General features: G+C 42.3%; 3 protein-coding genes across 6 annotated transcripts; 2 read left to right on the top strand and 1 right to left on the bottom strand.

Moving 5' to 3' along the window:
- The first annotated feature begins 55,202 nt into the window (after positions 1-55,202).
- nsd1b (nuclear receptor binding SET domain protein 1b) lies at positions 55,203-102,298 on the top strand. 4 transcript variants are annotated; one of them, XM_060936476.1, is made up of 24 exons: positions 55,203-55,329; positions 56,209-56,405; positions 59,608-60,298; positions 68,800-68,941; positions 69,893-70,032; positions 70,147-72,058; positions 72,140-72,252; positions 72,348-72,624; positions 75,796-75,896; positions 75,995-76,040; positions 78,162-78,328; positions 78,556-78,663; positions 83,030-83,153; positions 83,257-83,457; positions 85,515-85,694; positions 85,798-85,954; positions 90,477-90,682; positions 94,575-94,687; positions 94,777-95,046; positions 95,134-95,250; positions 95,335-95,476; positions 95,564-95,670; positions 96,421-96,622; positions 99,980-102,298. In XM_060936476.1, exons 3-24 carry the CDS (start codon positions 59,915-59,917, stop codon positions 100,492-100,494), a joined length of 5,724 nt encoding a protein of 1,907 aa, XP_060792459.1. In that variant the 5' UTR covers positions 55,203-55,329; positions 56,209-56,405; positions 59,608-59,914; the 3' UTR covers positions 100,495-102,298. The 4 variants fall into 4 exon arrangements, with proteins under 4 accessions (XP_060792459.1, XP_060792461.1, XP_060792458.1 ...); XM_060936478.1 differs by lacking the exon at positions 55,203-55,329 and adding an exon at positions 55,811-56,070 and having other exon boundaries at positions 78,234-78,328; XM_060936475.1 differs by lacking the exon at positions 55,203-55,329 and adding an exon at positions 55,812-56,070.
- A 5,791-nt stretch (positions 102,299-108,089) lies between these two features.
- Positions 108,090-125,218, bottom strand: rab24 (RAB24, member RAS oncogene family). The gene is made up of 9 exons (XM_060936474.1): positions 124,792-125,218; positions 124,410-124,553; positions 118,525-118,593; positions 118,358-118,436; positions 118,059-118,126; positions 117,844-117,943; positions 117,671-117,721; positions 110,741-110,800; positions 108,090-110,655 (listed from the first exon to the last, which is right to left on the bottom strand). Exons 2-9 carry the CDS (start codon positions 124,524-124,526, stop codon positions 110,594-110,596), a joined length of 606 nt encoding a protein of 201 aa, XP_060792457.1. The 5' UTR covers positions 124,527-124,553; positions 124,792-125,218; the 3' UTR covers positions 108,090-110,593.
- A 65-nt stretch (positions 125,219-125,283) lies between these two features.
- On the top strand, positions 125,284-143,890 carry taf9 (TAF9 RNA polymerase II, TATA box binding protein (TBP)-associated factor). Its single transcript, XM_060936473.1, has 7 exons — positions 125,284-125,345; positions 133,911-133,992; positions 135,448-135,584; positions 135,661-135,795; positions 135,877-135,958; positions 143,028-143,138; positions 143,261-143,890. Exons 1-7 carry the CDS (start codon positions 125,310-125,312, stop codon positions 143,428-143,430), a joined length of 753 nt encoding a protein of 250 aa, XP_060792456.1. The 5' UTR covers positions 125,284-125,309; the 3' UTR covers positions 143,431-143,890.
- Positions 143,891-144,179: the final 289 nt, after the last annotated feature.

The raw sequence follows: 144,179 nt of genomic DNA, 5'->3' as shown, positions 1-144,179 counted from the left end.
TGTGCTTTTACCTCCATCAAATATACTCCTTCACCACTGACCGGTCTCCTCTCCTCTAGTCTCCTCTTCTCACCATTCCACGGGTTCTGCTTATCCCTCTTGCCTCCTCGGTCACCCCTTTCACCCCCCCGGCAGGAAAAATAAACTTGACCCCTCAGATAGCAGGAGGTTCCTGGGGAGAATTGACACTCCATTCTGCCTGGTCTCAACCTAAAGCCTTTGTCCACTCTTTGGGGTGACTCCCAGTTGGCCATGGCTGTTTACGCAGGTGGAGAGGTCACATATCTGCCGAGACTCGGGGGAGAGTGGAGACTGGGTCAGTCACTTGGTATCTCATATCCACTCTGCATCAATGAAACCATTCAGGTGCCCTGAAGTGACCCGGCCTTTATCTGGAGAAAGTCGTATATCAAGGAGATAATCGGTTTGTGGTTCACTGATTTTTATCTCACATTAGAGCTTTATTACTGCACAACCAACGTGATATTATTTAACACAACATTGCAAACCTATAGATGCAGTATACATATTATTCTTAAAGTGGGGTCTGCGTATATCCATGATTATTCTATCCACATTCACTGGATATGAGTAATCACGTGCTCTTATTGGCTACTCTACTACTAGGCTATCAGCTTATATACCGTGAGTAGAGAGAAACAAAATGGTGGAGCATCTTGCTGAACCAATCAAGGATGAAATAAAAACTCTACTCAAAAACAAAACCCCCCAAAAATACAAAAAAAAGACCAACAAAATATAGAATAAAAGTATTTGATGGTAAGAACGTATCTTTTTTTATTTTTCAAGAATTATCACATTTTTCACAAATTGCTACTGTCAGTTCACCAGTTTCTTTATCTTTAAGCATTAAAATTTGGTTCAAAAGCCCAAAGAAATTTGAAAAGTACAGAACTGAAATGTCTAAGGAAGAATTAAATAAATGTCTAAAGCTATTTTATACCTCGGCACGACAGCAAGACAGCACTTTAGACAAAAAAACAATACTAAAGTCAGTTCGTGCAGCCATCGATAGGTTTTTAAGAAGTTCACCTAAACGGAAATGATTTTGTCGGACATTTTCATTTATCGAATTTGCAAAGCATAAAAATAAAAATGCTGTTTCTCAAAATCCAGTGAATGTGGATAGAATAAAACAGTTATTCCACTCAATCTCGTCATAGACGGATTATAGACAACTCGGTGCTATGCACCTCGTCAGCTCTCAGCTCATGTATGACTTGATTGCGTGGAATAACTCATCTCATCTCATTATCTGTAGCCGCTTTATCCTGTTCTACAGGGTCACAGGCAAGCTGGAGCCTATCCCAGCTGACTATGGGTGAGAGGCGGGGTACACCCTGGACAAGTCGCCAGGTCATCACAGGGCTGACACATATGCCCCTTTTCCACCAAAGCAGTTCCAGGGCTGGTTCGGGGCCGGTGCTTAGTTTGGAACCGGGTTTTCTGTTTCCACTGACAAAGAACTGGCTCTGGGGCCAGAAAAACCGGTTCCAGGCTAGCACCAACTCTCTGCTGGGCCAGAGGAAAGAACCGCTTACGTCAGTGGGGGGGGCGGAGTTGTTAAGACCGACAACAATAACAAGACCGCAAAAGATTGCCATTTTTAAGCGACGAGAAGCAGCAGCTGTACAAACGCGAAGTCATCCATTATTATTATTGTTGTTGTTGCTGCTTCTTCCGTGTTGTTTTTGCTTCGATATTCGCGCCAAGGTTTATGCAAATGTAGCAACGTAACTGACGTATACAGCGACGTAATGACGTGGCTTCCCTTAGCACCGTGAGCTATGGAAAAGCAAACTGGTTCTCAGCTGGCTCGCAAATTGAACAAGTTGTGAACCAGCACCAGCCCCGAACCAGCCCTGGAACTGATTTGGTGGAAAAGGGGTAATAGACACAGACAACCATTCACACTCACACCTACAGTCAATTTAGAGCCACCAGTTAACCTAACCTGCATGTCTTTGGACTGTGGGGGAAACCGGAGCACCCGGAGGAAACCCACGCGGACACGGGGAGAACATGCAAACTCCACACAGAAAGGCCCTCGCCGGCCACGGGGCTCAAACCTGGACCTTCTTGCTGTGAGGCGACAGCGCTAACCACTACACCACCGTGCCGCCGCGTGGAATAACTGTTAAATAATTTTTGGTGTAAATTACTATCAACTATGATCAAGGATGTTATGGTATTTACTTACTTATTTATTCCTAATTGATCATTTCACTACAAAAAGTTAAGATATCTTAAATAAAGGAAACATTATGTAATATTTCCCATTGTGAGATTATTATTTAACAAATATAAAGCCATTAAACCTATTTCAAGACTTTCAAAATCTAGTTTTACTCATTTGAAGCTTGTTCTATTTGCAGATAATTTTGCTTCTTTCTAGAAATAAATGATTGAAATAAATTATCTTCAATAAAATAAGCTATATTCCAGATATCTTTTCTTACTTTTTTTTTTGTTTGCAAGGTTGGGAAGAAAAAGGTTAATCTAAAACAGGAAGTGCCTGCTAATATGATGAATGGCATTTCTGGGAATACTTACATCTGGGAATAAACAGCTCTCATGTCTCCAATAAAGTAACATGAAGATCCTTGAATGTTTTTTTGTTTTGTTTTTTTAACTTTGGAAATGGTCCCTTAATGCAAAAATTAAAGACCCGCTATTCTGTACAGTTCGAACCCACATTAGATTAAATGGTTATGTAAATAAAAATAAGCAAATGAATGAATTCTCAGCAGTCGTTCTGCTCTGGTATTAAACATATCGAGTTCATGTTTGTTTCACGAAGATGCTCAGGCTCTATTCCCATGTCAGAGTTATTTTCTTTACAGCTAAACAATGACTCCTTTTTCAGTCCATGCAGTTTTTCAGCCAGACAATCAAACAACACTAAATCCAAAAATTATACTTGATCCATTACCAAACAGTGTTTTTTTCCAAACCCAAGGCGGTCCTATTTTGGAGACTTAAACACTTAAACACTTTCTGTGTTATTGTTACGCAATGTTAACGCCATAACGAAACAAAGGAAAAGCATGTGATTTAGAAAGCATGTGAAAGCAGGACAGAGGCTGAGGGAAGAGTGGTACTGTGGAGGGCTGAGAGGTTAGAGGTTGAAAACCTTATCAATCCCACATGTGTGAATGAATATGAGTGTGAGTATTCTCTGGCCTGGGAACTCTGGGCCTTTCCACACTCCCCTAATCTTCCTTGTCTTGAGCAGAGGGAGACAAGGCAGTAAAAACCTCTAGACTGTGACTGAGGAGAAGGAATGACACTCCCCTCACCACTTCATTAACTCATCATATTGACACACTGACCCAGGAGATGCTGCAGCATTTAGTACTTACTATATACTGCATGATGGTACCAGTGGTTCTACCAATCTTCATCAGTAAAGTGTGTTAATCAGGGGTGTAAAAAGTACAGAGAAACTGTACTGAAGTAAACCAGGAGTATAGAGCTGAAACTCAAAAGTATCTACATTTAAACATGCTCAAGTATTCAAGAATCATTTTTGATTAACTGATCAAAAAAATTAAGAACTCAGGCTATATTTTTTATTTATTAAATATTTTACTAACTTTGCCGAACCTAGAATTTACCTTGCTGGTTCGCTAATATTTAACAAGACCATCAATGACGGCATAGCTACTCCGGCCCTGTCTAGCCCAGAAGGAACGATCTAAAGTGAGCCACCTTGCGCAATAAATGTTGCAAGCTATATACACTATATACAAGCTCTATATAGAAGCGATATCCACCCTAGGAATACCAACCTATTTACCAGAAAGAATCCAAAATGGCGAGGAATTGACCGGGAAGAAGCGATTTTGTTGTTGTTGCTAATGAGTCCAGAACTTCATTAATAATTGTAATGAAGCAAATCTGGGGAGAAGTTACAAGTTGTATATGCACCTTAGGTCCCCCTACCTTCATGCCAGAAAGAATGAAAATTGGTGAAGAATTGAGGGAGAAGAAGCGATTTGTGTGGAAACTGCTTGTTAGAGATTGATTAATTACTCCATATCTTCATTATTACTTGCAATTATGCAAATTAGGTTAGAAGCTATATACACCCCGGACAGACCTACCTTCCTGCCAAAGAGAATATAAATCGGTGAAGAATTGAAAGAGAAGAAGCGATTTTCGTGAAATGTGGACAACGCCAGACAGACATCCGGACAACACATGATGTCATAAACTCATCACCTGTCGGCTGGATGAGCTAATAACCATTTTGGAATGAGTGAGGTAGCATTAGCAAAGAAAACAAAACTAGCTAGCAAATTTGTATCAAACTAATGTACCTCGTGGTGGCACGGTGGTGTAGTGGTTAGCGCTGTTGCCTCACAGCAAGAAGGTCCGGGTTCGAGCCCCGTGGCTGGCGAGGGCCTTTCTGTGCAGAGTTTGCATGTTCTCCCCGTGTCCGCATGGGTTTCCTCCGGGTGCTCCGGTTTCCCCCACAGTCCAAAGACATGCAGGTTAGGTTAACTGGTGACTCTAAATTGAGCGTAGGTGTGAATGTGAGTGTGAATGGTTGTCTGTGTCTATGTGTCAGCCCTGTGATGACCTGGCGACTTGTCCAGGGTGTACCCCGCCTTTCGCCCGTAGTCAGCTGGGATAGGCTCCAGCTTGCCTGCGACCCTGTAGAACAGGATAAAGCGCCTACAGATAATGAGATGAGACTAATGCCGCTTTTCCACTACAAACGCGGCTGAGCCGTGCCGTGCCGAGTCGAGCTGAGTCGAGCTGAGCGGGGCTGTTGGAGTTGCATTTCGACTACAACCGCGCTGAACCGTGCTGGCTGGAAGTGGGTGGACACATTGGGTGGAGTTAGCGAAAGTGGGTGGACGTCATGTGATGTCGTTAAGCAGCGCAAACAGTGACATCAGTGACAGTGGCGGAACAAGTCAGAGCCGGGCCGGGGGCGGGGCAAATGACCGGGCCCTTTATTAAAGCTTATCATAACATCATTTTAGGCTACAAAATGTCCGCAACTGCGGTGTTTACCAATTTCAACACTACCGGGTGCAACTATGTTATTTAGTACATCAAGTCCTTCAAACGAACATGTAACTCAGAAACAAAAAACATTAGGATACTGTACATGGCTCATAATAAAACATCAATAGCCTATACTGCGCACATTATTTGAAGGGCATACGAATGAGCGCTCAGAGGTTGCAACAGTGACAGGAAGAGTCAGAAATAAAAGGAGGGCGGTGCAAACCTCACTGAATGCACTGTGTTTACCAATTTCAACACTCCGGGGTGCAACTATGTTATTTTGTACATTAAGTCCTTCAAACGAACATGTAACTCAGAAACAAAAAAACATTAGGCGACATACTGTACATGGCTCATAATAAAACATCAATAGCCTACTGCGCGCATTATTTGAAGGGCATACGGCGAGCCTTGCGCTCCGCGAACTCGTCCACGATGCTCTGTATGTCACTGATTCAGTGATCTTTTAAGCGGTAGTCTCACGACCCGGATAGTAAACAATAAACATGGAGGACATGGAGTCGTTAGTGTTGCTGGTCTTGGTGCTGTGGCTTGACAACGCCAACAGATACTGGCAAGAGCGTATAGATGAGGCGAGGCGCATAAGGCTTCAGAAATTCTCGTAATTCATAATTCTTCTTCTTCCGGGTTTGCGGTGTTTACAGATCCTAGCGCGCTCGCGGGGCGTGTGTGGGCATGTGAGGACACTCCTCCTCACCAATCAGTGCACAGGGGAGTGTCTGCTCACGCCCCCAACGTCAGTCAGCACGGTTTGGCTCGCTTCAGCCCCACCCCAAAACGGTGCGAGTTTTAGGGGCTAAGCAGGGCTGAAACGAGCTGAGTCGTGCTGGTTTTTGGTAGTCGAAACGCGAGCCGTGTCGGGCTGAAGTGAGCTGAAAAAGGGTAGTGGAAAAGGGCCATAATGTACCTCAGGTGGTGCTGTGGTTAGCACTATGGCCTCCCAGCACTGTGTGGAGTTTGCATGTTCTCTCCATGTCTGCGTGGGTTTCCCCTACAGTCCACTCATATGCAGTTAGGCTAACTGGCTACTCTAAATTGTCCATTGATCAAGCTTAGAGAGCGATGGGCTCCGCCAAGTTTAAATGCCCTAAACACACCAATGATGGTCTGTTAGATGTCATCAGTGGTGCACCTACAGCCTTTGCTGGCCATGGGAAGAAGAAGAATGCAATTCAACATACTTCTTTAGATTTGTTGGTGAATTTTTATTTGAGTTTTACACCTAAACCCAAGAAGAAAGGCAAAAGTTGTCATGTTGTGCAGAATGAATTGTCGGTAAATCCAGAAAAAGAGACTACTAGCTGGAAAAGACCAATTAGCACAGTTGACATTGATGTAAATTTGATTGGATGCCTTTTAAAAATAAACTAGCTTAAATAAGAGATTGGTGAAGCAACTGGGCAAGAAAATTATCTCATGGCTTTTTGTTTAAGATTTTGGAGGTCAAAGTGAAAAGGTAAAGAGTAAAATGTATGTTTTTACCTCCACCAACATTGTTGAAAGAGGTTGTTTTCACCTCTGTTTGTTTGTTTGTTCCCAAGATAACTCAAAAAGTAGTGAACGGATTTGGATGAAATTTGGTGGACAGCTTTAGTATTATCTGTGGTTGGTTGAAGAGAGCAACTGGACTTGCTTGAAGATTCCCGAAAACGTTTCGCCTCTCCTCCTAAAGGCTTCCTCAGTTCTGTCTGACTAATAGGGAGTATCCAGTATTTATCCTCTCATGGATCATCATAGAATCCGAATCAGAATGCTGATGGCTGCATTGTAGGTGGCTGGTAAAAGATGTCATAGACACCCACCTCTGTTCAATGATGGTCGTTCCAGGTTGACAAAAATGAACGATCCTCTCTGGCTAAGATGTCTGCCAGTTTTCTGGAAGTCCTCTCATACTCCCGCACCAGTCGAAGGGATCTCATCCCAAAGTGTGTAGAAACATATCTGTGACGAATCTCAGTCATCCAGGTACATAGTAATCTGTGGATGGTTGAAGAGAGCAACTGGACTTGCTTGAAGATTCGACTTCGACTGGTGCGGGAGTATGAGAGGACTTCCAGAAAACTGGCAGACATCTTAGCCAGAGAGGATCGTTCATTTTTGTCAACCTGGAACGACCATCATTGAACAGAGGTGGGTGTCTATGACATCTTTTATCAGCCACCTACACTGCAGCCATCAGCATTCTGATTCGGATTCTATGATGATCCATGAGAGGATAAATACTGGATACTCCCTATTAGTCAGATAGAACTGAGGAGGCCTTTAGGATGAGAGGCGAAACATTTTCGGGAATCTTCAAGCAAGTCCAGTTGCTCTCTTCAACCAACCACAGATTACTATGTACCTGGATGACTGAGATTCATCACAGATATCTTTAGTATTATCCTACATTCAAGAAATTTGATTTTGATGTTGATAACATGCAGCTTGATGGAGGTACGGTATGGACTCTACTGAGTGCCCTTCCAGTTCTCTTGTAAATAAACTTGAGTATGAGTAGAATTTGAACTAATACTGGATTAAAGTAGAAGGGCAGCATGGTGGTGCAGTAATTATCACTATCACCTCACAGCAAGAAGGTTCTGGGTTCAAACCCCATGGCTGATGGGGGCCTTTCCATGTAGACTTTGAATGTTCTCCCTGTATCTGCGTGGGTTTCCTCCGGCAGTCTAAAGACATGCAGATTAGGTAAATAGATAGTTTTCACATGACGTCACAGAGTCGGGGAGTCCCTAGTGGCGGCTATCTTGCGGGTCAAGCTTACCGTACGGGTAACTGAGCACACATTGTAACTCGCAAGTACAAAGTCTTCAAAAGAACCCAAGCAGGCTATTTAAAGCTAGCAATGGTGCACACCTGTTGTATTCACGGCTTTCGTAATAGGTCAAATGATGAAGTCAAGCAGAGCTTTTATGGAATTCCCACTGTACGGGAGCACGAAGGCGAGCAAACAAACTCAGCATACAAAGGAGAAATCTATGGCTTGCGAGAATCAACCGCAAGGATTATCAGCCTTCCAAACACAGCAAAGTCTGCTCCGATCATTTTATAAGTGGTAAGTTGTTTAAATAAACAATCAATTGTGTTTAAGTTTGTTTTTGGAAACCAAAACATCATGTGAACAATCTCTGGAGAATGCCTAACTGGAACCGCTGAGTGTACGTTTACATTGTAATGTACACTTAATATCGCTCGTTTGTCACGTTTCTATTTGAAACTTGTCACTTCACTCACGCAAGGGTCATTTTTGAAAAACATTTTAGGTCTATTCTGTATGATTTGATTTGTGTTTGGGATGCAAACAGCGCGCCTTTTGGCGGATGCTGCCTGAATCGCGCAGATCCGATTTTTTTTTTTAGGGGGGGCGTTGGAGTGTCTGATTATAATTTCAAAGTAAATTCTGTATTAAAATTACTAAATAAGCAAATCCGTTACAGTTCATGAAACAGGAAGTATAAGGATGAGAAAAAAACAGTTTAAATCGGAAAGCTGCGCACATTTGTGCAGCCCGAGCGGTGTGCAGGACTGTGCAAATGTGCGCAGCTTTCCGATTTAAACTGTTTTTTTCTCATCCTTATACTTCCTGTTTCATGAACTGTAACGGATTTGCTTATTTAGTGATTTTAATACAGAATTTACTTTGAAATTATAATCAGACACTCCAACGCCCCCCCTAAAAAAAATCGGATCTGCGCGATTCAGGCGGCATCCGCCAAAAGGCGCGCTGTGAATATATAAAGTTGTATATATCAGACAGCCTTTAAAGGATATGGGACATGGATTTTTACCTGGGCATAATTATGTATAAAGGACATAAGAAATGCCATCTAAATCACTGCAGGGCGTCAAAAATGTGAAAATCATCACATTATTCAAGTTTTTCTATACATCAGCGTAAAACAAGGATTTGTTAATGAGCTAGGTGGTCACATGACCCGTGACGTCACAAAAACTTTCCAAGGAGCCAGCGCTTGGGAATCTAATGTAAACAGGTTACCGAAATGGACACCATCGACAGTGACATTCCCGATGTTTCACAGAGATGTGAAGTTAGACCCTATCAATTCGAACCGATAGCTGGAAATTCACATGAACATGGATCTTGTCTTTACTCTGACGGGTCAGATGATTCTGAGAGTGAGAGTTCATTCAGTCCCCATGAAACTGAAAGCGGTCGGCTCGATAACACTTCCTGGTAAGTTAAAAACAATTCTGCTCAAAGGCTAATGATCTGTTGAAAGAAGTATTATTTTTGTATCATACATTGAAAGTTCATCATAGATCTAGCTAAAGTCCGTTGCAAGCTAGTTTTTTTTTTGCTGATATTTTTCTAGATTGATTGAGATACAATGCTTCCAGAGTCCGAGATAAAAACATTCAAAATGGCGAAACGAGTCAGAATTATGATAATCAATAATTGATACACCCAAAATTATAATACTAATCCTTACCTCGGCTTTCAGTCGCTTAGCGCAGAGGTCTTCAACAGGGGGGTCGCGAAATCGCCCCGGATCACTCATATCAACAAAAATATTCCTGCCCTGTCCCCTGGCCTCTGTGCAGGGATGCAAACAGCGCGCCTTTCAGCGGATGCCGCCTTTTTCACGGCTGAATCGCGCAGATCCGATTTAAAAAAAAATATATAGCAATGTTATTCATGGAGCATGAGGCATGAAGTGTAAGGATGAGAGAGAGGCGGTTTGGGTCGGGAAGCTGCGCGCATTTGTGCAGCCTGGCGCAGGTGTGCACGGCTTCCCGATTTGAACTGTTTTTTTTTTTCTCATCCTTATGCTTCCTGTTTCATGTTTCATGAATTAATATCGCTCAGTACCTGAGTATTAATGTTGAAAGAATCCTCAGTGAAATGGTCCAAATACAGTTTGTGGGAAACAGTAAGTGCAAAGTTTTTTTCAACAGGTGTTCTGTAAAGTTGTCCTACCAAGCCTACTGCGCATGCACAAAGCCTACTGCGCATGCGCAGGTGAGCCCACACTTTCCTCATCTTCGGGTCCTTGGGGAATGCAAAAAAACTTACTCCAGGGCATTTCCCATTGGAATTATTGCAACCATAAGCAGCACAATACACCATGATGTCCAATGTACTTTAAAGACTATAAAAACAATTTTCTTGTCATTCACTTCTCCATTCATCTACCCGCTTGTGCTGTGCCCGAAAGTTTTTGTGACATATGATCACGTGACAGCGGCTCTTCCGGTTGCAAAATATGCATATCGGAGCTCGAGCAGAAATGCCATATAATCATCACGAATATAACGATTTTGCTGAATTTAATAGATGATTTTGTATTTGTTGATGCAATTAATTCATATTTTTAATGGAAAGAAACTGATATAGCGTGCATTTATGTTTCATGTCCCATATCCTTTAAAGTTTAATGGAGTCAGTTTCAGGCTTTGGAGCAGGCTTTGGCAGTTTCAGGCTTTGGCAGTTTCAGGCTTTGGCAGCCCTGCATAGTCACTTGAAAATGCATCTTTGTCCACTTCGTAGGGGTCAATTCCCCCAATCAAGGCCAGTTTGGCTGCATACCGTTGTCGTGAGGTGTCGTCTAATGTATCTATATACTTCTGTTTGCTTTATTTTGCCGACATTGACCTTTATTTTAGAAAACTGACTGTATAACTTCATAAATTCGTCCGAGATAACGCAGCCGGTAGTGGCGATGGTCCGTTTTGTTTGCCCCCAAGATGGCGGCTGGGAGGCGTTCCCCGGAATGCCGTGACGTCAGTGAAAACTATCTATACCCAGTCAGTGGGGTTGTACAAGCTAGTGCATACTTAGTTCCGGTCCCAAGCCTGGATAGACTGGGGAGGGTTGCATCAGGAAGGGCATCCAGTGTAAAAAAAAAAAAAAAAAAGAGAAAAAAAACCCTATGCCCAATCAAATATGCAGATCATAAATTGGGAAGGATGATCTGCTGTGGTGACCCCTAATGGGAGCAGCTAAAAGTATAAAACTGGAATAAAGTAGAACTCTTCAAACTATTACTTCACTCCTTGTATTAATGTATTCATGAATTCCATAATCAGCTGAGGGGGTTTTGTTGGGTTTGAACAGACATACTGTATTATCTCAAATTTCTCGCTGGCTCATACAAGAATGTAGCTTGACATTAGTGAAATTCAATATCGAGCTTGTTATATTTGTATAGGTTCCAGTAATTTCCCAACTTCCATGATATGCATAAAAGAAAGGTTGATATATTGCTACAATTTTACGATTAGGGAGGACCATAAATTGTGATAAACATTTTCAAGAATAACTAAATGCAGTTCCACCCATACATAAATATAAGATCTCATCGACAAGAATGATAGATGTTCGCTGTCAGGCTCGCACTGTCATCCCTATAGACCATACGGTGACTCTGAGTGTGTGTGTGTGTGTTAGGTGGGTGAGTGAGTAGGGATGAGGGGGGCGGAACGTATTCTCCGGCCCACAGTTCCGGCAGGAGGAATGAGAAAGAAAAACAGCCCTGTGTCTTGTTGCCGGACTGGAACGCAGCACAAAACACATGGTCCCAATTTCACGGCTGTGGATGGAGAAGTGCGGGCGGATGTGGGGGCAGGAACAAACATGCAATCTGCAGACATTAATACCTCAGTAATAGTCACATTCACTTAAAACCAGGAAACATAAACACTCACGACTCTCTCACTACTTACTCACTTTAACACACATACTTCCAGTACTCTCTCTCTCTCTCTCTCACCCTCTCTCTCTCTCTCTCTGTTACAGTAAACTGCTTCCCTCTTGCCTGACCGGGTCCTATAGGGCAGGAAGCAGCTGTGGGACTCTTCAACCTCCACACACTCCGGATGCTCTCTGCAGTCTGATGGACCACTTGAGTTTCCAAACCAGGGTCTCATGGACCAGGGTGTAATTTGGACACCGATGTGTTTTTTCCTTTCTCTCTTTCCTCGTGTGTCTTTTTCTTCGCTAACCTAATTATGTAAATACAGTGGTTGTGATGACTGAATAACGTACGTAAAACTGCCTTTACAGGCATCAAATAACAGGTTACAATCAGACATTTAGGGTTCGTTTATAGTCTTTATGTTGTTCTATAAATTCCTTGTTACGGCTTTTAACTTTTATACATTTCGAAGCCATCGGTAAAAAGCCCCATCCTTGGGTTAACTGGAACATTCCTTAAAATGTGACTGATTCGACAGGAGTCATGTTGTTAGGTTTTGGTAGTTAAAGTATTATTATGTATGTGGCCCATTCTATAATCACAGGTACATTTCAAGTGCTGACTCTGTTAGTCATCGTCAACTCTGTTATCGCTAAACTGGGCAATCCATTAACAGATTGCACATTCCCTCCATTTTGTGTCTTAACTCCACATGCTAACCTCAAACTAGCGACCATACGGCATGTATTTAAAAAACAAACAAGCAATTTTATGGATTTTAATCATATTATTGTTTTTAAAAAAACAAGTCAGAGATTTGCTCCAATATCACAATAACAGCGTTGACGAATAATTAATCTATCGTTGGTGTAAAATCCTGAACGTTTTTGTTCAAATTAATGAGAGAAGAAACAGAAATGTACCTCACTGCCTTTCTGAAGTTTCCCACCAGAGGAAGTGACATCGCTCGGTGCAGGTGTCATGCGTATTATTAAGTCTTTATGGATTTTATGCGGTTTTTATAACAGAGTTGACAAGAACATTGGGATGGATAAAAAATATATATTTTTTATGACTGAAATTTCACATGTAATACAGAAAATAGACTTTCTATAAAATCAACTGATTTTTATAACAGTTAATAGAATAAGCCTCAAAAAACAGATTGTTAGACTGAATCACTTCCTGCTTATTCAAGTTGAATGGATGAATCAGGAGTCGAAGACAGCCAATAATGTGGGAGGAGGGGTGGGAGTCATTTAGTTAATGTTTTATGGATAAATTGGGTCTAAAATGTACATCAAGCATTGCTGTTGGTGAAAGCGTGTCATAATTGTTCAAAACTGATTCAGTAAAGATTTCTCATCTCATTATCTCTAGCCGCTTTATCCTGTTCTACAGGGTCGCAGGCAAGCTGGAGCCTATCCCAGCTGACTACGGGCGAAAGGCGGGGTACACCCTGGACAAGTCACCAGGTCTTCACAGGGCTGACACATAGACACAGACAACCATTCACACTCACATTCACACTCACGGTCAATTTAGAGTCACCAGTTAACCTAACCTGCATGTCTTTGGACTGTGGGGGAAACTGGAGCACCCGGAGGAAACCCACGCGGACAACATGCAAACTCCGCACAGAAAGGCCCTCGTCGGCCACGGGACTCGAACCCGGACCTGCTTGCTGTGAGGCGACAGCGCTAACCACTACACCACCGTGCCGCCCATTATTATATTATATTATAGTATTTAGTGGTGGCATGGTGGTGTAGTGGTTAGCGCTGTTGCCTCACAGCAAGAAGGTCCTGGGTTCGAGCCCCGTGGCCGGCGAGGGCCTTTCTGTGCGGAGTTTGCATGTTCTCCCCGTGTCCGCGTGGGTTTCCTCCAGGTGCTCCGGTTTCCCCCACAGTCCAAAGACATGCAGGTTAGGTTAACTGGTGACTCTAAAGTGAGTGTGAACATTTCAAATGTTATATTTAATTTCTTTCATAATTTCATTAAAATTATTCTCTTCTGATTCTAATTTGGCCTCATTTTCTATCAAATGTGCTTCAGAAATGAAAGGACAGAAATTACTGTCCTGAAAACATTAAAATTGAGTTCTCCAGTGAGATTTTTTTTTGTTTATTGTCTCTAGACTGAGAAGAGTTTAGAGCTGCTAACTCATTGGTTAGGACTTCATTGCCAGGACAGAAGACCATGGCAGTGTATGTTTATGTCGGAAGTGACAGATGAATTAATTAACCAATCAGATTTTGATTTATAGTGGGAGGGACCAAAAATTTATCACCCTCGGCCTTCTCAAAGGCCAATGCGAGCTTAACCGTGAGTCAGCACCATCAGCACAGCAGTGAAATCACCTTCCAGCCAGTGTAGCGTTCATCAGTAGTGTTAGCAAATGCTAATAAAGCAGTCAAGCCAGTGCTATCTATCAAGAGCAAGTAGCACAGGTTAACGACCGAGAAACTAAGGCCCTGTCCACACGGCAACGGATTCAGGTGACTCCGATACAATTGCTTATCGTTTAGGCCTGGCGTCCACACGGCACCAGCGTTTTGGGTGCCCAAAACGCAATCTTTTTGAGAACGGGTTCCAGAGTGGAAAGATCTGGCAACGTTGCCATTGTGAAGTCGTCTGGATGAGTAGAATGGATTTGTTTACGATGACGTCACAACCACATGACTGTGAGTGCTTCACGCCGGGTAGAAGTGTAACGAACTCGATGCGAGTTGTCAACAAATCCTATAACTTGGTTCATGAAACGCGCTTACAAAATATTTTCACTGTGAATATTTATTGTGTAATGGTGCAAAGTGAGAGAGAGAGAAAGAGAGAGAGAGAGACTCTGCCCTTAGGGCAGAGTCAATCCCGCCAGCAAAAATAGGGAAAAAAAGGAGCAATCTCACCTCTTCAGATGATGGTTTAAGTCCGACAATACATTCCTCAAAAAGGGCGTAGAAGAGCAAATTAATCCATCAACGTGTAGCATTCAATTTATTCCGGACCATTAAAGACGCCGCCTTCCACGTAGAATCATACGTCATCCTCGCCGCCATATTGGATAGGTCAAAGCGGAGAATAAAGATTAGCTGCGTTTAACTGTACCAACAGGTTTGCCGTCCAAACGAGATCACATGGGATTACCTTTCACAGGTGAGACTAGAAAAATACTTTTCATTGTATTTGGTCATTATAATGTAATTTTACGAACAGATTTTCCTGACTTTGTGGCTAATATGAAGTCTCGCGCATAATAGTTTATGCGCATGCGTCCTTACTTCTTCTATTGTTCTGGTGTCTCCGAAGGGACCGTCTTACAGCGCCCCTAGAGGTGTGGCATGTGTATTGCATCGTTTTCAGCAAGCGTTGCGTTGCCATATGGACCTGATATTTTACTGATCGTTGCCCATTTGGACGCGATATATTTTTAAATAACATCTCGTTGCCGTTGTCGTGTGGATGTAGCCTAAGATTTCTGTCTCCAGACTCCATGCATGCTTGCCACAGTATTTTTCACTCCTACTTAAGTATTCATTTCCCTGTGTAATTTACTTAGTTACTTTTTAAATCAACACTGACAGCTACATACAACTGAGCGACCTGGCAGCCTACCACTAATCCCTCGCAAAATCCTTTGCCCTGTTGCTTTTTTTGTGTCTGGCTAAGTTTTGGCTGAGCTCAAGTCCCAGCTTTAATAGTAACAGTTCACCACTGATATTTATCACTTCAAAGCAGAGAAATATATAGTCAGTGTTATAGATTTAATAGTGTGTAAGAAGTGCTACGCTGCAACCTCTTGCTGTGGAAGAGAAGTGAAGAAGAGAGTGTAAGCAGGTTGGAATGGATGGAGGAGAAGAGGATATCAGGAATGATTTGTGACAGAAGGTCGCCAGCAAGAGTGAAAGAGAAAGTGCAAAAGCCGGTAGTAAGAGCAGCAGTGTTGTACGGTTTGGAAACAAAAAGACAGGAGGCTGAACTGGAGGGAGCAGAGCTGAAGATGTTGAGATTCTCACTGGGAGTGACAAAGTTGGATAGGATTTGAAACAAGAATGTTAGAGGGACAGAGGGACATGTATTGTCCTGGAGACAAAGCAAGAGAGATGGGATTGAGATGGTTTGGAGACATACAGAGGAGAGATCCTGGGTGAATGGCTGAAGTACCCTTGAGCAAGGTACCTCACCCCCAACTGCTCCCCAGTTGGCTACTCTGGGTATGTTGTATGTCGCTCTGGATAAGAGCATCTGCTAAACACCTGTAATGTGACCTAATGTAGGCATCAGTAGTTCCGTTGCAGTATCACCACATCACCATTTACGTCACAGCCAGCAATGTCACGACCAGTCATGACACGTTAATCCAATGGTTCTAATTCCCACTGGAACCGTGGCAAAGTTTATTATTAATATTCCTAGGTCACCAGGAGATAGATTAATGTTTCGACACCAGCAATTCAACACCACATGACACCATTACAGCATAATAGTTATAAATAAACAGTTTTCAGTGTGAGTGTGAATGGGGTATCGGAGTTGAGGAGACCATCCTGAGTTTATGAGTAGGAATTCCCAGTTGAGGGGTCATTTTCTTTAGTTTTTCCTAGTTGGAGTGTGGAAATTCCAAGATATGACTTAAAAAATGCATTCATGTTGAGCAGCCCATATGTCAGCTGAATGAATGATGTTCAAATTAAAATTAAAGTGTAAAATAAGTTTTGCATTTATAAACCTGAAAGCACCATGTACTTTATATCTTTATTTACAGAGTCTAAATGTTAGCTAAATAAATAACTTACAGTCTCAACCTTCAGCAGTCAAGCCATTATGACAGGCTTGTAGTACTCGAGTTCAGGACTCGTGCCGTAATTTTAAGGACTTGTGACTTGACTTGGACTTGAGCACTGATGACTCGGACTTGGACTCGGACTTATGCATTAACTGCATTCGGACTCGTAATTTATAGACGAGGACTCGGATTTTTTCTTTATTTTTTGTAACATGCTATAATAATTTGGCGTAAGATATTTATATCTATATTAATTTTATACTAATTTTGTGCAAGAGAACACACATTTGCCTGTTCATATATCATGTTCAGGAACAAACTAACGTTGATGGCGCTAAAATGCCTGGAGAGAACGCTGCTAGGATTGTCCGCTTTGCTTATACAGAATTCTCGTGCAGTGGGAAAAAAATACAATGCTCCAAAATGTGTTCCATATGTAGAAGAACTATCAAGGAGACGACGGGGACAACCTTGAACTTCAATCGTCATTTGGCGAGATTCCACCCAGAGAAGGAAGTGACATGCTATGTTCATTGCTCTGTTGATAGTGGACGGGGCTTGCTGAGCGATGAACTAGCTAGTGTTAACCCTCTCTCATGTTATTTGCCCTGTTGATAGTGGGCGGGGCTTGCTGAGTGATGAATTAACTAAACACCTTTTAACTAAAATGGTGCAGTCGAGCAGGAACGTTAGTCCAACACAGTAGCAGAGACGCTTTCACATAAAGGCAGCAACAGCCACCGTCAAATGGTGCAGTTGGAGTCATGTTCTTGGACTTGACTCGGATCAATAGTGGACTCGACTCGAAATGTTCTTTAATGACTTGGACTTGAACACTGGGGATTCGAGATTGGACTCGGATTTGAGGTTTAATGACTCGACTACAACACTGCATTATGATAACTGAGGCCTCTACCATTATTGGAATGTATGCAAAGACAAAGGTATACAACATAAAGCCGAACATCATTCAGGGCCCGTTTACACGAGGACGCTGTCGGGTAAAAACGACTAAATATTTTATCGGGAGTGCCTTTCATCTACACGGGGACGGCGTTTCCGAGGCTGAAAAACGGAAAAAATTGAAAACGCCTTCCAGAGTGGATAAGTTAAAAACAGCCCCCGTTGCATATCCGTCTAAACTACCCAATACGCGAAACTCTGCTCGGATCTGCTCACGTCGGGTACGCGTTTACGTCATACATATGTCATATACTGTACATGCCAGCCTGGGAAGTAAGAAAGTAAGTAAAAAAGTAAGAGCATGTCTGATTACATCGATCCAACGGACCTTCAAGCTGCTCTGGCAGCTTTAATAAACGTCCAGGAGTCCTTCGAACATCTATACCGAATCTGCACATATACCGTTAATGAACAGAGGCGGGCATAGTATGCTCTTACTTTTTTACTTACTTTCTAACTTACCATAGCCAGAGTAGTCAAAGTTTTCGCGGCGCAGATGTGCAGATCAGACAAGACGGAAGACGTCGCGCATGCGTGCAGACATAGCGGAGGTCTTTCACAGCATCACCTAGCCGCCTGGCATGCACATCCAATTGAATTCCACACATTTATGCGTCACCGTATAGACGCAGATTTCCTCCTTGAAAACGGTCGTGTAGACACGGAAAAAAGTGAGAACGAAAACGGACTTTTGTGTTTTTGTTTCAGACCGTCCCCGTGTAAAGTGGGCCTCAGTGTAGGCAGACTTTAAACGCAACAGACGTGAACAGTCCAGTCCTAATAATAATTGAGGAATCTTCAGTTCTAAGTCATGTACTACATAAAACAGCAATAAAGTCATTTCACAAATTATGACATAAACTTCCAGCATTGCTTCATTAAGGATTTATGTAGTTCTTAGTAATGTGTTATGAAGAGTCAGTGTAAATACTATTTTAATACTGATATTGATTAGATACTTGCAACCATCAATCTTTTTACAAATCCTTTTATCACAGTTTGTGCAATTAAGAAATCATGAGGAGTCAAAAGGTGATCCCACCGCTAAAATCAGTCGGAAAATGTAAACGCTTCAAGCTATTGATTCACGTGATTTTATGTTTTGCTAAGACTCCTCTAGCAGGTTGCTGACCCCTGTTTGGCAGGGAGATGGGTGAGAGCCAGCTTTCACATACAGGACCCAGTGAGGAGTGCCAGCATGGGGGTAATTAAAACAAACTAGCACTGCTTTTTCAGGTCCAGCCCCAAACAAATGTCAGCTCGCTTGTCTCTTCTATACATCCGGGAAGGGGTGAGGAAGAATGCTGTTGTCAGCAGGCCCCAGAAACAAGAAGGGACATTTGGACCTGGAGATGGAAAAAAAATCCTCCCAGGATCACTAGGACGTGACAAAACCTCTGAGCTGTGAGAGGCAGCGTAGCCTCCCGTTGCACTCATCGGCCATCTTTGTTTGGTTAAGCTCTTAGAGCATGGCCACTTTCTCGCCTTGTCAGTGTTTGTTCATCCTTCTATTTCAGCATTAATCTTCTTCCTCTGTCCTGCAGAGGAAAATTCCCAGCTGTTGTGTCAGCAGAGGGGGTGTAAAAGCACCTCTCGAGTACACAAACATGAAACAATATACGAGCAATTGCTTGGTTGGCATGTATGGATAGCAGAGGTGAGGTGGTGAATGGGCAGAGGAGCTGTCAAAATCAGTTTGGCATAGACACGCTCAAGACAATTAACATGTTGGACAGGCTCAACTGAGAGAGCCATGCTTGGGCAAACAACACACACTCAGCAAAAACATGTGCTGTCGATGATCTACAGTATATACAGCCAGGGGGAAGCCAAGGGATATGTCAAAGATATAATCACGGAAAATAGTGTGAAAATGTCACTGATGATGTTTGAATGACTGAAATATTCTACAGTGTTAATGATTTCCTTTGAGATGAACTGAAAATGACACTCCCCTTTTCCTAAACCTGACATATTTTCAGTCTGAGCTCACCAACATGACCACGCCATATGCAAGATTATCAGGGTTAGGACAACCTGCGTTAGCCATAGTGCCTGCAGATTTTATTACTACTTTCAAAAAATCTCATAAAATTGGTCAAATCTGTTAGATCAAGTTAATATTAGCCATTACTTTACAGGCATTTAGCAGACGCTCTTATCCAGACCAACAGGCAACACACCCACAGCAGAGGGTAGCAACAGGGAGTTATGCCGCTTTTCCACTACAAACGCGGCTGAGTCGGGCTGAGCCGTGCCGTGCTGAGTCGAGCTGAGTGGGGCTGTTGGAGTTGCATTTCGACTACAACCGCGCTGAACCGTGCTGGCTGGAAGTGGGTGGACACATTGGGTGGAGTTAGCAAAAGTGGGTGGACGTCAGGTGATGTCGTTAAGCAGTGCAAACAGTGACATCAGTGAGCTTTTAAGCGGTAGTCTCACAACCCGAATAGTAAACAATAAACATGTAGGACATGGAGTCGTTAGTGTTGCTGGTCTTGGTGCTGTGGCTTGTTGTCACCGACAACGCCAACAGATACTGGCAATAGCGTATAGATGAGGTGAGGCGCATAAGGCTTCAGAAATTCTCGTAATTCGTAATTCTTCTTCTTCTGGGTTTGCGGTGTTTACAGATCCCAGCACGCTCACGGGGCGTGTGTGGGCATGTGAGGACACTCCTCCTCACCAATCAGTGCACAGGGGAGTGTCTGCTCACGCCCCCAGCCTCACTCGGCACGGTTTGGCTCACTTCAGCCCCACTCCAAAACGGTGCGAGTTTTAGGGGCTAAGCAGGGCTGAAGCGAGCTGAGTCGTGCTGGTTTTTGGTAGTCGAAACGCGAGCTGTGTCGGGCTGAAGTGAGCTGAAGCGAGCTGAAGTGAGCTGAAAAAGGGTAGTGGAAAAGGGCCATTAGATGCCTTATTCAAGGGCACTTCAGCCATTCCAGGGAATTGAACTGGCAACCTCTTAACCCCAAAGCTGCTTCTCCAACCTTTAGACCATGGCTTCTCCAAGTTGCATAACTTAAAGCGATTAACCAGGAAATTTTGAAATGACGGGGTTATGAAATATCATTATACATTAATATAAGATGTTCTAGATGAAAAAATTAAGCGGACTTTGGCTTAAAAAAACATGTTAAAGTTGTAACATTAGTCCGTTGGGCCATTTGCCTGGGTGCGGCCATACTGGATTAGGCAGATACATTGGATGGATGTATTAGGAGACGAAAATGAGGGCGGAGCTGCATGACATAGGATTCCACACGTCTTCTTCATTCCATCCTGGATCCAAGACGTTTGGCCGAATGGCTTCATCAAGTAAAGCGAGAAAACTTTTCTCCTGGAAAAAGCAGCGAATTGTGCAGTGAGCATTTTACAGAAGATTGGGGATTTGTGCAGGACTTGGATGAAAAAAGTCACTGGGAGGACGTGAGACATGAGGCAGAAATGACAGCTGAAGCCAGACGTGATTCTGACTTTGTTTCACCACAAAGCGCCGACACTGGCAGCACAACAGCACACCGTGTCACGCGTCAAATGAATGGAAGATAAGCAGATAGATATATATTTTTAATAAACAGGCAATAAACTAGCCACTACTTGATTTTGATTCCTTTTCTAATCCTGCATTGCCATAATTTTTGTTGAGAAATGCAAACAAATTAACCAAGAAGTCACACTAGACCATAATATTATACTATAGTCTAGTATAGCATGCACTTGTACACCTCCACTGTGCTCGCGGAAAATGACATCACGCACGATGGAGTTATGGCGGCCTCCCTGACAAAAAATAGTCCCGTCTATTTTCATCACTTTAGTGGTTATATCGTTAAAATTCAACATGCAACTTTTTTATAAAGGACAGACGTAAAGACAGACTTTTAGCTCAGTTTGTTGATTCGTGAGATATTTTCTTTAATGTATGTTTGTATATACAGTATGTGTTGTAGGTTGAGGTGCATATCTTGTCGATTGTTGTATAGAGTCAAATTCCTGTCTACACTTTTGTCACCTTCTTGATCTGATCCTTTAACAGACACTGTCGCAAAGCAATTACAGAATTCTGACTGTAACTCTAGATCCCTAATGAGCAAACCAAAGGCAACAGTGTCCAGGGGGGAAATCTCTAATATGACGTGAGGAAAAGACCTTGAGCGAGACCAGTCTCAAACAGGAACTCATCCTCTTCGTGACAGCACTGGATACAGTGATTATAAATCATTCCTATGGACAGTTGTCAAAGACTAAATGACATCACACACATTTTTTATAATCACAGAAAATGTTCCTAGTTGGAAGACATCCAAAATATCAAAACATTCCAGTTTATTTTAACACTCTATGCCCATGTACCCCCGGAGCTGCAGTTTTATCTAAGAGAAATGCTGCTCAACAAAATGCCAGACAAAACAGACTGGGGTTGAGATTGAGAGTCCAAACAGATATTGGAAAGCTATTCCACAGATATGGATTTTAAAATAAAAAAGGAATGCCCCCTAGTGTAGGCATCATCATTCTAGGTACTAATAAAGAGCCTGCACAGTTTGATCAAAGCAGTGGATCATAACTGACCAAAAGCTTTTTTTTTCTTTTTGTTGCAATACAGACCTTTTTTTACAGCTTAGAAAGTGCTCCTTATATGAATTTCAAAGACTATCAGTTGAGTTTGATGCCATTTATGAGCTTGATAAACTTACCAGTTGTGTATTTGAAAGTGCCTGTCTGCTTATTCTAGCTTTTCTTTTAAATGGAACATTATAGAAAAAGAAGAAGATTATCTTGTGTGATGTAAAATGCTGAATCTAAGCAGTCATTACATCATGGCGTCAAATGGCCAGCTGTCAATAAAGCAGGCTATAGTACAACCCCAATTCCAAAAAAGTTGGGATGCTGTGTCAACTGTAAATAAAAACAGAATGCGATAATTTGCAAATCATGGAAACCCTATCTTTCATTGAAAATAGTACAACAATAATATAGCAAATGTGGAAACTGAGAAATGTTTTTTTTTTTTTTTTAAATATATACTCATTTTGAATTTGATGTCAGCAACACATTGAAAAAAAGTTGGGACAGGGGCATGTTTACCACTGTGTTGCGTCACCTCTACTTTTAACATCACTCTGTAAACGTTTGGGAACCGAGGAGTCCAATTGCTGGAGTTTTGAAAGACAAATGTTGTCCCGTTCTTGCCTGATATACAATTTCAGTTGCTCAACAGTTCGGGATCTCCTTTGTCATATTTTGTGCTTCCTACTGCACCAAATGTTTTAAATGGGAAACAGGTCTGGACTGCAGGCAGGCCAGTTTAGCACCCAGACTCTTTTATGATGGAGCCATTCAGTTTTAATATGTGCAGAAAGCAGTTTGGCAATGTCTTGCTGAAATAAACAAGGCTTTCTCTGAAAAAGATTTTGTCTGGATGGCAGCATATTGCTCTGAAACGTGTATATATTATTCAGCATTAATGATGCCTTCCCAGATGTACAAGCTACCCATGTCATGTGCACTAATGCACCCTCATACCATCACAGATGCTGGGTTTAGAAATGTGCACTGATAACAACCCGGATGGTCCCTCTCCTCTTTAGCCTGGAGGACGTGGTGTCCATGATTTCAAAAAAAGAATTTCTACTTTTGATTCGTCAGACCTCGGGACAGTTTTCCACTTCGCCTCAGTCCATCGTAAAAGAGCTCGAGCCCAGAGAAGGTGGCGGTGTTTCCGGATATTGTTTATATCTGGTTTTAACTTGCATTTGTGGATGCAGTAATGAACAGTTTTCACAGACGATGGTTTTCTGAAGTGTTCCTGAGCCCATACAGTGATTTCCACTCCAGACACGTGTCTGCTTTTAATGCAGTGTCTCCTGAGGGCCTGAAGATCACAGGCATCCAATGCCAGTTTTCAGCCTTGTCTCTTGCATACAGAGATTTCTTCAGATTCTCTGAGGCCCTGTCCACACGGCAACGGATTCAGGTGAATCTGATAAAATTGTTTATCGTTTCGGCCTGGCGTCCACACAGCACCGGCGTTTTGGGTGCCCCAAAACGATATTTTTTGAGAACGGGTTCCAGAGTGGAAAAATCTGGCAACGACGCCGTTGCGAAGTCGTCTGGATGAGTAGAACGGATTTGTTTACGATGACGTCACAACCACATGACTAGAACAAGCAGCACTCTCGCTGTTTTGTATGAACCACTGCATTGCATTCACTTTTGTATACAGCTTTTCTTTTAAATAAACAAGTAACTGAACCATTTCTTGAATTTCTTTTTTTTATTGGATAAGACTGCTTTTCAAAATGTTCACACACAATATAAAAAGTTATATAAATTATATACAAATGTTTTTCAAAATGTTCACACACAATAAGAAAATTAAGTTATATAAAACTATGCACACTAATAAAACTAATTTGTACACACAAAAGGCACGATTTCCTCGCGTAGTCGCAGCCATCTTCTTCTTGTTGTTGTGTGTTTGTTCCTGTGAGTGCTTCACGCCGGGTAGAAGAAGGGGTTTATGCGCATGCGTCCTACTTCTTCTGTTGTTCTGGTGTCTCCGATGGGACCGTCTTACAGCGCACGTAGAGGTGTGGCATGTGTATTGCATCGTTTTCAGCAAGCGTTGCGTTGCCATATGGACCTGATATTTTACTGATCCGTTGCCCATGTGGACGCAAATTTTTTTTAATAAAATCTCGTTGCCGTTGTCATGTGGATGTAGCCTGAATCTTTCAATGATATTATGTACCATAGATGATGTTATCCCCAAAGTCTTTGCGATTTTAGATTGAGGAACGTTATTTTTACCTTGTTGCACTGTTTGCCCACACAGTCTTTCACAGAGCGGTGACCCCCACCCCATCTTTACTTCTGAGACACTCATCCTCTCTGGGATGCTCTTTTTATACCCAATCATGTTACTGACCTGTTGCCAATTAACCATATTAGTTGTTGGGTGTTTTTTTTTTTTTTGCATTACATAACTTTTTCAGTCTTTTATTGCCTCTGTCCCAACTTTTCTGAAATGTGTTGCTGACATTAAATTCAAAATGAGTATAATATTTTTCATAAAACAATGAAATGTCTCAGTTTCAACATTCGATATGTTATCTTTGTACTATTTTCAGTGAAATATAGGGTTTCCATGATTTGCAAATTATCTCATTCTGTTTTTATTTACAGTTAACACAGCATCCCAACTATTTTGGAACTGGGGTTGTAGTCAATGTGATGGTTCCATGCAGTAGTAAAGAAAAGTGCATATATTATGACAAAGATGCAATTTAACTGAAATGAAGCCATGTTTCGGAGGCATGTTAAAGCTGTGTTGGGAAGCCATGGCTAAAGAATGGTTAGAGAAACAGCTTTGGGACCAAAAGGTCACTGGTTTGATTCCCTGGACCAGCAGGAATGGCTCAAATGCCCTTGAGCAAGGCACCTGACACCCAGGCTGCTCTGGGTATGTCGTATGTCGCTCTGGATAACAGTGTTTGCTAAATGCCTGTAATGTAACGTAAATGAGGTAGTGATCAGATATCATTTCAGACTGGGTTTGTATGACCCTGCCAGATGTTCTTGTGGATCATCAGAATTAATATAGGCTCTGATTGTTACTGGTTTTTGTACAGAAACAACTAGATTCAAGAGGAAGTCTTCAAATTCTTGTAAATACATATAAAACCTACTTCATTTTGATAGAGAGGCTCTATATATGTGCAATAGATGGATGGACTGTTGAAGGACCGTCCTTACAAGGATGGCAGTGTCCCTGGATAGAAGACCTGTCCTTTAAAGGGCCTGCTAGGGGTTGTGGCCAAATACCATGTGTGACTCCTGATCTCCCTCAACCTCATCGTTGCCTCCAGTCTAAACAAATACGCCACTTGCTGAGGCCTGGGCCCTGCTCAAAAATATAGATCTTCCATTTTTAAAAGTAAGCACACAGTCTTTATAGCCATGCCTGAGACCACAGTTGCTCCACTTTGATTTATTATACTTATATTTACAAGGATGCCATCTGAGAATGATGTTGGAGTGAAAAAAAGAAGACTTGTTGCAAAGAATGCAAACTGTGGAAAGCCAACAAGGCAGTAAAACTTCACGCCAGAAAAAAAAAACATTAAAAAGTTTACTGGTTATTTTTCTCCAACTCTTATATTCTTGACATTTCCTCATGCTTGAGTTATGGTGCCAAAATAAAAACTGGTGTGGCCAATTCCATTTAAAATGAGAATCTGAAATAGTTTTATGGGACATCTGGAAAAAATGGATGCTTTTGCCTTCAAGAAAACAAAACCAAAAGAAACTAATTTCTTCAACTGCTACAGAAACATGAATTTATGCTGCTTCTTAACAAATAAATCACAATCATACAAGTTCCATCTGAAGCCAAAACTAAATGAAAAGTCGAGAGAAAAGTATCATGAAAGTCCTACGCTATATTTGTGAAATTTCTAGTGTGCCTCATATTGAATATTTACGAAACAGGCCCTTTGGGGGAAAAAAGACCCACTCAAATAAAGTGTAGCAATTGGTTTGGTTTCCGCTGCTTGTATTTTTAAAGAAGCTTCATTGCCTACCCAATAAAGGCAGACATCAGAGCCAGCTCCATGACTATAACCTCAGGGTGTGTTTCTCTGAAAACGTCACAAAATGGTGAAGTAGTTTTGCACAAAGGGACAATTAAAGTGGTTTAAACACCCTACAATTGCTGTTCGGAGTATCTGCAGGACTGCACAATGGAGGAAAGGAAACCAGTCGACCATCCTGATATTTAATGGAGACACTGATGTGAGCAACGTGTCTGAGATCTCATCAGCGTTGTCATGCTTGAGAGGTCAAAATAACACTTTCTACTGATCAGAAATCAGTGAATAAATATAATTCAGGATCCAGAAGGATTATAATATCAAGCATTAGAGATGTAACAGAATATAAATGCATTATTCAGAATGAACAGATACAAATAAAAGACGAATTTTTTTGCTTGCATTGTTTCCAGAAATGATAGCAAGGCATCTGGTTGAGACAAGGGGTCTGCATCAGGATCCCTCAGAACACAACTTAAAAGTCAGACAAGAAGGTTTTACTTCCATGCAGGCATAATATGACGTTCATTACCATGCAGGGCATTTACAGAGTTTATTCATTCACCCTTAGGCCAAGTTTACATTAGACCGTATCTGTCTCGTTTTCTTCGTGGATGCACTGTCCGTTTACATTAAAACGCCTGGAAACGCCGGGAAACGGGAATCCGCCAGGGTCCACATATTCAATCCAGATCGTGTCTGATCCGGTGCTGTGTAAACATTGAGAATATGCGGATACGCTGTGCTGAGCTCTAGCTGGCGTCATCATTGGACAACGTCACTGTGACATCCACCTTCCTGATTCGCTGGCGTTGGTCATGTGACGCGACTGCTGAAAAATGGCGCGGACTTCCGCCTTGTATCACCTTTCATTAAAGAGTATAAAAGTATGAAAACACTGCAAATACTGATGCAAATACTGCCCATTGTGTAGTTATGATGGTCTTTAGGCTTGCCATCCTTCCACTTGCAAGTGGTAAGTGACTTGCGCACAGCGGCTCAGTCCCGAATCATTGCTCGTGTGCTTCACTTGCGCGCTCTGTGAGCTGCGCAGGGCCGGAGTGCACACCCTCCAGAGGGCACTCGCTGTTCAGGGCGGAGTGATTTGGAGTGCAGCCGCTGAGGAGGAAGCGATGAGCCGCACTGACACATTTCAACTTACGTGCCATGTGATTAGCGTATCCGTGTATTGGCGTTGCTATATGCACGCGAATTGTGTATTGGCGTTGCTGTGTGCACGCTAATCGTTTTTAAAAAAGTTAATCTGATGATCCGCTGATACGGTCTAATGTAAACCCCACCTTAATAATTGCCTGCTCAGTGTCACGATGGTTTAAATTAGGCTATTAGTTTGTTTTAGTGTGTATTAGTCCTGGGTATGACTTTAAACTGCAACCGGTGGTGAGTCTCAGGTCCGGGAGGACTTGAGTACTGGGGAAAGTGGAGTTACCCCTTAATCACCATTGCTCCCAGGTCCGATCTGACCCAGAGTGGTAGCACCTGTCTGGGTTCCAACTATGGGTTAAATAGTACATCACCAATAAGGCGCTGGCAGCAGGGCGCTTTTCGGTGCAGTGTGGCAGATGAACCCAACAGGGCCAACCTGATGGCATGCGGAAGACCCGCTCAAATGGCCAATGGATGGCATCACTCGGCAAGTCAGTTGTCACTGCGGGGCAACTTCCATACCCGTCAGGTCTGTGGCACTTTTGTGCACCACTTGGCATCAGGTCTGGAGGTCCAGAGAGACAACACGTTGGGGCATGACACCATTTGTCTTACCTTACTGTGTAAGGCGCTTCATTAGGAAAGGAGAATAAGTCTGGTGTACTCTGGCCCGGGCCTCGCAACCCATCTGTGTTTCTGCGCATCCTAATGAAGCAGTCATCATCACTAGCGATGGACAGCTGACGACTAGTTTGTTTATATTTTGCGAAATAGAAATGACTATAAAGTATAACGGGAAGGTAGAAACAAAAATAATAACTGTAATAAGCTTTTGGTCCCAGAGCTGCTTCTCTAACCATTAGGCCATGGCTTCCCCAATATGAAAACATGAAACTAATGGCCCTTTTCCACTACCCTTTTTCAGCTCACTTCAGCTCACTTCAGCCCGACACGGCTCGCATTTTGACTACCTCAGAGCAGCACGACTCAGCTCGCTTCAGCCTCACTCAGCACCCAAAATTCGCACGGCTTTGGAGTGGGGCTGAAGCGAGCCAAACCGAGCCGAGTGGGGCTAGGGGCGTGAGCAGACACTCCCCTGTGCACTGATTGGTGAGGAGGAGTGTCCTCACATGCCCACACACGCCCCGCGAGCACGCTGGGATCTGTAAACACTGTAAACCCGGAAGAAGAAGAATTACGAGAATTTCTGAAGCCTTATGCACCTCGCCTCATCTATACGCTCTTGCCAGTATCTGTTGGCGTTGTCAGTGACAACAAGCCACAGCACCAAGACCAGCAACACTAACGACTCCATGTCCTCCATGTTTATTGTTTACTATCCGGGTCGTGAGACTACCGCTTAAAAGCTCACTGATGTCACTGTTTGCGCCGCCTAACGACATCACGTGACGTCCACCCACTTTCGCTAACTCCACCCAATGTGTCCACCCACTTCCAGCCAGCACGGTTCAGCGCGGTTGTAGTCGAAATGCAACTCCAACAGCCCCACTCAGCTCGACTCAGCCCAACTCAGCCGCGTTGGTAGTGGAAAAGCGGCATAACTGGTAACCTAGGTGGTGTAGTGGTTAGCACTGTTGCCTCACAGCAAGAAGGTTCTGGGTTCAAGCCCAGTTGCCGACAGGGGCCTTTCTGTATGGAGTTTGTGTGTTCTCCCCATGTCTGCATGGGTTTCATCTGGGTGCTCTGGTTTCCCCCATGGTTCAAAGGTTAGGTTAACATAGGGCGGCCTTGGTCTGAAGTGCCCTTGAGCAAGGTATATCTAACCCCTAGCTGCTCCCCGGGTGCTGTAGTATCACTGCTCACTGCTCTGGGTGTGTGTGCGTATGTTCACTGCTTCAGATGGGTTAAATGCAGATGATGAATTTCACTGTGCTTGAGTGTGCATGTGACAAATAAAGGCGTCTTCTTTTTCAAACTGATATCTTGTTTGAGAAATTGCTTAAAGCCTGGATTTTAAGTGTAATTCTAATTTGTAAGCAGTATAGAATAAGAGCTCACGGTGGATGATAAACACACACAAGATGAAAATACGATTTTTTTTGTCCCTTGTTTGACATAATTCCAGTGATATATTGATCAGCTTCCCTCCTCCCCTTCCCATTTGCAACAAAAGGACTTTAAATGGCACATTTGCATGGTAAAATATGAGCTTTACATTAATCAAATAGATACATTTGCATAAAGCCAAAGCAATGAATGAAGTCTATATCGCCACAGTGCTCCTATTCTGTGAGTGTGTACGTCTCTGTCCACCTCCTGTCTGTTTGTTTCCGCTCTAGACTGCCCCAGTCGGTATGTCTATATTGTTCTTCTCTCTGTCATTCACCCACATCCAGCGCCTTTGTGTTTTTTCACTGTCTATCAAATCCATTCCTCACAGAGCCCTCATGCCTTGACAGAAAGTTGTGACATCTTTGTCTCTCTCTCACACACACACACACACACACACACACACACACACACACACACTAGCTAGGTCACGTGCTGGTGACTCATAAGCATTGCCTTAAAGAAAGTCACTACTGTGCGACTATTTTAAACAAATGACCTGGCTGTTGTAGGATTATTTTAAACAAACGATCAATTTTTTTTTCATCTTATAGAGTTGAATTATTTTATATTTGTATTTGCACACTTAACTGAGCAACAGGATAATAAATCAAGAAGATTAGTACTTGTCAAATTCTACACTATACACTTCTTTTTTTTTCTTTTTTTTACACACACACACACACTGTACAAGTAAGCTTGACTTATCCCTGGGTGTGAGTCAGAGATACAAGTCTGAGATCCATGAACCGGCCTGGGGAGAAAATGAGAAGCTCTTGGATCACTTTGCATCCTCAGCTAGATGACATGCCTCATCTCACAAAGCTGAATGAGATTGACATCTCAATGCAGGGGCCGGTGCCCGTCCTTTACAAGCACCATTTCACGGCTTTGTCCTCTACCCAAAACGGCTACCACCTCCATCACTTCCCCCAAACCCATCCAGCCAGAACCCAACCGTGCCTCTTTATCATCAGACGCTCACATCAGGTTGGCAGGAGGGGGGTGTTGGGAGGTCCCCTCATTATACCCCGCTGGCCTTCAATTGGCGTCAAAACCGGCTTGTTCCATATACTTAGCTTTTGCATACGAATGGTGAGGCTATTGTCCGGCACTAAATGCACATGAAATCTGTCTGGAGGTGCAATCAAAAAAAATTTTTTCTCTTTCTTTCCTCTCTTTAATAAACTAATTAATTGGACAGCTCTGATTTACAGGCGGAAGACATCTTCAGCGCTTAATTTCGTTTGTTTTGTATGCTTTCCCAATACCGTGCCAAGCATCTGACGTGTAATGATGAGATGTTTATAGTATTGCCAAGAGCACAGCGCAGCCGTCCCTGGGCCACTTTATCCCAGAGCCAGATGAGATTTCTGGCTTTTGTCTCTGGCAGTAGCTAAATAGATTCGTCCAACTGGGACAGCCTGTTGCCAGGGACACACGTTCATCATCTAGCCCTCAGGTCAGCCCTTTGCTCTGGTCCAGACGGCAGACGTCGCACCAGGATCGGTCACTGATCGTATACACCATGGCGGCTCAGATCTCAGTTTGTGGAGCCCTAAGCTGCTGAAAAAAAAGGTTTCCTTCACTTTTATTCACTGCTATAAAAGTTTACCTTATCCTCCAAAAACCCCACAGCACTGCAAAAACAACAAGCAACATTTCCTGTGCTGATGTTAACTCTTGATTTTGAAGGTTAGTCCTGGGCGTGACAAAGACCTCGATTTATGATTAGACAGAAAAAATTGATTTCAGAAGGGAACGTTTAAAAGCAAGCAAGGGGGAAATCTGGAACAGCTTTATCTCTGGATCCTTTGACATTTTTTTCAGAGTTAATAGTTTTCAACAGCATTGTACAGAAAAGACCAGGTCTGCCCATGCAGGACGGACACACACACACAAACACAAAGACAGTCAGTTTGAGTGTTATCGATGGATCTTGAATAGTTAATTTCCACAAGCAATGCTGGCGCAAATTATTACTCTCACTCAGGGTCTTTCTTCATTGTTATTCCTCTTATTATTATTATGTTCCTAACATTTTTTTAGGACGCTATTTCTCCCTCAGTTTTCAAACAATCATCACCAAATTTCACATGACGAATACCTCTGGGCTGAATTACATTGCTATGACTTTTGGTACTGATCTGGATCACTGATCCGGAATGATCCATGAAAATCTTTTTTTTTTCAATCACTTACAACTCTGTCAATTTTCATGATTTTTTCAATCAGGTTTTTTTTTATTTTATTTTGTTCAGGGAGGCAGGGAGCAACTTTTCCTCACTAAGCGTCATTCTCTATCTCTTACTGTTCCGGATCTATAGGGTACAGTGACCAGAGGTTCTGGTTTGTAACAGGTAGCGCAAACTACTGTGACTTTAGCCACAGTCTCTGTCTCGTTTAAATACTTTTTGCTTTATTCCACCATTTCAGAAATCTAATATTAATCTGTGAAAAAAAATGTATTCTGTAAAGGTGCACACACATTGTCCAAAATAGTGGATTGAGGCATATTTTCTTTATGGTATACCCCATGGTGGGCATTGTCCATCTGTCCATCTACTCTCACTTTCACATACATACAACTCAAACTGCCTGGCTCCAGCCCACATGCCAGGCACCTTTGGGGCAGAGATCCTGAAGGGAACTTCATCTCCCGGCTTGGACAGCTGTCATCCACCCAGTGTGGGTTTATTTGTTCCTGGTCTCCACTGCGTTCCTCACACAATGTCCAGATCAAGCCTCTGGTTTGTGGCCAGTGGGCTCCCAGCAGCCCAGCTGCACATCAAGCCTCTCATCTCGCCTTGGTTATTCCTTTAATTAGACACTTGGAGAAATAGCTCCTGGAGAGACACCGCCGCATTTCCAAAAAAGCTTGGCCACATTCACCAAGCAGCAACCTCCACCCCCCTTTGCCCTTTCTCCTTTTCTCCACACCCTTGTTGAGGGAGGTGGCAAGCTGTTCTGCGAGCCCCCAGCTCATATACATAATCCTACTCTCTCCCCCACCGCCACCATCCTCTCTTCCTGCCATCTCAATGGCGCTTCACTCCTTCAGCCCAGAGCGGCTCAAAAGGAGCCCGCGCCTCCTGCTACAACGGGCCCGTGGGCGCAGTGAGAAAATGAAGACCTCTGCACCCCTACAAATCCCCAGGAATTTCTCATTAAGAGCAGGTCCTGGGCCCATGAAGACCCCTGGGTCCCCCCACACACATTCCCCTCCCTACCAAAATGTCTGAAGAAGTTGACCCTCTTGCTTGGAAGAATGGACTACTCGAGTCCCTGTGTGTGTTATTCACCTTGCTCCCATTCTCCGCATACAAGAGGCTTTCCCTCACCAACGGTACTTTGAAAACCCTCAAGACTTCCTCTTTTTTTTAGGCCACATTTTTAATATGTGCGCAATGGAAATACCTTCATTTAGAATTTGGGGTTTTCTTTCTTCCTCTCTCTCCTAACAGAGGAACCTCGAGTTTGTTCTGATTTTGACTTGACTGCAAAATATATTTTATAACAAGCAAGTGTTTTATTCATAAAAGCAAGAGTATGTGTTATTAAATGTATAAATTGTCTTACATTACTTTCTTTGCAAGGTTTTTATTTATTTATTTATTTATTTATTTTTTACAAGTAAGCATGAGAAGCCTCTTTGGACTCCTTCGTCCAGACTAGTGGTGCGTTTATGAAAGAACCAGACTTAATACTAATATGAATAAATTCACCTTTATCCATGTATTGTACTGTCAGAAACAGGGGTACGGTAGGAGTCCATTTCTGTACCCCAAGGTACAATCTACACTAATGTACTCCTTAGGGCTCATTATTGGACCTCAAGGTAAATGTGAACCTTTTTAGGGCCAAAAAGTTACATATACGGTCCTAAGCAGTATATAAAGGGTACAAATAAGTACCTTTATTATTATTATTATTATTATTATTATTATTATTATAATACATTCCTTTCGGGTGTTCATCGCGTCTTTCTCTTTCAAAATTCTCTCAAAATCTTCTGTATTTAACGAAGCAAACCTGGCAACAAACGATGTTTGTTTACAAGTTGTCACAGTCGCTCACTATTGCAGAAGTTTTACATCTCTGATTTGTCTCTTTTCCAGTTTTTCGATGTCTGTTGGTATGTTTTTCTCATGTAAGTATGTGTGAAGAATCTCTAATGAAGTTTTGCAATGAAGTAATGAAGTTTCATCGTGTCTTTCTCTTTGACAACGAACAAAAAAAAATGCTTCTGCACATGCGCAGAAGAAAACTTTCTCAATGGATATTCACATCAGCTCCAACATATGACATCTCGTTGTCTTGACAACCATGCAATATCGTAAACCATATTCAACGCTCATTCTCCATTGGGTAGAGTGACATAATACACGTAGGATAAGCGATATGCTAACAATATTGCATGCTATCAAACCAAATTAATGAAACTCACTAGAAGGGAATAGAACATGTTTTTATTTCATGGAAAAAGTGTCCTGTATGGATAATAATATACTTTATTTTCTAAGAGTGCGTTGAGAGTACTACTGAATGGTTTCTAGCATGTGACGTACATACAGAGAAGTATTAACTCCATCTAGTGGAGAAGGGTCTTTTCTGCCTGTGTTTCTGACTAAACTTGGTCCTGAGGAGCAAATTATAAAGCCATGCTGTATTTAATATTTAATTCCAGCAAAGGGAAAAAACAAACAAACATCAAAGCTGAATTAGCTAAAATGGTCTGAAAGCTTCACACTCTTTTTGTAGTTTATGGATTTTACAGCATGAGCTTTTTTTTTTTTTTTTAATATAAAAAAATTTTATTTAGAGACCAGGAAGAAAGGCTAACAAAGTGAAACCTGAATCTGGGCCTCTATAGTTTGGATTGTTCCAGTTGTTTGGTTACGTGCGGCATGAAGAATACAATTTCCTCTACCACACACAGTAAAATTATATGCATATTTCATTCACTCTGTGATTAAGCTTCAGCTTTGCTCAGCCTAAACTTAGATTCTTGCAATGTATTCAGGCAGCATTCCATGGAAAACTGAGAAACGAGGATGTATAACATGAAATATGCTTATTATGGTCTTTGCCTCCTCCAAGGTTTTTAACTCACTGCTTCAGTTTAGTCTGTTTTGATGGACACCAAGGACTCTATAATGAAATGATGGAAGAAAACCCAGTGCTTCAGTATACTGTGTGCTTTTCCTGTGGTTTCATATGGAACTTATTTTATGTGTTATATTTACGTTTGTCAACAACAAAAAAGTTTCAGATCATCTTTAGTCCTTTTGAAATGTGAAAGCGATTAAAGAGCAAAGGCAAAACTTCACAGAAATCATGAAACTTTATTTCCTTTTTAGTTAATTTTATTTTGTAGTGTGTGTGTGTGTGTGTGTGTGTGTGTGTGTGTGTGTGTGTGTGTGTGAGAGAGAGAGAGAGAGAGAGAGAGAGAGTTTACATATTTTAAAATATCAAGTTCATGAGTTCTGAACAATATTTACATGCTTTACCTGGTTTAAATGTACCTTTGCCATGCACAATGAACTGAATCAAAGTGAACAGAATTGAATCAAATCAAATGGAATCAAACTGAATCAAATTTAATTGAAATGAGAAAGTGTGAGTGAGAAACAGAGCTGTCACGAGTGGAAACAGCTGACAGCTGGGAGAGTTACGGGTCAGGGATTGGGGAAGAGTGTGGGATCTCAGCAACACACACATACACACACACTAGGATTACAATGACAAGGAAAGAAAAAGGACAATAAAAGTTAAAAGCTTTCTATGAAGTGAAGTTTATTTCAGGGTTGAATTTTTTTTTAATTTAATTAAAATAAAATGAAGAGTCTTGATCATGGTTCTACCAGATTTTCAATCAGGGAATCTTCAGGAAAAGTTTCAGGCACTCCTTCCCAAAAGAAAAATCAACCATAATACAAGAGAGAACAGTTGGAGGTTTGGAGATTGGGGATTTGATTATTTGGAAATTAGAAGACACAGAGATTGGAGATTTGATTATTTGGAGATTGAAAGACCTGGAGATTGGAGATATGGAGATTAGAAGACCCGGAGATTGGAGATTTAATTATTTTGGAAATTAGAAGATCTGAAGATTTGGAGATTAGAAGATATGGAGGTTGGAGATTTGGTCATTTGGAGATTGGAGTTTTAGAGATTTGGATATTTGGAAATTTGAAGACTGAAGATTGGAGATTTGGAGAATGAAGTAAGATTAGAAATGAAATTGAGATGAGGAAATGAGAAATCTAGAGATTTGGAGCTTGGAGATTTGGAGCTATTTTTTGACACACTTAAATTATTGCCCCATTAGTGTTCCAGATGATTTTGCCCTGAAAGCAGGTAGTAATATGTTTTTAACAGGAAGTAACCGAAGGTATTTCCCTTCCCTTGGCTAATTCGGGTTCCAGGAGGGATCAGAAATGTATAACATCTGTACTGAACTTTACACATGGTTAATAAGAACTGCCACTACCTTCTGAGTCCACAGTAAAGTTCTGCAAACTAAATATCACACTTTAATGTCACAATGTATGTGATATTGGTTTAAATGAGCATTCAACTGAGTTTTTTTTTCATTTCTGTTGAAGTCATGATCTCTGGATGAGCATCAAAACAGTTTCCAGAAGAGCAACTGAACATATTAATTGAATTGTAGCGCCCCCTATCAACCAAATTTATTGTTGCATTCGCCTTCTCCACTTTTAACATTTTCTCATGTAACAGGACAAGAAACGTATGCTTTCTCAAACATTATCAATCATCAAACATCAGAATGGGGAAAAAATGTGATCTCAGACTCCCGGCAGTGTCTGGAGTTTAAACAGAATGCCGTGGGAAAACATCCAGTCAGCATCAGTTGTGTGAGTGGGAACGTTTTGTTGATGATAGAGGAAAGAAGAGAACAGAGGACAGACTGATTTGAGCCGACAGGAAGGCTATGGCAGCTCAAATAACCACTCTGTACAACCGTGGTGAGCAGAATAGCATCTCAGAATGCACAACACATGGAAAACCGAGGCAAGTACGCTACAAGAGCAGAAGGTTCAACTCCTGATGCTACAGCGGGGAGGCAGGATTGCTCACAGTTCCTTCAGAAGTAGAATAGAAACAAAGCCACCTGGAGTCCGGGGCTAAGGGAAGTCTTGTCAATGTTTTTATTGCAAACATAATTCAGTTATGTTAACCCTAGATCACGTCTTGACTCGATCTCAAATGGTGGTCTTGACTGCAGTCCGAATTCCACCCACCTCCCAAAAACATGTCAATACTTTGAGACTATTTTGGAGAAAATCCACCTTAAACTTTCCATTTACAGATCTGTGGTGGGTTTCCCAAAAGCCTCTTAACGCTAAGAGCATCTTAACTAGGAGAGAGAGTGTTCATTGTGCTGTGAGCTGTACCATTTAACAATGATCTTTGTGCTACGATGCTTTTGGGAAACTCAACACTGTACAAAAGTCTTAGGTACATGTCAAGAAATGGTATCGATCAAAAATGGCTTAAAAAATAATGAAATGAAATGTTTCAACATTTAAAAAAAATACTATAAACAGTAATCAGTAAGCTATAATAAATGAAACAAAGTGAATATTTGGTGTGAGATGACCCTTTGCATTAAAAAAAAAAATAGTCTGAGGTCCAGTGAGTGCAGTTTTATAAGGAAATGAGCTGTAGGTTTTACTGAGCATCTTACAGAACCAGCCCCAGTTCTTCTGGACACTTTGTCACACTCGCTTCTTCATTTTGCACCAAAATTGTGCACCAGCAGCCTTCATTATGTTTTCTTTCTTAATCTGAAAAGTGCTGGAAAATGCTGCTCAAATACAAACTTTTTTAACATTCTGTAACATGTGCTGGAAAACGAACGTTTGGAACTCTAAAATGTTTTGTAATGTTTTGACTCAATAATGTAGAAGTCATAAAATAGAAATCTATAACAAAGTTTGTATGAAAAAAAAAACCTTTTGCACAATACTGTATGTCCAAATGTTCCTTTGTCATGCCAATAAAATGCAATCAAGTGAGTCAAACTGAATCGAATTGAATCGTTATTTGACTTCTCCTGGTTTATTTAATTTCCACGATGGCTGAAAGATTTATAACATCTGTAGAACAGCTGGCAGTTCTTGAGGTGTTCACCTATATGCTGTAGATTACTGCATACTTAATAAGATCTGCCAAGTTTAAAGTACAACCCCGATTCCAAAAAAGTTGGGACAAAGTACAAATTGTAAATAAAAACGGAATGCAATAATTTACAAATCTCAAAAACTGATATTGTATTTACAATAGAACATAGATAACATATCAAATGTCGAAAGTGAGACATTTTGAAATTTCATGCCAAATATTGGCTCATTTGAAATTTCATGACAGCAACACATCTCAAAAAAGTTGGGACAGGGGCAATAAGAGGCTGGAAAAGTTAAAGGTACAAAAAAGGAACAGCTGGAGGACCAAATTGCAACTCATTAGGTCAATTGGCAATAGGTCATTAACATGACTGGGTATAAAAAGAGCATCTTGGAGTGGCAGCGGCTCTCAGAAGTAAAGACGGGAAGAGGATCACCAATCCCCCTAATTCTGCACCAAAAAATAGTGGAGCAATATCAGAAAGGAGTTCGACAGTGTAAAATTGCAAAGAGTTTGAACATATCATCATCTACAGTGCATAATATCATCAAAAGATTCAGAGAATCTGGAAGAATCTCTGTGCGTAAGGGTCAAGGCCGGAAAACCATACTGGGTGCCCATGATCTTCGGGCCCTTAGACGACACTGCATCATATACAGGCATGCTTCTGTATTGGAAATCACAAAATGGGCTCAGGAATATTTCCAGAGAACATTATCTGTGAACACAATTCACCGTGCCATCCGCCGTTGCCAGCTAAAACTCTATAGTTCAAAGAAGAAGCCATATCTAAACATGATCCAGAAGTGCAGACATCTTCTCTGGGCCAAGGCTCATTTAAAATGGACTGTGGCAAAGTGGAAAACTGTTCTGTGGTCAGACAAATCAAAATTTGAAGTTCTTTATGGAAATCAGGGACGCCGTGTCATTCGGACTAAAGAGGAGAAGGACAACCCAAGTTGTTATCAGCGCTCAGTTCAGAAGCCTGCATCTCTGATGGTATGGGGTTGCATTAGTGCGTGTGGCATGGGCAGCTTACACATCTGGAAAGACACCATCAGTGCTGAAAGGTATATCCAGGTTCTAGAGCAACATATGCTCCCATCCAGACGACGTCTCTTTCAGGGAAGACCTTGTATTTTCCAACATGACAATGCCAAACCACATACTGCATCAATTACAGCATCATGGCTGTGTAGAAGAAGGGTCCAGGTACTGAACTGGCCAGCCTGCAGTCCAGATCTTTCACCCATAGAAAACATTTGGCGCATCATAAAACGGAAGATACGACAAAAAAGACCTAAGACAGTTGAGCAACTAGAATCCTACATTAGACAAGAATGGGTTAACATTCCTATCCCTAAACTTGAGCAACTTGTCTCCTCAGTCCCCAGACGTTTACAGACTGTTGTAAAGAGAAAAGGGGATGTCTCACAGTGGGAAACATGGCCTTGTCCCAACTTTTTTGAGATGTGTTGTTGTCATGAAAGTTAAAAATCACCTAATTTTTCTCTTTAAATGATACATTTTCTCAGTTAAAAATTTGATATGTCATCTATGTTCTATTCTGAATAAAATATGGAATTTTTAAGCTTCCTGCATTCCGTTTTTATTTACAATTTGTACTTTGTTCCAACTTTTTTGGAATCGGGGTTGTAGACAACAAAGTACTGTATAGCAAATGTCACAATTTATAGATTAGTTTAATGAGTATTTTACTGAGTTTTGTTAATGTCGATCATTTTTATCATTTCTGTTGAAGCCATGATCTCTGATCAAGCATCGAAACAGTCCTGAGAAAGGAACCTGAACACGTGTGTTGAGTTTTAGCGCCCCCTATGAATTAAATGTATTACTGCTTCATTCTGCTTCTACACTTTTAACATTGACACAAAAATTTTTTTTTTTATCTTTCTTGTGTAATGAATATTGTCATTTCAGTTGATACTGAGATTGCATATTCGTTATTAGCTCATCCGGCCAACAGGTGATGAGTTTATGCCATCATGTGTTGTCTGTCGTCCGTCCGTGTCATGTGTTGTCTGTCGTCCGTCTGGACTTTCACTCCGGAGATTTATTATCTCCCAGTTCAGCGCTAATCGGATCCGGGACGGGACTTTCATCTTGTCGGCATTCACTTCCTGGTTTGCTCTACTGTGTATAAAAAGGCCGTTCTCAGAAGAGGACCTTGCCAGAATGTCTCGTTGGTTTTTCACGTCGTCTCTGAGCCATTATTGCTTCTTGGATTTTTGCTCTCTGTTTTGCCTATTCTTGTCTCAGTTTTTTGCTCTACATTTGTCTTTTTTCATGTTTGTTGTGCTACGCTTTTGTCTCTAGTTTTTTGTCCTGACTATTTTTTATGCTAGTGTTTTTGTCCTTGCCTGCCTCGTTTTTTGTCCCTAGTTTTTTCTGGATTATTTTTTGGGTTTTTTTACTTCAATTAAATCTTTTTTATTATTGGATTAACTGGTCTGTGTTCTGCTCTTGGATCCTGCTCACCACATCTCACCACCCATAACAGTACATTCTGGCCAACACGGATCCAGCGGAACTGAACCATCTTAGAACGGCTATGCAGCAGCAAGGAGCCCTCCTTGGGACGCATCAACAGGAACTCAAGCAAATCACCCAGAACCTGGCCATCCTGTCCAACTCACTCAACCTTCTAGCCACACAATTCCAGCACTCCCAAGCTGTGCCTACCCCTGCCCAGCCACCTCCTTCACCTCTCACCACTCGCCAAGACTTCCTTCGCTTCAGCCCTACAGCGGTGAACCAGGTACCTGCAGATCTTTTCTGTCTCAGTGTTCATTGATCTTGGAGTTACAACCCATGGCTTTCCCCACAGAATGCTCCCGGGTAGCTTATGTCATCATGCTCCTCACTGGCAAGGCCAGGGAATGGGGAACAGCGGTTTGGCATGCTGACGCATCCTTTTGTTCCAGCTTCAAGGACTTATCTGAGGAAATGAGGTGAACATTCGACCACTCTCTGTCCGGTCGGGAAGTGGCTAGGGAGCTCATGGAGCTGTGGCAGGGGCCCCGATCTACCTCAGACTATGCCATCGAGTTCTGGATGTTGGCGGCGTCATGCGACTGGAACGAGAGCGCCCAGGTCGACGTGTTCCTACATGGCTTGTCTGACATCATCAAGGACGAAATGGTATCTCAGGAACTGCCATCAGACCTCACCACTCTCATAGACCTCGCCAATCGTATCGACGTTCGGGTCCTACAACGGAGAAGAGAGAAGAGCCGCCTCAGCTGCAACTTCTCTCCACCTCCCGCCTTGTCTGTTGAACCCATGCAGGTAGATTGGGTATGGGTGTCAGTGGAGGAACGACTGCACCGGCGGAACATGGAGGCCTGCTTCTACTGCGGTCAGCAAGGACACATCTGCCGAGCCTGCCCACTAAAAAGGACGAACCCACCAGTTAATCAAGGGGCCCTGGTGGGCAACCAGTCACCGGTCACCAGTCCCCTGCTGACTGACAGTTGCTCCCCGTTATCATCATGCACAACAACCGGCATCACCATCTTCAGGCACTCGTCGACTAGGGGGCGGGCAGGAACCTGATCTGCTCCGCCACCACCAAGGATCTCAGAATCCTGTTACTTGCCCTCGAGGGAGGTCCCTCTCACCGTCCTGACACTCAGTGGCACTGGTTTGACCACCATCACTCACCTCACCACCCCGCTCACCCTAAGGATTTCAGGCAATTACTCCGAAATGATACCACTTCAAGTCATGAACAACCCTCATGTTCCCGTTATTCTTGGACTACCCTGGTTGATGCAGCACAACCTCGCTTAAACTGGACTTGCGCAACACCTATCATCTAGTTAGGATCAGGGAAGGGGACAAGTGGAAGATGGCCTTCAACACCACCACAGGCCACTATGAGTACCTCGTAGTCCCTTTTGGCCTGACCAATACACCTGCGGTATTCGAGGCGCTAGTTAACAATGTCTTAAGGGACTTCATTAACACCTTTTGTCTTTGTATACCTGGATGACATCTTGATTTTCTCTTGCTCCCTGGAGGAACATTGGGGTCACGTCTGGCAGGTCCTCCAATGCCTGCTAGAAAATAAACTGTTCATTAAGGTGGAGAAAAGAGAGTTCCACCAAAGCTCCGTCTCGTTCTTGGGGTTCAACATCGCTCCAGTGAAGATTCAAATGGACCCCCTCAAGCTGGAGGCAGTCGCTGACTGACCCACCCCATCTTCGAGACAAGAGCTCCAGCGCATCCTAGGATTCGCCAACTTCTACAGGCGCTTCATTTGCAACTTCAGCACGGTGGTTGGTCCTCTCTCGGCCCTGACCTCGACCAAGACCCAATTCAAGTGGGGGGAGGAAGCAGAGAAGGCCTTTTCCACGATCAAGCACAGGTTTATCACAGCACCCATTCTCACCATACCTGATCCAACCAAGCAGTTTATTGTCAAGGTTGATGCTTCAGAGTCAGGGGTCGGAGCTATACTATCCCAGAGGGCCAATGACAACAAGGTCCACCCATGCTCCTTCTCCCGCCAGCTATCTCCAGCCAAACGGAATTACGACATCGGCAACCGAGAAGTACTGGCTGTTAAACTAGCCTTGGAGGAGTGGAGGCACTGGCTCGAAGGGTCGGAGCTCCCCTTCCTAGTCTGGACCGACCATAAGAATCTGGAGTACCTCAAGTCTGCCAAATGCCTTAATTCCCGTCAAGCCCGTTGGTCTCTCTTCTTCTCCCAGTTCAACTTCACGCTCTCCTACCATCCAGGCTCCAAGAATGGCAAACCCAACGCCCTGTCCAGGATGTTCTCTTCCCACCAAGAGGAGTCCAAGCCGCCCGAGACCATCCTTCCGCCACGCTGCCTGGTGGGAGCCACCATTCTAGAGGTTGAGACGCTCGTGCAGAAGGTCCTGGAGCAGGACCCTGGTGAAGGTAACCCCAACAACATTCCTCCTAACCATCTGTTTGTTCCCTGTACTGTGCGAACCCAGGTGCTGCAGTGGGGTCATGGCTCCAAGCTGGCCTGTCATCCAGGAGCCGCCCGAACCCTGGCACTCATCCAGCAGTGCTTTTGGTGGCCATCCATCAAGGAGGACATCCAGGAGTTCGTGGCAGCCTGCAATGTATGCTTCCAGAACAAGACAGCCAATCGACCACCTGCCGGCTTGCTAAGACCCCTCCCAACTCCACATCGACCTTGGTCTCACATCACCCTGGACTTCATCACAGGACTCCCCAACTCAGGTGGCAACACATGCACCTCACTGTTGACTGTTTTTCTAAGACCATCCACTTCATTCCTCTGCCCAAGCTCCCCTCAGCCAAGGAGACCACAGAACTACTCGTCCATCACGTTTTCCGCCTACATGGTCTGCCTACCGACATTGTTTCTGACCGGGGTCCTTAGTTCGCTGCACAATTCTGGAGAGCCTTCTGCAAACTCATCGGTGCCACCTGTAGTCTCTCCTCAGGCTTCCACCCACAGGCCAACGGCCAGGCAGAACGGACGAACCAGGCTTTGGAGGTTGCACTCAGGTGCATAACGTCCAGGGATGCCAGTTCTTGGAGCAGGTACCTACCCTGAATCGAATATGCACATAACACTCTCCCTTCTTCTGCCACAGGTCTCTCTCCGTTCCAGTGCTCACTAGGTTACCAACCACCACTGTTCCCCAGCCAAGAGGAGGAGGTCGCCGTACCCTCAGCCCAGCTTTTTATACACCGCTGCAGGAGGGCTTGGGAATTGGCCTGGAGAAGACTCCTTCACTCTGCACTCACAGCCAAGAGGCAGGCTGACAAATGTCGCTCCAAGGCACCCACTTACCTAGTAGGTCAACAAGTTGTGCTCTCCATGCGCCACCTGCCACTTAGGAACGTCTCTCACAAGCTAGCACCCAGGTTCCTTGGACCCTTCCTCATCAAGAAGGTAATCAACCCATGTTCTGTTAGACTCGCATTACCACTCACCATGCGAAGTGTTCACCCTACAGTACCTTTCATTTATCTTAGCTTAAACCTCTGGTTTCCAGTCCTTTACAATTCCTCACTGTTTTGGATTCTTTCTGGTAAATAGGTCAGTATTCCTAGGGTGGATATCGCTTCTATATATAGCTTGTATGTAGTGTATATAGTTTGCAACATTTATTGTGCAATGTGGCCCACTTTAGATCGTTCCTTCTGGATTAGATAGAGCTGGAGTGAGCTACGCCATCACTGATGGTCTTGTTTTATATTTCCTTTATTTCCTTGTTTTTATGTATGTTCTTCTGTGTTTTTAAAACAGCTTCAGTTTTAGCACATTAATTTCATTGTATGGGTGACTGTGCAATGAAAATAAAGGCATCTTTTTTTATATGTGATATTTTTCCTTTTTGGTGTTACCTTGATAACTCTTTATTAATTTTCCTTTTATATAGTTTAACAAAAATGCAACAAAATGTTCCAACTACAGTATGAATATCTTATTACTAGGAACTTTGTTGCACATAAACATTTATTTTACATTTTCAATCAAAACTTTCCATGAAGAATTATCACATTGATCGTCTGAGGAATAAACTGCAATAAAAAAAGTTTCATATTCCAGCATTTTCCCACCATTATCCAGATTCTCTCAAAGGCAACCCGTGAGGCTTCTGTAATTTGAGCCAAGGAGGGAAGGTTGTTCAGAGTAAAGGTGTGCATTGGGACTGGAATCCCATGACACATGACAGAAATGTCACAGGAGTCAGTGAGTGGTTTTTACTGTCATGCATCTGGGAGCAAGTGGCTAGGTATAGCGGGATGAAGAAAGGTTACGCTGCTTCAAATCATTCATTAGTTCATTCACTCATCTTCAGTAACTGCTTTATCCTGGTCAGGTTTAAATATCAGGGTTTTATATTTTGAGATCTAGAACCAGGGCGGCACGGTGGTGTAGTGGTTAGCGCTGTCGCCTCACAGCAAGAAGGTCCGGGTTCGAGCCCCGTGGCCGGCGAGGGCCTTTCTGTGCGGAGTTTGCATGTTGTCCGTGTGGGTTTCCTCCGGGTGCTCCGGTTTCCCCCACAGTCCAAAGACATGCAGGTTAGGTTAACTGGTGACTCTAAAGTGAGTGTGAATGGTTGTCTATGTGTCAGCCCTGTGATGACCTGGCGACTTGTCCAGGGTGTACCCCGCCTTTTGCCCATAGTCAGCTGGGATAGGCTCCAGCTTGCCTGCAACCCTGTAGAACAGGATAAAGCGGCTAGAGATAATGAGATGAGATCTAGAACCAAGGTCATACCATGGGTGGGTACAAACCTTACAAATACCTGCAGGAGGATGTGGGATTGGTCAAGTGTTTGGGTGGATTTCTGTTGTCTTGTCAAGGGTTTCATTGCAGTAATTTGTAATTCAGTTTGCAGGCAACAAGGATCTTCACGTTGAAAAGATCTGTTTCTGATGGGAAGCACTTTGGCCAACTACAGTATAAGACTCTATTTTTGAGATCATGTTTTATCAAACCAGCAAGGATTATTTAGCATTAAAGTGCTACAGACTGTATTTTACGTAACAATGTTCCCGGTGTTGAGTTAACGTCCTGGAAGACCCAGTTACTGCTACAGGTGTAAGACTCGAGTTGTGTCTCAAGACATTTGCTGTACTCACTTATCGGCGTTTGTGTCACCTTGGTTTCAGCTGAGAGCTTGTTCATAATGTTCATGTTTTCTTTTGTTGTATGCACAAAATTTGACGATAAATGAATTTTTGCTTCTAGAAAACAGTGTAATGACCTTAGACTTCAAGGACTTTATTGTCCCTCTAGGGGAACTTAATTTACAGCAGAGAACACAACACCTCGATCACAACATACAAAAAGAAACACAAATGAGACAATAACCATACAGTTAAAAACCAACCAAATAAGAAATATCAGTCCATTTAGATAATAAGATGGTTTTAAAAACATTGGAATGTTTTAACCATGAAATGCTATCAAGTGTTGCCAGGCAAAACCAACCTCGCCCGGCAGCACTTATATTATACCTATATGTTGCTAAGGAAGGAATAGACCTGGTGAGGAATTCGTGATCTTCCTTGGGGGCAACCAACTAAGCCAAGTAACACACTTCAACTATCTTGGGAGTTGGATTACCCAGGATGGATATTGTGAGAAAGACATCAGAACAAGAATAGCCCGTGCGAAGGACGCATTTTCTAAACGAAAGGAGTTGCTCACAAAAGGCTTCAGTCTTGATCTGAAGAAGAGAATTATTAAGACTGTCATCTGGAGTACTCTACTGTATGGGGCTGAATCGTGGTCTTTGAAGAAAGAGGATGTGCGGAAGCTGGAGAGCTGTGAGATGTGGCTTTGGAGAAAAGTCTTGAACATCTCTTGGTCGGACAAAGTAAACAACAAAGAAGTACTGCGACGTGCTGGTGAGAAGAGAGCTATCATATCTGTTAGCAATAGAAGACAGAGTAGATGGCTTGCTCATTCTCTACGGCATGGTGATTCTTCTTCCGCTAGTAATAGAGGGGAGAACAGAAGGGAGGAGGCCTCCTGGAAGACCCCGAACAGGAATGTTGGACAGAGTGAAGAATGGCGGCCCTTATGTAATGGTCAAGAGATGCGCCATGGAACTGGAGCTACCGTATAAGGAAGGCCCTACCTGTAGGCAGAACACATACAACAATGTTGATAATGGTAATATTTCTCAATCATCAGCTGTCAGGTTATAGTCCTCTGAAAATCCATGACCTTGAGTTTGACATTTCAAAGTAATTCAAGGTCAAAGGTCACAGTGCCAAATGAAAGCCCATATGGCACTTCCTGTAAGTTGATGACGGTAAATATCTGTCTACCATCAACCGTTTTCAAGTTACAGCCTTCTGAAAATGCGTGACCTTGAGTTTGACCTTTCAAGGTCAAAGATCATGGTGCCAAATGAAAGGCCATATAGGAGTTCCTATATGCTCATAATAGGAAACGTTTGTCTATCGGCAACTGTTTTTTTTTTTTAGTTATAATGGAAAATATATTATTTTGACTGAAAGGTTGACCTTTCCCATGACCTTGAGCTTCATCTTGACCCGATTACCCCCAAAATTTAATCAGGTAATCTATGGATCATTGCCCACCTACCCTGAAAATCTGAAGTCAATCGGCGCAACCGTCTAGACACTAGATTGTTAACAGACACACAAACAAACAGCACTGATTACAATACCTTACCTCGCTTACTCTGTTGCGGGCGAGGTAATAATAGTACAAATTGAGTGTGTTAATTGCACTTAGCCCAAAGGAAACTTTGAATTGGTTGCTTTTGACCTTGGAGTACCTGTATCTCCATCCAGAGGGGAGAAGAACAAACTCCTCCAGAAGTGGATGGTCAGAGACAGCCAAGATCGACTGTGCCTTCCACAAGCATTGTCTTAGACTTAGACCTTCACTCATTCTCGTGTTCATTTGGACTTGGTCTCGAACCCCATTTGTATGGTCTTGATTTGATCTTTGCAAGACATGACCATGGCAGTTTTGACTTCATTCCTTCCCCTCATCTCCCAAAAACATGCCTGGAGGTGGACTGGTGTCAGTAAAACCCACAGCTCATTTTCACACCAAATACTGACTTTGCTTCATTCATTTCTGTTTACTACTCTTTATCGTGTTTATATTAAATGTAAAAAATGTTTAATTTCAGTATTTTTGACAGCACATTTCCTACAGCATTTCTGCACAGTAGGAGAGACTGGGGAAACTCGGGATGAGTTCTCAGCTCATGTAGACTGTGTGAAATTCTTTGCAGGTTTTGTCACATTCATATTCCATTAAGGAGTGTTTACTATAACCTCTTACCACAGCATTAGTTTCTCAGCTTGTTACATATCCTGGCCTTCAGGCTTCACTTTTTCTCTCATTATTTATTGAGAAATTTAGGGGAGACATGGGATGTTGTGTTGGGAGACTTGGGACATGGTGGGGAGACATGGGACAAAAATAAAATACCAAGCTTAATCCTACATGCTTAATTTTTATTTATTATCAAAACTTGTTCCATATGAACTGTATGAACACACAATGCTGATACAGTGATAGAAAAATGTCAGTTTAAAGGAACAGTCCACCGTACTTCCATAATGAAATATGCTCTTATCTGAATTGAGACGAGCTGCTCCGTACCTCTCCGAGCTTTGCGCGACCTCCCAGTCAGTCAGACGCAGTCAGACGTGCTGTCACTCCTGTTAGCAATGTAGCTAGGCTCAGTATGGCCAATGGTATCTTTTGGGGCTGTAGTTAGATGCGACCAAACTCTTCCGCGTTTTTCCTGTTTACATAGGTTTATATGACCAGTGATATGAAAAAAGTTCAGTTAAACAAATTGAAACGTAGCGATTTTTCTATGCTATGGAAAGTCCACACTATAATGACAGGCGTACTAACACCTTCTGCGCGCTTCGGCAGCGCATTGATCAGCGCAGAAGGTGTTAGTACGCCTGTCATTATAGTGCGGACTTTCCATAGCATAGAAAATCGTTACGTTTCAATTTGTGTAACTGAACTTGTTTCATGTCACTGGTCATATAAACCTATGTAAACAGGAAAAACGTGGAAGAGTTTGGTCGCATCTAACTACAGCCCCAAAAGATACCATTGGCCATACTGAGCCTAGCTACATTGCTAACAGGAGTGACAGCACGTCTGACTGACTGGGAGGTCGCGCAAAGCTCGGAGAGGTACGGAGCAGCTCGTCTCAATTCAGATAAGAGCATATTTCATTATGGAAGTACGGTGGACTGTTCCTTTAACCAAAACCTGACTCGACAGAACAGTTCCATTCTCAAGAAGGAATGAAATAAGCTTCATTCTCATGCAGGGACACACCTACATTTTAACAAATGTTTTTAAACAATTTTATATTTGTAAACCACAAGAAAAAACCTGAAACATGATGAACTGTCCCAACTATCCCCATCTGGCCATTTTGAAAAAAAAAATCTTCAATGTTTTCCCCCAGAATTTAAGTTTAATAAATAATACTATAGCTGGTAACTCGAGGCTATAGACTTTAATTCTGAACAAGTCCTCAATTCACCAGCGTACATTACACCAGGGGTTTTCGAGCTTTTCTGCTTTAAGGCCCACCTATTCATACTTGTAACAAGTCGGGGCCTGTTAAAAAAGACCCCCAATTATTTTGGCTCCTCTATTCTATTAGAATCTAATAATCTACTGTAAAGTGTATTAATGGGATGCTACATCACTCCCTGTGACAGATGGGAGCCCAGGAATTAAATAAGTACAAAAAAACCAAACTGTTTTTAATTGTAGGTATTGTATTTAAAACTGTATGGATGTGCCAGAAGCCAAACCCATGCATGTAGGACATTCTCAGTCAAAAGGGATTAATGATCCAAAAGTGGAGTTTGGTGCATTAACACAAGAACTTACTGCCATGTTTGTGTTCAAGTTATTGAAGTTATTAAGCAAGTTATTAAAACCAATAAGTGGATATAGAAACCACTCAATGGGATTAGATCCTTACACGCTAACAAGGAAGGATTTTTCCTATGAGTTGGAAAATGATCCATCCGTTGAGTTCCCTGACATCTCAAACTACCGGGTGCTGCAGACATCGTTCTACACGGACACACAGATGAAAACCTGGAAGAGCATGGAGGAGAACAACTTTTTATATGTGGCTGGGTTAAAGATCTGGGGATCAGGACACTACAAGATAGACAGCGGTAGATGGATCTAAGTGCAGGAAGAGGGTTTATTAGCAGCCGTGATATTTATTAATAATAATAATAATAATAATCAGTTAAACTTGTATAACGCCTTTCTCATGCCCAAGGTTGCTTTACAATTTGGGGGAAGAAAAAAATTAAAATTAAAATAATTTTAAAAAAGTCCACCAAAAAAAAAAGGTCAGGATCTCATTCCAATGGTGTAGCTGCCACAGTCCCACCAAAAGGCGCATGAAGATAAGTCCCACACTGCCTGCACAGCCACTGTGCCGCCGCCGGGCAACACCGCCCGGAACACCACGCCATGGATCCATAAAGTGAGCACAGAAGCACCGCCACGCAGAGCACTGGTAGGTCCCATACCACCTGCACAGGCACCGCAACACCACCGAGCAACATTGCTCAGAACACCGCGTCAAGCACAAAAGCATCGCCGCACAGAGCGCTGGACAACCACAATGTTAAAGAAAGCAACGAGCTCACTGTAGTCCATAGTGAGGAGCACAGGCATCACCAATGGCAAACCAAGACCTGGAGGGAACCGATGCCCAAAACTGGGTCCGGAGCTACACCACAACCGGTGGACAAAACACTCAAACAAAAAACAAACATCAAACTACACAAACACAAAAAAGGAAAACAAAAGAGAAAATAAAATAAAAATAAAAAGCTCTGGTGAAAAGTGGCAGCCAGAATGCGCACTGCATATTCTCAACCGGAAACGGGAAAAAAAACCGAAACATAAACGAAAGCAAAGCAGAGTATTTAAACAGCGTTATGGCTCAAAACAAGCATGACAGTGATAATGACACTTCGCAAAGCCTCTATGAAAACAGCGTCTGTATCTGCGTGTGCTGATTGTGTTCAAATCAGTATCAGGTGTTTCCCATAACGGCTGGGTCCCAAGAATTCGCACCACGCGCTCCATAAACGAGCACGGCCGCCCGAAGTGTGCCAGACTCAAGTGAATGAAGGCGTGACAGTCAAGTGTTCACCTGCTGTGTGACCACAAGTTTTATCTCACGTGTATATCGCCATGCATCGCCACCAAAATACCTCATTTTCATCGATAACCCATCGCAAAGCATCACAAACTGTAGTGTGACCGTAGCTTCGTGAGGTGGATGTGACATCGGATGCAACCCAGCAACTGTACCCTACTATGAGTAAAAATTAGTTTTAACTTGGGGAAAAGTTTGCAGCCCACTAGATGGCGGAGTGGGCCATGGCCCAGTGGTTGAGAAACACTGCATTACACCATAGAATGGAGGTAGAGGCGAAGTAGAAAATACCGTACAAGTTTTACTTGAATAAATTATTGAACTGCACAAACTTTACTACAGTGTCCAGCTTCACGGTTCCAAAGGAAGTAGGTTTCTCTAAGGCCCGGGATATACTTGTCACTATGTGACTCATATGCTTCTGGATGCTGCTGCTGCTGCTGCTACTCAAGCAGTGTACTGACTATACTTCCACATGGACCTGATGTCAGTCTGGAGGATTCCAACAGGTGGCAGTGTAAGAAATCATCACGGTGAGTAAACAGTGTCCGGTTGCACTGTGTTGTGAATTAAGGGAAGTAAAATCCTGAAGATATCTCATCTCATCTCATTATCTCTAGCCGCTTTATCCTGTTCTACAGGGTCGCAGGCAAGCTGGAGCCTATCCCAGCTGACTACGGGCGAAAGGCGGGGTACACCCTGGACAAGTCGCCAGGTCATCACAGGGCTGACACATAGACACAGACAACCATTCACACTCACATTCACACCTACGCTCAATTTAGAGTCACCAGTTAACCTAACCTGCATGTCTTTGGACTGTGGGGGAAACCGGAGCACCCGGAGGAAACCCACGCGGACACGGGGAGAACATGCAAACTCCGCACAGAAAGGCCCTCGCCGGCCACGGGGCTCGAACCCGGACCTTCTTGCTGTAAGGCGACAGCGCTAACTACTACACCACCGTGCCACCCCAGTAAAGATTTCTTTTGTGAAAAATAACAAACGGTTTATCTTGGAGATGCAAAATGTACCCCGAATTCCAGAATGACCCATGTATGTATTATATACGGATGTTATTCCTTGTTATGACTGAAGGAAAAATCCAATGTTTAAAGTTTTTTCCTACAGGTGGTGCAGCATGGCTTGGTCTGGCAAATTACCTGCTATCAAACCTCACAATTTCCTCTTCCAAGAAAGAGTTCCTCTCTCAGTGAACAATTAAACATGAGTGTTTTTTTTTTTTGTAAAGAGTAGTGCAGGCTTCCAAATGCAAGCATTATTATATTATCTCATCTCATCTCATTATCTGTAGCAGCTTTATCCTGTTCTACAGGGTCGCAGGCAAGCTGGAGCCTATCCCAGCTGACTACGGGCGAAAGGCGGGGTACACCCTGGACAAGTCGCCAGGTCATCACAGGGCTGACACATAGACACAGACAACCATTCACACTCACATTCACACCTACGCTCAATTTAGAGTCACCAGTTAACCTAACCTGCATGTCTTTGGACTGTGTGGGAAACCGGAGCACCCGGAGGAAACCCACGCGGACACGGGGAGAACATGCAAACTCCGCACAGAAAGGCCCTCGCCGGCCACGGGGCTCGAACCCGGACCTTCTTGCTGTGAGGCGACAGCGCTAACCACTACACCACCGTGCCGCCTCCTGAAGATATATATTTTTTCATTCTGATGCTGTTACGAAGGTGCAAAAAAAGATGGCAAGAGCAACACAGAAGATGGCATGCGAGACCTTTAAATGTATCGATGGGGAAAATGTGACACTTGTATCAATTGCCGATGTGAGAAATGTATGAAGAAAAGCACCATGAATACTTTCGTATGTCAGCATTTAAGTTTGATGATTTGTTTCATCAAACATTGAAGCACGTACATTGATCCTGTTGACTAGTAAACAACAATGCTGACGTCATGTACCAAAACATGAACACACCAAAACATGCCACCCCAATTTTTGCTGGTACGGCAACTCACGCACGCATCACGTTAATTTCTGACAATGTGCTCAGAGGACGCGTTAAAAAAAGAGCACTTTTTTTCCAAGAAAAGTACTACCCTTCAGTCGAGTTCCCCGACATCTAGAACTATCTGGTGTTGCAGACGTCCTTCTACACCACAAAACAGATGAAAGCGTGGAAGAGTATGGAGGCTTACAACTTTTTTTTGTATGTGGCTGGGTAAAGGACCTCGGTATCAAGTCTCTCCCGAATGAATCCTGTATTGTTTTTGCCCGTGTAAGTCTGGGTTTTTTTAAGCTTTTCGTTCGCGTCTTTACCACAAAGCGCTGCAAGTTGAAGTGTAAACAAACAACATTTGGCTTGATTCTCACTTGTGTTGGCTCTTATCTCTCAGCTAAATCATTCACAAAGATCATCAGAAACCCCTTTAAAGACCTGGATCTTAGTTAAACAAGATGGAGAAGTGATCACGGCGCATTGTAACTGTACGGCTGGGGAAGAATTTTGTCGCGACCTTCATGCATATGGACTTTGTGAGGAGTAAACAAAGAAACAGCTGGGGACTTTAGCGCTTCGTGACTAAAAAAAAGTACCGTAAAATAACAACACATAGCAAGAAAAGTACTTGGAAAACACTAAGGACAGAGCTGAGAGGGAAATACAAACCTTTTACCAAGTGAAACTCGAGCGTGCTTCGACTCGGGTCCCTTCGATTTCAGTCAGAGGTTCACTGAAAAGCCGCCTTTCTGTGAAATCCTGTGTTCGTTCGGCCTTTTTTATTAGTTCATGGCGCACCCTGAAGAAACTTTTATCAGTTTCACGGTTTGATCGATTTGAACAACGCAAGCGTAAGGCATTTTTCATCCGAGCAATGCACCTTCTCCGTACAAACACTTTGTCAACTGAGCTTTGGTAGACCACCAGCTAAAGTTCTGAATAACTAATGAGGCGGATGTGATGTCACGTGAAACCCAAGAATATTCCGGCCCTAAGGAGCAACATCGAACTTCTGATAGAATCTCAAACCTGATTGGTTGAACCTGTGTTTTTCTTTCTCTCTTTCCCCCCAAAATCTGTCCCTCTGAGTTACATGTCGGTCCTGGGATCGAGATGCTGACCTCTTCTGCTCCTCGGACCTGCCTGATCCATCCTGGTGCCCTGTGTCTGGTTGGAGTCTCATTGCATCGATCCTGCAGACGGCGGCCCCATGTGGACAGTTGGGGTCATGCCTGGAGGACGCTCTGGACTCTTGCAGTGGTGCTGGGGACTGCAGTTGACTTGCTGACTTTAGGACTGCAGTTGTCGTGAACGGTTTTACGCTCGGGTTTCAGTCGGTGGGGGGTTTATAGCATCAACGAAGCGGACTTTATGTTAGGACTGTTAATGTTATAGTCATGTTGTCTGTTGTTGCCCAAATGAGGATGGGTTCCCTTTTGAGTCTGGTTCCTCTCGAGGTTTCTTCCTCATGCCGTCTGAGAGAGTTTTTCCTTGCCACCGTTGCGCTCATTGGGGATAGATTAAGCCTAGGTCACAACCGGACGTACGATTTTTTGGCCGTGCGATTTTTGGCGTTTCCCAAATCGCTGCGTTTTTTTTGTTCGTGGAGAAAGACGCACATTGGCTGTAAGTTTGTCTTGCAACCTGGAAAAAACGTAAGCGCCCGTAGAGTTTGTTTGACATGACAAAGAACCTCTGCGGCCAGTCTACGGCTCAAAAATCAGCACGTCGCACGCGCGCCCTCCGTGCGTTTCTTGTGTTTTTTGCACGTAGACCGGCCGTAGGAGCACGTACGGCCAGTTGTGACCAAGGCTTTAGGGATAAAATTAGCTCATGTTTTAAGTCGTTCAAATTCTGTAAAGCGGCGGCACTGTGGTGTAGTGGTTAGCGCTGTCGCCTCACAGCAAGAAGGTCCTGGGTTCGAGCCCCGGGGCCGGCGAGGGCCTTTCTGTGTGGAGTTTGCATGTTCTCCCCGTGTCCGCGTGGGTTTCCTCCGGGTGCTCCGGTTTCCCCCACAGTCCAAAGACATGCAGGTTAGGTTAACTGGTGACTCTAAATTGAGCGTAGGTGTGAATGTGAGTGTGAATGGTTGTCTGTGTCTATGTGTCAGCCCTGTGATGACCTGGCGACTTGTCCAGGGTGTACCCCGCCTTTCGCCCGTAGTCAGCTGGGATAGGCTCCAGCTTGCCTGCGACCCTGTAGAACAGGATAAAGCGGCTACAGATAATGAGATGAGATGAGAAATTCTGTAAAGCTGCTTTGCGACAACGTTTATTGTTAAAAGCGCAATACAAATAAACTTGACTTGACTGACTGGTTGAAATAAAGTTATAGGAATACAAACTTGTCTCAGTCTCACCTGTTCCAGTCTCCCCGTTCTCCCTTAACTGTACTGAATCAACACTACTGTGCTGAATTGCTGTACAGTCTGGATCTGAATGTTTGATTCTCGGACTAATTCGTTGCAGCTTTATTTTTCCTTCACAGGGGTCGCTGTTGAGTGAGTCAGTGAGTGAGTCAGTCACAGGCCTAAAGCATGTCCGAACCCTAATCCCATACCCAGTGTGTCACACTATCGGTGGTGTACTATTTCTACCGTACTACTGAGTGCGGGTTCACACACAAGTAAAGAACGAACACTTTTATCACGGTGGAGGAAAAAACATGCGCGCGCGGCGTCAGCTTTCTCTCACATGACAAACCGAAAGTCGCTTTAAAGCAGATTAAAGGATGATTAAAGGATGATTAAAGGGAAGATCAGGAGCCTGTTTGAACCCAACACCCTCTGTGTTTAGACAACAGTTTAAACATTAACCAGCCCGCAAGTTAAGGGTTGTTGTTTTTTTTTTATAATAATAATATTAATAATAATAATAATTATTATTATTATTATTATTATTATATTGATAAGGACAAAACCCCAGATTGTTTTAATTATTATTTCTTATACGCGCGCGCGCACTCTTATTGATGTATTTCTTTGTTTTGCAGCGTGCATTGAGGGAAACATGGTGGACTGCTGAAAGATGGTGTCGGTGTCGGTGTCGGCTGGCTCCTCCATTTCATTTCCCCACCTCCTTAAAGAAAAATGTCAGGGTGTTACAGAGATGATATGTGACATGAAATGTGAATTTTACACGCACACGCGACTGCTTCATGATACTTGGGGTTGGAGCTTGGTTTATTATGAGGTGCGCACTGCTTCTTTTACGCACACACACACACACACACAGCTTTAGATGTCTGGATTAAAAACCCTTCCAACTCTCTCTCTAACTCTTTCTATGGTGTCATGGACTTGACAAGATGGCCTCCTTGGACCTCTTATGCAGGTCCAACGCATCCTCATGAACTTCTCCACTCTCTTACAGTCGGCTATCCTACTACATCGTGTGGTGTGCCATTTGAGATTTTAACACTTTGTGGCCTGCTTTCAGCAGCACCACCAGACTCCATTTTGAAGCGCGTGCCCACGACTCGGTCCCGATTAAACAACGCGCTTGTATCACACACCGACTTCATAAACATTATACTTTTTTTTTTTCTTGAAAACATTTTTATAGCCTCAGAACCCATCCCGGGAACCGCGTGCACGAGAGCTGGGTCTAATTGATGACGTGACTTCAAAGCACTTTTAAAGGTGTATGACGTTGAAACATTGTAGCGCGCGCGCGTGCGTGCGTGCGTGTGTGTGTGTGTGAAGAAGAAGAACAAATGCTGAAGAATAGGAATAATAATAGTAATAATGGTAATAATAATGATGATAATAATAAGGGCAGGTGTGTTTTAGGAAGTGTTAAAGTGAGAAGGCTGGAGAGCCGCGACGGATTGGCTGTTCACACACACACACACACACACAGGCAGGGGCTCGAGACACAACCAGGGGCAGGTCGGCACGCAGAGGAAACCATCACCGTTTCAATGGAGAGAAAGTAAGAGCCCCCCGGTAACGTTTGTGTATCCCAGCGCAGGGGAACGTGTCTCGTGTCTCTCTCACCGTGTGTGTGTGTGTGTCTGTGTGTGTGTGTTTAACGGACATCTTTTTTTGCTCTTTCTTTGGTTTTGTACAGAAAGGGGCCGCTAGCCTCACTGTCAAGAATATGGGCTCAGGTTTCTCGGCCTAGTGCTGCCGCTCTTGCTCATACTCATGCTGCTGCTGCTGGGATTTGCTGAGGCTGAGGTTCTCTCACTAATTTGGGAAAAAGGCCATTTGGACTGCAAAAGCGCAGGGTTTTCGGTGTCCCCGAGCGCGAGCGGCAGGTCAAGGGTAAGATTTTGGATGCATTTCATGAAACAACACGGTTTATGATCACGGGATTGTTTGCAGGTTGACCACTGGAAGGGTGTGTGTGTGTGTGTGAAAGGAAACGGGTATGAGAAAATGAGAAATGTCTATAAGAGAAGAACCCTGTAATGATTTCCGACGCAAGCGCGCGCGCCGCTCTAAGTCGTGCGGTATATCTGTACGTGTGTCGTTAAACTTCTTCTTCTTCTTCACTTCCTCTGAAAGATGACAGACTCGAGTGTGTCATACATGTGCGCCTCGGATCTCGCAAGGGCGGCTACACACACACACACACACGGCACAAGTCTTACTGCACGTGCATTCAACGTTTCAGAAATGTCTCCAATTCATTATAAACAATTCACCTGGCAAAGGTGCACTTTGTAGAAAAAGGTCCCTAGAAGGACCACTGCTTGCTTACTCAGTGGTTGTGTTGACCTTCCTGAGCACAGCACTGACATGACCCTGGTAAGCTTGCATGTTCCTGATCGCTGATGGAGACCCATGAAGCCGTTTAGAAGAAACAGTGCATGGCATTTCTATTCTGTAACTCTGCGCTTTGACGCCGCTACAGCTCCAGATCGATCCTGAGCTCCTCCTGCCTGTGCCTGCATGATGTTCTCATGCTCGTGTAGGGTTCCTCTGGTTTCCTCCGACCGTCTCTCAGATAGCTGGATGGTCTGACACGAATGCGGCATTCTGTTCAATTTACCGGTACGAGTTCTGATTCGATGGACAGCAAGAGTTGTTCCACGGAGTTCAAGTAACATCAAATCAACACGGCGGCTCAGAGCATCGACAGTAAACGAAATTCCACTCTTAACTAGTTATACCGTATACAGCCCATTCTATAATCACGGGTACGTTTCAAGTGCTGACTCTGTTAGTCATCGTCAACTCTGTTATTGCAAAACCGGGCAATCCGTTAACAGAACTGACGAGAACAGAGTTGACATTTTTCCCACCACTTTGTGTCTTAGCTCCACATGCTAACTAACCTCAAACTAGCTACCGCACGGTCTCATCTCATCTCATTATCTCTAGCTGCTTTATCTTGTTCTATAGGGTCGCAGGCAAGCTGGAGCCTATCCCAGCTGACTACGGGCGAAAAGCGGGGTTCACCCTGGACAAGTCGCCAGGTCATCACAGGGCTGACACATAGACACAGACAACCATTCACACTTACATTCACACCTACGGTCAATTTAGAGTCACCAGTTAACCTAACCTGCATGTCTTTGGACTGTGGGGGAAACCGGAGCACCCGGAGGAAACCCACGCGGACACAGGGAGAACATGCAAACTCCGCACAGAAAGGCCCTCGCCGGCCACGGGGCTCGAACCCGGACCCTCTTGCTGTGAGGCGACAGCGCTAACCACTACACCACCGGCTACCACACGTTATGTATTAAAAATACAAAAAAAATTATGGATTTTAATCATATTATTGTTCTTTAAAAAATGAGCAAGAGATTCGCTCCGATATCACAATGACAGATTTGATGAAAAATGAATCGACTTTTGGTGTAAAATCCTCAACATTTTGTTCAAATTCACGAGAGAAGAAACAGAACATAACATACCTCACTGCCTCGCTGAAGTTTCCCACCAGAGGAAGTGACATCGCTCGGTGCAGGTGTCATGCGTATTATTAAAAGTTTTTGTAGATTTTATGCGGTTTTATAACAGAGTTAATAACAGAGTTGACAAGAACATTGGGGCGGATAAAAATATATTTTTTATGACTGAAATTTCACATAATACAGAAAATAAACTTTCTATAAAACCAATTGATTTTATCACAGTTAATAGAATAAGCCCCCCAAAAATTGACTGTTAGACTGGATCACTTCCTGTTTATTGGAGTTGAATGGATGAATCAGGAGTCGAAGACGGCCAATAATGTGGGGGGAGGGGTGGGAGTCATTTAGTTAATGTCTTATGGATAAATTGGGTAAAAAATGTACATCAAGCATTGCTGTTGGTGAAAGTGTGTCATAATTGTTCAAAACTCATCCAGTAAAGATTTCTTTTGTGGAAAATAACAAAAGGTTTATCTCGGAGACATGAAATGTACCCCGAATTCTAGAATGACCCGTATACTAGTATTTGCAGTATTTACTATAGAGCAATCAACATACAGTAATTTCTTGTTAAATCTAAAACCCTGATTGCTGTTTTGAGGAGATAAATATACACAGTTAGTTCACAGTTAGTTGTCACTACAGTTAGTTAGCTAGCTTGATGCTAACAAAAGGCGAACGTGAAGGCGTCCATGTTTTTCCCCGTTCCATTTACCTCAGAAGTCAGAGCTGGGAATGACATCACACCTGAGTCGACGACCTTCTGCTACAACAGGTTGGAAAACCAGTTCTAGCCATGTTAGCTGTTTTTAGCCATGGTTGATTACGCATTATGCAGTATTTTGTGTAAACAAACACCCTAGCAACATGGCCAAAGGTAGAAGTTGGACAGGACTGTTTATGTACATGACTGATTTAATAAGACACAAGTGAGACAGAAGTGCTAATAAACAGGATATTACTCCAGGCTTCACTTTGACACGCAGAGCAGCCATCTTGGATTTTGAGGTCAGGGTTGGTGAGGTTCTTCCGATTTGACAAGTTGGAAATCGGACTTCAGGGGTCGTTCCAGTTGAGATGTTTAACTGGGAACTCGGAAATTCTGACTTCCCAGTTCAAATGGAACGCACCAAGAGTTCCGACTTCCCACTTCTGAGGTAAGTTGATTGCAGTATAGGTGTGAAAAGGTGTGAATGAATGTGCAGTGTATAAAGTGGATGGTAAGTACACAGTGCTTTCAAACCCCAACAAATTGTACAACTGAACATCTATAACCACTGATGACACTGCTATGATGAGAATGATCCACCTTCCAAATAACATCTCATCAGACATGGTCCTATGGTGGTCTTACTGCATTGATGAATGGGACATTGTGACATTGCACATCGCTCCAAATGGACTACAGGAAGTAACTGTATATCCACAAAGTGCACCAATAACACCTTCTTCCATATAGTAATTCTATATCTATGACATACATCTATATGGTAGGAATATCTTCTAAAATGGAAACTCAGTGTCAGTAGCTGTACCTCATAAACCATCATATACTGATTTGTCATATTTCACAAATGCTGACTGAATGAATTATGTCCCAGTTTTCTTTAAGATAAGTGGCAGATTCGGATGCTCGGATCATCAGCAGTCCTCCAGAAGAGCTGAAAATCCTCATCACATGGAAACCGTCACCCATCTTCATCAAGGTGCCTGGCCTCAAGTCCAACCGTCAAGTCTCACTTCCACTTAGTGGCGCAGAACCAAGGACTACTGACTCAGGATTCCAGTTCCTTGAGACCTTCATGGATAACTTCCTGGATCTGCTTTTCACATCCAAGGATCCACAAGGGCCATAGGAATGAGTTGACTCCATGGCACTTGAAGCTTGCTGACCCATTTCTACAAAACATGGACACAGCTTTGCCTGACAACAGAACTGACAATAACACTCGCATGTCTCCTCCCAGTCCAGCGTTCAGCCTCGATTCGTCCAGTCCATTTGCAAATGGATTACACTTTGAGTCAATTTTGTTTGAGGATGAGGAGGAAGATGAGGACACCGGCCCAAGGTCTTCACACGAAAAGCCTTGTAGCAGCCCTGTAAATGAGATTGCTACATCTACAAATCCAAAGCAAAAATTCACCATTTTTGATAGACACCATCATCTGTCTAAAGGCAAAAGAAGAACCAAGGCCTGTATGTCTATGAAAAAATATGAAAACCACAAGGAAGAGTCAGATGGCGACCGCGATCCAGCCTCACTGGAGTGCATCCATGATGACGTTACGATGGCAAGTTCTCATTCTAATCTTCTGCTTCTGGGTAGTTTTTGAAGTCACATCCAAACCAATCTGAATTACTTCTATAACGTCAAATGCTCAATTGATTTAAGAGAAATTTCACTTTTTGGAAGATTTACCAACCCTGATGAAGAATAGTCAAACACAGGCTTACAAAGGAATGAGTTTTGCAACAAGAGTAAAGCGTACGTCTGTAAACAGATTGCATCTTATAAATAGCTCAGGATTGTTATTAAAAGAGAACTGAAGTCATTTTTAAACTTGCTTTATTTCTTAATTAACGTGTTATTCAATTACGTTTTCGGTTTTAGTAACCTTATATCGTGACTCGTATTGGCAACTAATTGCAATTAAATATTATACTTATCGGCCTATTCGGTTTTTAGCCGTGTTGAATTTAGTTTGTTTGGTCCACGGCAGGCGTCGCTTATCCACGCGATCTTCACGAGACTTGCGCAAGACTTCGAAACGTGAAGTGTCAGCCAGGTGTCAGTGCCGCCATTTTAAAAACTTTTTTCCAAACGAAATATTGCACAAAAACGAGTTTAAATGATGATTACTGCCTACTTTTTTCAAACTTTCCTGATTGCTATCAAAACAAACAAAACTTCCGGCTTGATTACATCAGCATTCGAAAGAGGGCGCGCACGTCTTTTGACAGCGTTAGCAGATGTTGGTCGCTTTGATCTCCGCTGTACGTTTTACTTCCATCCTATGATGTCTCGCACAGGTCTCAACGAATCTCGTTTACGGCCATCGCTTTGACATATGGACTGATATATTACAGAGCGTATTTCAAACACTCATAACTTGCTATAGAGAGCGTGCACGTGACGTCACGAGGCCACGTGATATTTGTTTATTTGCCATCTTGGACGGCATGGCCACGCATAGAACTTAGACGAACCCGTTCTAATTATCAAGTGTGTGGGAGTAGATCTTTCGAGAATGGTTATATCTTGTTCAGCATTTGGTTGTACCAATAGACAGGGCCAAAAGGAAGGCCTGTCATTTTATAGATTCCCCGCAGACGAGGAGAGACGCGCAAAATGGGTGTCGCTGTGCGAAGAGAAAACTGGTACCCCAGTTCTACCAGCCGAATTTGTAGTGAACACTTCATATCAGGTAGGTGTAATCTTCTAATTCAATACTGCTAGTACATCTGTTAAGTTGATTTTCGGATTGAATGATAACTGCATAGTCGGTGATTTGTGATATTTTTTTTCAGACAAAAACATACATATTTACAACCCTGTCATTATCTGGAACTGAGTTTAGATTTCGAACATTCTTACGATAAAACGTCCTGCATAGTCTCTTTATGATAAACGTCTTAATGCCACTTACCCGTGAGGTTATCAAGTAGACATTCTTCTTCAGAACCTTCCAGAGGTATAGTTGGGATACCCATCCCGCAACAAAATATTTATAAGCTTCCAGGCTCTTGTAAGCTTTGAGGGCTTTGCCAGTGTAACACGATTCACGATTAACAAGAAAATTGTAAATGTCGTGGTAGGCCAGATCGGGCAAATCGCCGGCACCGCAGCTCCGAATTTCCCTGAACAAGGATTGCGGCAAGTTGTACGGATCTGCAATCCCCAACCTGGAACACTTTTCCACGCAACGCTGCCTCACGTCACCTTCAAGATGCTGAACAAACTTAGACAAATTATCGCGTGATGTAGATGGGGTATTTTCCGAATTTTCTTGGGGATTACTCCCTGGATCCATTACGCTCGCGCAAAGTAAACAATCCTGAAGCCGTCCAATATGGCAGACTAAACGCGGACAGGTCACTTGACTGCACATCCTCTATAGCAGTGACAAAATAGCGATCAAAAATGCATTCTGATATTTAATAAAATGAGAAATAGAATTTTCACTACGTTCACACTGCAAGGCTTTAATGCTCAATTCCGATTTTTTTGTGAAATCCGATTTTTTTGTGAGGTCGTTCACATTAACAAATATATGCGACTTGTATGTGATCCTCAGTATGAACGAAAAGCAACCTAAAAGTGTTCCGCATGCGCATTGCAGGATACGACGACGTCACACGCAGTGAGCATGGCCAGTGTTTACGGAAGTAAAACCGCCCGGTTGCGGTATGACCCATCCAATCTAGCTTGAATAGCTGTATCCCCCCAAATGGAAATCAGCTCCCTAACCTCTGCGTCCTTCCATTGAGAAGATTCAGAACCTTCACAGCCCGAAGCGTCCCTCGCATTGATGTCATGCGCAGGGGCGCAGATACGTTTTTTGAACTGGGTGGGACAAAAAACTGGGGGGGACAAAGCTGCCAGCAAACCAACCCCAACCCCGATATGCCTGTCAAACTTGTTGTGGGTTACCATAGCAACCAAGCTCGAGCTCGCAACCTGTGCAGTCTGCGCAGCTCAACCAACCGAATATCAGTCTTTGTTTTGTTTTATGTGAGTTGTTGCAACTATATGTATACACTGCTGTGCACCTCAATAAACCGAATGGTAATTAGTCTTTTGATTTTTCCGTGAGGTTTGCCTTATGCAAAGAAAGACAGCATAGACGTTTTTTCCTCCCTATAAGTGGGGGGGACCGAGCGAGGTGAATTTAAATCTGGGTGGGACGAATACCACCCGTCCCACCCTCTATCTGCGCCCGTGATTATGCGCCATGTTGTTGTAACTTTTTTTGAGAGACCCGCCGCCTATTTCAGCGCAGAATAGTGACGTTTGTGGCTTGTTGATGACGTGTAAGTCGGATGAATGCGACCTGGCGGTTCAGACTGAAGTCGCATATGAAAAGAGCGGATAGGAATCGGAATTAGGACCACATATCCAAACGGCCTGGGCCGGATTTGAAAAAATCGGATCTGTGTCGTTCATATTGTCAATAAAAGATCGGATACAGGTCACATATGGGCGAAAAGATCGGATTTGAGTCACTTCAGCCTGCAGTGTGAACGTAGCCTTCGATAATAAAACATTTGCCTTCAGTTCTCCTTTAAGAGTTAAAATTAGAAGTTGGCTTTCACAGTGCAGTCCTTAATGTAAAACTGCACCTTGGAATACTTTCGAATTGAGATAGATTAGATTAGATTAGATTAGATTAGATTAGATTAGATTAGATTAGATTAGATTAGATTAGATTAGATTAGATTAGATTAGATTAGATTAGATTAGATTCAACTTTATTGCCATTGCACATGTCACAGGTACAAGGCAACGAAATGCAGATTGCATCTAACCAGAAGTGCATAGCAGTAAATAACATAAGTGTAATATACATAAATATAAATGTACAGGAATTACAGGGTATGGAATGGTATAATGATATGATAGATATTTACAGTATGTTCAAAATGTGCAATATGAATGAAAATGCTCAATACGAATGAACTGTAGTGCAATGGTATGATACATAAATATTTGCAGTATATACAAAACACAGTATGAATAAACAGTGCAAATAATGATAGTGCAATGAAGTCAGTTCAAGTCAATTCAGTTTGTTGGGGGGAGTTCAGCAGTGAGACAGCTGAAGGAAAAAAAACTGTTCCTGAACCTGGTGGTTTTGGCCCGAAGGCTCCTGTAGCACCTTCCAGAGGGCAGGAGAGTGAACAGTTTGTGTGCTAGATGGCAGGAGTCTTTGATGATGTTTATGGCTCTCCTGAGACATTGCTTCCTTTAGACATCCTCAGTAGGAGGTAGCGAGGCTCCCATGACACGCTGGGCGATCTTCACCACCCTCTGCAGGGCCTTTCGGTCTGAGACAGAGCAGTTCCCATACCGTACTGTAATACAGTTGGTTAGGATGCTCTCGATGGTACAACGGTAGAAGTTCACCAGGATGTCTGAAGAGAGGTGGTTTTTCTTCAGAGTCCTCAAGAAAAAGAGACGTTGGTGAGCCTTCTTGACCAAGTTGGAGCAGTTGGTTGTCCAGGTGAGGTCCTGTGAGATGTGGATCCCCAGGAATTTGAAGCCGGTCACACGCTCCACTGCTGCACCGTTGATGTGGATGGGTGTGTGTGTGTCAGCATTCCTCCTGAAGTCCACGATGAGCTCCTTGGTTTTGTTGGTGTTGAGCAGCAGGTTGTTCTCGCTGCACCACACAGCTAGGCGGTCCACCTCCTGTCTGTAGGCTGACTCATCGTTGTCCCTGATGAGGCCTATTACTGTGGTGTCATCCGCAAACTTGATGATGGTGTTAGTGTAATATACAACCCCGATTCCAAAAAAGTTGGGACAAAGTACAAATTGTAAATAAAAACAGAATACAATGATGTGGAAGTTTCAAAATTCCATATTTTTTTCAGAATAGAACATAGATAACATATCAAATGTTTAAACTGAGAAAATGTATCATTTAAAGAGAAAAATTAGGTGATTTTAAATTTCATGACAACAACACATCTCAAAAAAGTTGGGACAAGGCCATGTTTACCACTGTGAGACATCCCCTTTTCTCTTTACAACAGTCTGTAAACGTCTGGGGACTGAGGAGACAAGTTGCTCAAGTTTAGGGAGAGGAATGTTAACCCATTCTTGTCTAATGTAGGATTCTAGTTGCTCAACTGTCTTAGGTCTTTTTTGCCGTATCTTCCGTTTTATGATGCGCCAAATGTTTTCTATGGGTGAAAGATCTGGACTGCAGGCTGGCCAGTTCAGTACCCGGACCCTTCTTCTACGCAGCCATGATGCTGTAATTGATGCAGTGTGTGGTTTGGCATTGTCATGTTGGAAAATGCAAGGTCTTCCCTGAAAGAGACGTCGTCTGGATGGGAGCATATGTTGCTCTAGAACCTGGATATACCTTTCAGCATTGATGGTGACCTTCCAGATGTGTACGCTGCCCATGCCACACGCACTAATGCAACCCCATACCATCAGAGATGCAGGCTTCTGAACTGAGCGCTGATAACAACTTGGGTCGTCCTTCTCCTCTTTAGTCCGAATGACACAGCGTCCCTGATTTCCATAAAGAACTTCAAATTTTGATTCGTCTGAGCCTTGGCCCAGAGAAGACGTCTGCGCTTCTGGATCATGTTTAGATACGGCTTCTTCTTTGAACTATAGAGTTTTAGCTGGCAACGGCGGATGGCACGGTGAATTGTGTTCACAGATAATGTTCTCTGGAAATATTCCTGAGCCCATTTTGTGATTTCCAATACAGAAGCATGCCTGTATGTGATGCAGTGCCGTCTAAGGGCCCGAAGATCACGGGCACCCAGTATGGTTTTCCAGCCTTGACCCTTACGCACAGAGATTCTTCCAGATTCTCTGAATCTTTTGATGATATTATGCACTGTAGATGATGATATGTTCAAACTCTTTGCAATTTTACACTGTCGAACTCCTTTCTGATATTGCTCCACTATTTGTCGGTGCAGAATTAGGGGGATTGGTGATCCTCTTCCCATCTTTACTTCTGAGAGCCGCTGCCACTCCAAGATGCTCTTTTTATACCCAGTCATGTTAATGACCTATTGCCAATTGACCTAATGAGTTGCAATTTGGTCCTTCAGCTGTTCCTTTTTTGTCCCTTTAACTTTTCCAGCCTCTTATTGCCCCTGTCCCAACTTTTTTGAGATGTGTTGCTGTCATGAAATTTCAAATAAGCCAATATTTGGCATGAAATTTCAAAATGTCTCACTTTCGACATTTGATATGTTGTCTATGTTCTATTGTGAATACAATATCAGTTTTTGAGATTTGTAAATTATTGCATTCCGTTTTTATTTACAATTTGTACTTTGTCCCAACTTTTTTGGAATCGGGGTTGTACTTTAAACTTGGCAGAGGGAGTAGAGGAACGGGCTCATCACACAGCCTGGTACGCCAGTGTTTAGTATGAGGGTGGAGGAGCAGTGATGGTCTAAACGAACATGTTGGGGCCTGTTGGTTAGAAAATCCAACAACCAGTTGCAGATGGGAGCACTGATGCCCAGATCTGTGAGTTTGGTGATGAGCTTAGAGGGGATGACAGTGTTAAATGCTGAACTGAAGTCTATGAACAGCATTCTGGCATACGTGTTGCCATTATCCAGGTGCGAGAGGACAGACTGCAGTGTTAGGGAGACTGCATCCTCTGTGCTCCTGTTCTTGTGGTAGGCAAATTGGTGGGGGTCCAGGGTGGGGGCAAGACAGGATTTGAGATTTGTCAGGACCAGCTGCTCTAAACACTTTGTAATGATGGGGGTGAGTGCTACTGGACGGTAGTTGTTGAGACATGTTGGAGTGGAGTGTTTTGGTACTGGCACGATGGAGGTGGTCTTGAAGCAGGTTGGAACAATAGCATGGGCCAAAGACATGTTGAATAAGTCCATCAGGACCCCTGCCAGCTCCCCAGCACATGTTCTGAGCACACGTCCAGGGATGCCATCAGGGCCTGCAGCTTTATGTGGATTAATCCTGCTCAGCACTGCTTTAACATCAGTGGGGAAGAGTGTTAGGGGTTAGCAATTCCAGTGCAATTTCTTGCTTGTGCTAGCAATTTATTGCTACAATCGCTTATAATGGGAGAAGAAAACTCAATCTCAAATGTAAGGTTAACATATCAGTGTGGTTTTGTCATTTGGTCTTAAAACCAAAAGAACCAAAATCTCAAGAGCTTCTTTCTTTTCTCGCTGACCATTTTCCAGCAACATTCAAAGTCATGTTAATGAGAAATCCAATGCAAAGTAGTGAAGACAGTAAACATCAGACTGAATGCAATGCCAACGCGTACAGTACATGTGGCTTGGCTAGCTAGCCATCTATCAGATGATGAGCATGATGGCACTGATGGTGGTATTAGCATCAAAGTTGAAGATTTGGAAGCTAATCTATTTGAGCAGAGTGCACTGATAAGGAGATGGTAAAACTGGACAGACCCAAGTACTAAAGCACCGCTGCATCGTGAACTTTAGGTACAACTTTAGGTAAGATCAGATGTTAATTATAATCTCCGAGTCCTTCAGGATAGATTTTTCCATTATTGTTGACCTGATTAGTTTCATAGCTAGTTAGCCTGTTTGGTTATTTGTACTACAAGAGCTCTCTTTGACATCCGATTCGTATACTGTAGCTTAGGATTACTACTTAATCAAATCAAGCTGATTAGAGTCACATGAAGTGGTGGTTTCCAAAAACAGACCTCATTCAGGTTCTGCACCGGATGTCTCGAAGCCTTTTTTTTTCCTAGTGTGTCAATGAAATTTATGTAATAAATTCCTGTAAATAATGTAATAAACATTTCATTGAGACAGAACCCGTTTGCTGAAATGTCACATCCAGTATAAGGGCCCGGTCCTACAACACCGATAACTCTTAACTATACCTATAACTCCAACTCTGACGATACCTATATCTGAACTTAGTTCCAGTCTGGAGCAGAAACGCCACAACTATAATCCCGACTATAATATCGCTTGGTCCTGACACTCAGGGAAATAAACGCATGCAACTTAGGAATAGCCATGGAAGTTTTTTCCAAGTAGTAGCACATTATTCCGAGTCGTACTGTACAGCTTGGACTCCAAAACAACCCATTTACACACTCCGGTGGTTTATATAACACGGACAGATCACAGAGTACGGAAATATAATAAAAAAGGATACAAAATACGGAGTGGTTACGGATTTTAATACAGATGCATCACGAATGCCAATAATTTATGGATCGGTCACGGACATTTCAGTATATTACAGACTGGTTACTGGTTTCATACGGATGATGCATCACGCATAAAAAAAAATTAAGACGTCTAAAACAATTAAATGTTTGGACTGCCAAAGTTCATAATTAAAATATCTTACCTGCATATCTTTATATGCTTACTTTATTAATTTACTGTTGATATTTCATGGAAAATAATCACATATCCATGAATAGAAGATTTGTGCTTTGGATTATATTTTTTTATTTTCCGTGAATCTGTATTCCGTGACTTCATGATGCAACAAGGATGTACAGAGATGACCGGGGAAAATAACACGTGCTCAGACAACGCCATATGTAAACAATTACAAACTGATTGGTCAGCAGATGTTTTATCAGATCAGGTCCAGGTCTGGAAAAATGGCTCCCGAAGCAATCTCAGCGATACGGATAAACCCAGGCCTGGGCTATAGGGATCGTTATCGGTCTGGTGTGAGCACCGACCACATAAACTGCAGGGGGCTGATTTATTCATAGTTATCGCTATAGTTATTGGTATTGTAGGACCGGGCCTTAATCATCATATTCAAATGTTAAATTACAGTCAGTACGAAGTCTTAACTAAAAATTCCGTACTCAGATACTGGGCTTTATCTGTGACTATGAAACTTATTTTGTGTCTGTCTGTATCACGTAGCTTACTTTAGAGTCCAAGAATTGATTATCGCACTATAATTAAACACTTGTAACTGACTGTGGTAATATATATTTTTTATAAAGATTGGTTTTAAGAGATGTTACCCTAAACATGAATACATTTGGTTTGTTTCTTGTTTGCTGTATTCTTTTTAAACAGTCTAATTTTCTACTAGCAGATAAACAACTCAAAGTCAAAGGCTCTTCCACCAGTAAAGTACCTCGAAGGTGAAGTGATATGGGCCAAGTTCAACCGTAGACCATGGTGGCCATGTCGCGTGACCATCAATCCTGCGTTGGAAACGTATCACAGAATAAAAGGTGTGTTGGTTTCTGTGAAAGTAAAAAAAAAAAAGTGCAGCTTTAATTTTGGTGATGAATGATGAAGATCCTGGACATCATCCATGACTTGGTTGTGGTTGAAGTTATTGGGAGGTTAAATGTGGAATCGTTTGAGGTACATTTTGCATTTTAGGTACTTACTTTTTTCCATTAATATGCACTCACTGGACACTTTAATAGGAACTTGTTGATTCTAAGATCCCTGTTCTTGGCTGCAGGAGTGGAACCCAGTGTGAGATGCTTTTCTGCTCACCACGGTTGTAAAGAGTGATTATATGAGTTACTATATCCTTCCTGGCAAAAAAGTTCAAACCAATCTGGCCATTTTGTGATCTCTGACCCTCTCTTATCAACAAGGCGTTTGTTTCCACCCACAGAACTGTCGCTCATTCATTCGCTCACTCACTCACTCAGTGTTTTTTGTTTTTCACACCATTCTGTCTGTGTAAACTCTCGAGACTGTTGTGTGTGAAAACCCCAGGAAGGAGATCATCAGTTTCTGAAATACTCAAACCAAAAATACTCATCTGGCTCAAACCGACACCCATACCACAGTGAAAGAAAGAAAGTCACACTTCACTGTGAGATCACAATTTTTCCCATTCTGATGTTTGAACATTGTGAACGTTAACTGAAGTTCTTGATTTGTATCTGCGTGATTTGATGCATCGTGGTGCTGTCGAGTGATCGGCTGATTAGAGAACTGCAGAAAATAAAACGGGCAGGTGGATGTAGGGGTGTTCCTAATAAAGTGTCTGGTGAGTGTAGTTGTTTATTATGAACGCTAAACTTTGGTGGGGTATAATCAGCTCCTGATTTAACGAGTTCATTCATATTTGTGCAAAAAAAAAGAGAGAATTACATGATTGATGTATTCCCATTGAAGTAAAAGTTGAAGCAATTTTGTCTTTCTGTGCTGTGGTTTGTCAGAGCCGAGTGATAATCCCTATCGTCAGTATTACATCAGGACTTTTGGGGAACCTGAGGAACTGGCCTGGGTTTCTGAGAAAGCCATACATCTATTTTTTGGTGAATATCAGTTCTACACTCTTCCTGGTCCAAAGAGAGGGGTAAGACCAAGCTGAACAGTCGTCATTTCCATTGTAATCGATTTATTTAGTAAATAACAATAAATCAAGTATTTTTCCCCAACATAAACGTTTTCACTGCGTGCACTCCTGTAGGTACCCAAGCGGTTTCTCAGCTCTTGGAGTTGTAGTGTAGCTGAGGCTGAGGCACATTTCCTGGATAAGCCCAAGATACATATTATAGCTTCGGAATTCACAGAAAAGAGTCCAGTTGATGAAAACACAAAAGGTCAAGAAGACAAGGTATCTAACTCCACGTTGCTCTTGGGAATTCCTGGAAACGGTTGCCAAGCCAATGGGAAGATTTCCCATAAAGACCAAAACATTCTGATTAAGCCGAAATGCACAAAGAAGCAAAGGAAGTCCTCAGAAGTGTTTTTTACCAAGTATGACAAATTCGTCTGTGAAAAGACTGAGACAGAAGAAGTGGTGGATAGTCCCTATTCCGACATCGACTCTGTGCCGCAAATCCGCCGATGTCCCAAAGGCAGTGGCCGACCCTCACCGAATTCCACTACTGATCAGCCTGGAAGACAAGTCACAAGCCAAAATGAGAAAGAAGCAAAGAAAAATATCGAAGTCCAGGGTGGTTTGTGGTTCAGCAAAGCTGGAAAAGGACAAACCAGTGGGGTGTTTAGTCGTGCAGGAATTAAATCTGTTAATTGCTCCTTTGGTAAAGTATCATGTAAGATCAAGATACCTGAGTCGGCAAGTCTGAAGTCCAAAGACAACCAAGTCACAGGATGTGAAAATCAATCTGTCGAAGCCAAGAAGACTCTTGACAATCGAGTTGCAGGTCTTCCAGCAAGCAGTCGATTGATGACCAGAGCACTGAAAGCCATGGAAGACTCTCAGCTCCAGGAACCTTCTAGCCAAGATCTTCAACAAACTTTGCCAAGTGGTGAACCCGAGAATGATGCACATGCTACAAAATGCGAAAAGACAAAAGTAAAACCGACCCACCAGAAACTTTCAGCAGGGCCAGATGTAAGCTCTAATGCCAATCCCAAGGCATCTCTAGATCCGTCTGATTTGCAAGACAGCGAATTTGCTGTCAAATCAGAAGACGAATCTTGTGTGATATCTTCTGAACCAGTTGGTTTCAATGCATCAAAACTGAAACAAGAGAATAAAGTGTCTGAGGTGTCAGTGTTTTCGACGGCATCTCCATTTCATGTGAATATACAAGACAATGAAGACATGAAAGAAATAACCTTCAAGTCACTGGAAAATGAAGAAAATGGAAAGTCCACATTTCATCCAGACGCAAAGTATAAATATAGCACATTCCTGATGCTGTTAAAGGATATACATGACAGTCGAGAAAAAGATGGCCGACCCTTGGTCATGGAACCTTTACCAATAAAAAATCTCATTAAAGAAGAGCCGTCCATGATTTCAGAAAATGATCTAAAAAGACGCTTCAGTTGTGTTAAAGATGATAACAACCACTACACATTGCCAGGTCTTAAGAAGTACGGACAGAGCAAAGCTTCGAGTTTTAAGTTCAAACAAAACAAAACAAATCCAAAGTTTGGTCCTGACATGAGAGAAGCCAATGGTTGTGTGTCTCCGCAATGCCAGAGAATTTCTCCTGTACCAAAATCTGTTAAAAAACCAAGCAAAAAAAGTCAACCTGTTGTGAAGAAGAGCCTTAACATTTTTGTACCTTCTGATTTGTCAACACATGCGTGTAGCAGGAAGTCGGATAACATGCCGATCACCAAGTGCAAACTCTTCGCTGAGGACTCGGAGAATAGTTTTTTTGGCAGCGTACCGAAAAAACGCTGGCAGAAGTTTGGACAGGACGATGAAAAGGTGTCGCAAAAGGCAGAGATCAGAAGTGACCAAGGACCAGGACAACCGCAGATGTTGCCTTCAGAAGAGAAAAGGGATGTAGAGCCTGGTGCTGAAAAGACAACTTCATCTTCAGCATCAGCAAAAGACATATCCATAAACACAGCCAACATAACTCCGAATACCTGTGAGGTTTCTAGTTTCCCCACAGGTAAGATGAGTGCGAGAAGAAATGTAATTAGGTCCTAACAGTTTTGTCTATTTATCATGACTCTGAGTTTGTCTTTGCCAGAGAGCAAACGTATCCGAAAGCCAAGCAAAAGACTCATCGAATGGACGGAGGAATACGATCACATATTTGCCACGAAGAAGAAAGCAAAAAAGCAACCGGAATCTTTGCAGAAGGTCGGGGTTGTTGTTGTTGTTGTAGTTTGTTTAACATATTATTGCTTTTAATATTGTGATTCTTTTCTATACCAAATATAAATTGTCTTTCTCAGGTTATTAAAAATCGTTCCGACAATATCACTGAGAAATCTTCAGGCATACAGCAACATCAAGGAGCAATACAACCTGTGCCGAACCCCTTACCAGAAATTCAGACTCCTCCCCCTGAAGAGAGGTCTAAGACTCCTCCCATGATAGAAAATACTCCATGTCAAGAGAATCAGGTTATGGCTGTAGACACACTAACTCCGCCTCCGGAAACAGAAACCTCCCCATACGGAGAAAATTGTTTTAAGGAACAACTTCTGGTTCAGAATTGCTCCATCACTGGTGAGTAACTACATTAGATGTATAAACATCTCAAGGTTCAGTAATTCTTTCGAAATGTTTTGTCCTCAGCCATTTTTTTGTCAAGAAACGCATTGATCTTAATTCAGAAGAATACACTATATGGCCAAAAGTTTGTGGACACCTAACCATAACTTTTATACATGCCCATCCCTTGTTTGTTCGTATAATAACCTTTTCTCTTCTGGGAAGGCTTTCCAAAAGTTTTTGGAGCGTGGCTGTAGGGATTAGTGCATTACTGAGTATTGGTGAGGTCAGGTACTGATGTTGGGGTGATGAGGTTGAGGAGGGTCCAGTTCATCCCAAAGATGTTCAGTGGAATTGAGTTCAGTCAGGGCTCTGTGGAGGACACTTGAGTTCTTCCACTCCAACTTTAACACCTTAACCTTACACCATGTCTTCATGGAGCTTTGTGCACAGGCGCATTGTCGTGCTGGAGCAGGTTTGGGCCTCTTAGTTCCGGTGAAGGGAAATTGTAATGCTGGAGACATTATAATTACAAAGACATACTGTACAATTTTGTGCTTAAGACTTTGTGGAAACAGTTTGAGGAAGGACCACCAGAGATGTCCACAAGCGCCGGTGACCGGTGGTTTTCTCCACCTACACAGACGGTCTATGCCAGCTACTCAATCCCAGAAAAAAAAAGCAACTTGCCTTTCAATGTTCAAATGATTTATATCGTCTCCGCTGGCCATAATTTGCTGCAAATCCAATTATTCCACAACGAAATTGTCTTTGATTCAGGTCTAACATGACCGGAAGCAACGGCATATTTGTTGATTGATTCTTGTGCTCTGATTGGCTGAACCAGACCACCTGACCGCACGATAGCATATGTAGTTATTTTACAGAGTCAGGCAGCATACTACAGAGGGTAACTAAGAAAGCCAAGCATGCATACACATCTGGGGGAAAATTTCATACATATTTTGCAAGTATTTTACAGGGAAATGGTTAGTAATTTATTAGCTGAGAATGCACCAGAAGGCATGTAAATTAAACAATTTTCTAGTCCCCAGACCCCCCGAGCATTAACGCGCCTTTGGCGTGCTGTGGCGGCTTTGCCGCTGCCTACTACGTTTCTTTAGCTGGGTGCTTCAGATTTTCTGGAGAAACGTGGACCGCATATGGGAGTGATGGTCAGGTGTCCACAAACTTTTGGCCATATAGTGTACATAGCATAGGTTTGTAGCATAGGTTTCAGTTAAGTCATTATCAGCATTTTCAGCTTTTAGAAATGAAGAATAGGTTTTACTGTCTTACTTTCCGGACTGTCAGGACAGTTTCCTTCGGAACTACTGGAGTTTCCCCGTTTGTTCATTTATTACTAATGAACTACTACTAATGAATAACTAATGAATCCCAACTTAACCTCCTGCTACGTCTTTTCGAAGAGTTGAGGAAGTGGATTCTAGATGCTGAATGTTTCAGACAGGTCCTTACCCCTGTCTTGTGCCCTAAACAGAACTGGAAATATGTCTGTTTATTGGTAACCTTGTGGTGAGGCTGCATAGCTGCAGTGAGGGCTGAAGCAAACAGCATAGACGATTTTTTTATGCAGTTTATGTGACTCTGCAGTTTGTCCTGTATGTCCTCCCCTATCTGGATGACTGGTTGCTGGAAAGTCCCAGCAGCCAGTGCAAGCCAGACAGGGCTCCTGATCTGATTTGTGGAAGCTCGAGGATGCAGTTCTGAGAGAAACCATTTGACACCTGAGAAGTTTGCAGTTCATAGTTGCAAAGCTTGACTCAAGGGCAATACGAGTCTTTCTGATGAAAGACAGAGAAGTTTAATGGCAGTAAGGAAATGAAGACTGGCCACACGCACTGCCTAGACTTGCGTGTCGACTTTCTACTTGTGGCAGAGACGTTGACAGCAGCAACGAGAGTAGTAAAACTGGGAATGTTGCACCTTCGAGTCTGCAATTCTCATCCTCCGTAGAATAAAGTCAAAAGACTCTGAGTGGCTCTTATCCTCAATAGAGTATGATATCATCACCATGATTATTTCTCACCCTCGGTAGAGGAGATTATCAGAATGATGAGTGATTCATATCCTGAGTAAAGTACAATATCAGGACTTGAGTGGAAGCAAATAACACTTCCTGATTCTTCTTCTGAATAAAGTATGGCATTGGTAATATTTGAGTGCTGTCTCTTGCTGTCTGGCAAGATACCCCATATCAGGATGTGTTCTGAACCCTTGTCAGGACTTTGAGTGACTAGGAGAAATGCCTGGAACAATAGAAAGTAGCACTGGCCTCAAGAGCCGTGCCAAAAAGACCTCTGACTGGGACACACTCACCGCCAACGAGTGTATACATTGACCAGAATGAAGTGGAGGTGGTGGACAACTTCACATACCTTGGGAGCTCCATTAACAATGAGGGAAACATGGATCAAGAACTGGACTGTCGTGGGGAAAGCCTCAGCCGCATTCAACCAGCTTGGTAAGAGCTGGAGAAGTAAGAAATTCTCACTCAAAACTAAGATGTGATTCTACAACAGCAGTGTGTTTTCTGCCCTCTTGTACAACTTCGCACATGAAGATCAGTCAGGAAAAGAAACTGGATGCCTTTGACAGCAAGTGTATCCAAAAAATCCTGGGCATGAGATGGAGCGACTTCATCACAAATGAGGAAGTCAGATCTCCGACCAACCAATAGCCAGTGTCCACAATCTTCTGTAAACGACGACTGAGCTGGCTGGGACATGTTGTTAGACTCCTGCCAACAAGACTTCCCAACCAAGTTCTACACTAGAATCCCCAGGGACAACGTCAGAGGGGCTGTCCAAAAAAGAAGCGGCATCAGACAATTGACAGAGACTTGCAACTAGTTGGTAGAGGATGGAAAGACGCAATAACACTGGCTGTGGATCAGAAATGCTGGACAAGCGTGACTGCCTCATGCATCGCAAGATGTGAGCGCGTCTTAAGTCTAAGTCACACATATTTTCAAGGTCATGACATGGCTATTGGTACAAGAAGCAAAGAAGTGTGGAAGGAAAAGGAAGTATAAGTAGTTAACTGCAGTGAAAATAAAACTTAGAGTATTAAGGTGTATATTTTATATTTGTTGAATATAAATAAGTTGATATTTTCCTTTGGTACGAGTTATAAATATGTCACAGACCCTTTGGTGTTCTTCAGGTGACGGCGTCTGTTTAAGCACAAAAAGGCAAAGGAAACCCACCAAGAAAATTCTAGAGAGTTCAATCGAAGCTGAACCAATTCTGGCGCCAAAAAAGAAGGTTTGTGTGACAGGGTTTTAAAATTTTGGATTAGTTCTTAGTTTTTCTGATATACTTCGGCTTAGGAGACTAATTTATGGAATCGAATTCTCTGGTAGGTGAAATCCCAGAGGAACAGTTCTTCAGGACATGCTGCTCATTCAGGTTGGTCAGTCGGTCAATATTTCAGATTCTGGTTCATTATTTTAAATTATTATACATATAGGACACTTTTTCCATGAAATAATAATGTGTTCTATTCCCTTCGAGTGGGTTTCATTAATTTGGTTTGATAACATGCAATATTGTTAACATATCACTTATCCTACGTGTATTACGTCACACTACCCACTGGAGAATGAGCGTTGAATATGTGTTTACGATATTGCATGGTTGTTAAGACAACATGACGTCACACGTCAGAGACGTAAAACTTCCGCGCTAGCGAGTGACTGTGACAATTTGTAAACAAACATTGTTTGTTGCCAGGTTTGCTTCGGTAAATACAGAAGATTTTGAGAGAATTTTGAAAGAGAAAGACGCGTTGAACACCTGAAAGGAATGTATAATAATAATAATAATAATAATAATATTGTCTGGCTTTTTTTCGTGGTCTATCAAATATATTCCATTCAGCTACTCGTCTTCGACTCATCTGAATGAGTCGAATGAGCTATACATACATACATACATCCTAGAATAGTATACTACATTTAAATAATATTGGCTGGATTTTTTCGTGGTATATCAGATATATACCACGAAAAAATCCAGCCAATATTATTTAAATGTAGTATACTATTCTAGGATGTATGTATGTATGTATGTATGTATGTATGTATGTATGTATGTCTGTATAGCTCAGGAAAAAGTTCTTAAATGTCTCGTTGACAGCTTAACGAAGAGATGGAGATGATGTTTCACTGACGGAGCTTTTGATTTGAAATACACTGTAACTCCGCTATAATCCTTGTTGGGCTTCCAAATAGTTCGTTATACCGAAAAATTCGGAATACTGAAATGGAGCCACTTGTCACACCAAACACTCACTCTTACGTAAAACAAGACCAACTATGTTTAATTTATACATAATTCACTTACATATTTATGAAGTAAAGGAAATAAGTCACGCTTGCCGACGTTTGCTTGTCGCAGCTTCTTTCTTTTCAGCCCGTCATGTTGATTACAGTTATGATCGATGTCTCGGAGCTCTTTCTCTTTTTCTTTTGCTTTAAAAGTTTAAATTGAATTTTTCCGGATTCTGTATTCTTTAGACAAATTCGCACTTTCTCACCACGCTTTAGATGCTCCAGGATATGAAGTCTGTCTTTGACAGTGTCATGTCTGTACACATGCAGCAGTGCGCCTCGAACTGCTGCTCATGTACACACACCCAGCACCATTAGGACTAATTACCATGCACCTGTTCCGGAGTAGAGCGCAATCATAGCGTGCACTTATAAGGGCTTTCAGTACACACAGACTGTATATACGCTGTACCTAGTGTCTCACATTACCAAGCCTTTTGTACCACTCTGTTGATATTCTGGTTTCTGACTCTGTTTTGTATTTTGCCCTTTGTCTCCATCTTTGATATCCTGTCTGTGCCTCGCCTGACCATTGCCTGTTTCTCGACTCTGATTTTTGATCACTGATCAGATTGGATCTGTTTGCCAGTGTGTTTTTAAATAAAACTTTTCCAGTGATTACATCTGTCTATCGCCTGCATTTTCCGACAGACGGAGAGTATCTTACAGTACGTTCACGAGTAGCCATGACAACAGTGTTTACAGAGTAAAGACTGGAGTAAAACTGCTTTCAGCTCATAAAATAAAGTCCTTTGAATGGATTTTTTGAAGTCAGTGAACACCGTTCTTGATAATTGTTAGTGATTGACATGTAAGTGAGGCTCGTGAAGCCTTTGTTTTATGGCGTATTGTTAACTCGACTGCGGACTCGATTACTTATTGTTCGTCTCTGGGGGAAGAGGAGCGCATGGCTCAGTGATGGTTTTTTTTTTAAGACTCCGACTCATTGTCATTAAAAGCAGGGGACGTGAACTTGGTTCTTTATATATGAAAGTTTGTAGTAAGCATTCGTTATAGTGAGGTTACAGTGTATATGCTTTCAAAAAAACAAGTCCAGAATTTCTTTTGCCGGTTGCACCTATGACACTGCTGACCTTGATGTTATTTTGAAGGATTGAATTGTGAAAATAAATTTCAGCTCCAGGCTCCATCACACTGTTACTTCTTTTGTGTAATTCTTATTTTATCCCAAACGTAGGCTTTGGGCAATCAAAAAGTAAGAGCAAGCAGCCTGCTGTATCCACTCCTGAAGAGAATGTTCCAATTTCAGCGAGTACAGAGAGGGAGGCAGATATCATTCCTACGAACCCTGACGCACTCAACCCTGAGACAGCCAAGGACGGCAAATGCACTCTGGAATCTGAGGTCATTCCACATCTCTGTGTTTAAAAACCCATCTATGAAATGATATTATGATGTTATGAAATGATATTATGTCTGTGTTTTACTGAGACTAATGTAGGGCACGGGTTGTAATGTTTCTGCAGATATTCCACATTCCATATTTCCACATATTACAGTTGATAACAGTGAATTCATTAAATGCTGCTTGATTTTTCCACAAACTAAAATATTTCCTGTTTGTTATTCAGATATTTGACCCCAGTGATGACTGCTCTGAGATGAAAAACGAATCTGCTGATAACAGACTTTCACTGGAGAAAGGGAGTGGCGTAGTACTGAAGGACAGTGTTTGTCAGGTCAGTTCCCTTGAGATTGGTTTGTAGTAATAACACCGGCGGCTTGTGAATGTAGACGTAGGATTTGGTGATGTAGGACGACATTAATAGCAACATGACCTCAAACAAAATTATGTTGAGAGTCTCTGACACTTGACTTGGTGCACACAGAAGAGCTACTATCATTAATCAGGGTTGCCAGGTTTCAGCAAAATTTCTATCTCCAAAATTTCTCAAAAACACACAAAAAGTCTGAAACGAGCCCAAAGAATTGAGCCACTAGAAATGAAAGACGTATTTCGGTTCCTTTTCACGCACATTTCTGTTATAGTATACACATTATCCACTCTATAATCCTCTCCCCTTTCCCTCTTGCAATTTATACAATACATCTTAGTAGAAATGGTTCTGTACATCAGACACACTGTCTGTGCTGACACTTTGCTTTGGTTCACAGAAATTTATTCAATCTAATTACCTTTGTCAAGGAGATTACGTTTTCAGTAGAGTTTGTTCTTCTGTAAATCAGATTGCACAAAACCTAAAGACTTGATTTCCGTGAAACTTGGTGGAAGCGTGGGGTGTAGCGTGGGCCGAAGAAGAACCCATTACATTTTGGAGCGGATCCGAGTCACGGGTGGATCCACAGATTTATTTTCACTTTCGCTAATATTGAGAAATCCGGCGTTTGCTGTACATCTTAAAATCCAGTATCATGTGGCAGTAAAGTTCACTCGTGATAAAACATTGCCAGTGTAGAAATGTGATTACTCCATATCACAATCTATGCTCACGGGTGCCAGCAGTCCTCTGGGTTCTACACGTAGGCACATAATTCTGATTGTCCAGAGTCAGGAAACGGGCAGGTAACATCTCTGCGGACCCATCACACCCTGGTCACCATCTGTTTAATCTTCTCCCCTCAGGGAGGCGATATAGATCACTGTATGCTAAAACAACCAGACACAAGAATAGTTTCTTCCCTCAGGCTGTCTCTGTGATGAACAGCTAAAATCCCCCAGTAACCCCCAGTTTGGGGGTTACTGCCCCAAGTGCCCCCACTACCACGGGGACCACGCAACCCTTGACCTTCCACATCCGTTCCAGCTGCTCTTTCAACCCTTGATACTTCTCAAGTTTCTCATGTTCCTTCTTCCTGATGTTGGCGTCAGCTGGGATCGCCACATCTATCACCACCACCCTCTTCTGCTCTTTGTCCACCACCACTATGTCCGGTTGGTTAGCCAGGATCTGTTTGTCAGTCTGGAAGCTGAAGTCCCACAGAACCTTGGCCCTGTTGTTCTCAGCCACCTTCTGTGGTATGGCCCATTGGGACCATACCACAGAAGTCTCTTCCATGGTGGATACTGTTTGTTATGTCCCGATTCCTTGTGTCCAAGCATCTCCATGATTACTGTTGCTGTACTGTGTATCAGCTTGTTGGTCTCAGTGATGGTTCTTGTGGAGATTGTCTTCAGAGCAGCATTCACATCTACTAGTAGATCTTCTGAAGGTACTTGGCAACTCAGCTTCGGTATTCGTCGGGGGCTCCAGGTTTCCAGTTGGGTCACGATCTTCCTTCTCAGGTCAGCAGCTCTGTTAGCCTGGGGCCTGGTACCCAATCTCTGGTTGTGGGGATGATGATGACATCTCCCCGCTGACCTGTCTTCCTGGCTCCCCCTTGCCGTAGCATCGTTGTTGTATTTAATTAGATTTCTTTGTTAGCCTTGATTGTGGGTTTCAAAGTATCCAGTGGTCCCACATTCACTGCATGTAAAGTAGCATTCCAGCAAATCCATATTTTCTGTCCTCGTCCATCGATGTCTTGTTCCAGTAGCCAATTTCTCATCAGTTTGCCCTGGTTCTGTAGCAACTGACGCAGACCCGGGCAACGTCTGAGCCGGTATGACTCTATCAGTTATGTCTTCACTCATTCCTGAGGTAGGCTGATATATCATGAGGGGTCTTGCCTAAGGACCCTTACTGGATGATGCTTTGCCCCGACCGGGATTCGAACCCCGATCTCCCACGTCGTAGTCAGTGAGCATTACCACTGTACTATCCAGCTGAGATATATATATATATTTTTTTACTTATTTAAATTTACTATTCATCTTTGCACTATGCACCATACTGCACCAAAAGGGAAATCCTTTGTGATGAACAGCTAAAATCCAGATTCATATATCAGTAATATCACTTGTAAAATATCTGAACACTTATACCGTCATTCTGTGCTCACTGTATACTTTATATTTATTTAACTATTCCATACTTGACTTACCTGGATTACTTTGCACTATGCACCTATTTTTGTTGTTGTTGTTTGCTTGTTTGTTTGTTTTGTGTATACGCTTTTTTATCTGTTTTTGTACTATGAGAGCTAAGTGAACCGGAGTCAAATTCCTCGTGTGTGTCCACACACCTGGCAATAAAAGTGTTTCTATTCTATTCTATTCTATTCTATTCTATTCTATTCTAATTACCTCTGCCAACTTCGTTGGAGGAGGTTATGTTTTTGCCTCCATTTGTTTGTCTTTTCCAAACGTAACTCAAAAAGTAATGAACGGATCTTGATGAAATTTGGAGGAAAGGTGAGCCGTTGGCTACGGAACAATTGCTTAGATTTTGATGCAAATCCGGATACGTATGTGGATCCCGGATTTTTTAATATGTTCCCAATGTAACTCAAAATGTACTGAGCGGATTTGGATGAAATTTGGCGGACGGCTTTAGGTTCAAGTGATTTGAGTTTGGTCCGAGGTTCAAGTGATTTGAGTTTGCTGTCGATAATATGTGGCTTGGTGGAGGTATGGACTCTAATGAATGCCCTTATAGTTGCAGATTTGCATATCTTGGCTGTTGTCCTTGGCAGAGGTCTATGCTCTTTGAGTGCCCTTCTTGTTCGAATTATTTGCGACAAATACAAGAACTTGGTGGCTGCTGAATGTATTTAAAGTATCCCAATTTGGGATAAAAGCCATGACCTTGGCAGCCCTGGTATTAACTGTCCTCTCATCTGTTTCTCATACAATGAAAACCTCTAGAGAACAAGCATGGGGCAACATGAGTCCTGCCCAAACTGGCCTCCCGTAACGCTTGTTGCAGTTCCTATTTTCAACCACTAGGTGCAATAATAGCTACTCGATGGAGCTCAGTGGGTCTGATTACGTCTCACTACAAGCAGATCAACCTAACATTGGCTTATATCTGTCAAATAGTGACATATTTCAGGGTTAGATCTTAACACTAGCCCGCTAGCCCGTAGCTAGTGCAGATAGCCATGGGCTAGTGCAAAATCTCTGCTACTAGCCCGTGTTGGCTAGTGCAATAACTTGACATGGGTGTGGCCATCTTGAATCACGCAAAATCTGCAAAATGAACTGAAATGAACGCAAAATGAACTGGTGACTTACTTTCACTTAGTGAATAATCCCACCCTTAAAGGGAAAATAATTGTGATATTTCTTCAAGTGTTGTGGTTTGTACTTAACAAACAGAAATTAATTTGACTTGTAACTCTCAGTTGACTGCCATCATGTACTTGTATCTTCCTATGTTGCCATTAGATCTCATTTATGTTTGTTACCCTGACAGTATTGCTACATGTATGTGCACAATTAATGAATATTTTTTGTATGGAATGTTTACTTGTACAAGAATTAGTCATGTTCTTTTCTAGTCCAAGATAAGTTTATGATTTCAGTTCTAGTCCATTTCCATAAGAATTTGCTATGTTTTTTTCCAGTCTAAGGCAACTGAATGATTTCAGTTCTAGTCCATTTTGCGAGATTACTACATGTACTAGTCTACTTAACTGTAAGCAATGACTACCTCTTTTATACTTCAAAGTGACAATTATGGTTTGAAACACAAAGTCACATATGAGAACCATAATGGATTGAATAAAGTACTGGTTTTGTTACACTGAATTGGGAGCTTCTGTTGTTTCAACTTGTTCATTGTTTAGTATTTAAAATTCTTTCAATTGTCACAGGAATTGGGCTTAAAATAGCGGGCTAGTGCAACACTCTGCGGGCTAGTGCAATTTGCAAGCCACTAGCCCGGCTGGCTAGTGCAGAAAAACCTTAAGATCTAACCCTGTATTTAAACATCTCTGGTCATTTAAAAGAGGTCATGATTATTTCCATGGAATATAGACGGTATGGAGTTGTGATGTGACTGAGGGCTTTATGAAGATGAAGCTTAAATAGCAAACATAAGAACATTTTTGAACAGTTATCTGGTATTATTGTGCTATTTCAGGAACTTTGTCAAGCAGTTCATTTTCCAGAACAGCTAACTGTAGCTAGAACCATTGTGAATAGTTTCCATCTTTGCTCGTGTTAAACTGAGGACCATGTGACCCGTCTGTGTGTCTGCGTAGGTTTGTGAGAAACGGGGAGAGCTGCTTCTGTGTGAAGGCCAGTGCTGCAGTACATTCCACCCACAATGTGTCGGCCTGACTGAGGCTCCAGGCGGGAAGTTTCTGTGTCAGCAGTGCACATCTGGTGGGCGTTAACATAATCATGCACGCATCACCACAGCAGTGACTTACCTTTCATTACAGCTTGTACATTGGTGATCGAACTGAGAGGTGTGTTTGAATTCCAGGCATCCACGAATGTTTCATGTGTAAGAAGCTGGGAGACGACGTGAGGCGCTGCATGGTTCCTTCCTGCGGGAAGTTCTACCATGGAGAGTGTGTTGCCAGCCACGCCCTCACAGTGCCTTTACACCGAGGCTTCCGCTGCTCCCTCCACGCTTGTCTCGCCTGCTTCATCACCAACCCGAACAACCCGTCCATTTTTAAAGGTCTTAGTCGTTCAGTCAAACAAGTGAATATAAGTAACTCCAGTAGGTTTAAATGTCTCATGTATATAGAACGATTATCAGTGACCATTAAATTTAAATAATTTAAATAATTATGGTGGTCATGATGGTTGAGTCGACCACCAGGGATCCGTGAATCAATTTTTAATAACATCACGGTTGATGTTAATTTCCTTTGGGATGAATAAAGTATCTATCTATCTATCTATCTATCTATCTATCTATCTATCTATCTATCTATCAACTAACTGTTCTAGTTGTTAATAATAATAATCACAGTGATTTGCGCTAGCTGTTACAAACCGGGGCGTTTGGTCACCGTACCCTATAGATCCAGAATGGTAAGAGAGAGAATGACGCTTAGTGAGGTAGAAAGCCTATTTTTCATGGATAATTCCAGTTCGGTGATCCAGATCAGCACCAAAAGTCATAGCAACGTAATTCACCCCAGAGGTATTCTTCATCTGAAATTTGGTGATGACTGGTTCAAAACTGATGGAGAAATAGCAAAAAAAAATTAGGATAATAATAATAATAAAGTAGAAAGATCCTGAGTGAGAGTAACAATTTGTACCAGCACTGCTAGTGCAAATTAATAATAATAATAATAATAATAATATCTAAATTTAAACATTTTAAAGTGTTTAATTTAATTTATATTCTTTTAGTTTAGTTTTTATTTATATCTAGTTTTTATTAATTTAATCTATATTCTTTAGTTTTTTTCAATATATAGTTATCAATTTAATTAATATTTCTTAGTTTTTATCATGTATAGTTTTTGATATACTTGTTATATATTATTGCAGGTTTTTTATGATATCAGACCGAATTGAGTGTAACTTTGAGCAATAAATTAAAATTTATTATTGCTTATTAAAACAAAAAATTATAATTGTTGTAACAAACTGAAGTCTCAATCATTTCAGCTTGAATCTCTCTCTTGACTAGCCGAAACAGACAAGTAAATAAATAAGTAACTAGCCATGTAATTAAGTAGAAAAATAAATTGTCGATAAATAAATAAGTGAATAATTAAGTCAGTAAATAAATAAACAAATTAGAAAGATGATCGTTTCTTTATTTTAAAAAATAATTTTAATTAAATAAATCCACACTTGGGGCGGCACGGTGGTGTAGTGGTTAGCGCTGTCGCCTCACAGCAAGAAGGTCCGGGTTCGAGCCCCGTGGCCGGCGAGGGCCTTTCTGTGCGGAGTTTGCATGTTCTCCCCGTGTCCGCGTGGGTTTCCTCCGGGTGCTCCGGTTTCCCCCACAGTCCAAAGACTTGCAGGTTAGGTTAACTGGCGACTCTAAATTGAGCGTAGGTGTGAATGTGAGTGTGAATGGTTGTCTGTGTCTATGTGTCAGCCCTGTGATGACCTGGCGACTTGTCCAGGGTGTACCCCGCCTTTCGCCCGTAGTCAGCTGGGATAGGATCCAGCTTGCCTGCGACCCTGTAGAACAGGATAAAGCGGCTACAGATAATGAGATGAGATGAAATCCACACTTGATTTCTTCCAGGTTTTCTGAGTGCAAAGTGATTGAGAGCCTCTTGACTCAACGACATCAGACTCAATTATAATAATAATAATAATTTATTACATTTATATAGCCCTATATATGTACACTCTATAGCACTTTACAGTTCAAAAATGCAAACAAACAGTAATTCTACTTCAAGTCTAAAATCACTGCAGAATAAAAATAAATTGAAAAAATCATTAAGATTCAATAAACAAGTCAGAATCATAAGAAGCGTAAGCTGATTTAAATAGGAAGGTTTTCAATTGTTTCTTGAAATTGTTAATGTTTACACATGACTTAAGTTCTCTCAGCAAGGTGTCCCAGAACCTGGGACCTGCGTAGGCGAGCGTTCTTCCACCAAATGAACTTCTCTTGATACGAGGAACCAGCAAATCATTGAACATGAACACAGTCATTATCGCTCTAATTGTAAAAGTAGTTCTGTAATAAGTTCTTTATACGAAGCGTCTGCTGGCAAGTGACTTTTTCTTTTCTGCATTCTGCTCCCTCTACAGGTCGACTGATGCACTGCGTCAGATGCCCCGTGGCATACCACGCTAGTGATTACTGCATCCCTGCAGGCAGCGTCATCTTGTCCACTCACAGCATCGTCTGTCCAAACCACTTCATGCCACGAAAGGGCTGCCGCAATCACGAACACGTCAATGTCAGCTGGTGCTTTGTTTGCTCCGAAGGTCAGTCACCGTGGCTTTAGCTGCCAGTGTTGCACTTGGTAAGGAAGCTGCTTTTCCCTGCTGATTCAGGTTTTCTGTCTGGGATCTGTGTGTGTTATCGCAGGAGGTAGTTTGCTCTGCTGCGAGTCCTGTCCAGCGGCTTTTCACCGCGAGTGTCTGAACATCGACATGCCTGAGGGCAGCTGGTTCTGTAACGACTGTCGAGCCGGGAAGAAACCGCACTACAGAGAAGTGGTGTGGGTAAAAGTGGGTCGATATAGGTGAGCACCAGCTCCGAAAAATCTCCACGCTCTTCTAAAATATATGATATGGCTGTTTTGATTGCCGTGGCGAATGGAGAGGGCGTCTGACTTCGGATCTCGGAAGACTGATGGTTTGTGTCCTGCAGGGGGTGAGATTTTCACTCCGTTTCCCCTCGGGGTTATTCAGGTATTTCTGACTGTGATTTTTTGGCGTATACATTTTACACGAAATCGAGTCGTACATGAGCTGATAGCCGACGAGCCGCATCGCACCGAGTTGTCTATAATCCATGTACGACAAGATTGAGTGGAATAACTGTTTTATTCTATCCGCATTCACTGGAGTTTGAGAAACACAGCATTTTTATTGTTTTTTTTTTTGCAAATTCGATAAAGATAAACTTTATACAAAATGTCCGACAAAATCATTTCCTCTTAGAATGTAAACAAACCGGCGAAATGACGAAAGCATTTTGTGAAAAATGCGATAATAATAATTATTTTTTTCGCGGTGCGGTTTCCATCAAATCCTGCGCTCTGATTGGCTGGCGAGCGGGTCTGTATCCTACGATAAGGACCCCAGTTACAGACCCCGGTTACGGACCTCTGGCGACTCGCTCGTTCACAACAACAAACTTAGTAGAATTTTTTGTCAACATTTTATCTTTTTTTTTTTTTATAAGATTTATTTATAAGATTATCAGAAATCTTATAAATGTTTGCCAGCATTTCTCAGGAGAATAGCATTAATTTTACAGCATGGATAGCGATAACGACAGTGTTCACAGCGAAAGTGAGTTTTACTACCCTGAGGAAGAAGAAATAAAAGAAAACATTTCAGGAGAAAGCTAAAAACCTCTAACTGTTGCTAACGCCGAGCAAAAACATGACTGAATCCTGAATGACTCAGTTTTGTATAAATAGGGGACTACATAGGCAGCAAAATGTAGTTTTTTTCCTGCCATGGAAGTGCACTTGTATACCGAGGAGGAAGCCATTTGCATTACAGCCGTGAATGAGGATTCAAAATGGCGGCTTGGCTCGGTTTTCCCTTTCGGGCGTTCTCGTTTTCTGTTAGAATTTGGTAAAGAAAAAAATAAATATATTATTTACCAGCTTAAGGTCGGTCCGTATGGCGAAATACCGTGACCGAGGTCTTGAAAGTACTGAGCGAGGCCCTCTGGGCCTCGCTCAGTACTTTCAAGACCTCGGTCACGGTATTTCACGATACGGACCTCCCAGCTGGTAAATAACATATATTTCTTGAAAAATAAAAAAGATACGTTCTTACCATCAAATACTTTCATTCCATATTTTGTTCCTTTTTATTTTTGGGGGTTTTATTTTCGAGTAAAGTTTTTATTTCGTCCTCCGCTCCACCATTTTGTTTTTCACTACTCACGGTACATGAGCTGATATCCTAGTAGTAGAGTAGCCAATCAGAGCATGCGATTGCTCATATCCAGTGAATGTGGGTAGAATAATAATATATATTTTGGAACTGAGTAAAAGTCGAGCTCCCGATGAGTGTAAAATGTGTTAGTAAGTGGCGGTCAGAATCACTCTGTTAGTCATTGGTCATGTTCCGGGTGGAGCGGTCAGCCCAGGAAGCTGTATATGTTATGCTCCAGTCGCTCGCTGCCGTGTTTATATTCCCCGCGTGCCTCCGTCAGAGGTTTAGCACAGTGTGTTATAAAGCGTCCTGATATGTCGTTCATGCACAGTGTAAAGTTTGCGTGCTGTTTATCGAGTGTGTATTGTTTGTGTTCGGTGCATTAGTTGAACTGAGGTTTAGTACGAGACTTTGAGTGCAGAGGGTAATGGGTCATGTTTGGTGAACTTGTAGAGGTTTGGTTGGTCCTTGGTTGAGCAGAGCGAGGTGTGTAACGTTCAGAGCAGAGTCTGTAAACATTACTCTGCAAAAATGTGCATTTGTTTACAACCATGTTACGTTAATTATTTGTGTTTTGTTTTCTTTAGTTGTCACGGTGTTCGATGCTATACTCGTGTTCAAGAGGAATAAAACGAAACGTATCTGCACCCGTCATTGACTCGCTGCTGTCGTTCTTAATGCCGAGGGCTGCTACAGTGTTGGTAAATAATCCCACGTTATTTTTGAAAAAGCAAATTAAAAATAAGCGCTGGATAAAAACCCATCTATCTTATGGAAATAAAGATACAAATTTCGTTGTCCGGTGGTCAAGTGGTTATGAGATACGTTGGCTTGCACTTAGGGTTCCCTGTGGTGGTACACGGACATCGTTCGTATACGGTCGTCGTACGGTCGCAAAAGCCATCAGAAATCAGGTCAATGCATTACAGTATGTGTCGCGCCATGGGATTTTTGTACCAGATCCTCTGTTTACAGAATGTGTAGAAATGGCATTGAAAAGCATGCAATATTTTGCACCGTTTTTGCTGGCTGATCCAGTAACTATCAACGAATAATCACCTCACTAGCGCCTCCTGTGGGATACGGGATGGATACTTTTAACATCATCCACGACTGAGACGAGTAGAGATCTTCCTTCTGCCATAAAAATCAGCGAATGACATTTTGATTTGTAGTGAAAATGCGTCGATCATGCGAGCGCAGTTTTACGTGCAACCTTCGCTTGCCAGTGCTAATAATTCACATGTTTTCTTGATCTTCCAAGCACCATTTTGTGGTCTGTTGTTCAACAAATCTGGGAACTGCACCAATAATCTACAGTCGGGATTGTCTCCTGATGGATTCACAAGGTTCTGGATCATCTGTAGTTAGTGCCTGGACCATTTTGGGTTGCGTGCACATGATTTCATGTCAGATTTATAGGAACTTCCCTCAGTCCAATTTCACTTTGGTTTGTATTTCCTGCCTACAGAGGCTTTGGAGTTTAATGCAGCAGGTAGAACTCAAAATCCATCATCTGGGGGCGTCGTGGCTCAGGTGGTTAAGGCGCCATACCATGAATGCGGGCGACCTGGGTTCGATTCCGGCCCGAGGTCATTTCCCGATCCCTTCCCGTCTCTCTCTCCCGCTCATTTCCTGTCTCTACACTGTCCTATCCAATAAAGGTGCAAAAAGCCCAAAAAAATATCTTTAAAAAAAAAAAAAAAAATCCATCATCTGAGCATCTTGTATGAAAATCTAGTGGACTGACACATATTCTCTTAAGTATGGAGCTCCACTAATAACCTAATAATTCATAATATACTCAGCAAAAATAAAAACTTGACACTCATTATTTTTCAAATAGTGTTTAGAAACTTTTCTTGAAAGAGTTCTTGTTGTGATTATGGTTAAATGCATTGTCAAGGGCATTACGTCACACATTCATTCTACTGGTCGGGCCTACGTAGCACGTGCGAGAGCACTGCACGCTAAAATCACATTTCCACGTGACACAAGTGACGTGACCTATTGATACACGTGCAATTGATCTCACGGTAGCAGAGTAGAGTGTCATCTCAGAAAAACAAGGTTTTATGGTTAATTATTCGTTAATTTGCAATGCCACGACTGTCAAACATTCAGCGTGAACGTGCCATTGGCATGCTGAATACGGGAACATCCGTCACTGACGTTGCGAGGGTTATGGGATGCAGTCGACAGACCATCCATAATCTCCAGACACGTCTCCATCAAACTGGCACCACAGCCGACCGTAAGGAACCCTCCACAGAACTTGCAGGAGCTTGGTGCCATGTTGGTACAAATATGGCGGCGCATTCCCCAAGCTGTGTTCAGACGCATCATCCAATCCATGAGGAGACGTTGTATCGCAGTTGCGAACGCCCATGGAGGACACACCCGATATTGACATGATTTCATTAAGTTGTGACTCACAGTTTTTGATCATGGACATTGTCGTCGCATTTCCGGTGGAACCGATTCCATGACAAACATGATCTGTATGCTGTAGCATCTTTAATGACAAGATAATTTAATACAATCGTTATTTCAAACCTATTTTCCAAAATGTTCAAATTATTGACTTTGAAACGAGTGTAAAGTTTTTATTTTTGTTGAGTATATTTATAATAAAAATCATTTGGGAGTATTTTTCTTCTCTGCAATAACAATAATATAAAAGCTTTTTTTTAAATAAAGAAACAGGCCATATCGTGATAATACTTGAATGTTTTGTGGTCGGCACGGTGGTGTAGTGGTTAGCACGGTCACCTCACAGCAAGAAGGTTCCGGGTTCGAACCCAGTGGCCAGCGAGGGCCTTTCTGTGTGGAGTTTGCATGTTCTCCCCGTGTCTGCGTGGGTTTCCTCCGGGTGCTCCGGTTTCCCCCACAATCCAAAGACATGCAGTTGGGCTGAAGTGCCCTTGAGCGAGGTACCGAACCCCTGACTGCTCCCTGGTGTGGCTGCCCACTGTTCTGAGTGTGTGCGTGTGTTCACTGCTTCAGATGGGTTAAATGCGGAGGATGAATTTCACTGTGCTTGAAGTGTGCATGTGACGAATAAATGTTGGCAGCATTTGGGAATAAAAAAATAATTCCTGAACATCGTATTCTGATGAGTCTAAAGTTTCTTCTGTGCTCTGTCAGATGGTGGCCTGCAGAAGTTAGCAACCCGAAGGACATTCCAGAAAATATCCTGCGAATGAGGCACGACGTCGGCGAGTTTCCAGTCCTTTTCTTTGGTTCCAATGACTACCTGTGGACCTACCAGGCCCGGGTTTTTCCGTACATGGAAGGAGACGCGAACAGCAAAGAAAAAATGGGAAAGGGGGTTGACTCCATTTATAGGAAAGGTATTATTAATGATCAAGTCGATTCAACCTTTTCAAGTTTCTGCTGTTCTACCAGTGATGTTTATTTCACTCTGCTAGCTCAGAGAAATCGTTTGTTCGGTTTGAAACTTCTCCTTGACGTGACCCCTCACACTTCTGCTTGGTCCACAGACCTTTTTATGTGGGCAAATCTTCATCAAAATAAATGTGGATAAAATTATAATTAAAGGTGCTGACTGCAAAGTCATCTGAAATTTTCACTTTTTTTTTTCTACTGTGCATGGCATTTTCCTGTGTCTCGCAAGAACAATATCATGCGGACGAGATGTGATCATTTTGATGATCATTCCGAGGGTCGCTTTTCTCTGTTTTGGGACCGTTTTCCTCCCTCTTGGGGTAAACAGTACGGCCCGACAGAAACAGGAAACAGCCGAACGCAAGGGAGGAGCCTTAACTAATTAGCATAACCATGGAACTGCGTCACACCAAGATGGCGACGCCACCAAGAAAACATCATGACTGCATCACCATCGACCTCGGAGAATTTTGAGTCGCAGGGATGTAATTTGTGGTTGACATTCGCGAATAGATCCGTGAAACAAAAGACGAATAAATATATCTTTTGTCTGTTACTGCTTTTGTGTTCTCGTTTCTTTCTCTGTAAGATCAAAACATTAGATGTATAACTCCTTACTCGCTACCGCGGAGCTCTGATTGCATTCTAAAGCTAAGATAGCTAAGTGCTAGCTAGAATGATTTAGTTATCTGTCAAGAAAAATAATACGTCATCGGACCTTGCTCTATCTTGCAGTTGCACTCAGTAGGCAGGCTTTTCTTTTCCACTGGCTGAAGAGCCGAGTCCGCCATGTTCGCCCACGCCGACTCATTTTGGTTAAAAAGTAGGTCAAACAGACACGCCCCATGGTGGTCACGTGACGTGATTATTGTTGCTCATTTGCTTCGGCGAGCTCCAGAATCGTAAAATGCGGGACGCTTTTTATTTCAGCAAAACATTCACACACAGGATACACGGCGTGTGTGTGCAGCAGCGAAACATTTCGAAACTCCAACAGCAACAGAAATAGAACGTTTTTCCCAGAATTAATTTGCGCTAGCAGCAGTAGCGCAAATTGTTACTCTCACTCAGGATCTTTTGACTTTATTCTTTTTATTATTATTATTATTATTTTCCTAACATTTTTTAGGACGCTGTTTCTCCCTCAGTTTTCAACCAGTCATCACCAAATTTCACATGAAGAATACCTCTGGGCTGAATTACGTTTCTATGACTTTTGGTGCTGATCTGGATCACTGATCCGGAATGATCCATGAAAAGCAGGATTTTTTCAATCACTTATAACCAGGGCTTTGAACCGGTTCAAGGAACGAAAATGAAAACCGGGAACTTTTTCTATTTCACATGGAACAGAAACGAAACCAGAAACTTTATTATTTTTTATGTTTCGGAACAGAAACGCTTATTAAAAATAATGGTAACCAGTTAATACCGTTTTTTATTTCATTCCTCAAAGTTTCCGTAGCCTACAAATAAGCCTACAAATAAAAAAGTCATTCTTCTCCTGCGCAAGTTTCTATGACCCGCTGGGGTTCACTTCCTGTGTGACGTTCGCTGACTGAATGGAGAGAGCGGGAGGGTGGACTACTATCACGTCTCCACATCTTAAATAAGAGGTAAATATTGCAGTCTATCGTTATTCAAAAACGTCAATTTCAAACACGATATCAATATATTTGTCCACGTTAATGAGAGGCTCGCGAACATTAAATGACGTTAACCTCTGTTAGCCTATCAATGCATAGGGCCTGACTAGCCTTTGGTAACACACTAAACGAATTCTCTTTCATTTTTGGCACTTTTTCTGTTTGTGTAGATGGGAAGACATACTGAGAATCCAAATCGCCAACATTTGAAATAATAATTGTTTTGAATTATTTCTTGTCTTATTTAATGAAGGTTGTAATAGAATTAGCCTACATTTGGCTTAAGCTGGATGAGACAGAGACATAATTTTATAGCCATCTGTTAAACAGCTGACAGGGAACGTAATTAACCGTTCCGGGAACGAAATTTTTTTTTGTTCTAACCGGTTCGGGAACGTCTATTTAATGGTGGAACCCAAAACCGGAAACATTAAAATTCCGTTTCTGTTCGGAACGAACCAATAGGAAAAAAATTCTGGTTCAAAGCCCTGCTTCTAACACTGTCAATTTTCATGATTTTTTTCTATCAATCCCCGCTGACCGAAAGGCCCGAAGGGGGATTATGTCCTGGTGACTTCCATCCGTCCGTCCCGGGAAGGGTGCTCACTTTCTGAAATCACCTCCTCTCACAATTTCTGGAGGAATTTCATGAAACTTGGCAGGATTCTTTGTTCTATGTTGCTAATACACATATTGTAATTTCATTAAACTGGGTCACATTTTACCAGAGTTACAGCCCTTGATTAACGAAATTATACTTTGACAATTTCATGCGAGTGTGTTTTCCTTCTGAAATCAACTCTTCTCACAATTTTTGGAGGAATTTCACCAAACTTGGCAGAAGGCATTGTTATATATGTCGGTAGTACGCAGATTGTAATTTTGTTCAATTCGGTCGCATTTTACCAGAGTTACGGCCCTTGATTAACCACCTTGTACTTTCACAATTTCATGAAGGTGTGCTCGCCGTCTGACATCAACTCCTCTCATAATTTTTGGACGAATTTCTCAAAGCTTGGCAAAAGGCCTTGTTATATGACGGTAATACGCATATTGCGATTTAATTTCGTTTGTGAAAATTTTACCAGAGTTTTGACCCTTGATTAAATAATTTGTACTTTAACAATTTCATGAGGGTGTACGTTCTTCTGAAATCAACTCCTCTCACAATTTTTGAAGGAATTTCACCAAACTTGACAGGATTCTTTGTTATATGTCGCTAATACGCATATTTCAATTTTGTTTAATTCAGTCGCATTTTACCAGAGTCATGGCAGAGTTGCCAGCAGGGGATACTGTGCTCTCAGAGCACTCTTGTTCTTTTTATTGTGTTCGGGGCAGCAGGGCGCAACTTTTCCTCACTAAGCGTCATTCTCTATCTCTTACCGTTCCGGATCTGTAAGGTACGGTGACCAGACGTCACGGTTTATACCAGCGAGCGCAAATCTCTGTCTAGTTCAACTTTGCAGTCAGAACCTTTAAATAAACGGTAAAATGGTGGCCACTTAAATGTATTAAAGTATTTGACTTGAAATTATTATCATTAAGTCCAGAGATATTTTTTTTTTCTTTCAATATGAAAGGTTACAAAAGTTAGGGTTTGAGGCATCTGATTAACATTTATGCCTTTTCCTTTGATTTCATCGACCAAATCCAGCCACAACACCAGAGACTGTGATAGAGTTGTGATGTTTATACAGATAGGTATTCACTTGATTGGATGTTTTTAAATATAGTTAATAAATAAAGCATAAAACACTGATGATGTGGCATTGTGGGTAGCATCACTTCCCAGCTCCAGGGTCCTGCGTTTAATCCTGAGATTGGATTCTATCACTGTCCACCTGGGTTTCATCCGGGTTCTCCGGTTTCCTCCGACTTCTCAAAAACATCCCAGTAGGTGGACTGGTTAAGATAAATTACCCTGAGGTATGAAAGTGAATGTGTTTGAATGTGCTGAACGGTTACTTGTGCTGGACTGGTGTCTCATGAAGGATGTATTCCCACATCATGCCCAGGGATAGACTCCGGATCCACGACGATCCTGACGAGATTAAAGCTCTTCCTGAATATGAACAAAAGAGTTGTGACTTCAGATGGTTAAAAGTGGAGATGTTAGTTGTTTCATTTCAAAGTTTTCCTCTTCGATTAAAAAATGGATGTAATTCTGATGGTGTTTTTGGTCGACCAGCTTTGGACCGGGCTGCTGAAAGATTCCGAGAACTGCAGGCAGAGAAGGAACTCCGGCAGCTCCAGGAGGACAGGAGGAATGACAAGAAGCCTCCTCCTTACAAGCACATTAAGGTATCAAACCACGCACAAGTGTTCGTTTCTATGCCAAGCTTCCATGCCAAGCAGAAGCACTTCAGCCTCCATCTTGACCAATCCAACAGGTGAACCGACCGATCGGCAAAGTGCAGATCATTACAGCCGATTTATCCGAGATCCCACGCTGCAACTGCAAGGCGACGGACGAGAACCCGTGCGGCATGGACTCAGAGTGCATCAACCGCATGCTGCTCTACGAATGCCACCCTCAGGTCTGCCCGGCTGGGGAGAGTTGCCAGAACCAGTGCTTCACTAAGCGCCAGTACTCGCAGGTGGAAATCTTCAGGACGTTGTCTCGAGGCTGGGGCCTGCGCTGCTGTCACGACATCAAGAAGGTAGGATTGGGAACGAATCCCTCAGTTCAGTTCGTTCTAATCGCAACACTGGGGTCTAAGCCGTCGCTTTCTACTGTTCGGCCTCAGGGCGCGTTTGTAAGCGAGTACGTCGGCGAAGTGATCGACGAAGAGGAATGCCGAGCTCGGATCAAGAACGCGCAGGAGAATGACATCGGGAATTTCTACCTGCTGACACTAGACAAGGTGACGCCTCTTACGATGTATTAAAGCTATTTCAAGTGGTTAAGAAAAACCTAAACTCTGTCACATCTATTATGTTTCTGGTAGGACCGGATAATAGACGCCGGACCCAAAGGAAACCAGGCCCGGTTCATGAACCATAGCTGCCAGCCAAACTGCGAGACCCAGAAATGGACTGTAAATGGAGACACCCGGGTTGGACTGTTCGCCCTGGTGGACGTTGCTGCAGGTAAGGAGTGTTGAAAATACATGAAGCTTTACCTTTAATACTGTATTGATAAATATTCACAGATGTGTGTATATTTTTTTTCTAAAGGCACTGAGCTGACGTTTAATTACAACCTTGAGTGTCTGGGTAACGGGAAGACTGTGTGTAAATGTGGGGCACCGAACTGCAGCGGCTTTCTAGGTGTAAGACCAAAGGTACAAAAAAACCCAGGATTTTTAACTGTTCCTTCAGACGGCAGTAACGACGATACTGTACCGTTTAATAATAACACTGAATTCAACTTACAGTACCTCAGAAGTGGCAAGTTCTACTAGAACTACTACAACACGACCATTACACCATTTTCCACCTCCGTGTGTTTGAGCTACAAAGTCAGAATAATTAAGTTATTCCACGAAATCGAGTCGTACATGAGCCGATAGCCGACGAGGCGCGTAGCACCGAGTTGTCTGTAATCCGTGTACAACGCGACTGAGTGGAATAACTGTTTTATTCTATCCACATTCACTGGATTTTAAGAAACAGAGCATTTTTATTTGTTGCAAATTCAATAAATTAAAACTTTATACAAAACGTCCAACAAAATCATTTCCGCTTAGACTGTAAACAAACCGGCGAAATGACAGGAGCAATTTGTGAAAAATGCGATGATAATAATAATAATTCTTGAAAAATAAAAAAGATACGTTCTTACCATCAAATACTTTCATTCCGTATTTTGTTCCTTTTTTTTGTATTTTTTGGGGTTTTGTTTTCAAGTAGAGTTTTTATTTCATCCTCGCTTGGTTCAGCGATACTCTCCGCCATTTTGTTTTTCTCTACTCACGGTATATAAGCTGATAGCCAAGTAGTAGAGTAGCCAATCAGAGCGTGCGATTGCTCATATCCAGTGAACGTGGAAAGAATAATACTCATTATTTTTATGATGTTCTCATGTTTCTCAGAATAACCCTCCTCCAGATGATAAGGGCCGTAAGATGAAGAGGAAAGCTTATGCAAAGCGCAAGTCGCAGCAAGAGCTAACGAAGGAGCGAGAAGACGAGTGTTTCAGCTGTGGAGATGCTGGACAGATGGTTTCATGTAAGAGACCTGGGTGTCCAAAGGTTTATCACGCAGACTGTCTCAACCTGACCAAGAGACCTGCAGGTCAGTGCCAAACACACACACAGGATGGCGTTATGAAACCTACGTACTCTATATGACGATCTGAAGATACAGTGTAATGTTTGTTTGTTTTTTCATTGAAATGGCAGATAAGCCAGTCAACATGTAAATCTACAAATCCCATTTCCAGGAAAGATGGATATTTCTCCAAAATGCGATTAAAAAATCTATGATTTATTAATTCACGTGAACATTTATTTAACTAACAAAATTACAGAGAAAAGATTTTCAACAATGTGGTTTTGTAGACGTAGAGTGCGTGTGCTTGACTGGCCTGCTGCCCGTCCAGCTCTGTCTCCTATTGAGAATGTATGGCGCATCATGAAGAGGAGAATCAGACATTCGATCACGGACTGTTGAGCAGCTAAAGTCTTGTATCAGGCAAGAATGGACAAAAATTCCAGTTGCAAAACTGCAGCAATTCATCTCCTCAGATCCCATACGATTAAAAGTGTTATTAAAGGAAATGTGATGTAATACGATGGTAATAATGTCTCTGTCACAATTTTTTTTTTGGTGTGTTGCAGGCATCAAATTCTAACTTTGTTTATATTTACAAAATACAATTAAAGCGGAGGCGGCACGGTGGTGTAGTGGTTAGCGCTGTCGCCTCACAGCAAGAAGGTCCGGGTTCGAGCCCCGTGGCCGGCGAGGGCCTTTCTGTGCGGAGTTTGCATGTTCTCCCCGTGTCCACGTGGGTTTCCTCCGGGTGCTCCGGTTTCCCCCACAGTCCAAAGACATGCAGGTTAGGTTAACTGGTGACTCTAAATTGAGCGTAGGTGTGAATGTGAGTGTGAATGGTTGTCTGTGTCTATGTGTCAGCCCTGTGATGACCTGGCAACTTGTCCAGGGTGTACCCCGCCTTTCGCCCGTAGTCAGCTGGGATAGGCTCCAGCTTGCCTGCGACCCTGTAGAAGGATAAAGCGGCTAGAGATAATGAGATGAGATGAATGAATGAGACAATTAAAGCGAGACGGCCTTTCGATTTCATAAAATCGGTGAAATTTAGTTCCCTCTGAAATGTGGTCATTCTCGGCCTTGAATACTGACCTCGGCCCAGAGGGCCTCGCTCAGTACTTTCAAGACCTCGGTCACAGTATTTCACCATACGGACCTCCCAGCTGGTAAATAATATATTAATTTTTTTCTTTACCAAATTCTAACAGAAAACAGGAGCGCCCGAAAGGGAAAACCGAGCCGAGCCACCATTTTGAATCCTCATTCACGGCTGTAATGCAAATGGCTTCCTCCTCGGTATACAAGTGCACTTCCATGGCAGGAAAAAAACTACATTTTGCCACCTATGTAGTCCCCTATTTATACAAAACTGAGTCATTCAGGATTCAGCCATGTTTTTGCTCGGCGTTAGCAACAGTTAGAGGTTTTTAGCTTTCTCCTGAAATGTTTTCTTTTATTTCTTCTTCCTCAGGGTAGTAAAACTCGCTTTCGCTGTGAACACTGTTGTTATCGCTATCCATGCTGTAAAATTAATGCTATTCTCCTGAGAAATGCGAAAATAAATGTTGACAAAAATTGCTACGATGTTTGTTGTTGTGAACGAGCGAGCCACCAGAGGTCTGTAACCGGGGTCCGTAACATAGGATACGGACCCGCTCGCCAGCCAATCAGAGCGCAAGATTTGATGGAAACCGGACCGAGAAAAAAATAAATATGTTTATTTCTGTAATATCTCACAAAATATCAGGCCATTCTGTGGCTGGGAAGTTATTTAATTTGAGGGGATTAAAGCAAATAATGTGCATGAAATCGCTCGCTTGGCGCAGTCAAGCAGACAGAGGAAGTCCGTGTGCGCATGCGCAGGTTTACCTTCTTCTTCTTCTTTTGGGTTTTACGGCAGCTGGCATCCACAGTGTTGCATTACTGCCATCTACAGGTTTACCTTTAGCGTGCACTGACAGTTCCATCATTCTGTCGCTAAACGAACAGCTGATCACACCGAGGTGCTCACTGAGCGCCGATATTTATTAGTTTGGTCCTGCATTTCCTTTTGTTACGCCCATTTATGCCCCCTTCAGGCCCAGCACTGTCAGTGCACGGGCATGGCTGGGTCCTGGTACCTGATTACCTAATTAGGTACACCTGTAATGCCAGCTGGGGCTATAAAGGGGCTGGCGCCTATGGCCTCACGAGGCTCTCTCTCTCTGTCGACTGGCACTACCTGCTTGCTCTCTCTCTCTGTCCTCAGCTCTTACTCTTTTCCCCTTGTGCCTCACTCTTTTGTTATTTTGAACACAATCTTACATACTGACCTTTTCATTTGCATCCACTCACGCATAACCCCACTCCTGCACTTTACCCCAGACACGGTTTTTGTTTAAATAAATTTCTTAAAACTTACTTTTGTTGTCGTCTCCCTCATTATGTGATGGTAAATGAGCCTGCCGTTACACCTTTCCTTCGTATAGAACATAACGTCTTTTCTCCTCGCTTTCTTTCCGTTACTGTAGTCGGTCTTTCACGTTTCATTCGCACACTCACGTCCTCCATTTTTCTCTCCTGTTTCAAATTTGTATCCCACAATGCCTTGCACGAACGAGGAAAGCCCACCACATGATGCATGATGTAGTATCTTGAATTGAGTCATGGTGAAGCAGGAAAAAATAGTGGAGAATTTAGGGCCACGTGGAAATGAATTCATTAATTGTTCTATTTTTAAAAAAACTAATAAAATTAGAAGTCTGTGATTCAAATTCAGTAGCGTTTGGTCAGTAAACAAAAATAATTGGGCGTCGGGGAAAATTCTTTTTATGACCTACTCTTGAAAAATCTGAAAGGCAGTCTAGCTTTAAGTTGGTCAGTAAAACTGTTGAAAATCTTTGCTTTGTATGTTTATCAGTTAAATAAAGATTCACATGGCGACAAATCATGGATTTTTGTTTTTACTGCATTTGGAAAATATCCCAACTTTTCTGGAAATGGGGTTTGTAGAATGATTGACAGTTGTGTAGGTGTTTTTAATTCGCTGGTATTACCTGACACCTTGAAAACTCCGCCCCCTTCCTGTCATCTTGCAGGAAAACCCAGCACCATCACGATCTTTGGAGAAAGTTTTGAGCAAAAGTAAAAATCTATGAATGAATGTTCGACTTAGCTAAGGACTAGTATGGAGTAAATATCAATGTTTATTCGGGATGCTGCTGAAATATTTCATCTGAAAAGAGAAAAAACTGATTAAATACGCCTTCAAGGATGTCTAAAGTCTAACATGGATGTAAAATATTGATATGTTTATTCTTATATCAGAAAAGATGTGTTTTGCGATCCTGCGCTGATGCTCCTGTAGCGTAAGTGTGTAACGTTGTTGTTTTGCCTGTGCAGGGCGTTGGGAGTGTCCGTGGCACCAGTGTGACCTGTGTGGTCAGGAATCCGCCTCGTTCTGCGAGATGTGCCCCAGTTCGTACTGTGTGGAGCACCGCGACGGCATGCTCTTCATCTCCAAGCTGGACGGCCGTCTGTCCTGCAGCGAGCACGATCCGTGCGGTCCCGAGCCTCTAGAACCCGGCGAGATCCGTGAATACGTCCCAGAACACATCAACGTCTACCCGGTGAAGGCTTTACAACTTTATCAAAACCCAGCATGTCAAACCAGTCAGCTTCCTCAAACTTCCGATGCTCTGCTCGTGTCCTCGAGCCCTCCTTCCAGTCCTTCACTAGCGATCGCTTTTAACAGCATGTACTCGCCCATATCCTCCTTCGGAGAAGAAGAAAACTCAGTGGACCAGGACGACGATGACATAGAAGATGACGATGGGAGAATTATAGATGAAGCTGAAGAACACACTCAGTCAGAAACATGCGATAAAAGGGGTGTGAAAGTGACGCTGACTGTATGAATTAGACATGAATTAGACTAGGGATTTTCTTCTTCACTACAGAAACGTAGGAAACAGCCGTAGTGGAAAGGAGCGGCTGGAATTCGTCGCTGCTTACTAGGAAAATGGATCCACCTTGATGGATTTAGTCAATTGTTTTTTTATTCTGAGGTTCTTAGATTTGCACTCTTCGCAATTTACAGTTAGACGTGCAAAACACGAGACTTTGAAGAACGAGTTACTTCGAAACGTGGTTTGTTTGGAAGAAATAGAAAGAGTTAGGAAATAACTGACGTTTGGGACAAAAGCCACGTCTGAAACTCCACCTCGATCCTAAGAACTGAAGAACAAATTCCCTTTTGTTCCTCGCGACAAAGTTTTTGCACTCACCACTTTTATATCTTGTCCGTATGAGCCCTGGTTGGCTACCATCGAGCAAAAATATCACAATGGCTGCTGTCCTGTTTTACCATCACTCGATCAACCGAAGGCCTGGTCTGCACTTACACTTTACGCTTTACACTTTACCAACCACTTTTTAAAAAATCTTAAAGAGATTCAGATTATTTAAAAAGTCCCCTAAGAGAGAAGACAGTTTGTTTGATTAATTTATTATTTCCCTCCAAGAAAAATAGTTTGTTTTGCACATTACGGCTGCTCATAAACTGTAACATCAAGGCACGGAAAACACTCAAAGATCAAATATAGGATCGATCATCAACACTGGATACGCGAACCATGACCCTCTTCGATGGTGTGCATCCACTGTTTGACTTTATAATGCCTTATAAACGTCACGTATACTCGCTGATCACAAATCGTGTTAAACGTGATCATTTTTAACATCAGGTGTAGGTCAAGTTAATCAGTTACACAATACAGTGTGTTGTTGTTATTATGGTCTTATCATCACCAGCCCTGGGTTTTAATCGAGGCAGCAATTATGGGCAGCGTTTGTGCGCCGGAGATAAACCTCGTCATGCTCGGCTGGATCAAAAACTCCACCCTGAAACCTCCTTAGCACTGCTAGTGTTGAATCATCAGCTGATGTTTTTCTTGTGAGAAATTTACAATCACTCTGACGTTATCGCTAAGAGACGGAAATTCAACCATCACGAACGTAAGGGTTTCACCGCTAGCTCCTAAAAACAAGAGCTTATTTTCTCACTGGCCGTTTTTTCAGCAGCATTTGGAAATTTCATGTCATGTCATGTCACGTCAATGAGAAATGGAGCATCGGAGCAGTGGAGATGTTGGCACAAACGCTGGACTCGTAGCATCCCAGAATGCAATGCAGCAATAATCAGCTAGTTGGCAAACTACGTGAACTACGCGATGACATATTAGCAAGAAAGTTGTAGCTTTAGAACTTTATCTGCATGACCTGAGTGGACAGATTTAAGGAGGAGGTGACGGAGCAAGACAGACTGAAGTACTCAAGCGCCGCTGCATCGCTTTCTTTCAATAGAGATGAAGCAAGGGAGGGCGACAACTCCCAGCAGGTTGTTAGACAGCAGTGTGGGTAACGGAGATGACCGCTAACAACTGAAAATAGAGCAGCATGCTGATGAGCGAGGTTTTAAGCTAAAGAAAAAAAGTCAAGAATTTCATTCCAAAATAAATGAAAAAATCGAGGATACTCTTGAAGATCACATGTTAATGATCAAAAGTCGTTCCAGGCGGATTTTTCCTTTTCCTTTGTTTTTTTTTGAAGCATCTCAAAGACATCCATGAGGTCTGAACTCGTCCACTCTTTTCAGAAATATAAGTAAACGCATAAGGCCATCCTTAAAAAAAATCCGTTTCCTGTCCACCGGGTGAGCAAAAAAATTTTCAGTCGGGAGGGAGGGATTTATTTACTTATTTATTTATATATATATATATATATATATATATATATATATATATATATATATGGATGGATAAGAAATCGCAATGCTGTGTTTGCTTTTTCTTTCAGTACTTTTTTATTACAAAAGCAGACACATTTAATAAAATGAGAGTTTAATCAACTGAAACTTGTACAACTTTAAGTTAGCATTTTAAATGCCGACTGCAACATTTGCAAAACTTTTACAAAGGTACTTAAATAAAATGTCCGACACACGGACTTTTTGTAGTTCTAAATCGACCGTTAAGGCCAATTTATGCTGACAACCCAGTCCTCGCAGATAGCATCGCAGACAGTGTCTGCGTAGCCCCCCCACCTTCGCAGACGCTCTGCGCGCACCTCCCAAAAATTGTGACCACCGCAGAAGCCTCGCAGACAGCGCCGCAGACAAGAGGGCTCTGATTGGTCCACTCTACAGTACATCCGCTGTACACGCACTTCCGCTTCCCTACTTTCCCGGTTTGGTTTGTTTTCACGACCGGCATTTTTAAAAACACGAGCGAAGATGGAGCAGCACGAAGAGCGGTTGATCGAGGAAGTACGTACATCTATACGACTCCAGTTCTAGTCATTATAAAAAAAAAAGTTCTAGTCATTATAAGTAACCGGAGGATAAACACTCCACTAACCACACCCACCAACTACTCCTAGCGACTTCGCGCCCCCTTGCGTTGTGCGGGTGAATAACATCGCGCACGCCTATTACTACCCGCTCAACGATAAATTACAACTGTCTGCGAAAAGCTATCTTCGAAAGCCTTGTCGCAAGAGCATGCAGAGGCCTTTAGGCCTAGTTCGGATGAAATTACACTATTAAAATGATCACTGAATGATTTGTTTTTCTGAATCTTTACTATTTTGTTGTTCGCTAGAATACCATTTTGCGATTTCACACTTAAGCAAATGTTTGAAAACTCCGGATCTGCTTCCTTCATGGTGGCTGCCATTTTTTTGTGCCGAACGGCGCATGCGCAGAGCTGATTCAGTTCAGAGTGCGCGCGCACTCGGCGGAGGCAGTAGTGTGTCGGAGGGAACAGAAGCAGAGATGACGCTTATTTTGTCTCCGGTAAACCAGTCTTCTCTCGTTCAGTTACGTGCTGGCATCAAAAGACACCGTTGGTTGTAAATGAACCCAAACTGAGTGGTTGGAGTGTATTTTCATACACAAATGGAGAAATGTTCGCTGAGTGTGTAATTGTGTAGCCGCCACTGCAGACCGTTGTCGTTGTTAATTCATAGCATGCTCAGCTGCGTGAATGTCGTGCACCGAAAATAAGAGATTTACAAGCCAGGAACGCCTCATGATGCAATACGCAAGAAAAGAAAGAAGATTTACTGCCATTTTACTTTGTATTTGAGTAAAGTGAATAAATAAATGGTCTGTGGAAAATACATTTAATCCTGGGAACTGCATGCACAGGAGTTTATTTTGTGTTTACTCCCCCCCGGCTGGCTACTTATTTGTCATGGCTGGCTAGTATGAGCCTTAGTGGAAAGCCCTGGGAATGCGGAAATGTCAAGTTCGATTTTAGATTTACGAACCCGAAAAAAAAAAGTCGAAAAACCGGCGTTAAAAAAAAAATTTCAGCCGCACAAACGGCACTCACCCGGCCGGTGGACCGGAAACAGAAAGTTTTTTAATAATGGCCTAATTTGAACATTTGCTGAATTGGATGATGTTAATTCGGGAGGCTTGGCATCTTTTTAAAGCTGAATTAAAAGCTGGCATGACTTCTAATATCTGCTCAACAACCACTTTATTACGAGCACCGTACTAATACTCCTGTTTTGCTCCCAGAACAGCCTCGATTCTTCGTGGAATGGATTCCGAAATGTCGGAAACATTCCTTTGATATTTTCACTGCACGTTCATGTTACTAATCTCGCATTCTACCACATTCCAATCCCAAAGGTGCTCTACTTCCCTTGAAGTACCCTGAACTCATTGTTCATTGAGATGGTCAGGTTGAGATGACTTCTGTGTTATGGCACATTATCATGCTAGATGTGTAGCCATCATAAGATAGGTCAACGTGGCATTCGACTGGTATTAAGGGGCAACAGTGTGTACCAAGTAAGCATTCCCCACAACGTTACACTACCCCCACCATCCCGAATTGTTATCACGAGGCAGGTTGTGTCCATGGATGTATCAAGGTTCATTAAATGAGGTGATGGTTTTTTTTCCAATCAGCTGTCTGGTTTTGGTCAGAAGTCACGGAGAAGTCACGGAGCTCACGTGCGACAATGAAGCCAAACTCCTGTATCTGGAAGATTCTGCACGTTGCTTCTGCCACATGATCGGCTGATGGAATAAGCAGGGATCCCGGTGTTCCTAATAAAGTGGGCAGTGAGTGTGTATTGCTATTGATGGATTCGATGTCCCACTGCTAAAACTTGAGGGGAAGTCATATTTATATTTATGCACTTGTGCTTCTGTAGTTTTGCACTGGAGGCTAATGGACCACCGGTTAACATGGTGCAGGCTGTTTGTCTTTAATTACATTAAATAATAATCTCAAAATGCCAAAAAATAGTCTCAAACTCTCAACGCTAACAAGGACACCTGTGCCTGCTTTTTCTCTAATAAAAAAACAAAAGCTGCATATTTTGCTGCAAGCAGCAATTAAGGGGGCCAAGCACTTTCTGTCCCCGCCCCTCCTTAGCGACAGAGGAAGTTCCGAATCCAACTGGACCATCAGCATTTGCTCTCAAGGACAGATATTTGACATTTTAAGGCCAAACATCAAGCTGTTGCTCAGATATTGCCTCATTTCCCGTCCACGTTGGCCTCCCAAGTGGCAAATAAAGTCTACTTTATATTAACAGCATTTAGCAAATGATTTTATCCAGAGCGACGTACAACATACCCAGAGCAGCCTGGGGAGCGGGTGGGGGTTCGGTGTCTTGCTCAGTCATTCCTGCTGGTGCAGGGATCCGAAACGGCAACCTTTTGGTCCAAAAGCTGCTTCTCTGACCATTAAGCCACAGCTTCCCCTCTCAAGTCTAATCTTGTTTAGGTCATGTTGCTAAATACAGTATAGACCTCTTGCAGTCACGTGACCGAATCCCGGCTGGAATGTAAACAGCCGCCATCTTGTCGGTCAACAACACAGCTGAATATAACCGACGGACTACATGGCTCATTTTTCTAATGAACAGATAACTAGATACATGTCTAAAATAAACGACCTACAGATTAGAGACCCTTATCGATTACCGGACGTAGTTTTCACGACCGTGTCAGTGGATATTGAACTGCCAGAGGTGGAATACCCAGATGTGTATAATTACCTCATTAACTTTCCCTCGCTGTTCAGTGGTGAAGCACTGCGTGCTTATAAATCTCTGGACAGTTATCTTTACAGAAATTCAGGATTTGTCAGCCGCCCTCAGATGTGGCATCTTGTAAACAAGAAAATAACAATCCTCATTGGACGGGTAAGTCACTTAAAGGAATACGCCACCCCCAAGTGAAATTGAGTCAGTCCCTGCAGTCCCTAGAGTTGGATGAGTGAGCCAAAGCGTTTTGTAGCCGACCCAGCCATTGTCCTGATCTGGAAACGTCCCGGTTAGCTTTAGCTTAGCGTAGTCGCTGTAATCCGGCGTGTCCAGCCAGCATTGTCGTTGCAAAAGTGAATCAAATAACTCAAGATTTTTTATAATTATTTCTCATGACCTGTACATTCACATCGAGTACACATATCAATGCAAATTAACACGAAGGGATTTACTAGACCAATTTATATCTGGAACTATTTTCGGCCACAGCACAGGCAAAGCACCGCTGCAGGCGCAAAGACACCACGCAGCACCACAACTTCCATCAATACACCAGTGTTACCAGGGAAACCAGGGTTTTCAGGTGCTGCGTGGTGTCTTTGCGCCTGCAGCGGTGCTTTGCCTGTGCTGTGGCCGAAAATAGTTCCAGATATAAATTGGTCTAGTAAATCCCTTCGTGTTAATTTGCATTGATATGTGTACTCGATGTGAATGTACAGGTCATGAGAAATAATTATAAAAAATCTTGAGTTATTTGATTCACTTTTGCAACGACAATGCTATCTGGACACGCCGGATTACAGCGACTGCGCTAAGCTAAAGCTAACCGGGACGTTTCCAGATCAGGACAATGGCTGGGTCGGCTACAAAACGCTTTGGCTCACTCATCCAACTCTAGGGACTGCAGGGACTGACTCAATTTCACCTGGGGGTGGCGTATTCCTTTAAGTATTGAGTACTAGTACTGATACCACATGGATATACTGGAATAAATACATGGCGAACATGAGATGAAATGGTCACTGCACAGGCGCCAGTGATCGTTCTTTCCAGTCGGTACCCATGCCTTCTTGTTGTTTGGATCGGCCCGGCTGATAGCAGCAATCCATTTTGCACGCCTGTCAGGGTCCCGTGGCAGCCTATGAAACTTTCTTCCCGATTTCTGACCTCTCCTGTTGTGGCATTTACATGCCATACAACTCTCCGGCATTGTGGCACGGTAATATTTGCAGATTTGGGCGAAAAACAACGAAAGTCAGTGTCGGTAAATTGCGATGGCGGAAATATGGCGTTTGACCGACAAGATGGCGTCTGTTTACAATCTGGATCGGCTGTGACATCACATGCAAGTGGACTATAGATGTGTGTCAAGTTTGACGTCAATACATAAGTATCATAGTGCTGTGATACAAATTTAGTGATTGTTGGGTAGAATTTGTAAAAGAAGAGGCAAAAAAACCCACTAGTCAGTTTTAAAAATGTTGACTTCCTGCCTGGCAAAATCATAACAGCTTTACTTGCTGAACATAAATTCTTGACATGAGCATCAGTGCTCATTATTATGAGCGTTATTGGCCTCCAATAATCTCAAAATGATTCGTCTACATGCTTTCTGTCACGTATTACACGAATAGAAAACCAGCGTCAGACATTTTAAACTCAGCCTCTCGACTGAGTCCAGGTTTATTCTGCTGTTTTATTACGTTGTTTACACACAAGCTGCACCGTCTGTGTGGTCAGGCGGTCATCAGCGTTTCGAGTCCATGTTGGCGAATTTAACTCCAGTGCAAATGTAAGAGAAGCAGTTTGAACACCAAACACAAGTCGAGTGACAGCTTTGTTTAGCGCCACCTGCTGGTAAAACATGAACTACACCCAAAACAAAACTCTTCACATGTCCTGGTGTTGGGGTGTGTGAGGTTTCAGAAAGTGTCTAACACTGATTAATGGACAGGAATAAAACAGCTGTGTATATTTGTACAGTAAAGAAAGAAAAACTCTATATTAAAGTGACACTACATGCAGATCCTGAAGCTCACTACATGGTTGCTGTACAAGTCCCTGCGAAAATTTTACTGGAAACATTCATAAGTTTTCTACTCTCATCCGACTCGGCAAAGAGTCGAACCGAAGGCCTGTCTTTGCATGTTTCGCTCTCTTGTAGCTACCTGTAGCTAACAGTAACCCCAGCCTCGCCCTGAAGTGCAGGGCATCATGCTAATCCAAACGTACGACGTAGTCTCGCTTTAAAATTCTGATCATCGCACTGCTTTGGACCTGAATGTGATTAACTTGTACACTGTACTTACTCCTGCTGTGTAAAATGCCAGCTTGCTATTTATAATGGTGATGATTATTTTTTACACTCAGCCATCCTACTGCTTTTGCTCTGCTTCCTTTTGCTGTACTGGATGAAAGAAAAGAAAATACAATACTACAGTGCTGCCTTGTGAGAGCGTTTAATTGTCCTGTAGCGCTTTGTACATAATAAATGACAAGTACAGAAAGTTTTTTTGTCGCACGGTCATCAATCTGCTGCTCCGTTCACATGCCGATGATGGACACACACGTCTCAGGCCTTGTGCGTCGTTATTCCTTTAGAAGGAGAACGCCATCTTAGTGCAGCTCAGCTCAGGAGCTCTGTTGATTTCAGGCTCCTTCACGATACTGGATCATGAGAACAAAACACACACTGGGTGTCAGAAGGCTGTTTGTGTGGTGCGAACACTTTCCATTAGTGTGGTGCGTGTTCTATACAGGCACAATAATATAAGCTGAAGCTTACAGACAGACAGACGATGTCATAACACAACCAAGAAGACGCTTTTTCACATCGACAAAGACAAAATTCTTCAAGTAAAATGAAAAGGGTTTATGTTTGCAATGTAAACATGAACGAGCATCACGTATGATGTGTGCTGCAGATCCGCTTTGGATGTAAATGAAGTAAAAAAACAACTCCTACTAATAATAATAATCCTAAAACTGAGGCTCATTCAAAATGAGGACGCTCCAGAAACATGCAGGCAAACGAACATCCATAAAATACAAAAACTCTTTGCACAGAATTTTGTTTGTTTAATCTCCCAGCAATTTTGTCTACGTTTCTTCTCTGCAGACATTCTGTTAGAAATTAAACACCACCTCGCTCGTTCAGAACCGGCTCCACAACCCGCATCAAGAACATCAAAAAACGCTGACAGGTGAAGAAGTGAATAACGTTTTTATTATTATACATACAGGACACTTTTTCGATGTAATAAAAACGTGTTCTATTCCCTTCTAGCAGGTTTCATTTATTTGGTTCGGTAGCATGCAATATTGTTAGCATATCGCTTATCCTACCTGTATTGCGTCACTCTACCCAATGGAGAACGAGCGCTGAATATGGTTTACGATATTGCACGGTTGTCAAGACATGACGTCGCATGTTGGAGACACTAGCGAGTGCGACAATTTGTAAACGAACATCGTTTGTTGCCAGGTTTGCTTCGTTAAATATGGAAGATTGAGAGAATTTTGAAAGAGAAAGACACCTGAAAGGAATGTGTATGTATAATAATAATAACGGCTTTTTATCATGGTCTATCAGATATACTCCATTCAGCTACTCGTCTTCAACTCAATGCTAGTTGAATGGAATATATCTAATATACCACGAGGAAAAAAAAAAACAAAAACAGCCAATATTATTTAAATATCTCATTCCAATGGCACCTGTCAAGGGGTGGGATATATTAGTATTAGGCAGCAAGAGAACAGTCAGTTCTTGAAGTTGACGTGTTGGAAACAGGAAAAAAAAAAATGGGCAAGCGTAAGGAGCGACTTTGAGAAATTGTGATGGTGAGATGACTGGGTTTGACTGAACATCTCCAAAATGGCACATCTTTTCGGGTGTTCCCGGTATGCACTGGTTAGTACCGAACAAAAGTGGTCTAAAGAAGGACAACCGGTCAACCGCCAACAGGGTCATGGGTGTCGAAGGCTTGCTGATTGATTCACATGGGGCATGAAGGCTAGCCTAAATGGTCCAATCCCATAGAAGAGCTTCTGGAGCACAAACTGCTGAAAAGGTTAACGCTGGCTAAAACAGAAAGGTGTCAGCATGAACTTTCTCAGCAGTTTGTGCTCCAGAAGCTCTTCTATGAGATTGGACCATAAGGGCTAGCCTTCATGCCCCATGTGAATCAATCAGCGAGCCTTCGACACCCATGACCCTGTCGCCGGTTGTCCTTTGGATCCTTGGACCACTTTTGCTCGGCACTAACCAGTGCATACTGGGAACGCCCCACAAGATGTGCCATTTTGGAGATGTTCAGTCATCTCAGTCACTCAGATCCGTACGCTTGCCCATTTTTTCCTGCTTCCAACACATCAGCTTCAAAAACTAGCTGTTCTCTTGCTGCCGAATACTAAGATATCCCACCCCTTGACAGGTGCCATTGGAACGAGAATGAGATAATCAACGTTATTGACTTCACCCGTCAGCATTTATGTTATGGCTGATCGGTGTTTCAGGGAACAACAAACAACCACAATGATTTAGCTTAGCACTGCAAATAAATAAACAAACAAACAGTGTGCAACATGATGTAAACTCAGATCATCCAACGCAGCCCTCACTGCTTTCACACGGTGTGCGTTTGGGGGAGAAGGCGATCAGGAAGCGGAGTCAGAATCACTTCCATGCAGCCAACAGCAGGTTCCACTTCTCATTTCTTCCCTGTTTACAGCGTTATACAGAGAAGAGTCTGTCCTTATTATTTCATTTATCGAGGAGTCTCATGAAAATTTGGTTCGCAAAAAACTCCAATGATCAAACTGGGAAAGAGGAAAAAAAAAAAAAAAAAAACCACAATGCAGTCTGTTTTTAATTTATTCTTTAAATAAAAAGGCAGGAGACGTCGAGGTGACGTGACACCGACACAACAGCGTCCTGGTGCTCGGTCAGTGATGACAGCAGGTGAAGAAATAGGAGTTCTTCTTCTCCAGGTTCACGCCTTTCTCCTCTGAAAAACACGAGCTGATTCATCAAAGTGGACAGAAAATACAGTCGGGAAATCACTGGGCGCTCGTGACATGCGAGAGTTTTACCTTGGAGAAGCTCGAAAGCCGAGTTACTGAAATCCTCTGCGACTTTCCTGAAGAGCGTGTCTGTTAGAGTCACACAGGAAAAGGATTCTCTGGAGTGATCAGAATGCTGAGAACTGTTTATGTCAGAGTTCAAGTTTCATATTTACAGAAATAAAAGGACAGAAAAAAAATAATAATCGACAGATTTTAGGATTGTGTGTTTTACTTTTTTGGGTAAATAATCAACATGTTCCTTGACATTGGCTCGTAGATAGAAAGACAGACATGCACGTAATTAACCTAATGTTGTTATCAACCTGCATACTACTGTTAATAAAAATAAGTTACACTTCTCAAACTCAAGGTCGCTTTACAAAGATCAAAGAAAACAACACAAACACAAAAAAAAGTTGCTAAAGAGTGATGAGTTTATGCAGTGGTGGTGAAATGTTCATGAAACACAGGTTTTGAGAGGAGATTTGAAGAACGGAAGCGAAGAGGAAGAGCAGTCATGGCGGGGTTGAGGGAGGGTCTTCCAGAGCTTGGGGGCCATGGCACTGAAGGACCTGCCACCCAGGGTAGAGAGTCTGGTGCGGGGGAACAGCAAGGAGATTACGGCTAGAGGATCTGAGAGAGCGGAATGGGGTATAAGGGGTCAGAAGATCACAAATGTAAGAAGGAGCAAGGTTATGGAGAGCTTTGAAGGCGAGTCGTTGGATTTTATACTCAATATGGGACGAAACAGGTAGCCAGTGAAGCTGAGACAGGATGGGGGTGATATGAGCAGACGGTTTGGTTTGGGTGAGGAGTCTTGCTGCAGAGTTCTGAACGTATCGTAGTCTTTGAAGGGATTTAGTCAGGAGGCCAATGAAAAGGTGGGACATGAAGGAATGGACCAAAGTTTGAGCATTACTAGTGGAAAGGAAAGGGCAAAGACGGGCGATGTTCCGGAGGTGGAAGAAAGCAGTCTTGGTGAGGGATTTAATGTGGGGATCGAAGCTGAGTGAGGGGTCAGGGTAGAGGTCTGCGCGGGACAGAATTTTCAGTCCCGCTCCCGCATTGTGCTAGTCTGGTTAACACCAGACCATATCACAAGTGAAATATGGTCTGGAATCCGCCTATTGAATTTCTCGTAGGGGAGGTGTGGTTTACGATTGTCAACGGCCGTTTATTGGACGTTGCGAATGTCTATCATTTGGCGTATACGTAGCTCATGGCAGTTGTACCCGGTGACGTAGTTAGAGCGACGAAGAAAGACTGTAACGCCAAACGCTGTTCTTTTTTTAAAACAAACTTTCGCTCTGAACTATTCAGAAGTGTCTAAAGCTTGATCGAAAGTTTGGTTCGTATCGCTCGCCGCCATGTTAAATGTGATCCGTAAACAGTCCCAAATAAACTACAAGCTTCCGTTTGTCGAGTAGTACGCGTCACCGTCTTTCCACCCCTCCCCACTCTCTGATTGGCTCCCTAACTCAGGCGAGCCTTTAGACCATAGTTTCCATGCTGTCTTTTCAGATCGGAACGATTGTGCAAAGCAGCATGGGATTTCCCAGGCTAGCATTGTGCAGTCCCGCTCCCGCAAAGAATTATGATTTTCAGTCCCGCTCCCGCCCGCACCTGCCATATTTTGTCCCGCTCCCGCCCGCAAATCCCGCATGATGCAGACGTTCGCGTTATTTCTCACGAAAGTTCTTGTCATTGGCTTGGGGAATTAAACATGCTGAGCTTAGCTGAGCTCTCCACTGACCGATCCTTCACCTAGCGCACGTAGCGAGGGTGCGCGTTGCCAGGCGGCATGCGCAGCTGAGGCTTTACAGAGATACCCATTGTGAGCTTCACTAGAGGAGCTCTGCTCTTCTGCCATGATCGGAGATCTCAAACACGGAAGAGCGGAAAGGAATCGGAAACGTACGCGAGATTAGACCACATCCGCAAATTTAGGCATCTGAAAATGTTTTTATTAATGCCAAATAAAATATCCAGCACAAATTATATATGATAGACATAAATTAATAATTTATAAATTTTATTTTAAACACGTTTTTAGTTAGCGGGACTGCAGCTTATCACCTCTCCCGCCCGCTCCTGCATTGTGCACTCCCCCTCCCGCACGTGCCCACAATGAGCTTTCAAAATTTGTCCCGCGCCGCACTGCTTTGCGTCGGGTCCCACGGGACTCCCGCGGGAGTGCAGGCTCTAGCTCAGGGAGTATTCCAAGGTTTCTAACAACAGCTGAAGATTTAAATCAAGTCAAGTTTATTTTTATAGCGCTTTTAACAATAGACATTGTCGCAAAGCAGCTTTACAGAATTTTTATGACTTTAAACATGAGCTAATTTTATCCCTGATCTATCCCCAATGAGCGAGCCTGTGGCGACGGTGTTGAGGAAAAACTCCCTCAGACGACATGAGGAAGAAACCTCGAGAGGAACCAGACTCAAAAGGGAACCCATCCTCATTTGGGTGATAACACACAACATGATTCTAACGTTTTTAACATGGAGTAACATGAATATTTAACAAGTGCACTGTCGATGTTAAGACTGAAGCTGGAGGACTAGTGTTGGAGGACTCGAGAATGGTCTTCGTCTCAAGACCACTTTTTGAAGATCTCGGTCTCATCTCAGAACCGAGCACATTTTTACTTGGTCTCAACATTTTATTTCAAGACCGGTCAAGACCACAACTGCAGAGGGATTTCACTAAACTGCCTGTGTACTGTCTGATTTATTTGTTAACGACGTTACTGCGATTGGATGTAAAATTTCCTGCTTCAAATGCGACCAATAACGTGACTCAGCGCTAATTTGAAATTTTTTTTCCTGTTCACAACTGTCACCCCTCCCCCACTCACGCGGGTCTGGTTGTGGTCTTGACTCGGTCTCGCCCTGCCTTGATCTCGGTTCAGGTGGTCTTGACTACAACACTACTGTGTGTCATCTATTCAAATCAATATACAACAAATAACGCAGAACACAAACAATTCTGAACTTACCCATTTATCGCCTTTCTATTTCATTGCACCAACCAATCGAAAGTCTAAATATGATTTATGGTGTTGTATTTTTCTGTATAACAGCAGGGTCCAGGTTGATAAATGAGAACTCTGTGAAGCCTGTAATGTCATTATCTTTAATAGGCGTGTAATTTTGTATAATCTAATTGCTTTGTTTTTTTTAAGTTTCCACATTGACATTACATTAACCACACGGACACTGTGGGCTTCACAGATGTACTTCAGCTACGATCTGCTGCCATTTCTAGACTCTTTCATATTCTCATGCACTTCTCCTTTCCCTTCTCGACTCGTGGTCTCGGCCAAACCTGCGGACGGACGCGTCCGAATGCTTCTCCACCTTCTGGAGCCAGACGTTTTCTTCTACGTCATTCAACATCAACGTAAAGCTCCAATGATGCCGTCAATGGAATGGATGATACACGGATTGCCACACTTTGTTTACACACGTCGTAATGTAAAATTCACCTCCACGTCAGAAATAAAACAAAAACGAGCCTCATTCGTCAAACCTGGAGTAACACTGTGTGTAAACGTTTGTGTAAGCAAAACCGAATTAAAACATTTACACACAAAATGACTGAGTTCACAGAGTGGAAAGCATAAACCACTGAATAAACAGGAAAAAAAAGAAGAAGAAGAATTTCTCTGAGACAGGAGCTGAAGTGCTTTTGAGTTACAGCTGTGAGAATAAAGCAGTATTTAACCGCGTGTACAGAAACGTCACTGAAAAAAGACAAAATATAGAGAGAAATTATGGAAGTGAATTCGTTGCCGTCCATCCAGAGAAATATACAGTGAGTGAGATAAAAAAAAACACAAACACTGAGTAAAAAAAAAATTATTACTATATTAAACTTACTATATTACTGGGGTTTTTTTGTCTGCTTTTTACAATTTAGGAAAAAAATAAAATTAAAAATCACCTCTAAATCACTCCAGACTAGTCTCCAGACTATTTGTCACTCAATCTTTAACTTCCTAAGATAAAAAATAAATAAATTTAAATTTACTAAAGAAAATTTTTTGTCAGATTTCATTGAATGCCTTGGATTTTTTTTTCAAATAAATACATTTTTGTTTGTTTGAAACTAGTTTAGACAGATGGATCTTGTTTACCTCTTTGCATCATGTTCAAAAATTATTTTATCTAAAAATACGACTCTGAATGCTGGACACTGGAAGATTTTTTTAAAAATAAAAGTCACAATCCATTTACTTTTTAATATTTGATCATGAGACCGAATCAGATTTCAGACATAATGGTATATTCTAAATAATAATAATAATAATATTTTTTTTTTTAAATCCTCAAGTGTGAATAAATTTGTGCAGGAAAGTGATACATACTGTATTTCTGAGATCACACTGAGAACCTGTCATTTAAATTTGGAAATAAATATAAATCTGAATTTCTGAACGATTTTAAACAGAATGTAAACATTCAATATTCTGAATATTTAACATTCAAGACGGTTTCTCGATCCTGATATAAATGCATTACATTGAGAACGTAATGAATGTGTGATCAGACGACACTCCTGATCAGGGATCTGATCTAAAATGGATCATAAGGTTTTGCACAAACGTGTGGAGTCCATGTACACTACCGTTCAAAAGTTTGGGGTCACCCAGACAATTTTGTGTTTTCCATGAAAAGTCACACTTTTATTTCCCACCATAAGTTGTAAAATGAATAGAAAATATAGTCGAGACATTTTTCTGGCCATTTTGAGCATTTAATCGACCCCACAAATGTGATGCTCCAGAAACTCAATCTGCTCAAAGGAAGGTCAGTTTTATAGCTTCTCTAAAGAGCTCAACTGTTTTCAGCTGTGCTAACATGATTGTACAAGGGTTTTCTAATCATCCATTAGCCTTCTGAGGCAATGAGCAAACACATTGTACCATTAGAACACTGGAGTGAGAGTTGCTGGAAATGGGCCTCTATACACCTATGGAGATATTGCACCAAAAACCAGACATTTGCAGCTAGAATAGTCATTTACCACATTAGCAATGTATAGAGTGGATTTCTGATTAGTTTAAAGTGATCTTCATTGAAAAGAACAGTGCTTTTCTTTCAAAAATAACGACATTTCAAAGTGACCCCAAACTTTTGAACGGTAGTGTAGCTCGAGTGTACACGGTCATTACAAAAAAAAAAAACGAACGGTTTGAAACTGTGTAAATATTTAAAAAGATTTTCACTCAAGCTGATGTCAGTTACATACACACACCAGCCACCTTATTAGGAACACCCCTACATCCACCTGCTGTTCTGTTTGATGCGGTTCTCTAATCAGCCGATCGCTCGACAGCAGCACGATGCATCAAATCACGCAGATACAAATCAAGAGCTTTGGTTAATATTCACGATGTTTAAACATCAGAATGGGAAAAATTGTGATCTCACAGTGAAGTGTGACTTTCTTTCTTTCACTGTGGTATGGGTGTCGGTTTGAGCCAGATGGACTGCTGGTTTGAGTATTTCAGAAACTGCTGATCTCCTTCCTGGGGTTTTCACACACAACAGTCTGTAGAGTTTACACAGAATGATGTGAAAAACAAAAAAGATAGATTGATTGATTGACTGATTGATTGAGCGACAGTTCTTTGGGTGGAAACAAGCGCCTTGTTGATAAGAGAGGGTCAGAGATCACACAATGGCCAGACTGGTTTAAGCTTTTTTGCCAGGAAGGATATAGGGTCAATCCATGTGAAATCACCAGACGCCTCACCACTGACCATCTCAGATTTGCTTCATACTTTCTGGAAATATTGTCAGTGTGCCCAATAAATATTGTACAAAATTTTAGGCTTGTATCTTCATTAGTTTCTGAGATATAGGGGCTTAAAAAAGGGGCGTGGCCCCAATTTCCCTGTTGAAACGCGTGCTACAGAAAATGGACCTAACTTCCATAAGCCATTACTTTTAAACTATTCATGCAAGATACATGAAATTTTCAAGGATTGTTCTTCAACATCAGACGCCTTTAAATACTAAAATAGAAAGTTCACAGTTCAATATTTGCCAAGTTATGGCTTGCTGAAAATCATAAAGTGTGCTTTGGAGCAACTTTGATGTCCCATATCTCCACATTAAAAATATAATATTTATAGTTTGGTTTAGGGTACCAACTTCATATTTAGTGCATTTGCTAATCAAATCAAGCTCTTTCCAGTGGTATAATTGTTTTTATGGTAGACCTTGTCATACATTTGTAATACGCATTTGAATTATAGGCGCAAAATGTTTTTTTTTTAAAGCTTAATAAATCAGAAAGTTTGATTTCTTTTGAACACATACCTAGTTGCCTAAAGAGTACTATAACATGAGTAATAAATAAGAAAATTTGAAAGGTCTGGTGTGCTTTAATGTGGAGATATAGGGGGTCAAAGTTGCTCCAAAACACATTTATGACTTTCAGCAAGCCATAACTTGGCAAATATTGAACTGTGAACTTTCTATTTTAGTATTTAATGGCGTCTGACATTGAAGAACAGTCCTTGAAAATTTCACGTATCTTGCATGAATAGTTTAAAAGTAATGACTTCTGGAAGTTAGGTCTGTTTTCTGTAGCACGCGTTTCAACAGTGAAATTGGGGCCACGCCCCTTTTTTTACACCCCTATATCTCAGAAACTAATGAAGGTACAAGCCTAAAATTTTGTGCACTATTTATTGGGCACACTGACAATATTTTCAGAAATGAAGCAAATCTGAGCTGGTCAGTGGCGAACATTTTTCTAAATCTGGTGATTTGGGGCGGAATTACCCAATAGTAACTCATATAATCACTCTTTACAACCGTGGTGAGCAGAAAAGCATCTCAGCATGCAACAGAAAACAGAAGAACACATTGGGTTCCACTCCTATTAAAGTGGCTGGTGAGTGTATGTAGGCGAGCGTATGTAGGCAGTTCTGCTGCTTACCAACATTGTTTCCTGTTTTGCTTGATGTCTCGAAATGCTGCGCTCCGATTTCTGTAGAGGACAGAGGGAGGACAGAGTGTGTGTTTGTGATTCCTGTTCACTGCAACGTCAATACCAGAGTGTATGAATCGGAAAATGTTCGGACGCTGACGCCGTACGGCACGAACGTTTACCTTCCACGAAGTCCTGTACGTCATGGTAGTCGACTTGCCGTGCGCTCCTGTTGCCTTCTACGAGGTCATTCTTGGTGCCGCACAAATAGATCTTACAGTGCTGTAAACAAACAAGGCAGTTGGCGGATTTTAGTATATAGTGAAGTCGTATATAGAGTATTTTTATTCTTTACTTAAAAAATAAAATAAAATTTGAAAAGTGATAGAAAAGTGACCTCTTCGAACGTCTGTAACTCCTTTACCCAGAATCTGGCTCTCTGGAAGCTGCTGTTGTCTGTTAAGTCTAAACAGGAATGGTTCAATAAAACAAACAATGTTAAAGATAAGATAAAAACAAGATGATGATGAGGTTATTGATGACGTCGTTTTCTCCTTCGCATTACATGTGAATCACTAGAAAGGTCACTTTAGATAAAAAGTCACAACATGAACCCTGAGGAATGAGGCTTATATAAATGAAATCCAACAGGATGTTTTTCTTTTCAATAAAAAACACCCCAGGAAGGAACGGTACCGTAACACACGATGGCAGCTCGGGCTCCTCTGTAGTAGATTCTACTCATGGCCTCATAGCGCTCGGATCCAGCCGTGTCCTAGAAGAACGCAAAATGGTTTTTACGCGATGTGATATTTGCTGAGTATCTTATTAAAAACCCAACATGGCAGGACAACCGGACTCACCCATATGCCCAGAGTAATCACTTTATCGTCAACGTTAATGGACTTGGCAACAAACGCAGCACCGATGGTCTATAAGAAAAACAGATAAAAGCGTTTCAAATCTGACACCTAGCTATTTAGCACAATGTTACACTGCCATGATGTCCCGTGATGTTTCCTCCAATTATATTATATTTTAGTATAAATCCAGAGCTGATGATAGGAAATCGGGCACGCTGATTGGTCGAGAGATTCGGACTATTTCTCAATAATCACCTCGAGCGACTCGGCAAAACGGCAGCCGATCGCTTCATCACCGTAAGTGAGGAAGAATTACAAATTCAGAAAGAAAATGCTGTTCTTAAATAAAAGCATTAAAAGATGCTACGAAGTTTGGTCTAAAACTATTCAAAGGTAAGGTGGAGTTGTGATTTATTTTATCCATTTCAAAAACAATTATCCACCTCAGGCTCATGAATAATAACCTCAATTTCATCTCAGTTATTAAATCACCGATATCCACTTCACCTTCGGCGATTAATTGTTAAATGTGAGAGTTGATCAGATTCATTATCTGCCAACTCCGAGTATAAGTTATCGATCAAAAACTCAGCAAAAGAGAATAAAACAGGAAATGCGCACGAAACTGAAATGATTTCTGCAACTCTTTTGGACTCCTGCATATTAACACACACCACCTGGAAGCCCCGCCCCCTTATATACCCCCACTGTCTCATATACTCTCAACTGGACTCATAAATAAACTATCAGTGTAAATGAATCAACAGTCCTTTAGTGTCAAATCAAACACTTCACACAAATAATGTTAATTGTCATAAGAAGAAGAAGAAAGTGATTAAGTGCACTGTATCACAGTGTTGTTTTTGTTTGTTTTTTTGCACAGCATGTCCATGAGGACATCAGATGACCAACTGATCACAAAAATGTCTTCTTGTGTTTGTTTTTTTCCATACGAGTTCTGCATGATGACTTAAAATCCACCGTCCAGCTGAGTTTTGCGATTGGCACCGCCATCCAGCAGCTCCTGACTGCACAGCTGGTAATCCTGTTACCTCCTCCGCTATACTCTTTAAAGGACATGGGACATGGATTTTTACCTGGGCATAATTATGTATAAAGGACATAAGAAATCCCATCTAAATCCCTGCAGGGCGTCAAAAATGTGAAAATCATCACATTATTCAAGTTTTTTTTATACATCAGCGTAAAACAAGGATTCGTTAATGAGCTAGGTGGTCACGTGACCCGTGACGTCACAAAAACTTTTCAAGGAGCCAGCGCTTGGGAATCTAATGTAAACAGGTTACCGAAATGGACACCATCGACAGTGACATTCCCGATGTTTCACAGAGATGTGAAGTTAGACCCTATCAATTCGAACCGATAGCTGGAAATTCACATGAACATGGATCTTGTCTTTACTCTGACGGGTCAGATGATTCTGAGAGTGAGAGTTCATTCAGCCCTCATGAAACTGAAAGCGGTCGGCTCCATAACACTTCCTGGTAAGTTAAAAACAATTCTGCTCAAAGGCTAATGATCTGTTGAAAGAAGTATTATTTTTGTATCATACATTGAAAGTTCATCATAGACCTAGCTAAAGTACGTTGCAAGCTAGTTTTTTTTTTTGCTGATATTTTTCGAGATTGATTGAGATACAATGCTTCCAGAGTCCGAGATGAAAACATTCAAAATGGCGAAACGAGTCAGAATTATGATAATCAATAATTGATACACCCAAAATTATAATACTAATCCTTACCTCGGCTTTCAGTCGCTTAGCGCAGAGGTCTTCAATAGGGGGGTCGCGAAATCGCACCGGATCACTCATATCAACAAAAATATTCCTGCCCTGTCCCCTGGCCTCCGTGCAGGGATGCAAACAGCGCGCCTTTCGGCGGATGCCGCCTTTTTCACGGCTGAATCGCGCATATCCGATTTAAAAAAAAAATTACGATATTAATTCATGAAACATGAAGTATAAGGATGAGAAAAAAACAGTTTAAATCGGGAAGCTGCGCACATTTGTGCAGCCTGGCACAAATGTGCGCAGCTTCCCGATTTAAACTGTTTTTTTTTCTCATCCTTATACTTCATGTTTCATGAATTAATATCGCTCAGTACCTGAGTATTAATGTTGAAAGAATCCTCAGTGAAATGGTCCGAACACAGTTTGTGGGAAACAGTAGGTGCAAAGTTTTTTCAACAGGTGTTCTGTAAAGTTATCCTACCTCTTGGATTTGTCCTACCAAGCCTACTGCGCATGCGCGAAGCCTACTGCGCATGCGCAGGTGAGCCCACACTTTCCTCAGCTTCGGGTCCTTGGGGAATGCAAAAAAACTTACTCCAGAGCATTTCCCATTGGAATTATTGCAACCATAAGCAGCACAATACACCATGATGTCCAATGTACTTTAAAGACTATAAAAACAATTTTCTTGTCATCCACTTCTCCATTCATCTACCCGCTTGTGCTGTGCCCGAAAGTTTTTGTGACGTATGATCACGTGACAGCGGCTCTTCCGGTTGCAAAATACGCATATCGGAAGTCGAGCAGAAATGCCATATAATCATCACGAATATAACGATTTTGCTGAATTTAATAGATGATTTTTTATTTGTTGATGCAATTAATTCATATTTTTAATGGAAAGAAACTGATATAGCGTGCTTTTATGTTTCATGTCCCATATCCTTTAAATCTGACCTGGTGGAAATCTTCCTGTCTTTTTAGGTTATATCCAGCATTAAAATCATTTTGCAGTGAAGAGCTGTACCTCACATGAGCTCCAAATCAGATAGATAAATAAAAAAAAAAAAAAGACATATTTGCACCCTCCTTTCTCTTAACTCAGACTGCCCTGTCTCCACATCAGACTCAATAAAGGTGTTTTACAAGAATACTCCAGCTTTTTCAACCCAGTTTACCACATCTGGAGCGTGCCCATGATTGCAACATGCAAGAATTTCTAAACATTTCCCTTCACTTGAAACACGTGGAAATTTCCATTCTTCAAAAGTTCAAGTCTGTTGAAAAAAATATATATCTAAAGAAATATCTGACTAATTATTACAGACTAACAATAAATATCTTTGAAAGAAAAGCAGCTCTGTTTAACATCTGTCCTTTTCTTATGTCATTAAATCAAACACTGCAGTGACCGCGTAATAAAATTTAACGTCAGTCATTTCTCCTTTTGGGTTTGTGGTGTCCGTGTGCATTGGTCATGCAGAACCACAAATTCTTCTTTCTTTTTTTGTAAAAGTCTTCCCATCAGTGACCTTTACAGATTGAGAGCTTTATTTTCATGACTCTTCGACATCTTCAAGACTTCCTGAGAGTGTTTCCCAAAAAAAAAAAAAAAAACCAAGACTTGCCATCCTTTGCTCAGCACAACGAATCATCCAAATTTGTGTTCATGGTCATCAAAACATACACGAGAAGAAACATGAGGTCCATTCAGATTGAATTAGCTTTAGTGAAGAAGGTGGAGTCATGTCATATTAGTCTCATCAGACTCCATTATATCAGGCATATCTTGTGGTACATCGCTTTGGATAAGCGTGTCTGCTAAATGCCAGGTGATGTTCACCGTTGCTCGCCATTGGGATCAAAGATGACTATGACTTCAATGTGGCGGGTGGCGGTTGTGGGTCTGGAGGTGACTGATGAGGCCAATCCGGGCTTCAAAAGGTACACCCACATGTTGGGCACACGTGGGTAGGAGCTGTATTGGGGGTGGTGGCGATAGTTCGAGCCTTCCGTGCAGCTTGTTTCTTCTGGGCCTCGGCGATGCCTTTCATCTCTGCTTCATGTATGTCACCGGTGAGCTTTGCTTTGCTTGCCATTCTGGATGAGTTGAGATTGATTTCTAGGGTTTTGAGGGACACTTTGAGATTGTCCTCGAAGCATTTCTTCTGCCCCCCCAGATGAGCGCTTGTCTTGGCACAGCTGTTTGAGCAGTCAACTGTCTGGCTTGGTCTATCTGACTTGGGCTTTCTGCAGAAGAGTGTTAACGCTAGGAAGTCCAGCTCCCAGTAGAGTGCGCACGTTCCACGTGCCAAGGTTGAGTACTTTCACGATCTTATTTGTTGTATTTCAACTGCTGAGTGGGATCCCTGCCAGCTATGGTGTGCTGGCCAGGGTGAGGTGAAGCACGCTATGTTTGGGGCACCTTTTCTAGCACCTTCCTCCATGGAGGTGAGCAGATTTAGTGAGTTATGTCCGGGTTCTTGCCCAAACTGATAATCGCATCATCAGTTTTATTTTGGATAATCAGACACAAGGTACGCCACCACTCTTTCCGGAGCAGTTGGGGGTTAGGTGCCTTGCTCAAGGGCACTTGAGCCAGTCCTGCTGGTTCAGGGAATCTTCTGGTCCCAAAGCTGTTTATCTAACCATTTGACCATGACGTCCCCAAAAGCAAATTCTCAACAGGGCTGCTCAGACATCCAGCGGGTTGCCAAACTCCACTGCTGCTTCATTCCAGCAGAGAGTGACCCTACGCCCTGGGCCGCCTGTGTGCAGGTTCGTGACTACAGCTTCCACTGTTTCCCTACCTGCTGCTTCGCTACTTGCCCATCGCCATAGGACTTGAATTTAAAGTCATGACTTGGATTAGAGTGAAGCAGAGTTGCGCAGCCATCAGCCTCACTCTCTCGTCCCGACCTAACTGGATCCAGGGGCAAGACGGAATCAGGACAGCTGGAGCTAGGTCGGGATGCAGTGGATGGCCAACAGTGTTCTACATGTGGCCTGATCACGCTCCACAAATGCTTTGCTGGGGCCGTCTTCCTTCCTGCCCGTTGAACCACCAGGTGGTGGTCTCCTCCACGCAGTCTGCCGAGTCCAGGGGGAGTGAGGGCTTGCTAGCGCTTGTTCAAGGCACCACCTCAGGAGGGAAGAAGACACCTTACTACTCCACTGCATGGCGGTCAAGGACGGCACATGCCCGCGGCCCTAATACACATCCTACACTATATTCTGTAACACATTCTACACCGTATTCCATAATGCATCTTCCACTATGTTCTATAAAATTACTCTTTACAATATATTCCATACACATTCTACACTATATTCTGTAACACACACAAATATATTCCACGACACATCCTACACTATATTCTATAACATATCTTACACCATGTTCTAACACACACACACAACTCTATATTCCGACAGATTCAGGGAATAATTAAATGACATCACCCCAAATCCACGTCCACATGTCAAAGTAATCCAGTCCGAATAGGGTTCGAATTCCTTCTTCTGCCTAATAAGAATCGTGATGTTTTCATCGCACTTAAGGAAGTCGGAAGTCTAAAGAGCGCTTCGAATAAAACAGGTGATTATAATGATCATTTTGTTTTAAAAACATGGTAAAGTCATAGCCTAATGCTTAGAGAAGCAGCTTCGGGACCGAAGGGCGTTGGTTCGATTCCCTGAACTTGCCGGGTATGGCTGAAATGCCCTTGAGCAAGGCACCTAACCACCTACTGCACCCCAGGCTGCTCTGGTAAATGGCAGTAATGAAATGCAATGCAAAACGAGGTATGTGTGGGTGTATTGTGGTATGCGTGGAATTTCTGGTATGACAGACCGACCTTTGTTGTCAGTGTAATGCATTAATACAGTACAGTGAAAGTGGTTGGCTGTCCTTTGCCGGTGCAAATAGCATATATTCAAAAGACATTGCACATTCACTGGTTAATGACAATATTATCATTGTGAAGTGTGTGTAGATCGTCAATATGGTGGTGTACGAATCACTCACAGGTACAACATACATCGAGAAACCTTCCCCTGTTTGAATACTAACATGATGTTCTGAAAAACAACCCACAAAACCCAAAGCAGTGTCTGGGTGTGTTCTCATACTCACATTCTGATACGGTCCAACAAGGAAGCGATGGTGAACGTATCTCTCGACCAGGCTGGTTTTCCCCACGCTCTCCTTCCCCAGCATGACCACCTTGGCATCGATGCGCATGGCCGTCATGGTTTATTTGTGAGGACGGAAAGAAAACTGGAGAGAAAGAGGAAGCTTGGTGTTAAGAGCTGCATGACTTGATGGAGCACGTTATTTGGCAATTTGACTGACATGTCTGTAAAACCACATCTAACTTCAATCATGAGTGGACTCAGAGTGAACACATGAGGCTAGGTAGACAGGCATGTGATGTGATGTGAAGTGAATCATAAGAAGGGGGAGAAGAAAACCCTGCAAAGTCATGTGATTCAGTTCTTGCTAGTTTTCTACTTACCTTGTCTTTAGTGGTTGGTTCAGTAGGTTAAGTGTTGTTGTTGTTGTTGCTGCTGCTGCTGTTGTTGTTGCTTTGCTAACATTACCTGTCTATCTCATACTGAAACTGAAATCACACCCACTGTGCTCACTTCTCTCACAATAAAGGACTCAGATACCTCACAGGTACACCTACATTAGCATTTAGCTAAGCTAGTACAGTTAAAAACACAGCAGTGCTAACAGGCTAAATCCTATTCTGACGTCACTTTACTAGCTTTAACAAGAAAATTACAAATTAAACTAGTTTCCGCTTCCCTTGAACACTTTATCACCCGCTTTAACAATACTGTTAATATTTTATTAATATTAATATTAATATATACACACACACACACGAGCTAAAAACAAACCCTCCTACTATACTCAGGACCCTAAGCAAAGAGGAAGAAGCCCTGTTAGTTGCGTATACATAACCGGATATGACCTCACCAATATGGCTGCTAGTAGGCGGAGCCAGTGACAGATTCGAGTAGGAAAATGGCGTCTCCGAAAACCGTTCCGAAAGATGCACAGGTATGATGGTTATAACAATATCAAGATGTTTTGTGTAGTTTTTATGCTTTCGAAACATGTCCAAGAAATAAAATAAATGTTTGTGTCAGTACACGGGTTTATATTTTAGTGAGTTATAAATGTTTAAACTAATTCGTGCTCGTTCGCGCGCGCTTAACTGGTTTACCTCAGTCTTTTTTTTTTGAATCATGTGAATCAGAATCGTTTATGTTTGTGATGAATCATTTGCATTTCCAATCCATATAGGTGCAAAAGTGTAAAACAAAATGCTGTTTTTGTTTTCTCCACTCTGTACAACTTGTTAAGGGCAAGTGATGTGAAACCGGATAAAGAATCGTCTCATAGTACCGCGATTCTTGAAGGCGTTTCTACGATACGATACACGATATAATATCACGATATACAGTATAGCACTGTTGCATCCAAATCAGATGATTCCACTCTGATCAAAGATTGTACTGCAGGGATCAAAACGGGAATTTGGGAGCACTGGTCGATTTGGACCAGTGCCTCTCAGAGGTACTGGTCCGTATTTATAATTACAAATTTCAAGCCGATTTTATATATTTATTCATATAATACAACCATATTATACATGAGTGATCAATTTCAACGGTCTATAAACTTTTTCCTCAGTCATCTCATTACACTGGGGAACACAATTTTTGTTGAGTTAGGTCTCATTCTCATTATCTGTAGCCGCTTTATCCTGTTCTACAGGGTCGCAGGCGAGCTGGAGCCTATCCCAGCTGACTACGGGTGAAAGGCGGGGTACACCCTGGACAAGTCGCCAGGTCATCACAGGGCTGACACATAGACACAGACAACCATTCACACTCACATTCACACCTACGCTCAATTTAGAGTCACCAGTTAGCCTAACCTGCATGTCTTTGGACTGTGGGGGAAACCGGAGCACCCGGAGGAAACCCACGTGGACACGGGGAGAACATGCAAACTCCGCACAGAAAGGCCCTCGCCGGCCACGGGGCTCGAACCTGGACCTTCTTGCTGTGAGGCGACAGCGCTAACCACTACACCACCGTGCCGCCCTGAGTTAGGTCTGACAGCTGTTTTTAACTCATTTTTGGGTGCGGAATCCAAAACTGATCTCAGTTTTTCTCTATCACGTCAAGTTTTTGAACTCTAGGCTCCCTGTTTTCTTAAAAAATATGAAAAATACTGTACTTAACAGATATGTGCTTGTTTTATAAAAATTTACAAATATTGACATACAATGAAATATGAAAGAAACAGGCATGACTGCAGTGTTTATTTAACACTTATGTTTTTACAAAGGATTTGGCTACTGTAATTATAATTGTGTGCAAGAAGAAGAAACCTTTATTCGTCACATGCACACTTCAAGCACAGTGAAATTCATCCTCTGCATTTAACCCATCTGAAGCAGTGAACACACGCACACACTCAGAGCAGTGGGCAGCCACACTACAGCACCCGGGGAGCAGTCAGGGGTTCGGTACTTCAGCCCAAGGCCGCCCCACGTTAACCTAACTGCATGTCTTTGGACTGTGGGTGAAACCGGAGCACCTGCAGGAAACCCACGCAGACACGGGGAGAACATGCAAACTCCACACAGAAAGGCCCTCGCCGGCCGCTGGGTTCGAACCCGGAACCTTCTTGCTGTGAGGCGACCGTGCTAACCACTACACCACCGTGCCGCCTGTGCAAGTAGCTAAGGTAAAAATTTACGTTTATAGCTCTTTCTGGAGTGTTCAACTTGAGGACTATCGCATTTGATGCTCCAACAATAGTCAGCCATCATATGTACATCCCATCTACCCTGATAACGTTCTTCCATAACCTTCAAATAGTCTTACTACAGTGGAATTTTGCTTATCTGCAGGCAGGCCTCGAAATTAACTTTTTTTCTTTGTGTCCCCCAGTGGTCCCGAATTCTGTGTTGTATTGTCCCGAATGGAAGCAATAGTGTCCCCATTTTTTTCCTCTCTGAAATAACCAGTGGTTAATATTATCATATGAAGTTACTATTATATTTGTAACTATGCGATTTTGAACCCTTTATATCATTTTTACAATAAGTCACAAGACACAAGCGACACATATCCTATACATCATCTACTTCAAAATTACAGTTATTGCATTTTCAGTTTATCAAACTTTGGCGATCTCACTGTATGAATAGATACCCGTTTATTTAAAGGGGCCAACTAGCTCATTCAGAAAATGTTTCAACTCCCTACATCTGCAGTACACTTTAGTTGAAAATAAGACCCCTTTTATGTTCATTTCATCTACTTATACCTTGAATATCTGTTGGCACTTATAAGGCCAACTTATCATTTTCACCATTACCGTTATCCATTTTTATGAACTTTCCGTTATCCATTTTATGAACTTTCGCTGCCGAAACGTGGGTGCACATGTTAGCAACATCAGCATAGTGCCAGGTCCGAGCCTAGTTGTGCTGCTGACTGACTAAACTTTCTGAACTAGAAAGACACCAAGAAAACTCACTTATTCTGTTGAACGGTATCTTCCGTCAATATCATCCACATCATTCCTGTTGTATTTTATAACGTGTCTAACAGTGTTCATTAAGTTCATTCAGTTGCTAGCATTGCCTGCAGACCAGGCGATGACACTTTGGATCCTGAAGGTCCCGGAGACGTTATGTCTGGGCTTTCAGTTTCTTCCCTGCGGTCGGTCCGCTTCAACCACTTAAGCATTTTTGTTCTGGCAAGAGTCGGCGCAGCGTGTGCGGTAGCAATTCCATTCCAAGTCCATATAACGCGGACTCCGGCCGAAGATTCTAGAACAGAATGCGCTGCTCTGTAGCCTACGGATGCAGGTGCATCGAAAGTGTAGCTACTATGTATTTTTCGCTGTTAACGTTTTAAAATTAAAATTGACAAATTAGGTGAATGTCTACGTATGTGTTACGGCTTTGTAAATAATATTAATGTAGAACTTTTTTGCTAGATCTATTTTTTTCCATTGTCCCAGATATAATTTTGTGTCCCGATGACATTTTTTATGGTCCCCGGGACGTCGGGACACCGTTAGTTTCGAGCGCTGTCTGCAGGGTAAGCTGTGGAGAAAAAACTTGACGTGCTAGAAAAAAAACTGACTGCAATTTTGGAATCAGCATGCCAATTTTAGTTTTAATCAGCATAAAAATCTAACTCAACAGAAATTTTTTTTCTAATTGTTCCCCAGTGTTATCACAATCTTCGAAACCCTCATCCAGATCATCATCATCATCTCTCGGGTCATACACCACATCATACTGCGCCTCCTCGTCATCTTCATCTTCCACCTCCTCATTCTGTCTCTCCTGGGGCTTTACACCTCCTGCCACATACTCCCTCTCATCACCTGCAGGCTGCTGTGGCTCATCGTACTTGTTGAGCGATATCCGTTTGTTTTGATAGCTGTCAGAAATGTCAAGCCAAGGACTTTTAAACTTCGCGGGGGTCTAATCTATCTGACCAATAGCGGTTCAAGTTACATTTGTCTTCATGGGCAGCAACGAAAATGAACAGGAAGAAACTAAACTTCACACAGCCATGCTGCATGTAGCGGTGTATACTGCGCACGTAAACAATATGGCGGCGCCCGCGTCTATGCCAACTTCACAAATGTCTCACAAAATCTATTGAAATTATCGTAAAAAACGGTAAAATAGACCAAGTTCTGCTTAAAATGGGCGAGAATGGTTGATAGAAACCATCGAGGCAGTGAGTAGTTTGATATATAGCGTGGCGAGCCAGTCGCCCACTCGGTCGAGTACATGTTGTCACTAGTCGCCCGTACCCTTTCCAACTCGCATTGGCGAGTGGGCGACCGCCCGTTTCGATCCCTGGTACTGTATAACCATATTCATAGTATCTGGATCTGGTGTAGTGGTTCGCACCGTCGCCTCACAGCAAGGAGGTTCTGGGTTCGAACCTCACGGTCTTTAACAGGGGCCTTTCTGTGTGGAGTTTGCATGTTCTCACCGTGTCTGTGTGAGTTTCCTTAACAGTCCAAAACCATCCAGATTCGGTAAAATACCCAGCCACTGGTGTCGTACAAGTCAGTGTATACTTGGTGCTGGGTTGAAGCGCGGATAGATTGTGGAGGGTTGCATCAGGAAGTGCATCTGGTGTAAAAACCTATGCCAAGTCAAATATGCGGAACAGATCTGCTGTGGTGACTCTGAAACGGAGCAGCCAGAAGAAGAATGATATCCATAATGCAATGTTCTCCACGGGCGCTTTTAAAGTGGCGCACCGCCCTTCCCTTGGCCAAAAAATAAATAAATACGTAACTTCATCCGTATACACCAAATAAATCGTATTCGCTTTAACTATTTAACACACACAAGACCATTCTGTGCTGGGTTCAAGCCCGGAAGTTGTACAGTGTCCACTCTGTACAACTTAAGGGCAGGTGATGTAAAATCGGATAAAGAATCGTCTCATAGTACCGCGATTCTTGAAGGCGTTTCTACGATATAATATCACGATATACAGTACAGCATTGTTGCATCCAAATCAGATGATTCCACTCTGTACTGTATAACCATATCCATAGTATCTGGATCTGGTGTAGTGGTTCGCACCATCGCCTCACAGCAAGAAGGTTCTGGGTTCGAACCTCATGGTCTTTAACGGGGGCCTTTCTGTGTGGACTTTGCATGTTCTCACCGTGTCTATGTGAGTTTTCTCAACAGTCCAAAACCATCCAGGTTCGGTAAAATACCCAGCCACTGGTGTCGTACAGGACAGTGTATACTTGGTGCTGGGTTCAAGCGCAGATGGATTGTGGAGGGTTGCATCAGGAAGTGCATCTGGTGTAAAAACCTATGCCAAGTCAAATATGAGGAACAGATTTGCTGTGGTGACTGAAATGGAGCAGCCAGAAGAAGAAGAATGATGATATCCATAATGCAGTGTTCTCCACGGGCGCTTTTAAAGTGGCGCACCGCCACGTTATAATTCTGGCCCGCCGCCCTTCCCTTGGCCAAAAAATAAATAAATACGTAACTTCATCCGTATACACCAAATATATCGTATTTGCTTTAACTATTTAACACGCAGAAGACCATTAAACGAATGCATACGGGGCTACCTGAAATGGCCATGCGATTGCAATAGAAAACCAACCGGCCGGCTGCATCCAGATTGTGACACAGAGCTCTGCAGATTGAGGTCCATCCCTGCGTTACACTCCACTACACCGCACCACATTACACTATACTGACACACAGTAACGCTGGAAGCTACAAGCTGCAGCGAGCCAGCGGCTAAATAACTTGGCAGGTGTTTGTAGCGTTATTGTGCAACGGTTACGCTTATCTATCGTCTTTTCTGACCATACACACTTACAGTAATCATATAACAGCACACACACACTAGGCCAAATAAAAAAAATGGTGTGTTTCCGGTAACCCGACCAATTGAGAATTTCCGCGTCGAAATTGCCGACCGTAAAGTTTTTATTACAAATTTCCCTCGATATTTTAGTGTAAGCGGCGTTAGTTTGTCATAATTTTTTGTTTCAACGCATTCAAGTTGTGAAAGAAACGATAAAAAGTAAAATGTTTCGCCACTTCTATCAGCCCTCCTGCATAAACATGGAAGCGCACTTGTATACTGAAGGAGGAAGGGAAACTGAGCTGAGCCGCCATTTTGAATCCTCATTCAAGGCTGTAATGCAAATTGCTTCCTTTTCAGTATACAAGTGCACTTCCATGGCAGGAAAAAACACTAAATTTTGCCACCTATGTAGTCCCCTATTTATACAAATAGGAGTCATTCAGGATTCAACCATGTTTTTGCTCGGTGTTTTTGCTCGACCCAAGTTCTACAGTAGGCGAGGCCGTCTGCTTTTAATGGAAGTAGCCTAGCCTAGGACGTTATTTTCACATTATTTCTTGATGAGGTGTTTTCACGTTATTACATGAAAATATCATGAAATATCGCTTCCGTAGATCATAACTCGAACTCTCGCAATATTTTTTTTTATTCGTTTAAAGATTTAAAACACTTATTTTATTATGATGTGTGGTATAAAGGATTCTGTGCCAAAATACTATTTTGTAAGATGTTTACTTGTGTTAATTTTTTCGAACAAAATAAAAAAAAATTAAGACAAAAAAAAACTTTCCTACCTACCGACCTTATTTTAGTATTTCATGTTACCGGAAACACACTTTTTTTTTTTTGGCCTTAAGTTCAGGTCTTTTATTTTACGTATCTGTGATTGTGTCAGCAAGAGCTGCATTTTCCTGTTGCTTCACTGTGTTTGTTTACTGCAGGACTTCCGGGTTCCTGGGTCAAAGGACCCGAACTACGGTGGCCGGGGTGGCTTTGTAGTGCCAGTCTCGGGCACGCGCACTAGCTCGTGCATTGATTGAAGTGGTTTCACCCATTTAACATTATGTGTATTGTAAAAAATGTATGCATTTATTGTAATTGGGTATTTTGTTTTATCCATGGAAGTTCTGTGTGGCGGCACGGTGGTGTAGTGGTTAGCGCTGTCGCCTCACAGCAAGAAGGTCCTGGGTTCGAGCCCCGGGGCCGGCGAGGGCCTTTCTGTGCGGAGTTTGCATGTTCTCCCCGTGTCCGCGTGGGTTTCCTCTGGGTGCTCCGGTTTCCCCCACAGTCCAAAGACATGCAGGTTAGGTTAACTGGTGACTCTAAATTGACCGTAGGTGTGAATGTGAGTGTGAATGGTTGTCTGTGTCTATGTGTCAGCCCTGTGATGACCTGGCGACTTGTCCAAGGTGTACCCCGCCTTTCGCCCGTAGTCAGCTGGGATAGGCTCCAGCTTGCCTGCGACCCTGTAGAAGGATAAAGCGGCTACAGATAATGAGATGAGAAGTTCTGTGTGTGAAAAATAAATGAAAAAATATAATTAATTCAGGGATGTGCATCAGTCTCAACTGAAATGTCAATTGAGTCTCACGTTGACAATGAAGATGATATGGACAGTAAGGATGCGTTAATTTTTTGTAAAATGATTTTAGCAATGATTTAGCATTTCCTATCCATTTATCAGCCGGTTTCACTGTCAAAAAAAGCCCAAAGTCCGTCAGCTTCAGGAGGACTTTGTCTCCCTGACCCCCAACCAGGGCTCCGCCCCGGACCCCGTTGGGGGCCTAGGCGGCCCCCAAACCCCCGCCACCACCTTTTTTATTTTTGAAACACTGCTATATGATTGTCATCGCAATTGTTGATGCGTGATGTTAGTTCAGAAAGACTCTCATTAGTGTGTTTAGAAAGTTGGCTGAAGGGCGGCCCCTCCTCAGATGACTATGGGTTAAGCACCACAGCACCAGCTGACTTACGAAGGTCAGGGTGGTGAAAGCAATGACCAACAAGGCCAAGTTTCCTGTAGCCAGTCTTGTCTGAGATACGGAGGATGTCGCCATACAGCTCCGAATTGGTGATCTGGTCTCTCCAGCCGATGTGTGTAGGTGCCATTTAGGGATTTCTCCAATGCAAGTGCAGTTGTGAGAGTCCAGCCCTCGCAGCCATAAAGCAAAACAGATTCGACAGCCGCTGAGAAAAACGAAGCTTTAGCTGTCTTGATAGATTTGATCGCCAAACATCCATCGTGCTGTTGAGTGCTTTCCAAGCTAGGCCTTTCCTGAGCTTCATGTCCGTCTTGGACAGATTCACCCACGAGCCAATCAGAAACCTCAACAAGACGTTGACCTTGGCGGGAGCGAAGTGGTATGTTGCTTGGAGTGTTCCAGACTAAAATTTTAGTCTTCACAGCATTAAGCTCAAGACCAATGTGGCTGCGTTGCTCGTCTACACGTTCCAGAAGACTTTGTGCTTGGGAGACAATCCAGGCACGGTAAAGAGAGAAATGGATAAAGAAGCAGATTTAAAAGGAGAGAAAGCGAGAGAGATTGGTGTAAAAGACGAGAAAGTGACAGACGCTACACCGTGGTGTAATTTATCACAATATTGATATTATACCTTAGTGTCACCCGCCTAGTGTTTCTCTCATCCCATACTTCCAATGTAGAGAATGAAAAGTGGTGGATGAGCTCGAGTGGCCGTTCTAGTGGGGTCGGGGGGCACTCTCCTGCAATCTGAGTGCCATATTTGAAGAAAATTGATTGAGAAATCAAACTGACGTACTTCACAAAATGCACCTTCTCACCTCACCTCGATGTTTTGATGCTGGATGATCCGACGACCAAGTTGTTGTCATAGCGCATCTTTTTTTTTTCCTTCGGAGTTTTCATTGTTCATGATCACTAGAGCGTGTTTTGGTTTTTAGAAATACTGGCACCATTTGTGATAATGTACGACCTCATTGCTGAGAAACGACGGAGCGATGCAATTTAAATTCAACAACATCATCGCGCCATTCCATCGGCTCTCGGTTTCACTTAATGACCATTTGATGCTGTATCAGCGACTTGTATCCCCTGTGCTGAAGCGAGATCAGAAGAGCAAATCCAACAGTGTTCACTGATTATTTTGTAATGCGTTATTTTTTCGAACTAAAATCAGTAGGGTTTGAAAACGTCATCATACTGTTTTAACAAATACTTAACAATTCTTCTGCTTCTTGTAGGTGATGATGCAGATTTTGAAAGACATGGGAATCACGGAGTATGAACCCAGAGTCATTAATCAGATGTTGGAGTTCACGTACAGTAAGTTTATACGCATTTTATCTTATAAAACCAGGTAACTTCTGATGCGTCTGTTTCTCAGCTACGTGACACTGCACAGGCTGGCACACACCACAGGATCCATCCAGCCGGACCCAGTGCTGGAAATATGACGGATTGTTTGTGTCTTTTTGGTCTTTAAAGCTAGACGGCCTTTCGATTTCATAAAATCGGTGAAATTTAGTTCCGTCTGAAATGTGGTGATTGTGATATCTGTTTATTTCTGTAATATCTCACAAAATATCAGGCCATTCTGTGGCTGGGAAGTTATTTAATTTGAGGGGATTAAAGCAAATAATGTGCATGAAATCGCTCGCTTGGCGCAGTCAAGCAGACAGAGGAAGTCCGTGTGCGCATGCGCAGGTTTACCTTCTTCTTTTGAGTTTTACGGCAGCTGGCATCCACAGTGTTGCATTACTGCCATCTACAGGTTTCCCTTTGAGCGTGCACTGACAGTTCCATCATTCTGTCGCTAAACGAACAGCTGATCACACTGAGGTGCTCGCTGAGCGCCCATATTTATTAGTTTGATATTTCCTGCGTTTCCTTTCCTTCGTATATAACATAACGTCTTTTCTTCTCACTTTCTTTCCGTTACTGTAGTCAGTCTTTCACATTTCATTCGCACACTCACATCCTCCATTTTTCTCTCCTGTTTCAAATTTGTATCCCACAATGCCTTGTGTGAACAGGGAAAGCCCACCACGTGATGCATGACGTAGTATCTTGAATTGGGTCATGGTGAAGCAGGAAAAAATAGCGGACAATTTAGGGCCACGTGGAGATAAGTTCATTAATTGTTCTGTTTAAAAAAAAAAAACTAATAAAATTGGAAGTCTGTGATTCGAATTCAGTAGCTTTCGGTCACTAAATAAAAATAACTGGGTGTCGGGGAAAATTCTTTTTATGACCTACACTTGAAAAATCTGAAAGGCAGTCTAGCTTTAAACCTCCACAGCACATAATTTGCATGGAATAAAACGCACATTTTTGAGATCGTGCTCGATTTTCTTCTCTCAGCACCTCGGCTCAGATCTCACTCAGTACTTCAGCAGAGTCCCAGAGGTCACATGGGGGTTATTTTGTAACATCGTGTCGTCCCAGATGAACATATTAAGTCTTTAATTTGTGGGATTTAATTTGTGACCAAGAAAATGCCGGAAATATGTTTTTTAAAATAAGCGAGATTGGTTTGTTTGTTTGTTGACACCTGGGGTGGAAATAACACCATATCAGCTGTTTGTTTGTTTTTTTTCCTTCTCCCTTTCATTATATAAATAAATAAATGAAAATGATGTCCATGATATTTCTGAAAAAGCTCATTGTGAGAGAGTTTATTAAAATTAAATGACCATAGCATTACACTAAAGAGTCAGTGGAGTTGTGACGCTTTGTGCACCCCTTTTTTTTTTTTTTGACCCTTTTATCTTTCTGTAGGATACGTCACCACTATAATCGAAGATGCCAAAATATACGCCACACACGCTAAGAAGGCCAACGTGGATGCAGACGACATACGGTTAGCCATCCAGTGTCGAATGGATCAGTCCTTTACGTCTCCGCCTCCACGAGATGTAAGTCCCATGCCTTCGTGTCCTAAAATCCTCCTGTCAGGCTGTTCTGAGCTCATTCCGTGATTCTTTCTTCCAGTTTCTGCTCGAGGTTGCCAGGCAGAAGAATCAAACCCCTCTGCCTTTGATTAAGCCGTACGCAGGTCCTCGTCTTCCACCAGACCGCTACTGTTTAACGGCGCCCAACTACAGGCTCAAGTCGCTGCAGAAAAAGGTCAGGCTTCTTACACGAAGTGAAGCTCTGATGATATTGTGTGTGTGTGTGGGACACGGTGCTGACGTTGCTGTGTTGTAGGTGTCTTCGTCTGCGGGGAGGATCACGGTGCCGCGGCTCAGCGTGGGGGCCGTTTCCAGTCGCCCGAGCACGCCCACTCTTGGTGAGTTTTCCTGAGCATCCGGATAAGAACAGCGTTCTGATGCTTTCCATTCAGCCCAGCTTTACTCTACTGATGTTGAGCGTTGAGTTGTAAAATATATTTTTAATCCACCGAGACACATTTTATGACTAATCAGATTTAATCTCAAAGTGGAGGCCAAAAACTTCTCGTTGATCGTTTAATCCACCGTCTACAGAGCTCGACATTAACTTTTTTAAAGTGATTACCTGCGTTTTGATAAACTTTGTTATAGTTATGATCATCATTCTGCTTTAATGATTTTCCAATAAAACTCAAACTTTAGATGTAACAATAAACAAAAACTATCCAGTGCCCCATTATGGGGTGTGTGTGTGTGTGTGTGTTCTAACCCATTACCTGATCTGCAGATTCACCCAAATTCCAAGCTTCTGGAGGAAATGAAATTAAATCTGTATTAATCCAGGAAAACCTGAAGTATAAATTAATTTAATAAAAACGAGTTGGATGTGGGGCGGCACGGTGGTGTAGTGGTTAGCGCTGTCGCCTCACAGCAAGAAGGTCCGGGTTCGAGCCCCGGGGCCGGCGAGGGCCTTTCTGTGTGGAGTTTGCATGTTCTCCCCGTGTCCGCATGGGTTTCCTCCGGGTGCTCCGGTTTCCCCCACAGTCCAAAGACATGCAGGTTAGGTTAACTGGTGACTCTAAATTGAGCGTAGGTGTGAATGTGAGTGTGAATGGTTGTCTGTGTCTATGTGTCAGCCCTGTGATGACCTGGCGACTTGTCCAGGGTGTACCCCGCCTTTCGCCCGTAGTCAGCTGGGATAGGCTCCAGCTTGCCTGCGACCCTGTAGAACAGGATAAAGCGGCTAGAGATAATGAGATGAGATGAGTTGGATGTGATGAGGGTGACCGAATCACGCTGTGAATGAAAACAAACCGTCAGTGAGTTCGGCTTTTACTGTCGTAAAATTCCCCCGAAATATTTGACCACATTTGTGATGGTTAATAGAATAGAAACACTTTTATTGCCAGGTGTGTGGACACACACAAGGAATTTGACTCCGGTTCACTTAGCTCTCATAGTACAAAAACAGATAAAAAAGCGTATACACTAGGTCTGCACAATTATGGAAAAAATGATAATCACGATTATCTTGATCAAAATTGTAATCACGATTATTAATCACGATTATTCTTGATGTTAGGGAAATCACTTAAATGTTATTTCACTATATTCAAACAAACAATATGAACAGCTTTCAGTGCAGGATGAAATTTAAAAGAGAAATTCTGATTTCCAAATGACAAATAAATGAAATTTATCCAAGAAATTACCAAAGGATGAAGGAACTGAAAACTCAGTTGCAACAATTACATAGCATTATACTGAGGCCTACAAGTTTTTAGCTAGAAAGAGCAGCCTATCAACATGCTCTGGCTTTAAACATGAGCGAAGGCAGGTCACAGCATTGCCTCCAGTGCTAAATAGTCTGTTGTTCCGACATAGTTAGCTTTTCTCTCTCACTTCAATCTGCTACCTACTCTCACGCTATCAGCCCTTGAAGAAGATACCGCTGCACTGAAGCTCTGCGCACTTGGCCAGTGTTGCCAGATGCTGCTGACGTTTTCCATACCAAAATATGTTCAAAACCCGCCAAAATGCACTTAAAACCGCCCAATCTGGCAACACTGCACTTGGCTTGCTTGCTTATTTAGGCGGAGTAATGAAACCTTACATGCGTCGGTTCACCCCCTAATGGTTTGGCAGAGTATTGGTCAAAAAGTGCTTGATCAGATATACAGCAGAGCTCGCATTTTAAATGGAAATAAATTGCGATTTTCATTTAATTTAATCGTGGCAGCCAAAATCGCGATTTTCGATTAAATTCGATTAATTGTGCAGCCCTAGTATACACAAAACAAACAAGCAAACAACAAAAATAGGTGCATAGTGCAAAGTAATCCAGGTAAGTCAAGTATGGAATAGTTAAATAAATATAAATTATACAGTGAGCACAGAATGACGGTATAAGTGTTCAGATATTTTACAAGTGATATTACTGATATATGAATCTGGATTTTAGCTGTTCATCACAGAAAGGATTTCCCTTTTGGTGCAATATGGTGCATAGTGCAAAGATGAATAGTAAATTTAAATAAGTAAAATAAATATATATATATATATATATATATATATATATATATATATATATATATATATATATATATATATATATATAAAAGTCACAGTGAGCACAGAATGACAGTATAAGTGTGCAGATATTTTGCAAGTGATATTACTGATATATGAATGTGGATTTTAGCTGTTCATCACAGAGACAGCCTGAGGGAAGAAACTATTCTTGTGTCTGGTTGTTTTTGCATACAGTGATCTATATCGCCTCCCTGAGGGGAGAAGATTAAACAGATTGTGACCAGGGTGTGATGGGTCCGCAGAGATGTTACCTGCCCGTTTCCTGACTCTGGACAAGTATAAGTCTTGGATGGAGGGCAGGTTGACACCAATATTTTCTTTGCAGTCCTTATTGTCCATTGCAGTCTGTTCTTCTCCTGTTTGGTGACCGATCCGTAATGTGAACCATACAAAAGAAAAATACCACGCAAGTCCAAATGAAATGAAAGGAAAGGAAGGTTCACGTATTTGATCACCATTTCCTCGATTTCTGTGAATTCAAAGTCTAATAATCAAAGTCTAATTAGATATTACACTCGGCGTATCAGACGCTCGCTGGCCATGCTGTGAAAATTGTCCATGCAGACGCTCATCTAAATTTCCAAATCTCTCATTGCTTAACTCTTGAATATTTTCTATCATTAAAAAGCTTATAATCTCTGCTTTCTAAAGAAATCTATCTCATTAAGATCTGTTCAGTACTTTGGGAGTAACGGCAGGTTGAAGTCGGTACAACAGAGTAAAAACTCTGCTCATGCGACGTCGGGAAACCGCCAGTGCTTTTCTTTTTGAGTCACGGGAAAGCGCTCAGGCTCACTCTCTCTCCTCTGATCGGTTTCCCACTGGATTACTCGTCAATATCAATCAGATCACTTTTGTTTATAGGGATGTTCTCTCGCTCTCACGGTTTCTGATGAAGGATTCAGCAAAAATTTTCCGTCTGCTAGTTTTGACATTATGATTCATGGGAGACTTTGAAGTGAGTTTTCATAGCTTTACCTACTTATTATTTCACATCAAACTGATTCCTGTAAATAAATAACAATTTTAGAATATAACCGGAGTTGTTTTGGTGAAAAATATTGAGATCTTAGTGGTCGGAATGATGTTTTCAATCCCTGAAGTCAGAAGCGCGAGTGTCAATTTCAGTTCAGTGAATGTGAATTGGTTATTGGATGTGGATCAGACAGTTTTTTTGAGGTTCGCCTTGAAAGCTGTGAATATTAATCAAAATAATCATTTATATTCTTTCATATAAACACTAGTAGACTCTACTTTTGAGAAATACAAAGGCCTACGGAGCACAAATAGGGGATGAGAAATAATCTATTACTTTTTTATTTTGATAGAGAATGGTAGATGTGAACGACATTCAGTGCTTATTTGTGCGTATTTTATAATTAACACTGATTTCTCCTTCTTTGTGATGTATAAATGAGAATTAAGATCAGCTTTATGTTGCACAAATAAAGCCATTTGGTGAAACTTGGAAGAAGAGAGCGTACCGATTTTACGTTTTTATATAATTAGCATAATGAATACTAATTACAGTATATACTAATTTGCATTATTAGTTTTTACTAATTATTTAAACTTTGTATTCAGTATATAACCATTTACAGTGCTGATAAATGAGTGCACCCCCTTTGAAAAGTAACATTTTAAACAATATCTCAATGAACACAAACAATTTCCAAAATGTTGACAAGACAGAGTTTAATATAACATCTGTTTAACTTATAACGGGAAAGTAAGGTTAATAATATAAACTTAGATTACACATTTTTTCAGTTTTACTCAAATTAGGGTGGTGCAAAAATGAGTACACCCCACAACAAAAACTACTCCATCTAGTACTTTGTATGGCCTCCATGATTTTTAATGACAGCACCAAGTCTTCTAGGCATGGAATGAACAAGTTGGCGACATTTTGCAACATCAATCTTTTTCCATTCTTCAACAACGACCTCTTTTAGTGACTGGATGCTGGATGGAGAGTGATGCTCAACTCGTCTCTTCAGAATTCCCCAAAGAAAATAATTTCTTTCCACCACGAAGGTGAAGGCTACAAGAAGATCAGCAAAGCTTTACTTATCAGTCAGAATACTGTAGCAAAAGTGGTACGGAAATTTAAGAAAGCTGGAACTGCAACCATCTCACAGAGACGTCCAGGTCGTCCACGGAAGTTAACACCTCAACAGGAGCGTCTTCTGATGAGAAGGGTTGAAGAAAATCGGCATGCAAGTTCACTGCAGTTATCTAAAGAAGTAGAAAGCCAAACTGGGGTGACTATTTCCCGTGACACAATACGGTGTACATTGCAGAGGAATGGCATGCATGGATGCCGTCCACGAAAGAAGTCTCTCCTAAAGCCCAGGCACAAAAAAGCCCGCCTAGAGTTTGCCAGGGCCCATGCTGACAAAGATGAAGACTACTGGGACTCTATACTCTGGAGTGATGAGACCAAGATAAATGTTTTTGGAACTGATGGCTTCCAAACTGTATGGCATCGCAAAGGTGAGGAATACAAAGAAAAATGCCTGGTGCCTACAGTGAAACATGGTGGTGGCAGTGTCCTTATGTGGGGCTGCATGAGTGCTGCTGGTGTCGGGGAGCTGCATTTCATTGATGGCATCATGAATTCACAGACGTATTGCTGTATACTGAAAGAGAAGATGCTACCATCACTCCGTGCCCTTGGTCGTCGTGCACTTTTCCAACATGACTAAACACACATCTAAGGCCACTGTTGGATTTCTGAAGAAGAACAGGGTGAAAGTGATTCAGTGGCCAAGTATGTCTCCTGATCTGAACCCAATCGAACACCTATGGGGAATTCTGAAGAGACAAGTTGAGCATCACTCTCCATCCAGCATCCAGTCACTAAAAGAGGTCATTGTTGAAGAATGGAAAAAGATTGACGTTGCAAAATGTCGCCAACTTGTTCATTCCATGCCTAGAAGACTTGGTGCCGTCATTAAAAATCATGGAGGCCATGAGTTTTTGTTGTGGGGTGTACTCATTTTTGCACCACCCTAATTTGAGTAAAACTGAAAAATGTGTAATCTAAGTTTATATTATTAACCTTACTTTCCCGTTATAAGTTAAACAGATGTTATATTAAACTTTGTCCTGTCAGCATTTTGGAGATTGGTTGTGTTCATTGAGATACTGTTTAAAATGTTACTTTTCAAACGGGGTGCACTCATTTACGCTCAGCACTGTGTGTGCTGCCAATTTCCATGTAAATATCTTGAAAAATAGAAAAGTTATAAAGAAAAAACATTTGATCTCATAGGTTAATGAGGCCCATTTTGGACCATGTGATCCTCAGACAGGCTATTACGGCCGCTTTCTAAAAATTATGCCGGGTTTTTTTTCATCTTTGATTTGTAATATCTGAAGAACAGATAAACATTTTAATTCTGTAAAAAGCATGTTGCTCTGCATTCAATTCTAAATCCAATGAGGGCAGTTTCAAGCAATTTGCATTGATTTTGAATTTTCACCTGATATGCCTACTTACAACATGGTTATTTTTACACACACCTGCTGTATTCAGCTTCCCTGGAATTTCGTAAACAGTAACGTGGCCGGATCACTGAGGGGATTGAACTGGTTTTGTTGGGAGTTTACTCCTGTAATTCTGGAATAATTACTATAAAAATGGTGATTTTCAACAAATATTCACCTCGTCCTGTCAGACAGGCGGATGCAGATTTGACTCACCCGGACCAAACGTTTAGTCATCCCGGACAGTCGGACTACCATTAATGTCGAGCCCTGGTTTAGCTCACGAACACAAAACACTGGACGTGATTTTAATTTAGATCAGTCATTGATAAAAACGTGACGATCCTTATAATCCGTAAAAAATATTTCTAGTCAAGATTCTTTATTTATGAAGCACATTTAACAATAACAATAGTTAAGCTAAAGTAATTACTGTAAAAGGCTGAAATAGTTCAAGAAATCAAAGTAATTCTGTAAAAACCTGTCTTTGACTCGTTCAGTATCATACGAGCTGATATACCACTCAACACCAGCCAGTCGTATTTAATTATTGCGCCCTCTGCTGTCTAAATAATGCAATTACAGTGAGGAAAAAGTAACCCTGTGTCTGAAATCACTCTCCTTCACTGCTCCCTATTCATTCCATAGAGAATTACTATATAGAGGACTATACAGTGAGCTCACTGGTTAAATAATAAAGCGCTTTCGGACACTACTCCATCGCGCTGGTGTTTACGTCATTACTGTCGCACAATTAAAGCGTGCCAGATCAGTCGGCTGGTGGGTTTTCAAAATAAACACATGCGTGTGTTTTTGTGATAAATCCGTATTATACTGAGCACATTTCCAACATTAATCAATACAAAGCACCTGCAGCTTTCAGTTCTTTTAAATCAAGGCTGAATACTTTCTTCTTTCCTTGCCGAGGCTTTTGATTTGATTCCTTTCAGTGCGACTGCAATGCATGATGGGATATATTGCTTGATTAGTGATCATCGGTTGTACACTGCTTTTCGTGATGCATTGTGGGATGCTTTGAGTGCACTATATAGGGTGTAAATAATCCTCACTATACATTCGGACAGCACGACAAAATGGCGTCCTCGCTATATAGTCCATCAGTAGGGAGTGATTTTGGACACGGGGTAAGCGATGAAGCAGCCTGATCATCACAATTCTTTTTTTTTTCATAAATTTGTATCACGATACATCATTACATGCCTGTCTTTAATTGAAACAGTACTGAAAGGATGTTCAGTATGAGCGGATTGCGTGCGAGTTCTGAAATGAGCAGCTCGTCTGGACGGATCCACAGGGTCTCGGCGAGATACGATGAAGCACTCGGCTGATTAATGTGTGTTCACGTTTTCTTGTTGTTCTCAGCTACCCCTTCGGTGCAGACAATGGGCTCGAAAGTAGGCACGCCGGTGTCACTAACAGGTCAGCGCTTCACGGTTCAGATCCCGTCCTCTCAAGCTACATCTGCGAAATCGGGTCAGTACCGGTGCGACGTCGAGAATCAGCTGAAAAACAAAGAAATTAAATCTAATTAATTGAAATCAGATGTATTACCGAATGCTGCGTTTTTGTATTTATATTTCTATCCATACACACAGCGACCCCGAGCACTCCAGGCACGGTCCAGAACGTCCTCATCAACCCCTCTCTCATCGGCTCCAAGAACATCCTCATTACCACCAACATGGTGTCTCAGAACTCGTCCGGTGACTCGGGCTCCTCGCTGAAAAGGAAGCACGAAGATGATGATGATTACGACGCCTCGTGACCCTGGATGGAAATAATCATTCGTCTGGATCCGGGACGCCGGTTCTGCTTGTAAATATATGTTCATTTGCCTCCGGTCTTGCAGCCATGACGTCATTTTGATTATATAAGTAACTTTAGCGTCTTGCTCATTGATTTGCTAATTTTTTGTAAGTAAAAAATAAAATGTTTTGTTGCTTTTTTTTTTCTTCTAAGAATTATTAATATAAACTATGCGCTTTTTTTTTTTTTTGTATCTGTGGGGAAAATGGATAATGGTTACTGAGGACAAATTGACATGGGTTTTATGATGGATCTCAAAACAGCATGTTTTATTTTAAAATGGAATTTGATTAAATGCAAGGAAGCGACCAGAACAGAGTGACAAAACTCTAAAACAAATCTTTTTTTTTTTTCCCCCTTCTTTTATTTCTTTTTGTATTTTCTGTATATATTAATAAACCTGTCCTGAAATCCCGAAATCTGTTGGTCATGGTGTGGTTTAAAGGTTTTCAAGAAACTCCACATAACACGCATCACTGGATAACGTTAAAGGTTCTGATTCTGAAGCAATAAAAAAAAAAAATTCTTTATTATTGTGGACATTTTTTTTTTTCTTTTGAAAAGGCCAAATGCTGGGAAAATGGCTCGTCTTGCAAGCCAGATGTAATTTTCAAAAGGATTTTTGCAGGCGTTTAGAAATATTCCTGATCATCAAATTATTATTAATAATAATACCTTGACTGTGCGTTTCATGGTATTGGTTTAGAA

This window comes from Neoarius graeffei, chromosome 12, assembly GCF_027579695.1.
Source record: "Neoarius graeffei isolate fNeoGra1 chromosome 12, fNeoGra1.pri, whole genome shotgun sequence".
Lineage (NCBI taxonomy): Eukaryota > Metazoa > Chordata > Actinopteri > Siluriformes > Ariidae > Neoarius > Neoarius graeffei.
The sequence above is the reverse complement of the archived record's forward strand: the minus strand, read 5'-3'. Positions and strand labels throughout refer to the sequence as shown.

Bases quoted from the DNA above. Each gene is read 5' to 3' on its own strand.
- rab24 (XM_060936474.1), bottom strand. From the start codon at position 124,526: ATGACGGCCATGCGCATCGATGCCAAGGTGGTCATGCTGGGGAAGGAG. The intron at 118,437-118,524 runs GTGAGTCCGGTT...GCGTTCTTCTAG, and splicing joins TGATTACTCTGGGCATATGG to GACACGGCTGGATCCGAGCG. The intron at 117,722-117,843 runs GTAAACGTTCGT...TGTCCTCTACAG, and splicing joins CGTACAGGACTTCGTGGAAG to AAATCGGAGCGCAGCATTTC.
- taf9 (XM_060936473.1), top strand. From the start codon at position 125,310: ATGGCGTCTCCGAAAACCGTTCCGAAAGATGCACAG. The intron at 133,993-135,447 runs GTAAGTTTATAC...ATCTTTCTGTAG, and splicing joins GATGTTGGAGTTCACGTACA to GATACGTCACCACTATAATC. The intron at 135,585-135,660 runs GTAAGTCCCATG...TCTTTCTTCCAG, and splicing joins CGTCTCCGCCTCCACGAGAT to TTTCTGCTCGAGGTTGCCAG.
- nsd1b (XM_060936476.1), top strand. From the start codon at position 59,915: ATGGACACAGCTTTGCCTGACAACAGAACTGACAATAACACTCGCATG. The intron at 95,047-95,133 runs GTAGGATTGGGA...GTTCGGCCTCAG, and splicing joins GCTGTCACGACATCAAGAAG to GGCGCGTTTGTAAGCGAGTA. The intron at 95,477-95,563 runs GTAAGGAGTGTT...TTTTTTCTAAAG, and splicing joins CCTGGTGGACGTTGCTGCAG to GCACTGAGCTGACGTTTAAT.